This window comes from Sarcophilus harrisii, chromosome 3, assembly GCF_902635505.1.
Source record: "Sarcophilus harrisii chromosome 3, mSarHar1.11, whole genome shotgun sequence".
Classification (NCBI taxonomy): domain Eukaryota; kingdom Metazoa; phylum Chordata; class Mammalia; order Dasyuromorphia; family Dasyuridae; genus Sarcophilus; species Sarcophilus harrisii.
The window spans coordinates 210,461,910-210,606,088 of NC_045428.1; positions in this window are offsets into that span (position 1 = coordinate 210,461,910).

A 144,179-nucleotide genomic window follows, 5' to 3' on the forward strand; every position below is an offset into this window, starting at 1 on the left:
TTTAACAAATGGAAACTAATGATTTTATGAGAAATCAAGAAATAAGTAAACAAAACCAAAAGAATAAAGTAGAAAACCAATATGAAATATCTCACTGGAAAAAATAACTGACTTGGAAAATAGATCCAGGAGAGATGATTTCAGAATCTTTGGTCTCCCTGATAGCCATGATCAAAAAAAGAGCCACTATGTTTTCTCTTGCAACATAATTTTTATAGAAATGTTTTCATAACTTCATATGTCCCTTTTCAATGGGAAGGGAGGTGGTGGGGAGGGAGGAAATGAGGGAGAAAATCTGGAATTATAAGTTTAAAAATTGCAAATAAATCATTTTATAAATAACTGAGAAAAATAAAAATATTTTTAAAAGAATAAAAAGAAAAGACTTCAAGATTGAGTCTGGTAATTGCCTATATCTGTTTTCTGAGGACAAACTTTACCAAGCATTGTTCTTCAAAGGTTGCCCAACAGCAGAAATAATGTTATACTGGAGATCAATAAAACTGAAATAAATACAAAATATATAGCATTTGCATAGCACCTTAAGATTTACAAACTATTTTATTTATATTATTTAATTTGATATTCTGAGACCTAGGTTCTATTAATATCTATATTCCAGATGTGAAAAAGGAGACTTATAAAACTATAACTTACCTTGGTCACACAGTTACTGAATATATAAAGTAAGATTTGAATCCAGCTCTTTTTGATCTCCAGGTTCATCTCTTTATCCATTATGCCACTGAAAGATCACTTCATTCTATGAGAAATCTTCCATTCTATTTATGCAATAATAGTAATAGTGAGGCAGGAAAAATCAAAGGGCACTAAGAATGACTTACTAATCAGACCATTCAAATATCAATTTAATGGTTGGTCAGTGCCAAATTATCCAATTACAAAACAGTTAACAAAGTACTAGAGGGTCTGATCCATGTCCTGTTAATTTTATCAACTAAACAAAACTAGAACACGCAAAAAATCCTCATATATAAATAGAAGAATGAATTATAGAATTGGTCCAACTATTAAGGAAACAATTTTTATTCATTGCCCAAAATCAGTAAATTTCATATCTTTTGAATTAGAGATAATACTAATGAGAGAGAATTGCTGGGCAGGTAAAAAAAATATGGAATTTTTTTTTCTAATAGCAGAGAACTCAAAAGAAAGTAGATATTCAATCAAATGGAGCATTGTTGAACAAATTTTTAGATATAAATGTAATGGATATTTAGTTTATAAGAAATTATCAAAATGAAGAATTAAAAGAAATCAAGTGTTATCTGATTTGATATAGAATTAATTGTGCAGAACCAGGACAGTAATTCACTTGGTGACCTTTATAACATAAAGGAAAATAACATTGCAAAACTTCAAAAATCTGTCAGTTTCCCATCAGAAGCATACTGCTTTTAATGAAGCATACTACTTTCCTCTTCACAGAGAGATGATGGACCAGAGATGGAGAAAAATTATGTATTTTTTTCATGTAGCCAATGTATAGATTTTTTTTTCCTCTTCACTATATCTAGTTTTTGTTTGTTTGTTTTTGTTTTGTTTTGGTTTTTGTTTAGGCAATTGGGGTTAAATGACTTGCCCAGGTCATACAACTAGGAACTAAGTGTCTAAGGCCGAATTTGAACAGAGGTCCTCCTGACTTCAGGACTAGTGCTCTATCCACTGCACCATCTAGCTGCCTCCACTACCCTTATTTGTTGCAAATGGAAGTTTCTATTTCTGAGACAGTAGGCTGTAAAGGAGAATTATAGAAGTGAAAAAAAGGAGGGAAAGAGTATCAAAAATACATATGTTATACACAAAAAGCAATAAAAATAGAACAAATTTATTACCATCTTGTTAAACATTTGACATTTTTCTGCTATACCTTAGATTTTTCTTTACTGCTAGAACATGTCAGAAATCCATATTTTCTCCAAGTATTAATTCCAAATGATCAGACTTTTTTTTGTGCCTGATTCTGAGATAGCCATTTCTTGTTAATTTATTTATTTAATAGCAGCTGCTTATTGTGTGATCTATTCTCTCACAAATTGACTTTGATTGATTTAAGGAGGTATACTGGCTCTATTCAGATTGATCATGAGATGAGGAATAAGATAAAATAATTAGTGTTAGGTAATATTGATAGATAACATTTATAAAATATTTGAAGATTAGCAAAGCATGTTATCTTATTTGATTATCAAAATAACAAACCTATAAGGTCAATACTTTGATTATCATTTTCCAGAAGAGAAAATTAAAGGTGAGAGCCAGTAAAATACCGAGTCATGATTTGAACTCTGATTTACCTGACTGCAAGTGTGACTTTCTCTCCACTACACTCTGTGGTTGCCTCTAGCAAAAGATTTTAGTTTTTTCTTGTGTGTCATAAAAGCCTTTGGTTGCCTAATGAAGCTTCTGAACCTTTTCTGTTACAAAGAATAACAATTGTATTGAAATACAACTATCTGCACACATGCATATTTATATACATATAAATATTGAACTATTTATTCATATACTCAATTTTATGGTGTCCTGGAAAATGATCTTTTTTACCTGCAAACAGGATTAAGTGTCTTGCCCAGGATTATACAGCTAGTAAATACTCCAAGGTCAGATTTGAAATCACAAAATCTTCCCGATTTCTATTCTACTGTTCTCTCCACTCTGCCACGTAGCTATCTCTGTAACTATATTACAGTAAGGTCATCATTTTAGAGAAGAAAGGGAACAAATTAGTCCTCTCATTTTTATGAGGGAGGGGAAAATGTCCAAAGATCCAAATATTTTTACCGAAGGCTAAGTAGGTAGTATTAAGTGTCAGAATTTAGACATGAATTCAAGCCTTGTGATTCTGGGTTCACTTCTTTTCCCACTACACTAAAATTCCTTACTATATAAAGTTATTTATAACATGATGACTGAACACTTACGATTAATAATGATCAATGTCAATGAATTAGATAATGCAATGCCATTAATTAGATAATACAGATAAGGACAAGTTGCATGGATCATTAATATGACTTCAAAGAAGACTTTATAGTGAATTAAACAATGTCATCTCTCTTAGGTTTATTTGGTTTGGCCATATTTGTAATAACCTGAGACTGATCTACTTTGAATATTGTGTTTTGATCCAGAACCTTCTAATATTCTTCTCTTGGTAGAATAGATAAATATTGCTTCCCTTTTTTATTTGCATTACTTTGTCCAGATCATTGGGATTCTGCTTAACAGTCTGCAAAAGAGGCATTTACTAGATAGATTGTAGTGTTTCAAAAGAAATAATACATATTCAAAAAGTCTGCAATTCATTTTTCCATTCTCTGGACACTGTCTATCAAACAGAACTTTGGAACCATCTGTGATAGAGAAACTTGAAATATATCAAAGTCAACAATGGTGTTCCAGATGAGACAATATATGCAACTTGTACCAGTTTTTACATATTTCTGACAGCCTGAAATACACTAACAATGCTTTTATAAATAGCTGTTGTTCAGGTCACTGTGTGCTTCTGAATAGTTTAACAGCAGAAATGTGGGAAAAGCCTTTGTTGGAGTTTAAATTTCTCTTCCTTGAAATTATTTGATAAAATTAATGTCCAGGATGAAATTTTATTTGTCATGAGAATTTGATTGCAGCATGTCTGGATATCACCATTTGATAGCTTATTATCAAATTTTATTATCTTTTTACTTACTTGAAATCTCTTGTGACTATCAACTATGTAAGTTTATTTGAGCCTATTTTTATGAAAATTGATTTTTGTTAATATTGTACAATCAAGAAATGGCTTCAGGACTTTAAGGATGGATAGTTAAGAATGTTGCCTTTGGGTATTTATTTTAACCATGCAACTGGATATTAAATATTACTATAACTGTGGATTATTCTCATAAGAATTTAGGATAACCATATAAATTTAATTCAAAGGAAGAATGAAAGAAGAAATTATTATTTTTGATGGATCAGGGTAATAAAAGGAGGCTACTAAGACCAAAAAAAGGATAAAAAGAGAAATTTTTTTTGCAGCTGAATGATCTTTTGCAGCTGATCATCTTTACAGCATGGTATCCTGGGGTAGAGCTTTAGACTGGTAGTCACAGGTTGTGGAATTTTAATAGGATTTTAGACCTGTATTTTTACCTTTTCACTCAATTTCCTTATCTGTAAAAGTTAAGGGATCAGATTACATGGCATCCAAAATACTGTCTAGCTCTAAATCTATTTATAATAATATAGAAGTCTTATTTTCAGATGATTCTAAGATTTTTTTTTTTTTGACTTTGCTTAGGCACTTCAGTTAGGTCTTATAGGTCAAGTCTTATTCTTAATCCACTGTTCACTGCATGAAGTTGGTCCAGTTTCACTAATATTCTGGAATCTTTGCATCACATTGTTTTTATTTATTTTGTGCATATTTTCCATGAAGTTCTTTCTGTATTTGAGTATGCGAAATCAGAGATCATCTCCCATGTTGCTTCTGTAGTTTGTATATTATCTTTTACACAAGTTTTCCTCACAAAAAATTCTAGCAGTTGCTTCTAATCATTCTGTTGTTTCCCACTTTCAAATCTGATAAGGTACATTATAGCTTCCTAAAGTGCTGAACTTACATGGGACAGTCTGGAAGCATTCATTTCTTGTTATTTCATTGCCCATTTGCCTATGAGCTTCTGGATCAATATGTCTGAATGCTGTGCAAACTCATAGTTTTGTTTTTTCCTTTTCACAACAGAAAATGATAATATACTTGACATAAAATGTCTGTGGTTCCTTATTATTCAATTGTTTCAGTCATGTCTGACTCTTTATGACGCCATTTGAGTTTTCTGGGTAAAGATGCTGATGTGGTTGGCTATTTCCTTCTGCAGGTCATTTCATAGATGAGAAATTGAGGCAAACGGTTGTGTGACTTGTCTAGGGTCACAATAAGTGTCTGAAGCCAGATTTGAACTCAGTAAGATGTGTTTTCATGACTTTAGATACAGAGCTCTATTTACAATGCCACCTAACTGCCCTATTGTTGCTTCTGTGCATTACCAGTTGCTTTTGAAGTCTTTAAAAGCATTCCTACTTTCTCTTCTGATTTCAGAATATATATGAAATGATTCCCTTGGGACTTTGTTTTATTCTCCTTCATTCTTCTTCATTATTAACTGAACATTGAGGTAATATGCCAGTAGAATGCCCTATCTGGGGCTCAAATGATGCTCAAAAGAGCATAGTAGCTCCCCTGAGATGCTTCATAACTTGGCATAGTAAAATCTGGGAATAGCCTTGATTCTATGCTGCTCACTATTATTAGATATTGACTTCTACTAAAATCATGCCTTATAGCATTTTTAGATAACCTTTCTCTTTAAAGAGAAGTCGATCTCCATTTTGAAGTTTTGTTTTTTTTTTCCTTTTAGGGAAAGGGGTCTAACAACTAAGCCTTCTTTTCAACTATTCTCTCTCCAGTCTCTAGAATGTGCCTCAAGATCAGCTAAATTCCAGTCAAAACAGAAGGTATTAACTCCTTTGGTTATTAAATGTGAATGCTGCATCTTTCCCTTAATGAAACAATTTGTAGCATCTGCAAATTACAGACTCATTTCCTCTACTGTTATCATATGACATTAGCAAAATAAATTGACATAAATATAATCATGGATAATTATCTTGATTATGAATACAATACCCATGTAGGTAACATGTTATTTATGTAGCCACTGAATAAGTTGTGCTTAATCAACTAGTTATACAAGTAGGATAGAGAAATAAATGGAAATATAGAGATACATACACAGAGACAGACAGGAACACACAGAGACAGAGATGGGGGACACACATACATATACAGAGAGAGAGAGAGAGAAAGAGAGAGAGAGAGAGAGAGAGAGAATGCACTATTTGATACAAAAATAATTTAAATCTCAGTGGTTATAAGGTAGTGTGGATAAGCATAGAATTTTTTCTTCCACTTTGTTCAAAAGACAGCTCATACAATTATCTCAAAGCAGTTTTTTTAGTTCAGAGTTTAAACTTCAGACTATTATCTAGGAAAGGATTTGATCACACAGAAATATCCACAAAGAATCTTTTTCTATATTTCCCAATATTTCTTCTTCCAAAATTATTAAGCACTGTGTATTACATATGTTCAAAGTCTAACATGCAATAGAAATTGTGATAGTTTTAGATACAACATTAACTAAAAGAGACAGTAAAGGAAGGGGAGAGAATAGATAAAGAATGAAATAAAAAGGAACTAATGAAAAGGAAGGGAAAAGTAAGTGTGGGATAGTGGAGAAGGAAAGAATAATGTGTTTAGATATGGATATGCTAAGTCTGATCCCTTTGATTTGGTACAAAGGATAAAAGTTCTATTTTTTTTTTTTTACAACTGCTCTATGTAACAAGTGATAGATATTTTTAATTATCCAGTTAGTTAATGTGTTCAGAAATTAGACCCTAGATACACATGTAGATAATCATCAGACTATTAATAACTATTCAAATTCAATACTAAGGGGCTAATTACAGTACTGTTTACACTGCCTTAAGGCATTAGAAAACGGGACAACTCAGTTATAATGAAAGCAAACACACTTTAAGTTAATAGTTGACTAAAGTTATTGATCACCAGACAAACATTAGCTCTAGGGGATTTGATCAACCCTCATTTGTGTTACCTGTATATACTTCATCTCCTTTAATGAAGCATCAGGAAAAGTAATCTGAACATTGTATGTCTCTTGAGATCTTGTATTTAAAATCTGATCTGTGACCTCTCCTTAATTGTGTTATTTGTAATTTACAAATAAATAAAATGTGGAAGACATGCTTACCTTTGGTGAGGTACCAAATACTGCACTGAATATGCCCTAGCACAATATTTTCAGCATCTTGAAATTCTGATAATAAAGAAAAACAGGAAGACCAAACTTATGTGCAGAAATTTTAAAGCTCCTTCAAACAAATTACAAGTATATATTATCTTCTCCTCTCACTCTCCTCTTCCTGACCAGTTGTACAGTTAAAAAAAAGTCATAATAAATATACCGAGTCCAGAAAAACAAGTTTCCACTACATCCATGTCTGATTCTTTAAGTCTTATTCTGAATTTTAAATATGTCATCTCTGTTTTAGGAGTTAGATGTATCTTTAATATTCAGTATTCTGAAATCTTAGTTTTTCAATGCATTGATCAGAATTCTGAAGTCTTTCAAAATTGTTTTTTCTTTATTATTGTTGTTATTATATACATTCTTATCCTAGTTCTGTTCACTTTCCTCTGAGTCAGTTTATACTGCTTTTGAAACTGGTCATTTCATCATTTCTCCTGGCACAATAATGTTTCCTTACCTTCAGGTAAAGTGATGTATATGTTCATCCCTCAGTAGGTGGGCACCACTTTACTTTTCAGTTTCTGGCTACTAGGAAAATAATTGCCATACACATAAAATGTTTATTTTTGAAGAAACTTTCAGTCTGCCTGTGCAATAGAAAGAATGCCAAAAGGTGAAAAAATTCGGCTTCTTCCAAATTTTCTATTTAAAGAATCTGTTTTATTATTCTAACCTGGCTGAACTGTTCTGAACTTCATTATGTCCTATATTGGGTGTATTCTTCTTCCCTTACTTCCATTCATATTTATGCTTTGTCTTTGATTAGCTTCTGAGCACTTAAGATCAGGGACTGATTTTTGCCTTTCTTTGTATCCACAATAGTTAGTATAGTAAGCAAGGGCACTTAGATAGTGCAGTGGATAGAGCATCATCTCTGGAGTCAGGAGGGCCTGAATTCAATTGTAGCCTTAGACATGTAACACTCCCTAGTTGATGACAACTGGACAAGTCACTTAACTCCCAGTCTTACAAATGTGAATAGATAGATAGATAGATAGATATAGAGATGTGTGTGTATATATGTATATATAGTATTTAACAAAGAGCATATACTTAATAAATGATTATTAACTAATTATTCATCCCCTCAACTTCTCATCTTATACATGTCTTTCTGTATTTTTCTATCATTTATTATACTGCACTTTTAATAAGAAGGTAGGGTTTCCCCCTTTGAAATATCAATTAAAATCTCTCACATCTACTTCTGATTTGTTCCCATTATACCTTTCTTTTAGCACACCGATGCTTATTTTGGTCTTTCATTGTCTCTTAGTGAGTACTATTTTTTTCCAACAAAAATTAAAGAAGAAACCGATAAACTCATCCTCTATTTATTCTTTCATATTACATAGCTATTTTGGTTACTTTTTCCTTGGTGTTCAAGACTTTCCCCCCACTCTTGAAAGATTTATTCTTTATTGTTATACTTCTGAATCTTGACTGTGATACTTCTTAAAGGTTTAAACTTGGTGTTCCTGTTTATTTTTTAGTGGATTCTCTTTTTCTGAGCATTGAGTTCTGATCCCAATATTTTAGAGTAGTTTTTAACTATGATTTCTAAGAACTTAAGTTGTTTTTCTAGACACTCCATAATTCTTAGATTATTTCATTGCATTTTATTTTTGTGTTTTTTGTTGTTTTGAAATGTTCTTCCATAAAAAAGCTCCATTACTTGTACTCATTTCTACTTTCTATTTTGAATTTCATTTTTTTTAAGATGGCCTATCATGAAAATTGAGCTCCCATCTTTAGTTCTATAGTTTTTGGTTAGATCTATTGATTTCTTTTTTAAGACCTCAATTTTCTCTTCTTTTAAAATATTCTGACTTTTTTTTTATTGGTTTTTGTAATCATTTTGGAACTTTGAGGTTGTTTTATTTTTATAACTGGGGACCTTAGAAAAATTGTTTTACTGTGTTTGGCTTCAGAAGGAAATATTGATCCATTATTGTTTAATGTGAAGTATTTGTACATTAAAACAGATTTGCATGTGTGTGCTTCATCTCCTCTCTGCCCCATCTCAAAAATTTAGTTTAAAGATTTTTTTTCTGGTTCCTTAATGAAAATGTGTTTGTCATTTTCCCTTGGAATGTACATTCTTATGTTACTCCATCATCTTTTTTGGTTGCTTTTACCCTATTGCTTCAGACATCATAAGATGAATTCAGATGTTGAATCTATGTGAAATGAGAAACTATGTCTCAATTGCTCTACTACTATTTAAGTACTTTGCAGTATCACAATTCTGAATTTTACTGTCCTTTTTGTAATAGTTTATGTTTTTGTTTTGTTTTTATCCCTCAATTGGCTCTTAGAAACTGATCGGGGCAGAGCCAAGATGGCGGAGAAGACACACGCGACTTTCTAAGCTCTTCTCTTACCCTCTTTATCAATATTATATCGAGCCTCAAAAATAGTCTTGACTGCTACAATTCGTAAAGATAAGAAGTAGAACAACTCCACCGGCCGAAGAAAATCTGCAGTCTCGCCAAAAAGGTTGGTTCCGGGGCCAGGGGGAGATCGGCGCAGACTGGGAGAGAAATTAGGTTCCGCAGAGAGTCTCAAACCGAGGGTGAAGGCACAGATCTCAGCACAAGTGCGCAGCCCCAACCCGCAGTACGGGCTTTTCCTTGGGGCAGTTGTGATCCTGCACAGCAGGAGAACACAGCCCGGTTAGCCTCCAATCTGCGCAGTGGGGAGCTCGGCTTGGGGCCATAGAGCTTTTCCAGGGCCGATTTGCATTGGGCAGAGACACTGGGGCAGAGTTCGGGGGCGGTCTGCAGTCTGTGGTCTGCGGTCTGAGGTCAGCTGCTAATACTCACAGTCCCACAAGAGGCTCCGGCCTGGGGCAGTGAAACTTTCACCCCTTAGTCTCTAGCCCAGGGCAATCGCTAACCCACTCAGCCCTACTAAGCAGTTTGATAGCTTGGCCAGTGCTGAATCCACTTCCTGTTGGGAGAAGGGAAAACTCTCACTCAGAGCACTCCCATACCTCGGAGCCGGAAATCGGTCTACATCTTTCCCTGCTCTGCAGAGGAAGCTGGTAACCCCCTTGCCTAGGAGACCCACCCTAAAGGCTTTAAAACATGAATAAAAAGATGAAAAGAACGATCGACAGCTTCTATGCAGAAAAAGAGCAGGTCAGCAAACCTGAAGAGACCTCAAACAGCAAACATGCATCAGACTGTCCTCCTTTACATAATGCTCTCATAGAAGAGACCATTAAAAGTCTCAAAAGAGAGTTAGAAGATAAATGGGGAAAGGAAAGAGAAGCTCTTACAAGAGAGCAACAACTTCCTGAAATACGAATTGGAAAAGTTAAAAATTCCCAGGAAGTGCAGGAAACAAAATTGGTGAATTGGAAAAATAAAAAAATCTCAGGGAAAGTAAGAATTGTGGAATTGGAAAAAATAAAAGAATTCACTAGAAAGTAGGATTTGTGAATTGGAAAGACAAAGAACTCACAAGAAAGTAGGATCCGTGAATTGGAAAAGACAAAGAACACACGAAGAAAGTAGGATCTTGAATTGGAAAAGAAAATAATTCACTAAAAAAAAAAATTAGTGAAATGGAAAAAAATTCACAGACCAAAACAATACATTCAAAACTCAGTTGGACATATACAGAAAGAAGTAAAAAAGCTAATGAAGAAAATAATTCTTTAAAATTAGAACTGAACAAATAGGAAACTAATGATTCATTGAGACAGCAAGAATCAGTCAAGCAAAAACAAAAAAAATGACAAATTGGAAAAACCATGAATTATCTACTTGCAAAATGACAGACTTGGAAAATAGATCTAGGAGAGATAATCTGAGGATTATTGGACTTTCTGAAAACTATGATGAAAAAAAGAGCCTCAGATACTATTTTACAAGAAATCATCAAAGAGAACTGCCCAGAAGTAATAGAATCAGAAGGTAAAATAGGCATTGAAAGAATTCATCGAACACCTTCTGAAAGAAACCCTAAAATAAAACCCCAAGGAATATTGTGGCAAAATTTCAAAACTATCAGATTAAGGGAAAACATTTTACAAGCAGCCAAAAACCATTTTAAATACCGAGGTGCCACAATAAGGATCACCCAAGATCTGGCTGCCCTACATTAAGGAAAGAAGGGCCTGGAATATGATATTCCTAAAGGCACAAGAACTTGAGATGCAGCCAAGAATAAACTACCCAGCTAAGCTGAGCATTTTCTTCCAGGGAAGAAGATGGACATTTAATGAAACAAATGAATTCCAACTTTGTTTCTGAAAGAAAACCAGAACTAAACAAAAATTTGATCTCCAAGCATAGAACTCAAGAGATGCAGAAAAGGTAAAAATAACTCTTGAGAATTGTATTTCTGTTGTGGATATACAAAAAGAATACAGTAAAATTTGATTGTAATTGATATAACATAAAAAGGGAAGTAGATATGGAAAGGGATGATGGCAGAACAAGGTGGGAAGGAGGGATAAAAAAGAGGGAAACCACATCCCACAAAGAGGCTAAGGAAACTTATCATATCTGAGGGAATTTAGAGAGGGGAGGAACATTGTGTGAATCTTGCTCTCACTCAGAGTTGGCTCAAAGAAAAATAATTGACATTTGTTTTAGAGAAAATTCTCTCTAGCCCTCATTAAAAACAGGGAGAGGAAAAGGGAAAAGAAAAAGAGTAATAAGGGAAGGAAGGGAAAGACTCAAAGGGGAGGGAGGGATTATAAAGAGGATAAGTATCAAGTACAAGAGGAGTTACATAAGTTTAAAAGGGGAAAGAGAGTTGGGGAGAGCAAGAATAAGTAAAGCACAATCTGGGGTTATTAGGATGGCAGGAAACAGATTTAGTAATTCTAACCTGAAATGTGAATGGATGAACTCCCCATAAAGAGAGGCAGATAGCAGACTGGATCAAAAGTCAGAACCCTACAATATGTTGTTTACAAGAAACACATTTAAAGCAGGGGGATACTATATAGAGTAAAGGTAAAAGGCTGGAGCAAAAATCTATATGCTTCGGGTGAGTCAAAAAAAGCAGGGTAGCCATCCTTATCTCTGATCAAGCAAAAGTAAAAATTGATCTAATTAAAAGAGATAAGGAAGGAAACTACATCCTGCTAAAGGGTAGCATAAACAACGAAGCAATATCAATATTAAACATATATGCACCAAGTGGTATGGCACTCAACTTCCTAAAGGAGAAGTTAAGAGAGTTGCAAGAAGAAATAGACAACAAATCTGTAATAGTAGGAGATCCTCAACCTTGCACTCTCAGAATTAGACAAATCAAACCACAAAACAAATAAGAAAGAAATTAAAGAAGTAAATAGAATATTAGAAAAATTAGGTATGTTGGATCTTTGAGAAAATTGAATGGAAGAAGGGAATATACTTTCTTCTTCAGCAGTTCATGGAAACTTATTCAAAATTGACCATATATTAGGAAATAAAGACCTCAAAATTAAATGCAAGAAAGAGAAATAGTAAATGCTTTCTTTTCAGATCATGATGCCATAAAACTACATTCAACAAAAAGTTAGGGGAAATAGACCAAAAAGTAATTGGAAACTAAACAATCTCATCTTAAAGAATGATTGGGTGAAGCAGCAAATTAGAGATACAATTAATAATTTCACTCAAGATAATGACAATGATGAGACATCATACAAAATTTGTGGGATGCAGCACAAAGCGGTAATAAGAGGGAATTTTATATCCTTAGAGGCTTACTTGAATAAAACGAGAAAAAGATTAATGAATTGGCTTGCAACTAAAACTAAAAAGACCAAATTAAAACCCCAATCAAATACTAAATTGGAAATTCTAAAATTAAAGAGAAATTAAAAATATTGAAAGTAAAAAAAACTATTGAACTAATTAATAAAAACTAAGAGTTGTTCTATGAAAAAGCCAATAAAATAGATAAGCCTTTGTAAATCTGATTAGAAAAGGAGGGAGGAAAATGAAATTAGTAGTCTTAAAATGAAAGGGAGAATTTCCATGAAGAAATTGAGAAATAATAGAGTTATTTTGCTCAACTTTATGCCAATAAATTTGATAACCTAAGTGAAATGGATGACTACCTCAAAACTATGACTCAGGTAACAGGAGGAATAAATTGTGTGACAAGTCCCATTTCAAAAAAGAAATAGAACAGGCAATTAAACACTCCCAAGAAAAAATCCCCAGGACCAGATGGATTTACATGTGAATTTACTCCAAACATTGAAGAAAGAATTGCGCTAATAATTATTTGATAAAATAGGAATGAAGGAGTCCCACCAAATTCCTTCTATGATCACAGAACATGGTACATTGATACCTGAACCAGGTAGGCTGAAAACAGAGAAAAGAAAATTATAGACCCATCTCCTAATGAATATTGATGCTAAAATCTTGAAAAAGATATTAGTCAAAAGACTACAGAAAATCATCCCAAGCAATATTCACCTATGATCAAGTAGGATTTATACCTCAGGAATGCAGGAGGCTGGTTCCTAAATTAGAAAACTATCAATATAATTGCCATGTTAATAACCAAATTAACAAAAACCATATCATGATCTGCCAATAGATGCAGAAAATAGCATTTGATAAAATCCAACATCCATTCCTATTAAAACACGAGTATAGGAATTAATGGACTTTTCCTTAAAAATAATCAGCAGCATCTATTTCAATAAACCATCAGTAAGACATCATATGTAATGGAGACAAACTCAATCCATTCCCTAATAAGATCTGGAGTGAAACAAGGTACATTATCACTCATTAACTATTTAATCTTGTTTTAGAAACGCTAGCTATAGCAATAAGAGCTGAGAAAGAGATTAAAGGAATGAGAATAGGCAATGAGGAAGCCAAATTATCATTCTTTGCCGATGACATGATGGTATACTTAGAGAACCCCAGAGATTCTGCATAAAAAGTTATATAGAAATAATCCACAACTTTAGCAAAAGTATCTGGTTATAAAATAAACCCACATAATTCATCAGCAGTATCTTTATATATCACTAACAAAACCAACAGTCAGAGCTTACAAAGAGAAATCCTATCTTAAAGGCAACTACTGATAATATAAAATATTTAGGAATCTATCTGCCAAGGAAAAATCAGAAACTTTATGAGCAAATACAGACCACTTTTCACACAAATTAAGTCAAGATCTAACCTAATTGGAAAAATATGGTAAAAATGCTCTTGGATAGGCAAGCAAATATAATAAAGATGATAATATTACCTAAACTAATCTATTATAAGCGCTATACCAATCAGACTCAAAAACTATTTTAATGACACTAGAAAACAATAACAATAAAGTTCATATGGAAAAACAAAAGGTCAAGAATTTCAAGGGAATTAATGAAAAAAATCAAATGATGGTGGCTTAGCTGTACCAGATCTAAGAATTATATTATAGAGCAAGCAAGTTACACAAGAACTATTTGGTATTGGCTTAAGGAATAGATTAGTTGATCAGTGGAATAGATTAGGTTCACGGGATAAAACAGTCAGAAATATAGCAACCTGAGTCTTTGAAAACTCCAAAAGATCGAGCTTTTGGGATAAGGGAACTTACTGGTTTGATAAAATTGCTGGGAAAATTGGAAACTAATATTGGAGAGAAGCTTAGGCATTGATCACACACTTAACGCTGTAACCAAGATAAGGTCAAAATGGGATTCATGACCTAGGCATAAGAATGAAATTATTAATAAATTAGAGGAACATAGGATAGTTTACCTCTCAGACCTGTGGAAGGTGGAAGGTCTTTATGACCAAAGCAGAACTGAGAGATCATTAATGATGCCAAAATAGAAAATTTCGATTATACTAGAACTGAAAAGTTTTGGTACAAAACAAACCTAATGCAGACAATATTAGAAGGAAGCAATAAACTGGGAAAATATTTTTACAGTCAAAGGTTCTGATAAAGGCCTCATTTCCAAAATATCTAGAATTATCTCTAATTTATAAAATCAGCCTTCTCCAATTGAAAAAATGGTCAAGGATATGAACAGAAATTCTCAGATGAAGAAATGAAACTATTTCTAGTCATATGAAAGATGCTCCAAGTCATATTAATCAGAGAAATGCAAATTAACAACTCTAAGATACTACACACCTGTCGATTGGCTAAGATGACAGGAAAATAATGATGATTGTTGGAGGGATGCGGAAAACTGGGACATTGATGCATTGTTGTGGAGTTGTGAACGAATCCAACCATTTTGGAGAAGTTTGGAACTATGCTCAAAGTTATCAAACTGTGCATACCCTTTGATCCAGCAGTGTTACTACTGGATTATATCCCAAAGAGATTATAAAGAAGGGAAAGGCACCTGTATGTGCACGAATGTTTGTGGCAGCCCTTTTGTAGTGGCTAAAACTGGAAACTGAATGGATGTCCATCAGTTGGAGAATGGTTGAATAAATTGTGGTATATGAAAATTATGAATATTACTGTTCTGTAAGAAATGACCAACAGGATAATTTCAGAAAGGCCTGGAGAGACTACATGAACTGATGCTGAGTGAAATGAGCAGGACAGGAGATCATTATATGCTAACAACAATACTATATGATGACCAGTTCTGATGGATCAGGCCATCCTCAGCTAACGAGATCAACCAAATCATTTCTAATGGAGCAGTAATGAACTGAACTAGCTATGCCCAGAAATGAACTCTGGGAGATGACTAAAACCATTACATTGAATTCCCTAATCCCTATATTTATGTACACCTGTCATTTTTGATTTCCCTTCACAAGTCTAATTGTACAATATTTCAGAGTCTGATTCTTTTTCTACAGCAAAATAACGTTTTGGTCGGGTATACTTATTGTGTATCTAATTTATATTTTAATATATTTAACATCTACTGGTCATCCTGCCATCTAGGGAGGGGTGGGGGTAAGAGGTGAAAAATTGGAATAAGAGGTTTGGCAATTGTTAATGCTGTAAAGTTACCCATGTTTATATCCTGTAAATAAAAGGCTGTTAAATTAAAAAAAAAAAAAAAAAGAAACTGATTATGAAATTTTGGCCATGGTTCCTCCTGGAACACTGCTAAAAGCAGTGGTCTAAGATTTGGTACTTCAGTTTTTCCTTTAACCTTCTCCACCCAAGGATCACAAGATCAAAGCTTGATAAATCTGAAAATAGAAAGAACATCAGAGAAAATTTAGATCAATTCCTTCATTTTCTAAATAAGAAATTGAGATTGAATTCAGTAAAATGAATTGTTGAAGATCACACAGGAGATAGCCATCCGAGGGGAGTCTGAACTCAAGCCTTCTCATTATCCTGAAATTTCTATTCTGGATCCTGTACTATCCCAATTAGTTTGAAACATGTTCTTCCATGTCCAGACAATGTCATCCATTCTTTATATTTCACCTTAGCCATGTTTTTTACCATCTACTCTGTCTGCTTTATGCCCTTTGGAATAGAGAATCTCATCATTTGCCCCTTTACCACAGAAGTGTTTATGTATTCAGTTTTCTCACTTTGTAATTGTAATCAATATTATGAACCCTATTGTCATTGCTTTTGGAAAGGGCATATTCATAAAATCACTATTCCCTAGGAGTCTGCTTATAATTCTTGGGATATTCCCAAACAGCATCCCTTTTCCTGAGCACCAGTCACATTTGTTGTCTCCCACTTTTGGAACACAATCTTTTTTTAAGTGAAATCTTTTTTTTTTTCATTTTATTTGATTTCTAAGTATAAAGGACAAGGGAAGGAAATAAACATTTATAAATACTTACTATATGCCAGGCACTTAAAAATATTAATTTATTAGATCTTCATAACAAGTTGCCTACTTTTGAGCATGGTACTTTTTGAGCATGCCTATTTTGTCTAATGTAGAGTCTGCTGTGTATACTACTATATAAGCTAGCTCTTTTTTTTGAGGGGGTAGTGAGGGAAGGGGAGGGTGTTTGCTTTTAAAACTGATCAGAATGATCTGATTTGTTTTTCCACCATATTTTCTGCTGGGCTCTTTTTGGACAACTCCTAGCTACTTTACTCAGTTTTGATACCATGAACCCAGCAGGTTAGAAGGGACTTACCTCTTCTGCTTACTTCTCTTTATTACTGCTCAGGAGAAATAGGTCTGGATGTGTTTGTTTCTATTCCATATTTGTCCTATGTTTCAGATGCCAGAGATGGTCTTTAAGGAATGGAAGTTCAAGCTAGAATCTGGATTTCAGATAAGTTGGTACAGTAGCTAATCATATCAGCATAAAAGTCCTGATAAATCAGACGGCTTGGGAGTCAACCCCAGGCATGTTTTGTAATTGGCACCTGGACTGTGTTCTCTGGGAACCAAGCTAAACCACAAACCCAGACCTTTACCCCATCTCAGAGACAGAGGTGGTGCAAGAGATGGAGGGCATGGGTAGGGAGATTATGCCTCCTATATATTGAGAGGAGAGTGAGTTTTAAATTTCTAATTGTGCTTATTGAAGTAAATATCACTTTTAAAAATGTGCATGGTGTTATACATATAAGGTAGGTACCAGTAATATCCCTGTTTTATATTTGAGGAAATAAAGGCAAACAAAATTTGTTTGTTTATAAGAATGAAATACCAGATAGAGGGACAATCATCCTTGCATTTTTGGTCTTTGATTTCTGCTTTCTTGATCTAAGGCTCAGCTCCTTTACAATTGCCTTTTTTTTTCCTTTCTCTTCGGACTTGAACCATGCCCAATCCTCAGATTTCAACTCATGGGGGTATTGGGTTCTCCTGGAGGTCATTCTAAAGGATTTACCTCTAAAAATTGTAGCAGATTTGATGATTACTGGTAATTACCATAATAACAAAGATTGTATTGTAGATGAGGGAATCTGGAAGTGTGGGAAGTGACTAAAGAAGCCAAGAGCATGTACCAATAGTCTTCCACAAGTCTTTGTGTTGAACTTCCCATTTTCCTCCTGCCCCATCCCCAAACCTAAGGGAAAAAATAAAGGGTTGGATATCCAAGGTATGTGTATCTAAAATTGCAGTATTTACAAGAATGATAGGACCATAATGAACTTTCCCTGTTAGTTGCAGTAAAAGTGGGGGAGACTGGGAATATTGATAATGTTTGAAAGTATGCATTTACCTGCTGCAATTGTTTTCTCCAGGAATTACTTTATGATGAAACATTATTTATTGAAGATCTTCTCATTATGTTATTTTCCCAGAATTCTCTCATTTTATTCAATTGCCTCATCTATCCCACATTTTCTTGTATTTTCTTTTATTTTCTATCTCTCTATATTTTTTTTCTATTTCTCTGCCTCTCTTCATTACTTCTGCTTAGTATTCTCCATTTTGTAAAGAATCACATTTTTCTTTCCTCTCCTTTATAATCTCCTTCCTCCTTTTCTTCCTATTTCTTTTCACCTGCCTGCCTCTTTTTCGTCATCATTATCACTCAAATTCTTTTAAGTTTTATCAAACTTTCACATTAACTTCACCATTAAGACAATTTGAGTATCATTATTAAGTTTATTTTAATGATCAAGTCTCTGCTATAAAAGTTGCATATTTTAATTTTAATATTTATTGTTATGTTTTGTAAATCATTTATATCATATTCATTCTGATTACTAAACTACGCCTGAGACAAATAAAAAAAAAATAAGCTAGGAGACTTGATTTTTTTTAAAAAAGCAACCAAACAAATTACAAAAAACAATCTTACCCAACAACATATATGATATTCTGTTTTAGTAAAACTCTATCTCTCTGCAATTAGGGAAGAGTTACTGTCATCTAGTTACTTCATTATTTAGAATTTACTTTCTAAAAGCATATCTTTTCTCCCTGGCTCATTCCTTCCTTTCCACTCTAACTCCCTTTACCCTGCTTGCTTTTTTTTTTTTTTTAATAGCAAATCTAGTACTTTAGAGAAATGTCAAAGAGGAAAAACAAATATTTTAAAATACTAATCTTTGTTGCCTATTTAGGTAATATTTGGAATAAATTGGATAATAGGGCAACCTTTCATTGTAGAAAATTATTGCAAAAGCAATTGCTTTTATTACAAATGTAAAACTGGCTCTTATGTAATAAAAAAAAAATTCCAAAGACTTATTCCTCCCAGATATTGGATAAAGATATAAGGAAAATTGTTTTGTGATGATAAATGGGTCCAATTATTTACAATTTCATTTATTCTTTTAAATTTGTTTATACTGTTTATATAGATGAGCACCACAGAAATTTTTCACTGATTTTAAAATAAAATTTTTTCATTGTAGGTGGTGACATCTTGTTGATGATTACAGAAGTAGACATATGTAGACCTGATCTTGATAATTAGAAGTTGTGCTGTCTGTGTGAATATGTAAGAGAACTCTTGCTGAGGTCAGGAAATTCTATAGATCTGTACTCATCCTAACTAATTAACTTGAGAATAAAATTTAAAATATAAAAATAAAACATAAAATATGTGTTGAGTTTATTTTAGGATTCTGTAGTTGATGGAAAAAGGGAACAATCAATTTCTCTTGTCTATTCCCTCAATAATTTATTCATACATGTTCTTTAAATGAATGATTTTTTTGATGTCAGTGATCACAGAAAAATAAAAAAAAAAACAACTTTAATTGTTTTAATGGAGATTATTAAGAGTCTTCCATATAACATATACAAATTCAGAATGACTGGAAATTGGGACTGTTATATTTCTTTAGTTCTATGCAGCAGTTAGTTATTTAGGAAGATATTTTCCAGATCACATAACTTGAGGTTGTGACTGTATTAAAATTGGGTCCTTGTTTTTTCTCTATGATTCTGAAGAAACCAAAACCGAAACCAAAAAGACAAATTTTCCATATCTGATATGTGTTGATGACATTTCATCAGCTTTCCTTCCATCATAGAAGATCAAAAGTAATGATTACCAAAGAGGAAAAATGTTGTTATAACTTCTCTAAGATGTGCCCTTTGAGATCTTTGAGTATTATAATTGTTTGAAGGCATAAGGAGGGAATGATGAAAAATACAGGGGAAGGTCTGACCCACCCTATGGCTTCATTAATATATTTATTTCATCTGCTATTATATCCCTGATTATAACCTATGGAAACATTTATCTGAGAATTGAACAAAGACCAGAATCTCACTCTGATACATAGATAATGATAATTTTTGAGATTTTGGATAAGGAAATTAATGGCAGAAAGGAAAGGATTATTTAGTTCATTCATGGCTAAAATCTGATTAATCTCCTGATTTCATCCCCAGACGCTAAAGCATACATTCTATATAGGTAGAGTAAGACAGTTAACATTCACTCGGCTTTTGTTCAATACCTCATTTATTGAAGATTCTTAAATTCATGGGATGAAATAGTATGCAAGATATGAGGAACTAGAATAGGCCTTAGGACATGAGTATAGGAAGTTTGAAACATTGGACAGAAAACTGAAGGGAAAATTATGGGAACAAAGTCCTTGATAGTATATAACTTCAGCTACAGTGTAAATAATAACAATTTTAAAGCAACTCAAAAATTGATTTTCAAGATTAAGGAATCTTAATCTTAAAAAGGGAATAAGAATGAAAAATGACATTATATAGTTAGTGCTTTTGTAAAATAGGTAGCATATGTATTTCAATGTATTTCAACATCTATAATTTCCAAATTGTATTCTGGCTTTTTCATCTATCCTTTTCAGTGCCAAAGATGTCCTGTTGATAGGGAGATTGTGCCAAACAATCCTACATAAATGGCATTGTACTAATTACACTGAGCTCCAGAAAACTACACAGTACTCTCATAGAGTCAAAAATTTTGAACTTGAAGGGACATTAGAGGTTATCTAATCCAATCTTATTTGACAAATGAGGAATCTGAGGTTAAAAAAGATTTAGAGATTTGAATAGGATGACAGAGCAAGTTAAACTGCTGAGTGAGAATTTGAACCCAGTCTTGCCAATTTAAAGTTTACCTCTTTATCCAATAGCTTGCTTTTTAAGCAGTCTATAATCACTTGCTAGTCACAGGTGGGTTCCTATCCAAGCCCTTCCCTTATTTAGCTTCTAAGATCAGATGTATTCAGAATGATATGGTCATCTTTAAACTACACATTGATGAATAAGTACCAAAGTACCAAGTATTCATGATAGAAAAAATAAAGTAGATGAGATTCACATAACCAGTAAGTATATAAAAAGCATTTGGGTAGACAAAACATGGAGTAAATTTATGGACACACATTCATTTGGAACAAAGTCAAGTGAGTGGAGTAAGATATATTCAATAATACTTGAAAAATTCTTTAAAAAATCATCTCTTTCTGTCTGGTGTTTAATAACTTCAATTTCAGGGATGGACAAAATGGAAATTTAATTTATTTGTTTATGCATGTTATTACAAGAATTTTCTTTTTTTTCTTTTAAATGTGTATGATGGGAGTTGGTGAGAGAGAAAAAATAATTGAAGAATAAAATAAAATTGGTGATAAAATAATGAAAAATTTTAAATGTTTGTGGCAACAATATTTATCAATAAAATTATTATTATAATTCCTGGAATATCATACTCTCAAAAGAATCAAATATTTCAAGTAATCTAAGGAATGATGGAAAAGACACTTAATTGACACAAATGAACAAGATATTTTGAATGATGGATTGCAGATGAGTAAATTGTATTATTAATGTTATATATGACTAGGAAGTATGGACAGCCTCATTGGTTTACTGATATACTTGATATATTGAAAAGCTAAAGAAGTCTTTAGAATACTGAGTGGATTTCCATAGAGATATATTTAAATGACACTGATAAGAAAGACACTGCATGTGAAAGTGAAGAATTGTTGAGATCTGCTTTGGGAAAGGTACTATCCACAGTGAAATTTTGTATCCATTAAAGAACAAAAGTACATTCAAAGCAAGAAGTTAAATTATATAATTTGGGAGAACTACCTGGATGGGGGAGGTGAAAAGGGTTCTATTTTAATATATAACAAAAAAAAATCAGTTCTTTGTACTCATACTTTCAACAGAGATGAATAGTATAAAAATTGTAAAATATAATAAATATTATTAAGCAGGAACTAATACTCATGAGATAGAAGATCACAAATAAAATATATGCATTTAATTTTTAAAAAGATTTATTGATTCCTTTTGTTTTCTCATCACAATAATTTCTGAAAACACTCATCAGTCTCCCACACATCCCTCACATATCATAACACTGACAGTACAAAGTCCCACAAACAAGTAACTTAACACCATAACTACTAGCATATGCCACATTTTGTATTTGCCATTGTGGACAAAGTAGGATTCAAAAACTGCAGACTACATACCTGAATTTTATCACTAACAATATATTATTAAATATAATCTTTGTAAAGAATCTAAAATAAATGGAATGAAATTCTGAGCACTGGGAGCTAGGATGGGTTGAATAATTTTGATCAAATCAAATCTATCATTTCTTTTTTGAAGTTGAATTAGTATAATAAAGGATGAAGAAAAATATATAGATTATTCAATTCTATTTAATTCAATTAGCATTTATTAGTGGCCTACTATGTACAAAACATTACACTATATTCTGAGCATACAAAAGAACAACCCTGGTTGCCAAGAAACTAAACCTCTTAGATTGATACTGATAAGTAAATATGAAATTCATAGAAAATAACAAACACATTTTGAGAAAAAAATGGACTCACACAGAGTTGTTGTTGTTTGTTCTTTACTCTCAAAGAATTCATGGTCATGATCATGGTCCAGGGAGGTAATGCCATGACATGAAAGTGAATTGGATTTGTGCAAGGTCACCTTCTTTACTTTTCCTTCCAGAGCCATCTGGGTCCAGTAGCCAGATATAGATCAAGATGACTGGAGATGACCCTGATTGCAGTGGGAGATCTTGCCTTTTTGAGCTAAGGTCTTCAATGAGTCTCAGTTTGACTAAAGCTGCATCCATTTAGTGATTAGAGCTAATGAGCAATTAGGGCAAATAATTTTTTTCTTTCACTTAGTCTAAAAATATCTAAATGAATGAACGAATGAACTAATTGGGGAGGGGAAGACCCTTCCAGGTAAAGTAAAATGATTGCATTTTAAATTCAATTTGAGTCAATCAGGACCCAGATAGTGACCAAATGGTGCTTGGCCTAGGACCTATTAGTGCCGATTGCAATCAAATTGGTTTGGGGTTAAGGAACACTCACCACTGTAAGCAACAAGTAAGGATTCATGTATAAAGTAGAACCAGAACTTCTTCAGGAAGTTAGGGATTTCATGAGGTAGAAAAGTTCATAAGTAGTTGGAAATACCTCTGTAAAGGTATGCATTATTGTATTATGTATGCATATATGTATTATACATATGTATCATATTATATTATCTATCTGTCTATATTATATATGTATAACATATGTATTATAAAGACATGTAATAGATGTATTATTAAATAAATTGAATAAAAGTAATAGTTAGAAATAAGATAAAGATAAAAAAGAAGGTAGAGACCATATTGTGGAGGACTTTATGTGGTGGCATGGCAGACTGAGGATTTTGCATTCCCTTTGTGATCTAAATTTCTGGCTTATTTCATGTGCACTTTTATGCGCTATATACCACAATAAAAATTATTGGATCTTCACTCATAGCTTCATCCTGCCCTTTGTGATGTATATACATTTATATATACCCATCTCTATGTCTGGAATGGATTTTTCTTTTCATATTCCTTTCTTTTTAAATATTCTATTTCCCTCAATGATGGACAAAGTTGAGCCTAGATTAGGTTCTTTGTTATCCATCAAGACTTCCCTTACTTGGGAAAGATGGGATGGTTGGAAAAACAGAGTTAGTAATCCTAACTGTAAAGGTTAATGGGATGAATTCTTCCATAAAATGAAAGTAAATATCAAGGTGGAGTAAAAGCCAGAATCCTGAAATATGTTGTTTACAAGAAATACATTTGAAGCAGAGAGATAATACACAGAGTAACGGTAAAAGACTGAAGCATAATATATTATGCTTCAGTTGAAGTTAAAAAAAAAAAAAAAAAACAGTGGTAGTGAGCTTGATCTCAGATCAACCAAAAGCAAGAATAGGTATGATTAAAAGAGACAAAGAAAGAAACTACATCTTGATAGAGAGTACCACAGATAATGAAATAATAACAATACATTCCCAGAAGAGAACTTGAGCGGAGAAAAAAATATATATAGCCAGGTTTTCTGTTAAAGATCTCATTTCTAAAATATATAGAAAATTGACTCAAATTAGTAAGAACACAAACCATTTTCCAATTGATAAATGTTCAAAGGATATGAACAGACAATTTTCAGATGAAGAAATTAAAGCCATTTCTACTCATTTGGAAAAATGCTCTAAATCACTGTAGATTAGAAAAATGTAAATTAAGATAATGGATATACCACTCCAAACCTCTTACACTGGTTACAATGACAGGAAATATGAATGTAATGGAATATTATTGTTCTATAAGAACACTATCAGCCTGGTGATTTCAGAAAAGCCTGGAAAGACATGAACTGATTTTGAGTGAAGTGAGCAGAGCCAAGAGAACATTGTATACAATAACAACAAGATTATATGATGAACAACTGTGATAGACTTGTTTCTTTTCAGCAATGAGGTGATTTAAGCCAATTCCAATAGATATATGATGGAAAGTGCCATTCATATTGAGAGAGAGAACCATAAAGTCTGAATGTGGATCAAAGTATACTATTTTCACCTTTGTTGTTGTTTATTTACTTGGTTTTTTCTTGTGTTTTTTTCCCCTTTTGATCTGATTTTTCTTGCACAGTATGTTGAATATGGAAATATGTTTAGAAGAGTTGCACATGTTTCATTTTTATCAGATTACTTCCTATCTTGAAGAGCAGGGAGAGGAGAAGAGGAAGAAAAATTTGGAACACAAGTTTTTTACAAAGGTGAATGTTGAGAGCTATCTTTGCATTTATAAAATACTATAAAAATAAAATAAATAATAGAAAAAAATACTTCACTGCCATCCCCTTTCGTTACTAGCTGGAAGTGACCTCTCCCTGATTTTTAAGGTATTTTGAACACTCGAATGCATTCGATCATATTCTAACTTTTATTATTAATATTTGTGTTCTTGCCTTATCCATCTTATTAGAAAACAAATACTTTAAAAACCATAACTATCTTGTTTTTAATTGTCCTATGATCTAGCCAGTTCTATGTATATTAAAATATATAATGATTTGAACAGCATTTATATAGTGCTTTAAGGTTTTCAAAACATTTTAAGTTATTATATCATTTAATCTTCTCAACAAGCCTCTGAGTAAGGTGCCATTCTTATCTTTATTTTATAGATAAGAAAAGTTACTGACCTAGATGGAATCTAAAGTCTGTAAATATGTGAAACAGACTTTGAACTCTGCTCTGGCTGACTCCAGGTCTAGATACTCTATTTATTATGTTATCTACTGTATCTAATGCCTGTTCATAGTGTCTTGCTTTACAAAAAGTTTATTGATTGTGTGACCCTTGGTAAATTACTTAACCCCAATTGCCTAACTCCATCCCAGCCCCACCCTCCCAAAAAAACAATGTTTATTAAATTCAGTTCAATACTCTATGTTCCCTCATATGATTAGTATTATAAACATGATATAAAGGAAAGCAAATTGAAAGTCCTGAGTTGACTATTTAATGTGTAAATATAGACAAGTCACATAAACTTTCGTAGCCACAGTTTCTGCAGTTAAATGGGTATATCTATATTTAGGCTACTACTTCATTGGGCTATTGAGAGAAAGTTCACGACTTATAAGCAGAGAGTGTATAGGTTTTGGAATCAGAGGATGCTTGGCTGAATCCCAGTTTTGTTAACACTCACTATGTGTATAACCTTGTTGTTGTTGTTAAGTCTTTTCACTTGTGTTTAACTCCTCATGAGCTCATTTAGGGTTTTCTCGCAAAGATACTGAAGTGATTTTCTATTTTCTTTTTCAACTGACTTTACAAATAAGGAAATCTAGGTAAACGGCCTAAGTGATTTGATCAAGGTTAAACAGGTAATTAATATCTAAGATCAGAATGGAACATAAGAAGATGATTTCATGTAAAGGGCTGAAACTCTGAGTTGATGCACTGGAATCAGACAACTGAGCACTTAAGGCTAATTATCGATTGGACAATACTCTATTAGCATATGCTTGGAAAAGGCCCTTCCCACTATTCTGTGCTGGCTCTATCTTTCAGTGTATACAGATAATTGTAGGAGAGATTAGGAGGTGGAGTAAGACAAGCCAGAGTCACTTTGGCTGTGGATGAGCTGAAGAGAGGTCATGGAGAACTTGCATCCCTTCCCTTCACTTCTCCCCCTAAAGACCGAGAATAAAGACCTAGGACTTTTGCTTATCCTGACTCTGCCTGATTCTAAGGCATTCAGGGTGCTAACCTGGACTTCACAACTTCAGGCCTGACACTGTACCCACTATGCTATTTACCCATGTGACCCACAAGTCACTTGATAGAATACAAATTCCTTCAGAAAAAGGATTGTTTCCTTTTTCTCTTCATATACATCTTTTTTTCTTTCTTTTTGTTAATAATAAACACTTAATCTAGTGAATCAGGAAGCATCATTTAACCACTTATATTGTATTCCAGGAAGTATGCTAAATATTATACATGTCTAATGAATGAATGGCACAATGAACCTAACATCTCTGGATCTCAGTTTCTTCATCTATAAAATAAAAATACTAGACTAAATCTCTAAAGCCTCTTTTAGCTTGAAATCTGTGATTTGATGACCTTAAACATATTAATATTAGCTATTAACATTTTATGATTTTAAGCACAAAATTCCTTATGAAAACACTGTGGGAAAATGAGATTCATAGCTTGCCAGATTATTGAACTCCAAGAAGGTTAACTAATAGATCGTTGTCAATCTGGGAGGAGCTTTCTAGTGGCATGCCACTGGACTGTCCCTTTAGCCTTTTCTTTTTCCTCAATTTTATTAATGACTTGGATAAAAACATGCTGTTCTAATTTATGGATGATGACAATCTTGGAAAGATTGAAGTTAGGATTGAAAGATGTCTTGCTAGTCTAAAAGTACAAGATATTTAACATGAACAATCCTGAATTAATAATATATTTTATAGTTTCTATTATGAATACAAAATAATTAATGAATGTGAATATTTGTACCATGCTAAGCATACAAAAAAGATGATAAAATAGGACTGTTAGCTATAATTATTTTTATTTAAAACTATACATTTAAGGCGGAGCCAAGATGGCGGAAGGAAGCCACTTTCTTTTCTTTCCCCTCTCTATCAATATTATATGAGCCTCAAAAAAGTCTTGATTGCAAATTGAAAGATAAGAAGTAGAACAACTCACGCCAAAGAAAATCTGCAGTCTCGCAAAAGGTTTGTTCCAGGGGGAGATCAGCAAGACTGGGGAGAAATTAGGTTCTGAGGAGAGCTCAAACGAAAGTGAAAGCAAGATCTCAGCAGCTTGCAGCCCCAAAACCAGTACAGGGCTTTTCCTTGGGGAGTTGTGATCCTGCACGGCAGGAGGACACAGCCCGGTTAGCCTCCAATCTGGGCAGTGGGGGCCGGGCTTGGGCCATAGGAGCTTCCCAGGGTTGTTTGTCGGGCAGAGAGCTGGGGCAGAGTTCCAGGCAGAGTTTGGTAGAAAAGGGGGTCGTGGTCAGCTGCTAAACCACAGTCCCACAAGACCTGATGGGCAGGACACTTTCACCCTTTGCCAGCCTAGGGCAACGCAACCCCACAGCCCAACTGGGCACTTCAATAGCTGGCCGGTTTGGAATCCTCCTGTTGGGGGAAGGGAAATCACCAGAGCACCCAACCTCGGAGCCGGAAACGTTTATATCTCTCCCCAGAGGAAGCTGGAACCCCTTGCCTAGAAGAATACCCAAAAATTTAAAAAGAATTAAAAAGATGAAAAGAATGATTGACAGCCTATGCAGAAAAGAGCAGGTCAGCAAACCTAAGAGACAGAACAGACAAATAATAGACTATACCCTTTTACATGATGCCTCAGAAGAGACCATTAAAAGTCACAAAAGAAAGTTAGAAGATAAAGGGGAAAGGAAAGAGAAGCCTTACAAGAGAGCAACAATTCCGTAATGAATTGAAAGATAAAAATTCAGAAGTGGGGAAAAAAATTTGTGAATTGAAAAAATAAAAAATCTCAGGAAAGTGAGAATTTGAATTGAAAAAAAGAATTACTAGAAAGTAGGATTTTAATTGAAAAAGACAAAGAACCACAAGAAAGTAGGATCTTGAATTGGAAAAGAAAAAGAATCAAGGAAGTAGGATTCAAATTAAAAAGAAAATAACACTAAAAAAAAAAAATTAGTGAAATGGAAAAAATTGACCAAAAAATACATTTAAAACCAATTGGACATATAAAAGAAGTAAAAAAGCTAATAAGAAAAAATTTTTTAAAAAAATTAGAACTGAACAAATAGAAACTAATGATTCATTGGGACAGCAAGAATCAGTCAAGCAAAACCAAAAAAAGGACAAACTGGAAAAAACCATGAATTATCTACTTACCAAAACGACAGACTTGGAAAATATATCTAGGAGAGAAAATCTGAGGATTATTGGACTTTCCCAAAACTATGATGAAAAAAAGAGCCTAGATACTATTTTACAAGAAATCATCAAAGAGAACTGCCCAGAAGTAATAGAAAATAGAATCAGAAGGTAAAATAGGCATTGAAAGAATTCATCAAACACCTTCTGAAAGAAACCTTAAAATAAAAACCCCAAGGAATATTGTGGCCAAATTTCAGAACTATCAGATTAAGGAAAAAATTTTAAAAGCAGCAAAAAAAAAAAAAACAATTTAAATACCGAGGTACCACAATAAGGATCACCCAAGATCTGGCTGCCTCCACATTAAAGGAGCGAAGAGCCTGGAATCTGATATTCCAAAAGGCAAAAGAACTTGGGATGCAGCCAAGAATAAACTACCCAGCTAAGCTGAGCATTTTCTTCCAGGGAAGAAGATGGACATTAAGAAACAAATGAATTCCATTTGTTTCTAAGGAAAAACCAGAATTAAACAAAAAATTTGATCTCCAAGCATAGAACTCAAGAGATGCAGAAAAGGTAAAGAACTATTGAGAATTGTATTTCTGTTGTGGATATACAAAAAGAATACATGTATAATTTGATTTTACTGATATAACATAAAAAGGGGAAGTAGATATGGAAAAGGGATGATGGCAGAATAAGGTGGGAAGGAGGGATAAAAAGAGGGAAACCAAATCCCACAAAGAGGCAAAGGAAACTTATCATATCTGAGGGAATTTAGAGAGGGAGAGCAACATTGTGTGAATCTTACTCTCATCAGAGTTGGCTCAAAGAAAAAATAATTGACATTTGTTTTAGAGAAAATTCTCTCTCGCCTCATTAAAAACGGGGGAGAGGAAAAGTGAAAAAAAAAAAGAGTAATAAGGGAAGGAAGGGGCAAAGATCTAAGGGCGGGAGGGACTTTAAGAGGGTAAACATCGTGATACAAGTGGGCATAAGTTCAAAAAAGGGGAGGATTGGGGAGGCAAGAAAGAAAGCATAATCTGGGGGTTAAGGATAGCAGGAAATACAGATTTAGTAATTTAACTGTAAATGTGAATGGGATGAAGTCCCAAAAGAGGAGGAGATAGCAGACTGGATAAAGTCAGAACCCTTACAATATGTTGTTTACAAGAAAACATTTAAAGCAGGGAGATACTATAGAGTAAAGGTAAAAGGCTGGAGAAATCTATTATGCTTCAGGGTGAAGTCAAAAAGCAGGGGTAGCCATCCTTATCTCAGATCAAGCAAAAGCAAAAATTGATCTTAATTAAAGAGATTAGGAAGGTAACTACATCCTGCTAAAGGGCAGCATAAACAACAAAGCAATATCAGTATTAAATGCTGTAAAGTTACCCATGTATATATCCTGTAAATTAAAGGCTATTAAATAAAAAAAAAAAATATCAGTATTAAACATATATGCACCAAGTGGCATGGCATCCAACTTCCTAAAGGATAAGTGAAGAGAGCTGCAAGAAGAAATAGACAACAAAACTGTAATAGTGGGACATCTCAACCTTTCACTCTCAGAATTAGACAAATAAAACCACAAAATAAATAAGAAAGAAATTAAAAAAGTAAATAGAATATTAGAAAAATTAGGTATGTTAGGTCTTTGGAGAAAATTGAATGGAGACAGAAAGGAATATACTTTCTTCTCAGCAGTTCATGGAATCTATTCAAAAATTGACCATATATTAGGACATAAAGACCTCAAAATTAAATGTAAGAAAGCAGAAATAGTAAATGCTTTCTTTTCAGATCATGATGCAATAAAAACTACATTCAACAAAAAGTTAGGGAAATAGACCAAAAAGTAATTGAAACTAAACAACTTATCTTAAGAATGATTGGTGAAGAGCAAATTATAGATACAATTAATAATTTCACCTAAGATAATGACAATGATGAGACATCATACCAAAATTTGTGGGATGCAGCCAAAGGTAATAAGAGGAATTTATATCCTTAGAGGCTTACTTAAATAAAACAGAGAAAGAAAAGATTAATGAATTGGGCTTCAAACTAAAAAACTAAAAAGACCAAATTAAAACTCCTAATCAAATACTTAAATTGTAAATTTAAAATTAAAAGGAGAAATTAAAATATTGAAAGTAAAAAAAAACATTGAACTAATTAATAAAACTAAGAGTTGGTTCTATGAAAAGCCAATAAAATAGATAAGCCTTTGGAAATCTGATTAGAAAAAGGAGGGAGGAAAATGAAATTAGTAGTCTTAAAATGAAAAGGAGAACTTTCCACCAATGAAGAGGAAATTAGAGAAATAATAAGGAGTTATTTTGCTTAACTTTATGCCAATAAATTTGATAACCTAAGTGAAATGGATGATTGCCTCCAAAAATATAGACTTCCCAGACTAACAGAGGAGGAAGTAAATTGCTTGAATAGACCCATTTCAGAAAAAGAAATAGAACAGGCAATTAAACAACTCCCTAAGAATAAATCCGCAGTACCAGATGGATTTACATGTGAATTTTACCAAACATTGAAAGAACAATTGGCCCCAATGCTATATAAATTATTTGATAAAATAGGGAATGAAGGAGTCCTACCAAATTCCTTCTATGACCGAGACATGGTCCTGATACCTAAACCAGGTAGGTTGAAAACAGAGAAAGAAAATTATAGACCAATCTCCCTAATGAATATTGATGCTAAAATCTTAGATAAGATATTAGCAAAAAGTCTACAGAAAATCATCCCCTGGATAATACACTATGATCAAGTAGGATTTATACTAGGAATGCAGGGCTGGTTCAATATTAGGAAAACTATCAATATAATTGGCCATATTAATAACCAAATTAACGAAAACCATATGATCATCTCAATAGATGCAGAAAAAACATTTGACAAAATCCAACATCCATTCCTATTAAAAACACTTGAGAGTATAGGAATAAAATGGACTTTTCCTTAAAAATAATCAGCAGCATCTATTTTAAAACCATCAGTAAGCATCATATGTAATGGAGACAAACTGCAACCATTTCCAATGAGATCTGGAGAGAAACAAGGTTGCCCACTATCACCGTTACTATTTAATATTGTATTAGAAATGCTAGCTTTGGCAATAAGAGCTGAGAAAGAGATTAAAGGAATAAGAATAGGCAATGAGGAAACGAAATTATCACTCTTTGCTGATGACATGATGGTATATTTAGAGAACCCCAGAGATGCTACTAAAAAGTTATTAGAAATAATCCACAACTTTAGTAAAGTTGTGTTATAAAATAAACCCACATAAGTCATCAGCATTCTTTAATATCACTAACAAAATCCAACAGTCAGAGTTATAAAAGAGAAATTCCATTTAAAGTAACTACTGATAATATAAAATATTTAGGAATCTATCTGCCAAGGGAAAATCAGAAACTTTATGAGCAAAATTACAGACCACTTTTTTACACAAATTAAGTCTGATCTAACTAATTGAAATATATTAAATGCTCTTGGAAGGGCGAGCAAATATAATAAAGATGAAATATTACCTAAACTAATCTATTTATTTAGCCATACCAATCAGACTCCAAAAACTATTTTAATGACCTAGAAAAAATAATAACAAAATTCATATGGAAAACAAAAGGTCAAGAATTTAAGGAATTAATAAAAAAAAAAAAAAAAAATCAAATGAAGGTGGTTAGCTGTACAGATCTAAAATTATATTATAGAGAGCAGTTACCAAAACCATTTGGTATTGCTTAAGGAATAGGATTAGTTGATCAGTGGAATAGGTTAGGTTCAAGGAATAAAACAGTCAACAAAATAGCAACCTAGTCTTTGAAAACCCAAAGACCCTAGCTTTTGGGATAAGAACTTACTGTTTGATAAAATTGTGGAAAATTGGAAACTAATATGGCAGAAACTAGGTATGATCCACACTTAACACCGTACACCAAGATAAGGTCAAAATGGTTCATGACCTAGTCATAAAGAATGAAATTATTAATAAATTAGAGGAACACAGGATAGTTTACCTCTCAAACCTGTGGAAGGGGAAGGACTTTATGACCAAAGCAGAATTAAAGATCATTACTGATCACAAAATAGAAAAATTCTTGATTATACTAAACTGAAAAGTTTTTGTACAAACAAAACCTAATGCAGACAAGATTAGAAGGGAAGAATAAACTGGAAAATATTTTTACAGTCAAGGTTCTGATAAAGGCCTCATTTTTAAAATATATAGAGAATTAACTCTAATTTATAAAAAATCAAGCCATTCTCCAATTGAAAATGATCAAAGGATATGAAAGACAATTCTAGATGAAGAAATTGAAACTATTTTAGTCATATGAAAAGATGCTCCAAGTTATTATTAATCAGAGAAATGCAAATTAAGACAACTCTAAGATACCACTACACACCTGTCAGTTTGACTAAGATGACAGGAAAAAATAATGATGATTGTTGAAGGGGATGTGGGAAAACTGGGACACTGATGCATTGTTGGTGGAGTTGTGAACGAATCCAACCATTTTGGAGAGTAGTTTGGAACTATGCCTCAAAAAGTTATCAAACTGTGATACTTTGATCCAGCAGTGTTACTACTGGGCTTATATCCCAAAGAGATTATAAAGAAGGGAAAGGGACCTGTATGTGCATGAATGTTTGTGGCAGCCGTTTTTGTAGTGGCTAGAAACTGGAAACTGAATGGATGTCCATCAATTGGAGAATGGCTGAATAAATTGTGGTATATGAATATTATGGAATATTACTGTTCTGTAAGAAATGACAAACAGGATGATTTCAGAAAGGCCTGGAGAGACTTACACGAACTGATGCTGAGGAAATGAGAAGGACCAGGCGATCATTATATACTTCAACAACAATACTATATGATGACCAGTTCTGATGGACCAGGCCATCCTCAGCAATGAGATCAACCAAATCATTTCAAATGGAGCAGTAATGAACTGAACCAGCTACACCCAGAGAAAGAACTCTGGGAGATGACCAAAAACCATTTTATTGAATTTCCAATCCCTATATTTATGCCCACCTGCATTTTTGATTTCCTTCACAAGCTAATTGTACAATATTTCAGAGTCTGATTCTTTTTGTACAGCAAAATAACGTTTTGGTCATGTATACTTATTGTGTATCTAATTTATGTTTTAATGTATTTAACATCTACTGGTCATCCTGCCATCTGGGGGAGGGGGTGGAGGGTAAGAGGTGAAAAATTGGAACAAGAGGTTTGGCAATTGTTAATGCTGTAAAGTTACCCATGCATATAACCTGTAAATAAAAGGCTATTAAAAAAATAAAACTATACATTTAATATAACAGAATAGTGAACCACATTTCCCTATTTGCATCACTTTCTACATTTTTAGTTTCCTCCAGTGTATTTTTGATGGTGATATTTTTAAAATTTTTTAACATGTCTCACAAACTCACTTTCTCATTTTCTTATCCCTTTAAAAATTCTAGCTCAGGACAAGTAAGCACAATAAGGAAAGAAATCACTATATTGACTGCATCTGAAAATGGATTCATTTTTAGTCCATCACTTTTTTTTTTTTCACTGAGAGTAAGGAGATATACTGTATCAACTCCTCAAAAGTTATGATTGGTTACTGTATTGATAGGATTTGTAGTCTTTCAAATTTATTTTCCTTTATTTTATTGTATAGTTATTATGCAAATTTTTGTTAGTTCTATTCATAAATTCATTTAATTCTTCCTAGGTTTCTTCAAATTTGTTCCTTTCACTGTTTATAATGGTACAATAAATCTCACTGGGGTAGCTAGGTAGTGTAGTGTCAGACTTCAGATCAGGAAGACTCATTTTTTAAGTTCAAAGTCAGCTTCAGAAACTTATTAGCTGTGTGACTCTCGGCAAGTCACTTAATCTGGTATGTCTCAGTTTCCTCATCTGTAAAATAAACTGGAGAAGGAAATGTCAAACCACTCCAGTATCATTGCCAAGAAAACCTGAAACAGCGTCACAAAAAGTTGGACATTACTGAAACAACTGAAGAATAAAATATCTCATTACACTCATCTATAGGAGTTTGTTCAGCCATTCTCTAACTAATGGATAACCATGTTCCTTCCCCTTCCAATTTTTGCTAGAACAAAAAACAAACAAAGGATTTCTCTCCTTGTTCTCTTTGGGATGTATGTCAGTATTAGGTAGGAAAGTGGACCTTTCTTCCCTATAATCACTCTCTTCAATGATATCTATAGAGCTTGGACCAGAAGCTTATCCAGAAGTCTCTTCAGGAGACATTCCTATTACCAAGGTTTTGTGCTCAGGATCCTAGGCTACTTCAATCAGAGTTTCAAGAGCGGATGAGGTGATAGTGGTGGTTTGACTGAATCAACATATTCTGCCTTCTATATCTTTCTTAGGATCCTTTTTTCTTCAAGTAGCATCTGGTAAAATTCTACTGAGAAATCTCAGGTCAGACTGTTCCTCTCAATAAGAGGGATGATGATAATAATAGAGTAGAACACAGAGTATATGAATGTCAACTTTTTTGAGTGTTTTCTTTCAAACTTTGACTTTTACCCTGGATGTAGTTATCCCCTTGAATTAGCAACAAGAAGTTGCAAAAACATATCTGTCAGGACTGTGGCTGATTATTAACATAGTTGCCAGATCACTAAAAAAAATGCTAAAAATTCATGCTCAAAATGTAAGCAGTTAATTGTTAACTTGAGACAAAATGTCAACAACAGTTTAAAGTCAACAATAGAATTGTTCTTGATGACCTACCTTTATTTTGCCTTTTTTGGATTGTCAATAACCTCAACTTTGCAATAGTGTCTTAAATGGTGTCCACTCTTCAATCACTCTCTACATCATTGCCACAGTGACATCCAAAATGCATATTTCTGACCACGTTGTAACCCTCTTCCTTTGATTCCCTTTGTTTTAGAATCAGTCATTAAACTTGTATTTATTAAGAACCTGCTATGTGCAAGGTATTGTGCTGGGTTCTAGACTAGATAAAGAAAATCAAAAGAATGCTTATTCTCAAGAAGTTCAAATGATTATCCATGAAAAAAAGTATGGGCATGATAAATTGGAGATAATATTAAAAGGAAGGTATTAAGATTAAGGATGATTAGGAAAAACTTCTTGTGGAAGGTGGGGCTTTATCTGAAATTTGAAAAAGCCAGGAGTAAGACATAATGAAGGAGAGAGTTTGAGGCATGGCAGATCACAAATGAAAAAGCTTGGAGAAGAGATCTGAGGACATAGCCAAGATGGCAGAATGAAGCCAGGAGGTTGCTCTAGCTTTTTCTATTCTTTTGCAAACAACACAAAATTAAGCCTCTGAACAAAATCTGAGGGAATGAAACCACTCTCCAGATCAAAATAGATTAGGAGGACTTTAAGAAAGATCAGTTTCACTGGAGTGAAAGGGGTTTTCAGCCCAGTTCAGATAATGTTGAGAAAAGCCAGTAAGATGGTCTTAATCACAGTAGTGCAGCAAATAAGAACTTCAGTTCTGGCTCAGTAGCAGAGTAGACCAGAGGGGCAGCCTCCACTTCCATTCCAGAAGGATAATTGATAGTCTGGGAAACTAGACTATTGCTTGAAGAGAGCAGGTAGGGCTACCCCCTACTCTGAGGAAGTCAAACACTGTGTTAGAAGTCAAGACTCAGAGCTGCACAAGAAAGTGGATTCAGTGCCCCTTGTACCTTAGGAGCAGAGCTCATACTTAAAAGTAAAAAATTAAAATAAAATAAAATAAAAGGAAGGAAGGAAGAGACAGAGAGAGAGAGAGAGAGAGAGAGAGAGAGAGAGAGAGAGTTAGAAAGAAAGAGTTAGATAGAAAGAGAGAGAGAGAAATGAGTAAGAAACAGAAAATGACTTTGACCATAGAAAGCTACTATAGTTAGGAAAGAACAATATGCCAATGCAGAGTAGGTCAAAAAGCCCACATGGGATATCTCAAAGGGTAAGATGAATTGGTCTCAAGCTCAAAGGTGCTTCTTGGAGATGCTCATAAAAGATTTTAAAAGGCAAATAATAAAATAGAAGAAAAATGAGAAAAGAAATGAGAGTTATGCAAGAGAGAGTCAAAAAGTTGGTAAAGGAAAACAGTTCCTTAAAAAATACAATTGGTCAAATGCAAAAAAAAAAAAAAAATCAATTCCTTGAAAAATGCAACAGGCTATATGCATAAAACAATTCAAAAAAAAAAAAAACCTTTAAAAAAGAGTTAATCAAATGGACAAAAAGAGATGCAAAAATTAACTAAAGAAAATCATACATTATAAACTAGAACTAGGTATGTAGAAGCTAATGGCTCTATAAGACATCAAGGATTGGTCAAAGAAACTAAAAGAATGAAAAAAAAAAAAAGGAAAAAAATACCTTATTGGAAAAATAGCTGATCTGGAAAATAGATCCAATAGAACAACTGAAAAATTATTGGTCTACCTGAAGACCACAACCAAAACAAAAAAACAAAAAAACAAAAAACAAAACCCCAAAAACAGCACCTGGATATCATTCTTCAAGAGCCATCAAGTAAAACTACCCTGATATACTAGAAGCAGAGGGTGAAATATAGCACTCCCTTTTGTATATTCAGATTCTAGGCAATCTGACCTGTTGTTTCTCATACATCTCTTCCTTCTCATCTTCCATACCACTTTCACTTTACACTGATTCTCCCATACCTAGAATACATTTTCCTCCCTTCTGCTTTGTAGATTCCTGCCAAAATTTTTGTCAAAATTCATCTCAAATTCTGCTATTGTCAAGGGCCAGTAATGTTATGTTGCTTCATGATGTTCTGAGTCAGAATATAATTTTCATTTATATATCTATATCTATATATTCAAATATATATATGCATATATGCATTTTATATGCATTTGTATCATCTATCTATGTCTGTCTACCTATCTATATGTATATGCACATATAATAGAGTCCTTGCTAGCCTAATAGGTGACTCTTTGCTGGAACTCATGCATTTCTTGGGATATGATTTTATTCCTAGCCCGTATCTTCTGGAGAAATAGTTTCCTTTAAAACAATTGGAAGAGATATGAGAGGAATCTGATTTACCTCTAGTGAGGTTGTACAACAATTCAAAATAGTTTTAATGAAAAAAAAAAAAACACTTCCATAAAAGTAATACTTTCAGTTCTCTGAAATTGCATAATCTTACTCTTTTCTTTGAATATGAGGTTCCAAATTGGAAAATAGTATGGTAGCAACTAGGACAACATCTAATATTATAGTATAGGATGATTTAAGTAGCAAAGCAAATGAAAAACACATATATGTACATGCATACACATAGATATGCACATAGAAAACCATGGGTAAGCAGGATTAATTTCTGACACAAAAATATATTTGCATTATTTGGATAAGCCTGACTCTTAATTCACAATGATTGATTACAACTCTACATTAATAGACCATGATGCCATTGGGAACCATTACTTGGCTTGTCTCCCTGGCTCCTCTCCCATCCTTCTCATTTTTCCAATAAGTATCTTCAACCTTAAATCTAGGGAAAGCCTCTTTTGGAGAGCTGGGGAGAAGGCAAGGAAATTTCTGCATGGACTTACAGCATCCATTTCCAGCAGCTTAATTTCTATCCTGACACAAGAGGCAATGCCAAGATAATATTAAATACACATAATATCTTTTCTATCAGAATATCAGCTTTTGTCCACCTCCAGAAAGAGAATGGATGGACCCAGAGTGTAGATTGAACTACACTTCTGATTTTGTTTTGAACATGGCTAATAATGAAACTTGTTTTAGATGTCAATACATATTTATAATGGGTGTTATATTTCTTACTTTCTGAATAGGTGGAAAAAGAGAGAAGAAGTAAGAGACTTCAAAACTGAATATAATATAAAATTTATCTTTAAGCTTTTGGAGGTAAGGAATACCATGTTTTTTTTTTTTTTTTTTTTTTTTTTTTGTATGTCAGTGTCTGGAATGAATAAATATTTTCTGGGAATAAATTAATTAATGGTTTACTATTTCTCCTTTCCCTTTCAAATGTCCTTTAATTCATTATATATTTCTATTTATGTATCTGTTTCCCACCTTCTTAAACTATGGGATATTTGTAACTGAAGGTAGGGATAATGAAATTATGGTTTATTATCAATTTTGATTTGATATAATAAATTTGTGATTTATTATCAATAAATGTTTAATTTTTGTTTACATAGTTTATCTATCTATATGCCCAGGATTATGTAAAAATTTCTCAGGCAAAAAGGGTTCTAAAGTGGAAAAAGTTTAAGAAACCCGGATCTATCTATCTATCTATCTATCTATCTTCATGCTTTCTCCATACAAAGAACTATTTCATATTTTTTGGAGTCTTTTTGCCTCCAGTGCCTAGCACAGTGTTTGGTATGTAACAGGGATTTAATAAATTCTTATCAACTGAATGATTGATGAAACTGTGTCATTAGCATTATATTCACTTTTGTATATGTTCACTATTTTAGGAGGGATGGATAGGAAGGTAAAGGAAATTTACAGGATGCCATTTTGAGGTTTGACTGAAGTAACTAAAAATTGCTAAGCTAAAGAAGGAAATAGTTTTTGTAGACCTGACCACTTTTTTCAGGTATTTTAAAGGCTTTGATCTGGAAAAAGCATTAAACTTCTTCTGTTTAACCATACAAAATGAAAAACCGAGCACTGAGAAGAGATTATTGAGAAATCAATTCAGGCTTGATGTGAAACAAAGGCTCCTAATAATTCCAAAGTCATGATGGACTGCCTGGGGTTTACTTTCATTTATGGTTTCCAAGCAAAGATTGGATAAATATTGCTTGTGTGTTATAGAAGGAATTTGTAGATATCTGGGGTCTTAGTTAGATACTATCTGTGTTGAAATCCCCTGAGATCCCTTATGAATCAAAGATTCTCTGGAACTCATAGTTACAGAGAAATGAAGGAAGTTCATCAGTTTAGAACCAGCCAAGTTCCAAAGTATCCTTACAAGCAGAACTTAAGATGAAACAAACATATACAAACAATTAGCATAATTGTCTCCTAAATAGCAACATAGTTATCATAGAGTGATAGTGACATTTGATGTCTTTCCTTTCAACTTTCTTAACCTCATTGGGATTCTGTATTAAGCAAACTTGCTCCTTTCCCTCTGAATTTTTTCAATAGTGTGAAATTAATTCCACATGAACCAATTTTTCCCCTGCTACATATCTTGTTAAACTCTGTTTCTCTCTTTCCTTCCAATTCTCTATTCATCTTTTTTTGAACTGGAAAGGAAGTCTGTCTTTTTAAGATAGTTGTTGATAGATCTGAATTAAAAAACAGAAAACATGAAACTTGGCATATATTTTATTTAATTATTTAATCAAAAATATAATTGTATTTAATTCATTTAATCTAAAATATAATTGTATTTAATTATTTAATTAAAATATAATTTTTTAATTTAAAATTTTAAAATCAGGGAAAGTCTATAATAGTCACCTATAGAAATGTCACAAAATTCTTCGTTTATTCTTTTTTCCTGAAGATCATCTGACTTTCTCCTCTCTTTTCTCTCTCTCTTTCCCTTTCTCTCTCTCTTTCCCTTTCTCTCTCTCTTTCCCTTTCTCTCTCTCTCTCTCTCTCTCTCTCTCTCTCTCTCTCTCTCTCTCTCTCTCTCTCTCTGCTAAGCAATTAAGATTAAGTGTTTTCTCTATGGTAACACAGCTAGTAAGTGTTAAGTATCTGAGACCAGATTGGAATTCAGGTCCTCCTGTCTTCGGGGCAATGCTCTAATCACTGCTATTCTAACTACCCCATAAAGGACATTTTTTAAATCTCTCTGAATAACTTTATAATCAATTGTGAGACATAAGAGATTACCTTGCATGGCATGTCAGCATCAAACAAAGTGTTGTGCTCTATGAGCAAAGCAGAATTGTAAAGAGAATAGCTCAAAAGAAACATGAGAAACTTGAAAGCTTTTTAAACTATGGGTTACAACCACATATGAACTATTTGTGCCCAACTTGTGATAAAACATTTCTGAGCTTATATTTCTCTAATCGGTCACAGTAAGTATGTGAAGTCTATTCTGGACATGAACTGGGAGAGTAGTATATATGGTGGAGTATAATTCATATGTATGTGTATGTGTATGTGTGTGTATATGTCTGTGTGTATGTGAACACTAGGGTACAGTGAATAGAATGTATTAAATATTGTATTATTTAAGCTAAATGTTTCACAAATTACCTTTTTTGTTTATTTTCAGAGGTTTTACGGCTTCTTTAAAAAAAAAAGAACATCACACTCTGTCTATGATGCTATTTTAAAATCATGACTAGAAGAATTAGGTTAGAGAGGAAAAGAATGAGAGGGGGAGAGAGAGAGAGAGAGAGAGAGAGAGAGAGAGAGAGAGAGAGAGAGAGAGAGAGAACCAGAAAGAGAAAAGTGATAGAAATACAGAGTCAGAGAAACAGAGATGGAGAGGAAGAGGGAGGGGGGAGGGATAAGGGAGGAAGATAAAAAGAGTGAGAGATAGACACAGACAGAGAATGAGACAAAGAGACACAGAGAGAGACAGAGAAAAAAAATTCCCCCTTAAGATGAGCTGGAGCTGAGATGTATATATCACATGATATGCATCAAATAAAATTAGGTTCTCTTTAATGCGGCCATATTACCCTTCTTATAAGAAAGAATTCTATCAGTTATGTGAAAAGATAGGCCTTTCATTGTTTTTACTTTTAAATCAGATACCTTGGCTTTGAATGCTAGACACAGATAGGATGTTCTCAGGACAGAAACATATACCCTCCACACCCCCATTCCTTCAGTAAAATAAAGCAAAGTAATGCTTTATTTCAAGAAATGCTTCTATGAGAACCATGCCTGCAGCTTTCCTCACCCCCTTTTCTGGCCTTATCATGTCAGAATAAAAGGTTAAGCTCTTCATCTCTTCCTGAGCTATTTATGTTATATGAAAAGATCCAAACTGAGATGTTTCATCCATATTTCATTCAGAATCATCTCTTTGTGTGAATTTTTTCTGAAATAGTTCAGATTTTCTTTTTTCTTTTATTTTATATCTTACAAGGAAAATCCCTTAATCTCTTTTCAAGGGCATTCTAGGACAGTAACAGATCCCTCTATAGCACTTTGGGGGCATTTTTTGATCTTTAGAAATAATTCACATGCAGATCTACTGCAAATAAAGTATAATTATGGATAGTTATATTGAGAAGACACATTATATTATTTACCAAAGAGACTATTTATGACAGTGACTGAAATCTACTTAATACTTAACTAAAAAGATTCCTTGTATTCAGGTTTATTTTATTTTCATACCATGGCATATCATTTCAACATTTCGAGCAAAATACATTTTAAAAAATGGTTCCATGTTTATCCTGTAGATATCTTAATTCTAAATACTCAAATATTATGTGAATCACTGTTCAATTTTAAACAGTTGAGTAAGCATACCTGAAATGATTTTAAGAGATTGCACATCCTCTAAAGAATTAGAGGATTCTATAAAATTCTCTCTCATTTTCTTTATTCTATAGAGAGAATTAGAATCAGTGAGGTATGAAAAAATAACATTGAATTCAACACATACTTTTGAATAACCTACTATGTGACAATGTGGGTCTCATATGAAAATCAGAAATATAAATGTATTACAACATTGAATCAGTGTGTTTCAATGTAAAGAAGATTGGATTTGAAATCCAGAGCTGGCAGTGTCATTTCCAAGACAACCACAAGTGCAACTTCCATAAATTCCTCATCTACGTAAATATATAAAAGCATATATTGACCTTATTTTATTGTTAGATGTGAAGTGTAAAAAATATTCTAAATAGTTGAACATTATGAAAATGTGAACAACTATTAACATTTTAGAAAAATAACATACTTAAAACACATATACACAGCAAATAATGATTCTCGGTTTAAGGATTATTAAATTCCTGAAGGTTTCAGATGTGGAACTTAGTGTGCTGATTGGGATGATTTTTTTCATAGGGCCTAGACATCGTGGGACTGGTGTCTGAATGCCTGTGTTTAGCAATTGATGTTTGAAAGCTTATGATGTACTTTTAAATTTAATCTGCATTATTGAAATTTTTCCCTTCACTTTCTCAACTCTAGACAATTACCACTTTCGCATGTAATTTGTATCATTTTCTATTTTCTGGGTTGTAAATGCTCACACTGAAAATTTAACAATCAGCATACCTCCAGAGGGGATGTGTTTCTTGAAACATGATTCTATCCCTTATAATGGTGTAGGGCTTATATAGCAGTCTTCTACTGATCTGCACTGTGTGGTACATTCCATTTATTTCTGTAGATATGGAATCATCTCTTCTACGTTTCCTTTTTTTTTTTTTTTTTTTTTTTTAACAGAATCTGTCTTCTATGGTTTGACTTTCCAAAGTGTGTGTGTGTAGATTTTCCTGGATTCAGTAAAATAAAGGTTACCTCCCTTTCTTTCTCCCTTGTAGTTGGTCACCTTTATTTTCCCTGTATTTCAACTGATTTTTTGCTCATACAACATATGTATACAGATTATTTAGAAATTTCCTGGCTTTTATTGATAGATATATGTCGGTTTTTTTTTTTAATCATAGTATTTAAAAAGTATTTAAAGGTCAGTATCTGACCTTTACTAAAAGCAAATTTCCTTTAGTTACTTTCTTTTCTCAGTCTATTGATAAATTTTACTTCAATTGAAGAAGATTTAATTCATAACAGGAAGATTCTGATTACTAGAGATTGAATTATTATTATAAGAATTGAAGTCTGACTTTCATTATTCTTACCTTAGATGGAATGCTGGATTTGAAATTAGAAGATGCAACTTTAAATCTGGCATTAGATATCTACAAGCAGTGTAGCTCCTTGCAAAGTATTTAACATCTATTTTATTTACTCATCTTCTAAAATGAGAAAAATAATAGCACCTATTTTTCAGAGTTAGAAAGATTAAATGAGGTTATGTTTTTAAAGCACCTTGGAAACCTTTAATATTATATAGTTGCAAACTATATTATCTTGTTTCCAGTGGAAGGTTTTTGGAATAATGTAGCTAAAGCTGTGTGACTCTGGGCAAGTCACTTAATCCTGATTGCCTTGCCAAAAGAAAGAAAAAAAAATTTGGTTTTAGGATATGTTCTTCCATTATACTATAAAACAAGATATGGTGTCAGTCCAATTCTAATTTCTCAGCAAACAAAAACATATCCTTAAAAGAGAAAGAGAGAGAGAAAAAGAAAGAGAGAGAGAGAGAGAGTTTAGTTTGTCCTACTTCTTCAATTCAGAATAAGAGATCTAAAATTAATTCAACTATATGGTCTTTTATTATCCTTATTTACAATAATCATATTGCTAACTATTAGAGAAACTAGCTGAACAAAATAAATTATGCATGTTGAAATTTCCTATTTTTTTCAAGGATTTTTAATTTTTGATTTTCTTTTCTATTTTACCTTATCTAGAAGAATATTACTAAGTATTTTGACTCATAACAAAAAATAAAAAAAGTGAAAATGATATTTTGTTGAACTTCAAGACAGAATTTCATTATGTAGTCAGAACAGAAATGATGAAGATGCTAGAAAACAAAATGGCACCAAGGAGATTTCAGAAAGGTATAATCTGATAACATATAGGGAAGCTATTTAATTGAAAAGGACAAGTATAGAAAACAAAAGGAGTAAAGGATAGAAACAGCTTAAATCTTTCCATGTTCATAATTGTTGTGGGTGAAAAACTGAGAAAATGATCAATGTTATCATATATAAAGCTGGAATGAAACTGGTTTCAAAATTGTAATTGATATGAGAAGTGTTTATAAAAGTATTAAAGTCTTCCAAATATAATTTTGTCTGAAAAAATATTTCCATATATCTTGAAATTTCTTCTATTGCCTACTTTCTGCACAGTAGGGAATTACCTCAGTAGAAACTGATCAAGCTTATTATATGCAAAAACCAAAAAATTTCAAGAAATCAGTCTCTCATAATGCTTGCTCTCTGACAGAAAATTGCACTAATCTCTTATCCAGTGTATTTCAAGAACCTATAAATAGGTAAAAGAAGTAAGAATTCTTACAAAGACTTAGTCTTTGTATACACACACATACACACACCCACACACACAACCTTCCTAAACTAAATCCAGACAGAAAACCGCTGAAGCTTTGTTCTGTGAGCAAACCAAATGGGAAAACATAAAATTCACAAAAAAAGTAACCACCCTAAGTTGTAGTTACAAATCTTAAGACCTGTGCTGGATTCCAGGTTATGCTAAATAGTCCTTGTATGATATTTACACGTGTGTTGTCTTATCAAATTGGTCATAGTTAATAAATAAATATTAATTCTTCTCTAATGCTTATTATCACTGTTTTCTTTTGTTTCAGAGATAGAATCTTTGACAAGTGACTCAAGACTGTAGTAACTTACTTCCTTCATCACACTGACAATCCCTATGCTAAAAGAGAGAGTTTCCTCAATCCTAGATATATGCTTTTCTGTTTATTACTGATAAATCAGTTGTTCCCTTCAGGCTATTGCCTAGAAACAATTTGCTGAATAGTTGGATGAAAAGTTAAATTTGAAACATTTTTCTGAGACATTTGTTAAACTATTTAAAGAAAGATCACTAAATGTGAAAAAATACTAGGTGCTAAATAGAAAGAAAATAAGAGACATAAGCAATGATTAAAACTTGACAAATGGAGATAATAGGGGAAAAAATAACCTTCACCAACATAAGTACTATGGAACAATTGCTAGGTGACAAAGGAATGCCAAAATGAGGGGAAGAATGTTCATGAAATTTCCTGATCCTAACCTATTAAACAGTTATCACTGCTCCCCAAAGCCTACTAAACAGTAGGAAACATAGGAGAAGAATGGACCTAGAGGAGGTACCAGCAGCTGGAAGACATTTAGGGGGTCTACACAAGCAGATAGTGGATGGTCTGTGTAGGCAGCGCTGGAAAGTTTAGAGAGATATCTCTCTAGGCGTTAATTTTCTATTTTTTGCTCCCTGATTAATAACATTGGTGGTCTTTGTCTCCAGATTTTTAGAAGAATTTCATGGATAACAAATGTAGCCATGCATGAAAGCAAATGGGTTGATAAGAACTTTTAGTGTCTCCTCCCCTAATGTCTATGCTGTGAGGATAATTAGGAAGGATGTTTTCTTTTTTTACCCTCAGAGATTTCCTAGAGGTAAAATAACTACAGTAAAACAACTACAAATACTGTTGAGATGAAATATAATCTATTAAATGTTGGACATGGAATCAAGGATACTTGGGTTCCTTTGTCATTTTCTAGCTGTGTAACTGTGTGGCTTTGATCAAGTCATTTATCTTCAGTAAATGTTTATTTACTCATCTATAAGATGGGGATAATAATAACTCTGATACCATAAATAGTTTGTGAATTTTAAGGCATTATAATGGTATTATTCTACTTCAACTAGAGCTAGAATGGACCTCAAAAGTATGGTCTTTCTCATTTTATAATTAAGGAAATTGAGAATCAAGAAGGTAATGTGATTTCCCCAGTACCACACAGGTTAATCACTTAATCCTAATTGCCTTGCCAAAAGAAAAAAAAAATGAAAACAAAATTTGGTTTTTAGGATGTGTTCTTCCATGTTGCTATGAAACAAGGGAGGTTGAACTCTGATCCCAATCCCATTTACTAAAATATGAAGCTGCATAGAATGATAGTCCTGGAGTGAAGACTTGAGTTCAAATCTAGCCCCAGACATTTACTAATTGACCCCAGACAAGTCCTTCACTCTGTTTGCCTTAGTTTTTTCATCTGTAAAGTGAGCTAGAGAAAGAAATGGCAAACCATTCTGATAACTTTGCTAAGAAAACCCCAAATGGGGTCACAAAGAGTTAGACATGACTAAACACCAACCATATAGTATTGATTACAAAAGAAACAAATGAGAGGACATAAGATGATAGAACAGGAATTATTTTTTGCTAATTGAAACATAGCTCAAAACCTATATTGCTATGAGGTCACTGGACAGGAGTATCATTTGATTATTTTGCATAAACAAGGTAAGAGAGAATTATACTTTATTGGGGCTTCTGGTTTCTTTGGATAAGAAGGGGGAGAAAGAGACTGTGGTATGATTTTTTTCATTGATATCATGAAATAAGCTCTAGTCTTTAAATCCAGAGTTTAGAGTTGCTGATAAAAAACTTATCTAAATTCTATAAAATTGCCATTATTTTGAGTCTATATTTTACACTAGACTGTCTAAATTTAGCAAGAAAGAAATGCTTCTATAGATCAATGTTCTCTAACAATAGTTTTAAAACTCATCCAGAAAAGCTATGCCTAGATGTCTGCCAATACTCACCATGTAATCCGTTCAACTGTCTAGTATCCATTCACTTGAATTGAAACTGAGAAGTTATTGAGTGAAGTTAACCACGTGTTAGTATAAAACCTTTTATGTGAATTTTTTTTTTTTACTATATCTACTAAACCCGGAAGATACATACTGAAGAAAGAAATGAAATCTATAATAACAGGTTAATTACTAAAATACAGTAGAATGGATTGACAATTTCATTGACTTGGAAGTTTTTCTCATTCATGTAGAGAGTAAGTAACCATCCTTGACTGCCTATCTAGAATATGAACTTTTTAATATGTCCTCCTGTAAGTTTGTGAGATGGGGGCCACCTAACTGAATTATAGGCCTTCCTCATTTTCTGTTGACATTGTAAAGATAACAGAAAAACACTTCACTGACTCATCATTTTTATCTGCCATATGAACAGACCAACTTCTCTTTCTATTATCCATTTCCTTAATAACATATTTTACCTGTATTCTTTGAAGTTTCTCATTGCATTCATGTTGTGGACTGCATACATTATGTGCTTCTTTATTGCTTCCTGAGAAGTATTAATTTTCAATTCTTCAATATCTATAACTCTTAGTTGTTCCACACAGACAGGATGTTAATATTAACATGACAGGAGGAAATTATACTCCTTAAAAAGAATTTTGCATTCTCTGAAATTGAGTCAGGAAAAAAAAAAAACTCCATTAAAATTCTTGTCTAATGATTCATAATTTCATGGAGCTGGCTCTGTTCTAATAGTTATAAATCTAGAACTAAGCTCAGAAGTTACTTATCCTATTCATCTACTTTGAAGATGTGAAAATGAAGCCTACAGAGTTTATAATCTACCTAAAATCATATTGTAGGTGTTAGGAACAGGATTTGAACATGAACTTTTAACTCCAGAACTAATTTTCTTTCCATTGCATCACATAGTATCACTCTAGATCTTATCAAGAATCAAAGCCAAGAACACTTTGCTTATGGATCTGGAAATAGAAACCTAAATTTGTCATTCAAAGACTAATAAGAATAAGTTTTATTTATGGAGCACCTTAATGTTTCCAAAATGTTTTAAAATATGTTATATGAGTTTCAAAACAACCTTTGGAAGAGGTGCTATTATTATTCTAATTTTACAAACAAGAAAATTGAGGCAGATAGAAATTTTAAGACTTGCTTAAGGTCACATAGCTAGCTTATATTTGAGACAGGATTTGAATTAGGTCTTCTTGACTCCAGGCCCAGGACTCTTTCCACTGTGCTACCTGGTAAATTCAGAGACATTCATCACTAGAAGCTTAACTCCTACATAAAAATGAATTGGAAGGCAGATGAGGAAATTCACATTACCTTGTCTAAATTATCTGAAACCCTAAGTACAGACAGACTTGTGAAGCAACCTTCACATGTACCAGAGATTTGTGGCCCAAGTGGGATTCTCGAAGGAACTTAGTGTTTTCCATTTGTCTGATGCTTTATCTTCTAAAAGAATGTTCATTGTCTCACTTGAGCCCTAAAACAAGACATTGGGGAATATTGAACAGATGTTACTGTTCATATCTGAGGATGAGAAAATTCAAATCTGCATCAAATCATGAATCAAAACTAGCTATTGGCAGCCTCAGCCCTTGAACTTAGCTAGCCCTCTTGTAATTACAGATAATTTCTGATTCTCATTTAAATATTGACCTTCCTTCTTTATGATTTTTAGGATTAACTCTTAACCCAGAGAAACTAGGGCTGGCCTCCAATAATATGTTGGTCTCATTTTCTGTCAAAGAACCTTGGTCCTAATTTACTGCACTGCTATTATCTTGTCTAAAGTATTATTGATCCTCAAGTAATAATGATTTATTCAGGATCTTTTATTACACTATTGTAAGAAGCTCTTCAGTGAAGAGCCCCTCTCTACCAATTCAGATCAACAATTCTATCACAGTTTATATGGTCTTTAGCTGGTTTTCCAACCTGAAAAGCTAACAAAATTACCCTAGTTCATATAGCCAGGAGAGTTTGGAGGCAATACTTGAACCAGGTACTTCTGAATGGGAAATCAGTTCTCTATATTGCTTCTAAATAAACAATGTTAAAGCATATTAAATCATGTTGAAGGGCAAGGCTAATGATAACAAGACTGGGTGTTTGAATAAATTAAAATACATATGAGATATATTCTTTTTTTTTTTTTTTATCATAGACTATAGGACTATAAATTTAACCCTGAATTTCACAGAACCAGAACCTGGCAGGTTACATGGAGAATATGTAAAAGGTTTTTCATCAAAGGAAAGGGAATGTGAATTACAGAGCATACAAGGAGTCTTCAGATATCATCCAAGTAAATCTTCCTCATTCTTTAGATGAAGAATGAGATTCAGAAAGATTTAGCATATCAGACAAATGGAAGTCAAGATTCAAAACCAGATCCTCTAACAATACATCTTTCTACTCTATCTATGCAATTTCATTAATACTATTGACTCAACTAATCAAAAGTATTTATTTCACACAGGAATCCCTCAGGGCAGCAACATGGCCCAGTGAAATAGCAGCCTGGACCTAAAATTAGGAAGTTTCATCTTCTAAAATTCAAATCTGTCCTCAGACACTTAACAGTTGTGTGATCCTGAGCAAATTATTTAAGCCTGTTTACCTCAGTTTCCTCATTTATGAAATGAGCTGGAAAAGAAAATGACAAACCAAATATCTTTGTCAAGAAAACAGCAAAAAAGATCACCATGAGGTGCATATGACTGAAATGACTTAATAACCAAGAGGCTTCTTTAGCATGAAAAAGGGCATTAGTTCATAGATTTTGAGTTAAAAGGGATCTTTTAGACCATTTGGTCTCATATTCTAATTTATAGTTACAAAAATTGAGATCCGGTGGTTGTGACTTTTACAAGGCTGAATAAATAAAAGTCAGAAAATACACTTTAATTTGGGTTCTCTGAATAGAAATGTAGGTCTGTTCCACTATAGCTAAGTGAACTTTTTGTTCCTTGTAAGGATATGGTAAGTGTTCTCCACTTTTCAAAAAAGCTTTAATGGTTTCTTTCTTCCTTTCTTTTTCTTTTCTTTATTTCTTCCTTTCTTCATTTCATTTCATTTCTTTATTTTTTTTCTTTTCTTTTTGCAAACTTGTCTATAACTTACTTCTTGGAGGACAATATTCAGGCTGATGCCATTGACTAAACTCACATCCTCAGGCTTCAAGGTCCAAAAAACACTTCTTGTTGTATCTCTACTGACAGACATGTGATATGTTCTGCTACTACCTTATCCAAATTTTTCTAGGAACAGGAATTTTATTTCAACCCCAAAGAAGATATAAATGTAAATTAAGACAAAAAGCCAAACTGCTACCTAAATGTTCAATATTTCCTTACCTCAGAGATCAGATGAATTGTGATTTTACTTCTAACTTTTTCTTTAATATGAAACTACCCAAAATAGCAGACAGAAAATTATGAAGGCCTGATGTACCCTTATATTTTAATCTCTTCTCCTCTCCTCTACTATCTTTTCCTTTCTTTTTCCCCCTTTTCCTTTCCTTTCCCTTTCCTTTTTTTCTTCCAATAGAACTGGATTTAAAGTTAGAATGAAAAGTTTCTGAGTGATGATCTGAGGAGTCAATAACTGCAATTGTTATTGACTAGTTTTGATGTGGGGTTAGTGGCAATGTAGAGAGTCATGGGAAACCCCTCTGGTCAGAGACACACAGGTCCAATGTGAAAGAATTTATGATTCTGAAAAGTCTGAATGGCAAAAGGGATTTTTATTGGCATTGAGAAGCCAGCTTTGCTAGGAAGACAGACTCCTCAGTGGAAAGTACTGGCAGAGAAATAACAAAAGATTATCACTGAGAAGAGAGTCTCTTCACAGTGGGCAGGAGTCCTGGCAGGCAGCTTTGACGAGAAGAGAGCTTCCATGGCAAAGCACAATTCCTACTTCTGATTTCTGCAAAGATTTGGAGTTCAAAATGGTCATTTTATAAGAGTTCTGAGACTAGGGTTCTATTGTCAATGTCCCCAGGCTTAGATTTCCAAAGTACTTATCTTGGGAGTTTCAAGCCACTCAATAGAAATATCAGGCAGAAATCTCCAGCTGAATGAGACCACTTAAGTTTAAGCTACTGGTCCTGGGCTAATCTTAATGAAACCAATTAACTGCCCTGAAGGGTGGGTCTCTGTCAGAGGAGAGTTTCAGAGCTCATGCCTATGGCTTCCCATAAGTCAAGGGGGACAGTTTCAGGGTTCACCCCCCATCAGTTTCAGTCATGTCCAACTCTTTGTGACCTGTCTGGGATTTTCTTTTGTTTGTTTATTTTATTTTTAATTAATATCTTTAGTTTGCCTTCATTTTTTAATTAAAGCTTTTTATTTTCAAAACATTTGCACTGATAATTTTTCAACATTCATCCTTATATAGCCCTGTGTTCCAAATTGTCCCCTCCTTCCCCTCTCCTAAATGTCAAATAATCCAATATATGTTTTACATGTTAAAATTTATGTAAAACCCAATACATATAAATATATTTATACAATTATCTTGCTGTACAAGAAAGATCAGATCAAAAAAGAAAGAAAACAAATAAGAAAACAAAATACAATTGAACAACAAAAAAAGTGAGAATGTTATATTATCATCATCCACTCAGTTCCCCTAACTCAGGGGGGTAGATGGGTCTTTTTATCACGAGATCATTGAAACTGGCCTTAATCATGTCATTGTTGGGAAGAGTCACATCTATCAGAATTGATAATCGCATAATATTGTTGTTGCTATGTACAATGATTTCCTGGTTCTGCTCATTTCACTTAGCATCAGTTCATGTAAGTTTCTCCAGGCCTCTCTAAAATCATCCCGTTGATCATTTGTTATAGAACAACAATATTTGATAACGTTCATATATCATAAATTATTCAGTCATTCTCCAACTGATGGGCATCCACTCAGTTTCCAGTTTTTTTCCACTTCAAAAAGGGCTGCCACAAACATTTTTGCATATATGGGTCCCTTTTCCTCCTTTAAGATCTCTTTAGGATATAGGCCCATTAGAAACACTGCTGGATTACACAGTGTGATAATTTTTTGAGCATAGTTCCAAATTGCTCTCCAGAATGGCTGGATCCTTTCACAGTTCCACCAACAATGTATTAATGTCCCATTTTTCCCACATTCCCTCCAACATTCATCATTGTCTTTTCCTACCATCTCAGCCAATCTGAGAGATGCATATTGGTGCCTCAGAGTTGTATTAATTTGCATTTCTCTGATCAATAGTGATTTAGGGCATATTTTCATATGACTAGAAATGGTTTCAATTTCTTTATCTGAAAATTTTTCATATCCTTTGACTTAGCAATTGTAGAATGGCTTGGATTCTATATATTTTAGAAATGAGGCCTCTCTTAGAACCTTCAAATGTAAACATTTTTTTCCCAGTTTATTGCTTCCCTTCTGATCTTGTCTGCATTAGTTTTGTTTGTACAAAAACTTTTTAACTTAATATAATCAAAATTATCTATTTTGTGTTCAGTAATGAATTCCAGTTCTTCTTTGGTCATAAATTCCTTTCTTTTCCACAGATCTGAGAGATAAACTATCCTATGTTCTTTTAATTTGCTTATAATTAGACTCTTTACATCTAATTCATGAACACATTTCAACCTAATCTTGGTATATGAGGTTAGGTGTGAGTCAATGCCTACTTTCTGTCATACTGGTTTCTAATTTTCCCAGCAGTTTTTGTCAAATGGTGAATTCTTATCCCAAAAGCTGGGGTCTTTGGGTTTATCAAATGCTAGATTGCTATAGTTATTGACTATGTTGTTCTGTGTGAGATTTTCTTGACAAAGATATTAATAAACCAGTTTTCCATTTCCTTTTCTAACTCTTTTTATAGATGAAGAAACTGAGGTAAACAGGATTGAATGACTTGACTAGGGTCACATAGCTAATAGGTGTCAGGACAAATTTGAATTCATGAAGATGACTCTTCCTTATTCCAGGTTTGATACTGCAACACTTAGGAACCTATCTAGCTATCCCCACCAATGATTAGTGGTTGTTTAAAAGTATGAAGTAAATATCTATTGTGGCTACTCAGAGGAACATTTTGTTTTCTCTCAGGTTCTGAATGGGGAGGGTGCTAGACACCTGAATTGTAGATTACCTTGATGTCTCTTTATCACTGTCAGAGAAAGTTTCCAAAAATTCAGCCTGTAAAAGTGGCAATTTCATTTATAATTAACAGGCTAGGAAAAGTGATTCCTCGTTTCACTCACACATACATGTAAATATATTGAATTCATATGTATATACAAATACATACGTGCATGCATAGATAATGTGTGTGTGTGTGTGTGTGTGTGTGTGTGTGTGTGTGAAGGAACTCTCAGGTCCAAGCTGCTGCTGCCTCTTCTCCTTCTTATTCTCCTTGTCCTCCTCATCCTCCTCATCTTCCTCAATCTTTTTCTGCTCTTCCTCCTCTTACTCTTGCTCTTCCTTCTTTTCTTTATCTTCTTCTTCCTTTTTCTTTCTACATATTTATATCTATCTATACACACATCTACATATATAAGTGAAATCACAAGTCTAGACTTTTAGCATTTGGTTTGGACTTTAAGATAGTTAACTGGTGCTGAAATTTCATGTCCCCAATCAGTGCATTTAAATTCTGCATCTTTGATTCTTAGATTGGCTTCAAGTCATTGAAAGAGAAGTTATGAATCTCCCTCAAGGTAATATAACAACTGTTTATTAGAGGCAAGTCCTGAATACATACCACACTGATAGGGAGCACTAATGAAGGTATACTTTGGCATGGCTATTTTGCTAATCAGTAAGAACAGTTAACATACATGTGAATTAGTTTTCTTTATAGCTATTTTGTATAAAAATGTAATTTGTTAACCTTTCTACTAATGATACTATCTTGACTATGTGTTATACTTAACATCATTAGAAAATATTATATTGATTTCAATTCTTTCTAGAAATTCTATGACTGAAATTAACAGACACTCTCAAGGTTCAAACACATTTTATTGAATTTATAGGCAATGACAAACCTAACAAAGGCAGCAAAAGTCATTTATTTCATTACCAAAAATTTTATGAAGATTGATGCCAGCTGTATAAATAGGATTTTAGTTAATAAATTTGCTAATTATTTTTTTTTGATAGGGTCATTAGCCCCAGTGAAATCTTGAGAGTTCCCAGAAACATTTTCTATCTTGTTTCAGCTGGGACTGAAATTGTCAGTATTATACGGAATAGTGGTTATAAAAAAAAAATCAAATTGATCAAACTTCCAGAGTACTTTTAAAATGGCTTTGGAATCTCAATCTGAAAAAAAAACAAACAAAAAAAAAAACAACAAAAAAAAACTGACAATTCATGATATATACCCAAAGTTTCCTTCTACTTGAACCCAGATGTTCTATGGTGCTTCTAAAGATGCAACGACAGCTTTCTTAGCTGACAAGCCTGTTATTTTGATTCACTCCTTGACAGATGGATTTTTAGTAAGATAGTGACCTTCAGCAATTTCAGTGTCTGTACAGAATATTTTGTATGGATAAGTGTGATTACCCATATTAGTGCTAATGGAAAAATGCTGCAGTGCCAAGTCATTTTCAATGAGTGTACATTAGGACATTTAGGATAGATGTATAATTAAAAATTGAGTTGTAAACCTAAAGAAATCAAGTACCTTTTGGAGTTTTTAAAAATATGTATACACATATGTACATATATTTAAATATATATATATATATATATACAGACATATATACATATTTTCCCTTTATAAAACTATGAAAGCTATTATAAAGAAATCTTATTTTATTCAGAATCTCTTACCCATAGGCAGTTTTACTTGAGTATACAGTATATCCAAATATTAATTATTCAAGGAATGAAAATTGCCCCCAAATTGTATATGATTTTAAAATATGCAAATGAAATCTCTGGGTAATAGTTGAATCATTTCCAGGTGTAAAAGTAGTCATCAGTAATTGTGTAGCTTGCTTAAAAAAGAAATGGACCAAAAATAAACTTTGCATTAGTAACACATCATATAGTGTAATGAGAAGTGTGCTGGGTAAGGAGTAAGAATATCTGAGGGATAATTCTTCTTCCACTATTACCTGCATGACCTTGGAGATTTAAGTAACCTTTCTGAGTCTCAGGTTCCATATCAATAAAATGAGGTAGTTAGATTTTTTTTCTTCCAAATTGCTTATTAGCATTATTTCTAAGAGTTAAATCGAAGGAAGGTGATCAGGTATATTAATTTCCTGGGGTATAATTTCTATGTAACTTTTTGTAAATAGATGTGTATAATGAAAATTTACCCCCTTATTTATTTTGATGATACATTCTTTTAGTCACCCCAGTTTGCAATGTCAGAGTCATTTCTGACACTTCACTCTTCTTCATCTTTCACATTTAATCAATTTCTGTGTCTTGTCAGTTCTATTTCCACAACATATCTGGCATCTGTCCCCTTCTCTTCATTCTCATAGTCTTTGCTGTATTTCAGAGTCTAATCACTTCTTACCTGGACTATTACAAACTTCCCTATTTGTCTTCCTGAACTCAAACTCTCTTCTGGAACCTGTCCTCCATGGAATCAAAAGATCAATATTCCCAAAACATACATCTGAACATATCATTATCCTATCACAAATTTTCTGTTCTCTTTCTTGTTTCTAAGATAAAATCTTCAGTCTGCCATTAAAAATCTTCAACAATCAGGCTCTGATCCTCTTCCTTTTAAAATTATATTTTGTATAAAAATAAAAATAACTATATGTATATAATTTTATTATAAATAGTCTCCACAATTAGAAAATCCAGTGGATCTGAAGTCAGGAAGACCTGAGTTCAAATCAGGCATCACATACTTCCTTGCTGTGTGAGCCTGGAAAATTCACTTAACCTCTTATGGTCTAAATTTACTCATTTGTAAAACGAGCACAATTATAGTTCCTACATCCCAGGGATGTTGTGTGAATCAAATGAGGTAATAATTGTAAAATGCTTAGCAAAGTGACTTATGCATATTAAATGTAAGCTATTATTATATTTTATTTGTATATTTCATTTTCTGTTGTCTGGGACTTCACTGATTTTTTCACTTATGCAATATGACTTTGTTTTGCTTATCTTTTCATTTGCATTGCCATACTAATTTTGTATAGGATTATTGAGCTGTTGCTTATTTCATTCTGTATAAATTCATTCTAATCTTCCTTTGTTTCTACTAATGCCTTGGAAAAATCTTGTTCTTTTTGAAGGGAGGAGAAGCTTCAGACCTGTAATTTCATTGGGAGAGGTAATCCATAGTCAGGAAATTCCCCATATCAAGGTAGATAGACACCATTTCCATAATTTGTGGCTGTATGATCATAGACATGTCACTTAACCCCAATTGCCTCAGGGAAAAAAAAAGTTTATCTAGGGAAATTGAGATAAATAACTTGCCTAAATTCTCACCATCAATATGTAAAAGTTAGAACTTATACCCAAGATTCTAAGGACAATTCATTATTATAGTCCCTTGGTCCATCCCCAGTTAATAAGCACCAACTTTTGTTTTCATATTTTTGCAACCACAGAAAGGGATGCTGATATTTTGATATTGTTATCTCCCTTTCAATTTTCCAATTTTACTTCATATTCCTCTCCTATCAAAAACTCTGTTCTAGTCTAAATTAATCTAAGGGAGTGAGGGATAGTGGAGCCAAGTTGGCAGAGAATGGTCAAGCCTTTGCCTGAGCTCTTCTTGACTTCCCTCAGATCATCAATAGATCAAGCCTCCAAACTAACTCTGGAATGAGAAAACACTTAACATTTTGCAGTGTAACAAATTTTCATTAGAAGTTATTTTGGAAGAATTTAAGAAAACGTCTGTTTCAATTGGGCATGGAGGAGGGAGAGGTGGTTGAGTGCAATCATAATTCAAGGACACAGGGTGATGTGGCATCTGCATACTAGTGAATCTATTGGGAGGTTCTTAGCCAAAATACAGCAATGTCAGCTACTCTGTCTTAATTCAGAAGCCAGTGGATCAGCAAACTAACTGTGAGACACTCAACATAACTACAAAAGGCCCCTGAACCCCAAGATAACATGGGACTAGGATAAGCACACCCAGCATAGGAAGGAAGTCAGCAGCACCAGCCCCAGGACAATGTGAAGCTTCTGTCACCTATAGAGGAAGCTTGGGACAATCTCCCCTTTAACCCAAGGGCAGACCTCAAACTTTAAAAATGAGCAAAAAAGCAAAAAAGAACTCTGACATAGCCTTTATGGAGACAGAGAAGAACCTCAAACTCTAAGGACACTAAAGGCAAATCATCTCTGGATGAAACCCCAAAGAGTGATATGAGTTGCTTTTCATTTAACAAAACTCTATTGGAAGAATTCAAAGGGGGTCTTATAAAAAAAGTTAGCACAACATAATAATTAGGGCCTATAGCAATCTAGAATGACACAAATCTTCAAACTTTAGCTTCTGGAATAAGAACTTACTATTTGACAAAAATTGCTGGGAAAACTGGAAAATAATCTGTCAGAAAATCAGCATATACTTACATTTCACATGCTGTACCAAAATTAGGTCAAAATGGATAGATAATTTGGGTATAAAGGATGATATCATAAACAAATTAGGAGAACAAGGGAAAATTAACCTGTCATATCTTTGGAGAAGGGAGGAATGTATGACCAAAGAAGAACTAGAGAATATTATGAAAGGAAAAATGAACAACTTTGATTACCTTAAATTAAAAAGGTTTTGCACAAACAAAACCAACAGAAACAAGATTAAAAGAGAAGTATAAATGTGGGGGGAAAATGTTTAGAGACAGTGTTTCTGATAAAGATCTTATTTCTAAAATATATAAAGAATTGTGTCAAATTTATAAAAATATCAGTCATTGGGCAGCTAGATGGGAAAATAAATAGAGCATGAGCCTAAAGTCAGGAGGACCTGAGTTCAAATCTGGGCAGACATAACATCCTAGCTATGTGAGCCTGGACAAGTCACTTAACCCCAACTGCATCAGCAAAAAAAAAAAAAAAAAAATACAAGTCATTCCTCAATTCAAATGTGGTCAAAGAATATGAACAGACAATTTTCAGATGACAAAATCAAAACCATTTTAGTTATATGAAAATGGATTCTAAATCACAATTGATTACAAAGATGCACATTAAAACAACTCTAAGTTACTACCTCACAACTCTCAGATTGGCTAAAATGAAAGGAAAAGATAATGATAAATGTTGGAGGGAATGTAGGAAAACTAGTACACTAATGTATTGTTGAAGTTGTGAAATGATCCAGAAAAATTGTTCTGGAGATCAGTCTAAAAGTATGTCCAAAAGGCTATAAAACTGTGCATACCCTTTGACCCAGCAGTGTCATTACTAGGTCTGTATCCAAAGAAAATGATAAAGAAGGGAAAAGAATCCACATATTTAAAAAAAAAATGTTTGTAAGGGCAGCTAGGTGGTATAATGGATAGAGCACCAGCCCTGAAATCAGGGGTACCTGAGTTCAAATCTGATCTCAGACACTTAATCCTTCCTAGCTATGTGACCCTGAGCAAGTCTGTCTCACTAAACAAACGGACAAACAAACAAACAAACAAAAAAAGCATGTTTGCAACAGCTCTTTTTGTGGTAGCAAAGAACTGGAAAAGGAATGGATGCTCATTGCTGAAAAGCCTGTGATACATGAGGGTAATGGAATATTATTATTCCATAATAAAGGATGATCATGATAATTATAGAATGCCTGAAAAAAATTATATGAATTAATGCTGAGAGAAACAAACAGAACTAGGAATACATTGTACACAATAACAGCAGGAATGTGCAATTATCAAATATGAAAGGTTGATTCTTGTCAGAGGTGCAGTGATCCAAAGCAATCCCCAAAGACTTTGGACAGAAAATGTCATCTGCATCCATTTCTAAGGAGACTGAATGTAAATTAACACATGCTATATTCACTTCTATTTTCTGTTTTTTTTTTCCTTTCTCTCCCATGTTTTTCCCCTTTTAGTCTGATTTTTCTCTCCCAACATGAATCATAAAGCAATGTGTATTAAAAAGAAATAAACTTACTACAAAAAAAGAGAGAAGAAAAATGAGGAAAGGAAATAAGAACTTTGTAGGAGAGTATAGAAAAGGAAACACAGAAATTTTCTGAAGAAATAGATTTGATGAAATGGAAAAAGAAACCAACTCATTGAAAAACAGAATTTGCAAAATGGGAAAAAGACCCAATGTACAAAACAACTCATTTAAAAGTTCAATTGGTCAAATGCAAAAAGAGATAAAAATCTAATTAAAGACAGTAATTCATTAAAAATTAGAACTGAACAAATGGAAGTGAATAACTCAATGAGACATCAACGTCCAGTAAAACAAAATGAAAAAATGAAATAAATAGAAGTGTAAAATATCTCATTGAAAAAACAACTACCTGAAAAATAGATTGAGGAGACACAATCTAAGAATTATTGGACTTCATGAAAACCATGAAGAAAAAGAGCTTAGACAACATTTTTCAGGAAATCATTAAGGAAATAATTGTCCTAGAACCAGAGGGTAAAATAACCATTGAATGAATTCACTGATCACTTCCTGAAAGATACCCCAAAATAAAAACTCCAAGGAATATTGTAGCTAAATTCCAGAATTATCAGATTAAAGAGAAAATATTGCAAGCAGCCAGAAAGAAACAATTCAAATATTGAAAAGCCACAATCAGGATTACCCAGGATCTAGCAGCTTCCACTTTAAAGATTCAAAGTGCCTTGAATATGATATTCTTAAAGGAAAAAAAAAAAAACATATGCTGCAACCAGAAATCAACTATCTAGCAACATTAAGCATTGTCTTTTAAAGAAAAAAGAGGGAGATTCAGTGAAACAAGTAAACTTCTTTTTTTTTTTCTGATGAAAAAACCAAAGCTGAACAGAAAATTTAATCTTTAAATACAGGATTCAAAAGAAGTGTAAAAAAGTAAAAAAGGAAAGAAAAAAATTAACTGTTTCTTTTAAAAGTTAAAAAGTTTACATTTCTATATGGGAAGATGATGTTTAACTCTTGAGAACTTATCTCTGTTATAGGCATACTTAGAGGGTGCAGGGACAATTTGATTTTATTGTGATAATATAAAAAAGAAACTAGAGGTGGAAAGGGGATTATACTGAAAGAAAAGGAAAGGAGAGATAAAATGGGATAAATTACATCTCAAGAAGAGTGAAAAAAGTCCTATTACAGTTGAGAAAAAGAAGGGAGGAGGATGAGCATTGTGTGAACTTTACTCTTATTGGATTTGGCTCAAAAGAGAATATCAGGCATATTTAGCCTACAGAGAAACTTGTCTCACCTATAAAGAAGTTAAAGAGAAAAGAAGAAAGGAAAGGGGAAGATTAATAGAAAGAAGAACAGAAGTAGATGGGGAAAGGGATAAGAAAGAAGGAGAGTCTGTAAAAGGAGAAGGCTATTTGAGGGAGGGTGTGGTCAAAAGCAAAACACTGGAGAGGAGGGAATGGGGGAAAGTAAAGAGAAAAGTGTAACTTGGGTAAAACAAGATGGCAGGAAATACAGAGTTATGTGAATGGATGAATTCTCCCGTAAAATAGAAACAGATAACAGAGTGGAGTAAAAACCAGAATCCTACAATATGTTGTTTACAAGAAACACATTTAAAGCAGAGTGATATAAAGTAAAGGTAAAAGGCTGGAGCAGAATTTATTATGCTTCAGCTGAAGTAAAACAAGCAGGAATAAATAGCAATTATGATCTCAGATCAAACAAAAGAAAAAATAGATCTAATTAAAAGAGATAAGGAAGAAAATTACATCTTGATAAAGGGTATCACAGATAATGAAGTGTTATCAATACTAAACATATATGCAGGAAATGGATAGCATCCAAGTTCCTAGACAAGTTGAGAGCTGCAAGAAGAAATAGATAGCAAAACTCTACTAGTGGAGATCTTGAACTTGTTCTATCAGAACTAGATAAAGAGACCCACAAAATAAATAGGAAAGAACATAAGGAGGAAATGAAGTTTAGAAAAGTTAAGTATGATAAACCTTTCAAGAAAAGGGAATGGAGACAGAAAGGAAAACACTTTTTTTTTCTTGGCAGTACATGGAATGTACAGAGAAATTGCCCACGTATTAGGGAATACAAAATCAAATACATAAGAACAGAAACAATAAATGCAGCTTTTTCAGATCTTGATGCAATAAAAATTATATGTAATAAAGGACCAGTGAAAAATATACCAAAAATTAATTGGAAACTAAATACTCTATTTTTAAAACTTGAGTGGGTGAAACAACTATTTATAGACAAAATCAATAATTTCATCCAAGAGAATGACAATTATGAGACAACGTACCAAAATTTTGAATTACAGCCAAAGTATTTCCTAGGGGAAGTTTCATATCTTTAGATGCTTATTTGAATAAAATTAAAGAAGAGAAGCTCAATGAATTGGGCATGCAACTATAAAAGCTATAAAAAGAACAAATTAAAACCCCAATTCAATACAGAATTTGAAATCAAGAGAATAAAAGGGGAGATTAACAAAAGTGAAAGTATGAGAACTATTGAACTAATAAAACTGAGAGTTGGTTTTATGGAAAAAAACAAACAAACAAAATAGATAAACCTTTAGTTAATTTGATTAGAAAAAGAGAAGAAAATCAAATTGTTAGTATCAAAAATAAAAAGGATGAATTTTCCACCAATGAAAGGAAGTTAGAGCAAAAATTAGGAGCTATTTTGCCCAACTATATGCCAATAAATCTGATAATTTAAGTGAAATGGAAGAATACCTTCAAAAATGTAGATTGTCAAGTTTAATTAATTTAACAAATTAATTAAATAATTACATTTTACAAAAAGATGATTTTGAACAAGCTATTAATCAATTCCCTAAGAAAAAATCTCCAGGGCAAGATGGATTTTCATATGAATTCTGCTAAATATTTTAAGAGCAATTAATTCCAATACTATGCAAACTAGATGGGAAAATAGGGAAAGAAGGAATCTTACCAAATTCCTTTTATGAAAGAGATGTGGTGCTGATACCTAAACCATGTAGGGCTAAAACAGATAAAAAATATTATAAACCAATTTCCTTAATGAATATTGATGCTGACCCGGGATGGGGGGAAAGCCAAGATGGTGGAATAAAAGCAGGAAGTTGCCTGAGCTCTCCCAGTTTCCCTCAAAAACCATGAGAAATCAAGGCTCTGAACAGTCTGATGGAATGAAAGCTCTCTCCAGCACAAACTAGATTGGGGAAAAAAAAAAAAAAAAACCAAAAACTTCAAAAAACATCAGATTTCACTTGGATGAAAAGGGGTTCAGTGCAGCTCAGATAGATTCTGGGAAAGCTGGTGAGAGGGTCTTACTCACAACAAAGCAGCAACTAAGACCCTCAGTCCTGGCTCAGTAGAGAAGTAAATCAGTAGGGCAGCTTCCAGTCTCAGCTCGGAAGCACTCTGGGAAACCAAGCTGTTTCCTGAACACATCAGGCAAAGCTACTACCTATAAACATAAGGAGCCCTTGTGCTCAAAGCCAAGGCTCAGAACTGCACAGGAAGCTTGTAGAATGTAAGATTTCTGAGATCAGAAAATATTTCATTTTAATCTTTGTATCTCTGGTGCTTTACAAAGTGTTTTTGATTTAATGGATGTTTAATCTTTAAAAAAATCTGGGTTGAATGTAAGTGTAGGCTATATTTCAAGTATATTTGTTAGTAGCTTTCTTCTTATGTGCTTATTCTAATTCAAATCTCTGAATACTACGAGGGACACATTACAGGGGAAAAAGAAAAAGGAATGTTCAAGGTGAACCAAAAGTAACTTTTGCTGCTTCCTGGGTCATGATTTGAGCAAGGATGTTTTGAATAATTTGACTAGACCATAAATTGTCCAGACAGTTATATGTGGTCATGAGGCACTGTAAGTAAAACGAAAACATATGAATTTCATCTCTATATCTTATTTTAATATAGAAATATTGATATGAAGAAAAATGGCCAAGATTTTGTCAAAGAAAACAGAGATGTTTATAATCTACAACGTATTTTGTTTTAAACAATTAAACATATCTAGTGCTAGGTCAGCACTATTTCGATTTTGAATATGCTATTTCTATGTTATTTTCTTGGCAAATAACCTTAAAATTAAATCACATGCTTTCCACTTATATAACAGTATCTCCATATATGTGTGTGTGTATATATATATATATATATATATATATATATATATATACATTCTCTTTTATTCATATACCTTTTATCTACTTCTACATCATTTATATATCATCTATTTGATTAGAATAATTTAGTTTTATTATTTAGTATAATAGTTTAATATAATAGTTTCGTTATTGAATCATTTTATTAACTGAAGCCAATGTCATGGTTTAGAATTCCATATAAATTACCTCTGTTAGTTTTCCTCTATATTATAAGGCCACAAACTCTAAGTCTAATGCATTAGTCATGGAAATGCATATGTAAGTAGGATGGGATGATTTTAATAATGTCTGAGATAAATGAAATTGAAAAGGCATAGATGGAATGTCCAAGCTAGCTTTCTGGAGGATCTCAGGACCAGCCTGAGTCGTTGGTCTTTAGGTGGAAAAATGACAAAGGCAGGAGAGCCACCATGAGTCTGATCAAAGATGGAGTCCAAAATCTTCTCTGTGTTTGTGTCTGAGACTCTTCTGTGTCCATGGCTGAGAGACTTCTGAGTCCTTCCAGCCCTTAAATACTTTAGTATGATTACATCACTACAGCAACTAAGCTTGTGCAACCATTACATCACCATATCATATTAAGTATATATTTAGAGAATCATTTCACACTGAGTAGGTACTTAACTATAAGCACCCTGCTGTCTTTGATTCAGGTACACCTTTTCAGAGTTCTGGCCCTCTACATACAAATATTTCAAATTATATTTTAAAATATCATTCAAGTTGTAAATATATTACATTTTTTATTTTGACAGTACTTGTGCTCCTTTAGCAACATAGAAGCAAGAATTTGAAATCTGATTAACAAAAATCATTAATTAAAATAGAATGCTATTTAGTTTTTACTTTTTTCCTCCTATCTCATGGTGATACCATTGATGAGCTCTTCCCTGCTCAGATTTTACCTTTTTATTCCATTATCATCATCAATAGCAATGTCCTCAGCAGATGCCTTCTGGTCGATTTGTCATTTCCTTCCTTTTGATTGTGTCCCAAGATCTCTCCCTCTGCTATCTTATATTCCAAGGTCTCAACTCTGGTTGATTGTATTTATTTTAATTGCTTTAAAGTATGGTATTTCCATATTGTGAATTATAAAGTTAATTTGGGGGGCATGTTTTGCATTTCTTTGACATATGTCAAAATAGTAATAACTCTTAATACATTGGATAGAGTGTTAGTGTGTATGAGAAGGTAAGCATATGTTAGTATATGTGTACTATATCTCTTGAAAAAGTATCTGCTCTTCTCAGCTTAAACCCTTTGGGCTCTCAATCTGATCTCATTTGGATTTCTGAGGGATTTTGTTCTCACGTTTAACTTTATTTCTCTATTTGTTTCTGTTTCTTTTTCTTTCTTTGTCTCTCTCTTTCTCTCTGTCTCTCTCTCCTTCCCTCTCTTCTTCCCTACCTGCCTCTCCCCTCTCCCTTTCTGTTTCTTACATATGTTTAATGTCTTTACATGCTTAGTCCTCATTGAAATATACACAGGTTTTCTATCTTCGGGAATGAACTATGTAACATGTAAATTCTTGCCCAACTCTATGATTCATCTCTGATTCCAGTTGAACTTCATCACTTAAGTTGTAGAGTTACAATCTGTTAACTGAGTTCATTTTCTTTATAATTTCAAGTCTATCATTCATCCTTTTCTTGAGTCTCCAATTAATCCTCCTAAATCATTACTTTATCATATCAGTTTTCTTTTCTTTAAAGATTCCTCCTTGTCCCTTGAAATATGTTCTTTTGCTCACCTTCTTGTATTGTTTTATGTTGTTTTCTTAATTCAGAATAACCTCTATTCAAATTCCCCCTTTCCAAATCTTACTATAATCCATAAGGCTCTTCTATAGAATCTTCCTTGATCAGATAAAACAATATCATATGTTTTTCCTTATCAACCTGATTTCTCTTTGTTCCCCAAATATGTATACCTCTTTCCCCTATTTGTATGGTTCATTCTGTTGCTTCAACTTAGAATATAGCCTCTCCAAAGTCTATTATAATCCTTAAGATTTACTTTAGGTATATTTTCTTCATGAAACTTCAGCATTTCAAACAATATCATGTCCCTTTCCTTGAGTTTACATAATAATTATCTGTACCATATGTTATGATTCTTGGTTTTCTTTATTTGGGAATACTTTATTGATGTATGGTTGGTCCATGTTACCTCTTTTTTCCTCAACTGGATTATAAGATCTTGAAGTGCTAAAATTCTATCATGTGTGTCTTCAACAGAACCTAACAACAGTTTAAATGTATTCCGGTTGACCACTATACATAGAATCCAATTGCACTTGACAGTAAGACAATAACATCATTGAAATTATGAAATTATAGGATTTTAGAAGTAGAAGGAATCTCAAATCATTTTTTCTAATACCTTCATTTTACAGATGAGGAAACTGAGACTCAAATGGGCTAAGTAACTTTTTCTACTTTCACAAAAGTTAGTGACAATAGTGGAACTAACAAACATTTTTGTTTTTGTTTCTCGGTACAATGCTTTGTATATATCTATATCTATATCTATGTATGTATATATATATACATATAAATTATGCTATTTTAATTTATAAGAACTTGTTAGGGTGAAAAGAAAATTGAGTTTGAAGTCAGTGACATTGGCTCTGTTACTTGCTATCTGTGTGATCTTTGGAAAGGTATTTAGAAACTCTGGGTTTGTTTCTTCATCTGTAAAATAAATAGGCTGGTCTATGACCTTATAGATGTAAGTATGTAGATGTAAATCTCTGATTGTAGGAATTCATTCCCAATGCAGAAATGGACATTTTATGTTTTTCTCATTCATTTTTATGACTAGATTTGGGTTCTGCAAAAGATTCAAGGATGGATGGAATTTTTAAGGGAAAAAAACCAATATCGCAATTGCTAACCTCTCCTCTGATAGTTGAGGAAGGTTAGAGATTGAATAAGTAATTTGAAAAACAGACTTCCTGAGACAGTCAACTTATATTGTAATTTCTTACTGCATATCTAGCAATGGGTCCATAGTGACAAAAAAAAAATTCTATAAGGGATACATTAATATGCCATGAGCTTTATTCTCAAGGATCTTTCCATAACTTTTTGGGAGACAATGAAAATAGAATACCAGTCAACAGTCCAAGGCAGAATGTAATTCAATGCAAAATAATGTGATATAATTTAGGATATCCTTCATTAACTCAACAACTCTATTTCATGATTCATTTAAAACCAAAAATAAAATAATCTTTTCATTTTCTATTAAGTTTATGTTGTTGCTACTAGAATTAGAAGCTAAAGGCAAATACCCTTAGATGTGTACCTGATTTAAGAAAAGATGAAGGATAGGTGCCCGTATGCAAAATAGATCTATGCAAAAGAATAATTTTTTACAAAAATTGTCTTCATTTAAAAATAAGTAAAGTAGTATACTAATACTAGTAATAATTCCAGTGGCAAAAACAAAACAAAAGAAAACAAACCAAAACCAAAAACCTTCATATAATTTTAGAGTAGAATAAAAATTCAGTTTTATGCATAAAAGTTAACAAAGAAAATGAGTGAATAAAATGAGCCTGAAATGTCCTTCTTTTGAGATGTGGCAATATGGTCTAATGGAAAAAGCAAGTCTTTCTTCCAGGAAACTTAAATTCTAGCCCCAAAAATGTCACTTAATCATAATGTGACTGGTAGTAATTTCACTTCCCTGCTATCATCCAAAACTGCTAGTCCATTAAAGGGTGGTGGAGAGGGAATAATAATCACTTGTACTATATGTAATATAGGATTCTTATTTAATATTTAATATATGTCTAATATAATATGAGTTATAATTACTTTCTACACAGATTCAAGAGACATTGAAACATGAAATTTGAAACCCTAGACATCTTTGAAGCTTTTCTCCTTTTGTATTTTTCCTATATTTCTTTGTATTTCTATGTTGTCTCACGAAATAGATTACAGTGAAAATGAAATAAAGGAATGAAAAAAGTTATAATTTTACTTCATGTGACTATTCTATCATAAAAGCTGAGCTTCAAAAGTCTTTAGAGATCTTATCTTTTTCTTTTACAGATGAGGAAACAGAGTCTAATATATTAAATGACTAACCCATGTCTAACTCACAGTAAATAGGAACCAAGTTCAGATCAGCTACTTTTTTCACTGTTCCACACTTCTTCTCAGATCCTTGTGAGTTATGATGCAAAAGCATAGTTTGTTTATTTTGTAATAATCTCTTTCCTAGTAAACTTTAATATCTCAAAGTTATGAATGATTTCTAATTTCCAATTCCAATGATGTTTTTTAGTTCCCATCTTTCCTTATCTACCTATAATTTTCAACTCTATTGACTGCTCCTTCCTTTTGGATATGTCAGTCTACCTAGGATTCTGTGATATATCTGTAGTTGTCATCCTACCAGGCTGTTTGTAGCCTCAGTTAGAGTTTTAACAACACCAAAAGGGAGAAGAGGAAAATCAGGATATATGTTGCAGAGATAGAATCAAGATTTTGATAACTGATTGGATATGAAGAGTTAAAAAGAGTGAAGAGTTGAAGATGACTGAGGTTGTCAACTTTGGGAATGAAAAGGGTCATATACTTGGGAAAAATGGATAAATGAGAATGGGGGGAATTCTAAGAAGGGGGGAAATTAGTTCCATTTGGGGTATCTCGTCTTTGAATTATAACACTATCCTAATTAGTTTTTCTGCCTCCAATCTCTCCCTATCAGAGTTTACTTTTAAAATAATTCTCTGATTAACTGAAATCACAAGTTTGATCATGTCAGATAGGCTTCCAAAGCTCCCAGGATTCCCTCTAGCATCTAGAGCAAAAGAAAACTCTTTTGTTTGGAATTTAAATGATTACATATCCATTACTTTTCCATACTTATTTCATATTACCAACTACCCTGCCCCCCACTAACACACACATACTACATTCTAGTCAAATTTTATTTTGTGTACTCCATACATAACTCAACTCTTTGGCACATGGGCTTGGAATATTCTTCCTCCTAACTTCTGTCTTTAGGAATCTCAGTTTATGTCTCCTCTTTCAGAAAGCCTTTATTGATCTTCTCATTTGTTAGCATTGGCTCCTTTCCCTCAATTACTCGGTTATTAATGTGCATATATTTTCTATTATATGTTTATATGTTATTCCTCCCAGTAGAATTGTTGAATAGTTCTTACAGGCAGCCACTACTTTATTTTTTTTTTTAATTTTATAACTTGCAACTAGAATAGTGCCCAGTAAAATGTATACCTGCAACAAGTGGTTATGAAATTGAGTTAAACTGAATCCACATATTATAGCCCCAGAGTATCTTAACTTTTTGCATCTAATTAGTCTAAACCTAGGACTTTTTTCTTAAGTCAATATTCTTAATTTTTTGGATTCTTTTTAGTTTGTGCTGATTTAAAATGTACTTTACATATACATACCATCAAAGATGCTAAAATCATAAAAATACCAATTCTTTTAGTCAAATAAGCCAGCAACCTCAATCTGACTCATTAATGTCATTTGTGGGTTTAGCCAAATATCAGTGCTTTATAGGAAACCTTCAAATAGAAAAATCTCAGTTGGATGTTTTTATTATACCTTTGAAATATCCATGGAACTGGATGGATGGAACTGCATTTTCAAATTAACCCTCCATTTCTCGACTCATTTACAATTCTAAATATCATACCTTTTGTCTCCAATTTTCAGCTTACTTAATTTTAATGCATTTTGGAACTTAATAAAGTAATTAGTGAACTTTCCAAAGTACAATTATAGTTGAAGATAAAATTGAGATGGTACCGAAGTTTACATTTACTCATTAGATTCCTTCTTTTACTGATATGAAAGGGTATAAGGAAGCAACTGTTCATAGTAAGAACATAGAACTATTTGATTTTTATGATCCATAGACCCTTACAGAAAATAAATGAGTATTTTAGAGTTATAAAGGATCTCAGAGATCATCGAATTTAATCCATAATCCCCTTCACGAGAGCCCTTGTAAATGGTTTTCCTATCCTTATTTGAAGACATAGTAATGGGAAATTCACTTGTTTAGATAGTTATTCTTTTCTGATCATCTCTACAATTTCCACCCATTATCTTTAATTCTACTTTTTAGATCCAAACAGAACAAATCTAACTCCCATAATACATGGTAATTCTTGAAACATTGGAAGATGGCTAGCATGTCTTACCTCAAAATCTGCTCTTTTCTAAGCAAAACATTTCCAGTTTTTCTGATTTTAACAGGTCTGCTCTTTTTCTATCGTACTCAGTTTCTTTTGGATATACTCTAGTTAATTAATTTACTTCTCCATAATGTGATATCTTGAATTGAATAGAATACTGCAAATGTAGTCTTAAGTAGGGCAGAATTCATAGATCACATAATATCTTGGATTTGGGCACTAACCCTTTCTTAATAGAAACTAAACTGGATTAGCTTGATTCATACTGTTTATAATTTGTTAAAGTCATCCAGGCTTTATTATTCAAGTTATTTAACCATGCTTTCTTTCTTTCAACCCTATACATAATGCAGTTGATATTTTGAAAAGAAAGAATGCAGCAAATATTTTTAGATGCCTAATATGTGCTATGCACTTTATAAATATCTCATATGCTTCTTACAAGACTAGGAAGTAGGTGCTATCATTGTTCTCATTTTATAGTTGAGGAAACTGAGGCAAACTGAGATCGTCATGCAGCTAGTGTCTAAGACAAGATTTGAACTCAGATCTTCCTGACTTCTGGCCCAACCTAGACCACCTAACCTGTTTTTAGACTTCAAGAACTGTTATGATTGAAGAATTTATTACCTGATCAACTCTGATGAATGTGGCTCTTTCCAACAATGAAATGATTCAGACCAATTACAAAAGACTTGTGATGGTGAGAACCATCTACACCCAGAGAGAAGACAAAGGGGCCTGAATATGGATCACAACATAGTATTTTCACTCCTTTTGTTGCTGTTTGCTTGCTAATTATTTCTTTCTCATTCTCCTCATCCCCCATTTTGATCTGATTTTTCTTGTGCAGCATGATAAATGTGGAAATATTTAGAAAAGAATTTAACATATTTAATATATATTGGGTTATGGGAGAAGAGCCAAGACAGGAAGCTGTGTGAGCTCTCCCAGTTTCCCTCAAAAACCCAGTTTCCTTTATTTTATGAAAACAAGGCTCTGAACAGAATCTGATAAAATGAAAGCATTCTCCAGCTCAAGATAGAATGGAAAGACTTCAAGAAAGATCCATCTCACTGGGGTGAAAAGGGTGTTCAGCTCAACTCAAATAGATTGGAAAAGCCCTTGAGAGGGTCTTAATTGCAACAAAACAGCAACTAAGACCCTCAGTGCTGGCTCAGTAGAGGAGCAGCTTCCAATTCCAGCTCAGAAGGCAAATTCTGGGCTGTTTCCAGTAAAGAGCAGGCAAAGCTACTCTCTGCAAACACAAGGGGATGCTGTGCTCAAAACCAAGGCTCAGAGCTGCACAAAAAGCTTTACCTCAGGGAAAGAGCTGCACTTTAAAATTAAAACATAGGAAATACCAAAAGAAAAGTTAAGAAAGTAAGTCAGAAACAGAAAAGAATCTTGACCTTAGAAAGTTACTGTGTTGACAGGGCAGACTGAAACATATATGCAGAAGAGGACACAGTGTCCATAGAGGAAATCTCAAAAAGTGATATGATTTTGTGTCCAGCCCAAAAAGACTTCTTGGAAGTGCTTATAAAAGATGTTAAAAGACAAATAAGAGAAGGAGAAGAAAAAAATGAGAAAGGAAATGAGAGGTTCTCATGAGACAGTCAATAGCTTGGAAAAGGAAAGAAAAAAATTGTCTTAGGAAAGCAACTTTGTAAAAAGTAGAATTAACCAAATGTAAAAACAGATACAAAAGCTAATTGAAGAAAATCACACATTAAAAAGCAGAACAGAGCAAATGGAAGCTAATGAGTCTGTGAGACTATAAGAATCAGTCAAAAAAAAAACTAAAATGAATGAAAAAACAAAACAAAATGTGAAATACCTCAATGACAAAATAGCCAACCTGGAAAATAGATCCAGAAGAGACAATTTAAAAATTAGTGGATTGTAAGATGGCTAGGACCAAAAAAAAAAAAAAAAAAAAAAAAAAAAAGATCTTGGATAGGGATAGCATTCTATAAGAGTTCAATAAGGAAAATTGCCTGAATATTCTAGAAATAGAGGGGGAAATACTGATTGAAAGACTCCATCAATCACCTTTAGAAAAAGATCCTACAAGGAAAACCTAAAAGAATATTGTGGAGAAACACCAAAACTAAAATCTCAAGGAAAATATATTGCAAGCTACCAGACAAAAACAATTGAAATATCAAGGAGCAACAGTATTACCCAGGATCTGGAAACTTTTACAATAAAGGACTGGAGGACCTGTAATACTATATTCTGGAAGGCAAAGAAAAGTTACAAAAAAGAATTAACTATCTAGGGAGATTCAGTATTCTTTTTCATGAGAGATGATGGAGCTTCAATGACGTAAGAGACATTCAATCATTTCTATTGAAAAAAAAAACAATACTAAACAGGAAATTTAATCTATAAACACAGGACTCAAGAGAATATACAAAGGTAAACAGGGAAAAATATATAAATATAAAATTTAAAAGTTAAATTGTTTATATCCCTAGATGGGAAGGTGATATCTGTAACTCCTGAGAACTATAACTGTCTTTAGGTCAGACAGAGGGAGGCATCATATGGACTGAGGATGTGTTTATGAATGGGCACTGAAATGATCATATCAAAGACATTAAAGGGTGGGAAAAAAATCTGTACTAAAAAATAAAAGAAAAGGGAGGTATAATGGAAAAGTAGTTCAGATGAAGAGGTGCAAAAGATCTATTACAATGGAGTGAAATAAGGGAGGGGCTGAGCATTATCTGAAGCTTCCTTCCGTCAGTTTGGGCTCTAAGAGGGAATAACTTAATCATTCAATTGGATATAGAAATTTATTTAATCCTATAAAGAAGTAGGGGGGAAAAAAGGAAAAGAAAAGTAAGGGACAGGATAGAAAGCAACATAGAAACACTAGGGTAAACTGTAAGAGAAGTAGGCAGGGATAGAAAATAAGATAGTGGGTAAGGTGGGTAAAAGAAAAATTACTAAGTATGGGTGAAAGAGAGAACAAAAGTATATACTGGAGAGAAAATAGGATGGAGAGAAATACAGAGCTGATAATCATAACTGTGAATGTGAAGGGGATGAGCTCTCCCATAAAATGGAAGCAAATGGACGAGTTGATTAAAAAATAGAATCCTACAATATGTTGTTTACAAGAAATAAATTTGATACAGACATACAGTGTAAGGTATAAGGCTGAAATAGAATTTATTATGCTTCAGCTGAAGTAAAAAACAAGCAAGGGTAGCAATTCTGATATGAGATAAAACAAAAGTAAATAGATCTTTATAAAAGATATAAAGAAGGGAAATAAATCTTGATAAAGAGTATTGTAAATGGGCCAGGGAAAGAAGGACTAAAAATCAATTGGAAATTAAATAATCTAATCCTAAAGAACGAGTAAGTCAAACAACAACTACAAATTTCATTCCATACTTTCATTCAAGAAAATGACAATAATGAGGCAACATACCAATCTATGTGAGGCAACATACCAATCTATATGATGCAACCAATCCAGTGCTTTAGGGGAAATTTTATATCTTTAAATAGCTACATGAATAAAATAGAGAAAGAGGAAATCAATGAATTAGGCATGCAACTAAGAAAGCTAGAAAAAGATCAAATTAATCCTCTCAATTAAATATCAAATTAGAAATTCTGAAACTCAAAGTAAATTAATAAAAAAGAAATTAAGAAAACTATTGAAGTAATAAATAAAACTAAGAGTTGGTTTTATGAAAAAAAAAAAATAAACCTTTGGCTAATTAGATCAGAAAAAGGAAAGGAGAAAACCAAATCGCCAGTATCAAAAATGAAAAGGGTGAACTTAGCATCAATAAGAACGAAATTCAAATAACAATTAGGAATTATTTTGCCCAACTGTATGACAACAAATCATATAATCTAACTAATATAGAAGAATATTTATAAAAACATAAATTGCCCAGATTAATAGAAGAGGAAATAAATTACTTAAATAGTCCCATTTTAGAAAAAAAAAAAAAAGTAATTAAACAACCAATTGCTGTATTCCCTAAGAAAAAAATCTCTGGGACCATCTGGATTCACAAGTGAATTCTACCAAACATTTAAAGAACAATTAATTCTGAAACTACATAAACTATTTTGGAAAAATAAGTAAAGAAGGAGTACTGCAAAATTTCTTTTATGACACAAATATGGCACTGATACCTAAATCAGGAAGAACCAAAACAGAGAAAGGAAATTATGGAGCAATTTCCCTAATGAATATTGATGCAAAAATTTCAAATAAAATGTTAGCAAAACAATTACAGCAACTTAATCAGCAGGATAATACACTATGACCAAGTGAGATTTACACCAGAAGGCAGGGCTGCTTCAATATCAGGAAAACTATTATCATAATCAACCATATCAATAACAAAATTAACATAAAGCACATGATAATCTCAGTAGATGCAGAAAAAGCTTTTGACAAAATACAGAATCCTTTCCTATTAAAAACACTAGAGAGAATACAGATAAAGGTAGTTTTCCTTAAAATAATAAGCACTATCTATCTAAAACCTCCAGCAAGCATTATTTGTAATGCAGAGAAGCTGAAGGCATTCCCAGAAGGATTAGGGGTGAAACAAGGATGCTCATTTTCACCATTATTATTCAACATTGTACCAAAAATGTTGAGTATAGCAATAAGAAAACAGAAATAAATTAAAGGAAGTAGATTAGGTAATAAGGAAATAAAACTATCACTCTTTTGCAAATGATATGACGATATACTTAATAAATCCTAGAAAATCATCCAGAAATTACTGGAAACAATTCACACCTTTAGCAGTTTTAGGCTATAAATTAAACCCACACAAATCATGAGCATTTCAATATATTACTGATGAAGCCCTTTTAGCAAGAGATAGAAATAGAAATTCTATTGAAAATTACTGTAGGCAAAATAAAATATTGTACCTGCCAAGATAAACCCAAGAAGTATATGAACACAATTACAAAACACTTCTCACACAAATAAAATAAAATCTAAAAAATCGGAAAGAATATCAATTGCTCATGGGTAGGCTGAGCTAATAAAATAAAAATGATAATTCTGCCAAAATTGATCTGCTTGTTTAGTACCATACTAATCAAACTGCCAAAATATTACTTTACGGAACTAGAAAAATAAAATAAAATCCATCTGGAAGAACAAAAGATCAACAGTGTCTAGGGAATTAATAGGAAAAAAAAATACAAAGGATGGTGGCTTAGCAGCAGTAAACCTAAAACTATATTATAAGCAAAAATCATCAAAACCATTTGGTAATGGCTAAAAAATAGAGTGGTGAATCCATAGAATGGATTAGACACACACAATCATCTATTATTTGATAAACCCCAAAACTCTAGTTTCTGGAATAAGAACTCTCTATTTGACAAAAATTGCTGAGAAAACTGGAAAATAATGTCAGAAACTTGACATAGACATACATCTTATATCCCATTCCAAAATAAGGTAAAAATGGGTAAATAATTTGAACATAAATGATGATACCATAAACAAATTAGGAGAACATGGGATAATTTTCCTATTAGATCTTTAGAGAAAGGAGGAAGTAATGACCAAAAAAGAATCAGAAAAAATTATGAAAAGTTGCAAAATGGGCAACTTTTTTAAATTAAAAATGTTTTACACAAATGAAAGCAACAGAAACAAAATTAAAAGGGACATACAAAGCTGGGGGAAAAAAATCTTTAGTTAGTGTTTCTGATATAGGTATCATTTCTAAAATATATGAAAAAACTGTGTCAAATTTATAATACAAGTTATTCCCCAATTGATAAATGGTCAAAGGATATGAAGACAATTTTCAGATGTTGAAATTAAAGCCATATATAGTTGTAGGAAAAAAATGTTCTAAATCACTCTTGATTAGAGAAATGCAAATTAAAACAACTAAGGTATCACTTCATACTTCTCAGATTGGCTAAAATCATAGGAAAATATAATGATAAATGTTGGAAGGGATGTGGGAAACTGGGACACAAATGTATTGTTGGTGGAGTTGTGAAATGATTCAACCATTCTGGAAAGCAATTTGCAACTTTGTCCAAAGTGCTATAAAACTCAAAATACCCTCCCACTCAGAAGTGCCATTAAATAACCAAGAAAATTATAAAGGAGGGGAAAGAATCTACTTATGCCGAAATGTTAGTAATAGCTCTTTTTGTGGTAGCAAAGAATTGGAAAATTAGTAGATGTCCATCAACTGGGGAATGTCTGAACAAATTGTGGTATATAAAGATAATGGAATATCATAGTTGTATAAAACATGATAACAAGCTGACTTTAGAAAGGCCTGAGCAAAACAAGCAGAACCAGGAATACATTGTACACAGTAACAGCAAGAACGTGAGATGAAATTTCTAAATTATGAAAAGAACTTATGAAAGAGTGTGTCCTTATGAAAGACTTAGTCCTTCTCAATGGTATAGAATTTGGACAGAAAATGCTATCTGCATTCAGAAAAGGAAGCAAGGATGCTGAACATGCTATGTTCACTTCTTTTTTTCTGTTTTTTCTATCTCTCCCACGGTTTTTCCCTTCTAGTCTGATTTTTCTCTCCCAATATTATTTATAAATCAATGTGCATTAATATAAATAAATTTATTAGGAGAAAAAATAAATAAAAAATAAGAATTGTCCCTTCTTCTTGCCAAGGACAACATTTTTGTTCATATCCAACATGTGTATCTCTTTATCTATCCCAAACTGTATTGTATATTCTGGGACCTTGTACCACAATCAAATATAACCATTAGGGTAATTTTCTGTCTCTCTCTCTCTCTGTCAGTGTTTTACTGTCTCTTTCTGTCTCTGTCTCTGTCTCATTTTGTCTCTGTACATGTATGTGTCACACTATTTCTGTTTGTCTCCGCCTCTTTGTTTCTGTCTGTCTCTGTGTCATTCTTTTTCTGTCTGTCTCTATCTCTCTGTGCTCTCTGTCTCTGTCTTTGTTTGCCTCTCTGTTTCTCTTTCTTCTTCTTGACTGTATACTGTGAAGGTTCAGTTCAAAATGAAATCAAAGGTAAAGCAAAATTATTTGTGGTCCCTACAATGCCCATGTTTGTCATCTATTCATACAAAGTGGCATGGGACATAATGAAAAAAATAAAAGCCTCCTTGTTAAATCTGCAAAAGATCCCTTTCATACCCCATGTTCTGAGTTTGCTGACGCATGAAATAGGAATTTCCTGAAGATTCTTATCCTCTTTCCCTGTTGGGTGAAACAGGTACCTACCTTTATCTATGCATGTTTTCAAATATTCTATTAAATACCCCATAAGACTTGTCACTATAAATCAATGACACTCCCCCTTTTATTCTCTTTTTTTTACTGTCAAGAGACACCCTGTTTTCCAAAGCTAATAAGATTTTATGAGAAATAAAATATTATCTGTCTGCCAATCCTGAAAACAAATGACCAAAGAGACACAGAAGTTTTGCAACTGCTATTAATTCTTAAAAAATCAAAGAGCTCACATAGGTTACAATAACCACTGCTAATTCTGAAAAATTAAAAAAAAAAAAAAAAGAAGTAAACCCCCCTAGAACATAACAATGGTCAGAAGTAAGAAGCTTTCTCCATTGGAGGAGGGAAACTGGGTGCTTGTGTTGGCTATATTGGAGAGATTTTATAATTGGAGTTCAAATGAACTGTGTTCAAATCTAACCTCAGCTATTCACTAATTACAAGAATCTAGGAAAATAAATTGCCACAATCTATGTGTGGGACAAGTAATGCGGTTTCTCAGATGCTTAAGTGTGTGAAGACTTAGGCCTCAGTTTCAATTTCCTAGAAATCATGTGACCTTGAAGAAACAAAATTTTTTGTATGGTTACATAGTTACTTCATTTCCAGTCAGCTCATTATCACCTCACCCACCATAAAAGGGAAAAGTAACCACAAGAGGCAATCTAGGCTAAAAACTTTGCATAAGAGGATTTTTGGGAGGAGTTGGGTAGTGTTTGCTTATTTAACTGAGCTCTCCTTCTGTAATGGGCCTCCTACTTCTGGATTACCCAGGGGTAAGGACTTCCCTCTTCTCACAAGATTCTAATAAAATTTTTCTACTTTCACTTTGAGAGATCTCCAAGTAATCATTTTGGGTTAGGGTCTTTGTACTCCACACTATCTATAATTTTTACATCTGTCAAGTGAGAATAATAACAGCACCTATCTTGAAGAGTTATTGTGAAAATCAAAATGAAATATTTGTCAAACACTTAGCACAGTGCTTGGCATATAATACATACTATATAAATGTTAAATATTAGATATTATCCACCTCTCCAATTTAGTTATTTCAAGTGTGAAATGAAGGGGAGAAGAAATGGGTTTCTCATCTTTTATTTTAATTAATTTTAAATTTAATTAATTTAATCTTTGAAATCCTCTTTGTCTCTAAAAACGCCATTTATGGCTAACCTGCGTATGAAGTTAATTCTGGTAAATTAAAAGGATCAACATGCATTAATTCATTGGGTTTTCTTCCAGATAATTATCAATGCTTAGTATCTCCTTGATATATCAACTCATTAAATTACTCCCATCTCCCAAACAAATAGTTGAATTTACTTCAGTTAACTCTTCATCAGAAACTGTTTTATTCTTAAAATGACAACATTTACAAAAAGGATTTCATTAGGATCTAATTTAATCCTATAATCTAATTATTAGATATACTAAAACACTGTACTTGGGCTCTTTCTACATGATAGCAAAGCAACCATTTAATAGAACTAAGAATTACTTCACCCACACATTTATCAAATATCCAGTTTTATATTCCAATTGACTGACTTCTCATGTAGATATGATGATCAAAAAGTTTAGTCACTGTGTTGTAAACACTGTCTTAAAATGGTAGGCTTTTCACCTTTACCAATATCTTTAATTATCTTAATAGCTGATATTAAGTGTTAAACTTGTCACACCTTTCTTTGAACTACTACCAACTATCTTTGTTTCCATTAGCTACAAAGATTAGTCACTTGCTCTTATTCCAGCTTTTTATTTTAAGATCCTTAATGGAACCTAAGTAATTGGAAACAGAAAATAATCATCAATGGTATAACAAATCCTCATTTGTTATATGAGGGGGAACAAATATAGAAATGGTTGCATATTACACAGACAGGGCTTTTCCAAAGAGAAAATTACCTGCTGGACTCTTGCAACATATAAATTATCTGCTGGACTCTACAAGCTGTGTGAAGTAATGATGAATATGTTCAGACACATCTTAGAGTTACCATGTACTAATTTATTTCTTTTTGATATGTATGTGGAAGAAAACTATTTTCCTAAAGGTTTTGGAGATTCAGAGTATTTTGAATTCTGGTTTTTTTGAAGAAGTGGGTGAGTGTATAAGAACATTGTGATAGCATGAGTCATTCAATTATTTTTCAGTGTTGATTTTTATAGGTGCATTCACTGATTGAGTTTAAAGTCAACCATTAAAATGGAATATGGAAATAGCATCTTAAAACAAGGCTTTCAATTTTGCAAGTCGTTGGCTTGCTATAATTCTGACTAATAAACATCAAGAAATAAATCATTTTTTCCCCTTCAAAAAGCTCCAGGTCTAATCTACAATTCTGTAATGCTTACTGGAAATTATAAGACTAATGGATTGATGATTATAAAGAGAAATTGACTTTTGATGTGTGACAGAGTCAGGACTTTTTGATTATAAAGCCTCTTCTTTACCATCATTGGAGAAAAAATGCAAATAGCCTCTGAAAGAATCACCATACTAAACAAAGGGCTTGGAGAATTTTGTCAACTGTGTAGTTAATAATAAAATGTGATTTAAATACTATTGTTGTTTCTAGTAGAGTGTGGAATCAGAGCCAAATTGCATTTTCCATCCCTTTTTAAGGTCTAGATTCTTTCACTCATTTCAGCACTATAAATCAAAGACATATGGAATGCACACTCAATTTGTTTTGATTGATTTTAATCTGTTTCACAAATGAAATAACTTAGAAGTCTGAAATGCCCTTTGTACACTCAATATAGGCACTTCCTTTCATTCAGCCAGTTTTACCATTAGAACTGAAATGAATTTTTTTCCTGGTCATTTCAATTAAACAACTGGATGGTATCCAGATAGCAACTGGGCAATTCAATCAAAATCATCAATTCAGCTATGTTTCAAAAGTGATTCCTTCTATAATCAAAGAAGGAAAAGTTAATTTAATCAAAAAGGATGCAAAGAAGAATAGGATTTACTATTTTATTGACTACAGTGAAAAATCTGCTATCAATTAGTTGAAAATTATAAATCTATTAGCACAACAGTGGTCTTGGGTTCATTTATATGAATCCCTTTGTTACCAAGGATACTGTCCATTGAGTTTTGACACAGAAACATCCAATGCTGGAAATCCCAAACAGACATTGTTTCAAAATGTAACAGTTTAATGATGTTTTGAAATAGGCCTGAATATTTCTGGTAAAGAAGGGGAAGCCAGAAAAAAAGGATTCCATCTTGAGAAACAAAGAGAAATGTAGGAACAGATTGGGCCATTAGTAAACCACACTCTGGCATTAAAAAACAAAACAATACATAATCCCATAATTTTATAATTTATCAATTAACAAAAATGTTTTCTCTACCTCAATCTAATTAACCATCCATTGGAACAAAAAAAGGCCCCAATGGTCATGTCCAAGAAAAATATGTCATTTTTTCCTGAGTCTCTCACATCTCTGTCAGATATTGCTTAGCATGTTTACTTATTGGTTCACTGAAATTAGTCTGTCATTGCACTGATCAGAATTTCTAAGTCTTTTCAAGTTTAGTCTTTTTAATGTTTTTATTACATAAATTATTCTTATGTCTCTGTTCACTTTAAATCAGTTTATATAATTCTTCACAAGTTTCTCTGAAACCATCTAATCTATAAATGTTTATTAAGTAGTGCTATGTGCACTATTATGTGCCACGCTCTATGCTAAGCTAATTTAGGGATGCAAAAAAGAGCCCAAAATAGTTCTTGTCCTCAAGAAACTTGACATCTAATGCAAAAGGCAACTTATAAACTAATATATAGAAATTAAGCTATATTACAGGATAAGTAGAAAATATTTAACAGAGGGAAAGAATTAAAATTAAGGGATTAGAGAAGATTTCCTTTGGAAGGGTGAATTTTAATAGCAACTTGAAAGGAGCCAGGGAGATCAATAGTTTGTGTTAGGAATAGCCATAGAGAATGCCAGATCTAAGCCAAGAAGGGTTAAAACTTCCCCCTTCATCATTTGTTAGAACACAATATGATTCTGTTATTCTTATACACTTTTGCACTTATTTATCATAATTCATTTAACCATTTACAAATTCACTTCTAATTCTTTTCCATCACAAAAGAACTTCTATAACACATACATATTATACATTACAGATGCACACACAGAGACACACACACATATAATCTAATCTTTTTCTTTGATCCCTTTTAGGTTATAGTCAGCAGTTATGTTACACAGGAAAAGAATATGCATAGTTCAGTAACTTTTGGGATAGAGTTTAAAATTTCTTTCCAAAATTACTAGATAATTCACAATTTTACCAATGTACATTAATGTATCCATTTTCCTACAAAATATATATTTGTCCTTTTTTCTTTTTTCTTCTTTTTTTCTCATTTTTTTTTACTTTGCTATGCTGCTGTATAAGAAGTAGAACCTCATACTTGCTTTAATTTGAAATTCTCTAATGATTAGTGTTTTGATTTTTTTTTTTATTAACATTATTGATTTCTTCCTTAGAAAACATTGTTTATTCATTGACTATTGGTCAGCTGGGGAATAGATCTTACTCATAAATTTTGAATCAATTAAACCTCTCTTTCTGTGCATGTATGTATATGTGTGTGTGTGTGTGTGTGTGTGTCTCTCTCTTTCTTAGAAATGATATACTTACTAGGGATATCTTCTGCAAAGATCTTTCCCAGTTACTCACTTCTCTTCTAATTTTAGCTGGATAATTATTATTTGTGCAAAAAGAAATAAATTTCCCTTCCTTTTTTTTCTCTTAGTAGGATTCCAATTAAAGGTTCATAATCTTTTCTTTCTTTTTTTTTTTTTTTTCAAAACCCTCTTCCAATTCACCTTCATTAGTTAGGGTTTGCTTTGCTTATATCTAATCATTCCCTGATTTTTCCCATGTTCTTAGTCTTTCTCTCCTTTCACCATCCTCTTATTTTACTCAGTGAATACACAATCTAATTAATGGGTGAAACAACAAGCAAACAAATATGTATAAACATGTCAAATACAAGATATGTAGAAAATAATGAGTAGAGGGGAAGGCAGTGTAGAAGGTAAAATTTTAGTTGGGATTTGAAGGAACCCAGTGATGCTATCAGAGAGAGATGAAGAAGAAGAGTACTCCAGATAAGAGCAGGAGCAAGAGAAAATATCCAGTGCCAAGAGATGAAATATCTTGTTTGTCAACGAGAAAGGAGGCCAGTATCATTTTATTAAAGAATACATGGGGGAAGACATTTTGGCAAATGGATATAAAATATTACAGGGAAAATGTCTGAGCTTCACTTTGTGATTTGCATAATTAGATAAGTACTATGGATGCAGTACTGGTTTTATACAACATTGCTTACCCCATGAAGGATATTTGTAAGAATGAGACATATCTGAAAAAAAGGGTAATTAGAGGTAAAATATATGAAGCCAATAATCTGGAAATTGCTAAAATCTTATAACTTTAGAAGCCTTGACACTATAAAGAACAGATATAAAATAGAGAAGACAGAAGCAAAGGGAGAAAATAGAAATCCAGAATAACCAGAAAAAGAACAGAAGTAATGAAAATAACAAAGCAAAGAAAAGTATATTAGAAAAAGGCACTAAAAGTAAGCAATAGAAATAGTTAAACAAATAAAAGGATTGATCAACTAATTAGAGACCAAAATAAAATCTAAAATCTAGACATGGAATGGAAGCAGTTAGGTGACTCAGGGGATAAAGTGCTAAGTCTGGAGTCAGAAAGACCTGAGTTCATCTCTGACCTTAAAAACACACTGATTGTGTGACTCTAAGCAAGAGAGAGAAACACACACACACACGCACACACACACACACACACACACAGAGAGAGAGAGAGAGAGAGAGAGAGAGACAGAGAGACAGAGAGACAGAGAGAAAGACTGAGAGAGAGAGCAAGAGAAAAAGGAAGAAAGGGAGAGAGGGAGGGAGGAAGAGAAGAAGGAAGGAAGGGAGGAAGAGAAAAAGGAAGATGCAACCCGAACACCAAATTTAAAAGTGAATGAGTTTAAAAATCCAGCAACAAAAGAGTGATAGAATAGGTAATACAATAAAAAGCCAACATTTTACTGCATGTAAGCAATATATTCCCAAAGTAAAGACACATACAGGATGAAAATTAAAGCCTGGAACAAAATTTATCATACATTAAAAGAAACCAAAAAAAGATGTGTTGTAATTATACTGTTAAAAGAAGATAAAAACACACTATAAAGACAACCTTACAGAAAAACCATATTTTGCTTAAACAACCTCAATTAACATAACTAAATTACTAAAGGTAATTTTACAATAAAACAGAAGTCATAAGACATTTTAATGTTCCTCTCTCAGAGCTGGAAAAAAGTCTAAATACGATGATAGCTTAGTTAATTAAGTACAATGGAAAAAATGTAGAAATAAAAAAATGTTTAGAATATTGATCTAAAAGACTTATAGTATATTTTATGATAAAATAAATAAAATATCATATATATGACAGCATCATATAATTAGTTGTTATTCAGTTGTTTTTCATGTATGTCCAAATCTTTGTGACTCAATTTGGGATTTTCTTGACAAAGATTTAATAAATGTTTCTCTCTCTCTCTTTCTCTCTCTCTCTGTGTCTACTACAACAGAATCATGCCATATACATAATTTAAAAAACTGGTATTCAATATTTTTATTATGTATCATCTATATTATATCCATCTTCTTTCATTCTAAGTTACAAAACATAGAATAAGCTAAGATTTTTATAAATTTTAATAACATTAGACAGTATCTCAGAATAAGCTTATCTTACATTTAGCTTTTACAACAATGGCCCCCAGTTTTCTGCAAAGAAAATGACTGGAGGTGTCTTCTATCTTTAATAGACTGTATAGTATAGTAGATAGAGTATCGAAGAAGGAAAAAAATGAGTTAAAATCCCCTCCCAAACATTTAATACCTCTATAACCATGAACAAGTCATTTTAACCTTTCTTAGCTTATATTAATTTATGTCTAAAATGTATAGTAGAGGTAGAGGAAGAAAATTGGTCATTATTCTTTAACAGCATTCAGTTTTAATTATCTCATTGCTGTACTTTCCATTCATGTTGTATATATTGATATATAGACACAAACAGAAACACACACATTTTCCTAATTTAGATTATTTCATATTATATCACCTGTCTTATACTCTTTTGTATTTATTATATTTATCATTTCCTTTAATACAGCAATATTCCATTATGTTTATTTGACAAAACTGGTTTAGACATTCTCCAACCAATGGGCATCAACTTTCTTTTCAAATATGACAATTGTCTCATCATCTCTTTTTCTTAAAAATATTATTTATTGTACAAAATACAAAATAAGAAAAAAATAGAACAGAAAAAAGTACGATAGAAAAGGAAAATAAAAACAAAAACAGAACAGAACATTGTCATGTGCCCAGGAGAACAACAGGAAAGATTCAAAATACATAACAATTAATTTGCATTTCAAGAAAGCATATATAAAAAATAAATTATATTCATGAATATCCACCTTTTCTTTGCTTCTTTGTAGGTTGTTCTTTTGTTCTCTGATGTGCATTTTTTACTTTATTCATTTTTCCTCCCTTTTATCATTCCCCTTCCCACTTCCCCCAAGAAGGCTACAATTAAGCGCAGTTATATTTACATGCATATGTAGATACACACACACACACACACACACACACATCTATATATATATACACATTCATACCTACCCACAGACCACCCCATATACATATATCTAAATAAACACATACATAGTCACATGCATCCATGCTTAATGTAAGCTTGGACACACACACATAGATCATATATATATATATGTATATACACACACACACACACACACTCTTACCCATTTGTAAACATGCATCTAAAACAATATTAATATAGCTGACATATAATGTAGATTTCTCTCTTAATTGAATCTTTAAGTTTGACTTTGCTAAGATCAATGATTAACCACCATACTTTTTTTTGCCTAATACAATCTACTCCTGAACCTTGCACTAGTGTTTGTGTATATCTCTACTTTCTTTTCCTGCTCTGCTCTATAATTTGCCTTGCTACTACTTCATCTCTCCCTATCCATAGATCTCTCCCTTGTCTCCTTTCCTCACCCTGTACTTTTCCCATCCCTCTTATTATTTTTTTTATTGATTTTGGACAGTATTGCATTCTTCATGATATGTATATAGTGTTGCCTATTTAATCCATTCCTGATAGGAGTAGATTTTCTGAAGTATGAGCCCTCCTCCTCCCTCAACGAAGGAGTCTGTTCTTTGTCTATTCTTCCTCTGCACCTCATGTATATAACATAATTACTATTTTTACATTTTCCTAGAAAGATTTACTTTTTAGTGAAATCATACTCAACTGTTTCCCAGTCTTTCTTTTGAGCTATCCAATTACTGATATCAATCTTATACATAGAGTATACAGTTCCATGTAAAAAAGAAATAAATGATTTGTTCATGTTAAGTTCCCTGAAATTAATCTTTGATGTTGGCTCTTATATGTTAAATTTTCTATCAAGTTTGGATTTAGTTGAGACAAAGTCCTGAAAATCTGCAAGTTTATTGAATGTCCTTTCCCCCTCAATTCAATATTTTGGATAATTTTGCTATATGTGATATTTTTAGCCACAGGCCTCATTCTTTTGATTGCCAATGTATGTGATTCCAGGATCTGCAGGCTTTTATTGTGACTTCTAAGTCCTATACAATTCTAATTATAGCTCAAAAATATTTTATTTTTTTTTCTTGTCTCTTACAATATTTTTTCGTTGATTTGAGAGTTTTGAAATTTGGCAATAATATTCTGAAGTGTTTTCCTTTGATATGGTGATCAGTGGATTTTTTTTTTTTTTTTATTTCTATTTTCCCCTTCGGTTCTATTTCTCCAGAAAAAAAAGTCTTGTATTATTTTTTCCATTATTGTGTCAAGGTCTTTTTTTTTTTTTGGTCACAGCTTTCAGGTAGTCATTTTAATGAAATTAGCTTGACCAACCCATAAGCAATTGATATTTTTCCAATTGTTTTAGATGTGTGAGAAGTGTTTTGTAAGGTGTTCATATAGTTTCTGGGTTTGTCTTGGCAATTTGACACCCAAATATTCTATTTTGTCTATAACTATTTTAAATGAAATTTCTCTTTCTATCTCTTGCTGCTAGGCCTGTCAGTAATAGATAGAAATCCTGATGATTTGTATGGTTTTATTTTGTATCCTGCAATATTGCTAAAGTTCTTAATTATTTCCAGTAGGTTTTTGGATGATTTTCTAGGATTCTAGGTTTTAGCTCCTTATTGCTCAATCTAATTCTTTTAATTTTGTTTTCTTTTCTTATTGTTAAAGCCAACATGTCTAGTATGATATTGAATAATAGTGGTAATAATAGATATCCTTATTTCATCCCCGATTTTATTGGGAATGTGCCCAGCTTGTCTCCAAATAATACATGTAATTGGTTTAGATAGACACTGCTTATTATTTCAAGGAAATCTCCCTTTATCCCTATGTTCTCTGATGTTTTTAATTGTAATATATGCTATATTTTGTCAAAAGCTTTTTCTGGGGGGCAGAGCCAAGATGGCGGAGAAGACACATGTGACTTTCTAAGCTCTTCTCTTACCCTCTTTATCAATATTATATCGAGCCTCAAAATCAGTCTTGCTGCATAATTCGTAAAGATAAAGAAGTAGGATCAACTCACTGGCCTGAAGAAAATCTACAGTCTCGCAAAAAGGTTGGTTCCAGGGGCCAGGGGGAGATGGCTCAATCAGACAGAGGAGAGAAATTAAGTCTCGAGGAGAGTCTCAAACTGAGGGTGAAGAACAGATCTCCAGCACAAGCTTTGCAGCCCCAACCCCAGTACGGGCTTTCTCTTGGGAGCAGTTGTGATCCTGCACGGCAGGAGGACACAGTCAGGTTAGCCTCCAATCTGCGCAGTGGGGAGCTCTGGCTTGGGGCCATAGAGCTTTTCCAGAGGCTGATTTGTCACTTGGCAGAGACACTGGGGCAGAGTTCCAGGCGGTCTGCTGTCTGGTCTGTGGTCTGTGGTCCGCGGTCAGCTACTAATACTCACAGTCCCAAAAGAGGCTCCGGCCTACATGGGCAATGAACATTTCACCCTTAGTCTCTAGCCAAGGGCAATCTGCAGTCAACCCACTCAGCCCTTACTAAGCAGTTTGATAGCTCGGCCAGTGCGAATCCACTTCCTGTTAAAGGGGAAGGAAAACTCTCACTCAAGAGCACCCCATACTGCCCAGACGGAACTCCGGTTTACATCTCTTCCTGTGCAGAGGAAGCAGTAACCTCGCTTACCTAGGAGACTACCCTAAAGGCTTTAAACATGAATAAAAAGATGAAAAGAACTATCAACTTAGCTTTCTATGTCAGAGAAAGAGCAGGTCAGCAAACCTGAAAGAGACCTCAAACAGCAAAATGCATCAGACATGCCTCTTTACTGATAGTCTCTACAGAAGAGACCATTAAAAGTCCTCAAAAGAGGTTAGAAGATAAATGGGGAAAGGAAAAGAGAAGCCTTACATAAGAGAGCAAACAACTTCCTGAAATACGAGATGAAAATTAAAATTCCATCAGGAAACAAAATTTGTGATTGGAAAAAAAAAAATCTCAGGAAATAAAATTGTGAATTGGAAAAAATAAAGTCACTCAGAAAGTAAGAGATTGTGGAATTGGAAAAAAAGAACTCACAAGAAAGTAGGATCCTGTGAATTAGAAAAGACAAAGAATCTCACAAGAAAGTAGGATCTGTGAATTGGAAAAGACAAACAAATCCTAAAAAAAAAATTAGTGAAATGTGAAAAAATTCCAGATCAAAACAATACATTCAACTCAATTGGACATATACAGAAAAATAAATAAAACTAATGAGAAAAAATAATTCTTTAAAAATTAGAACTGAACAAATAGAAACTAATGATTCATTGAGAACAAAATCAGTCAACAAAAAACAAATGACAAACTGGAAAAAAACATGAATTATCTACTTAAAAACGATAGACTTGGAAAAATAGATCTAGAGAGACATAAATACTAAGATTATTGGACTTTCAGAAAAACTATGAAAAAAAGAAGACCTAGATACTATTTTACAAGAAATCATCAGAGAACTGCCAGATGTAATAGAATCAGAAGGTAAAATAGGCATTGAAAGAATTCATCGAACACACTTCTGAAAGAAACCAAAATAAAAACCCAAGTGAATATTGTGGCAAAATTTCAGAACTATCAGATTAAGGAAAAAAATTTTACAAAGCAGCCAAAAAAACCATTTAAATACGAGGTGCCAGCAAATAAGAGGATCACCCAAGATCTGGCTGCCTTACATTAAAGGAAAGAAGGCCTGAATATGATATTCTCGAAAGGCACAAGAACTTAGAGATGCAGCCAAGAATAAACTACCCAAGCTAAGCTGAGCATTTTCTTCCAGGGAAGAAGATGGACATTTAATGAAACAAATGAATTCCATTTGTTTCTGAAGAAAAAACCAGAACTAAACAAAAATTTGATCTCAAGCATAGAACTCAAGAGATGCAGAAAAGGTAAAAATAACTCTTGAGAATTGTATTTCTGTTGTGGATATACAAAAGAATACATGTATAATTTGATTGTACTGATATAACATAAAAAGGGAAGTAGATATGGAAAAGGGATGATGGCAGAATAAGGTGGGAAAGAGGGATAAAAGGGAAACCACATCCCACAAACAGGCTAAGAAACTTATCATATCTGAGGGAATTTAGAGAGGGAGGAACATTGTGTGAGATCTTACTCTCATCAGAGTTGGCTCAAAGAAAAATAATTGACATTTGTTTTAGAGAAAATTCTCTCGCCTCATTACAAACGGGGAGAGGAAAAGGAAAGAAAAGAGTAATAAGGAAAGGAAGGGAAAGACTCAAAGGGGAGGGAGGAGATTATAAAGAGGATAAGTATCGTGATACAAGAGGGTACATAAGTTTAAAAGGGGAAAGAGGGTTGGGGAGGCAAGAATAAGTAAAGCACAATCTGGGGTTATTAGGATGGCAGGAAATACAGATTTAGTAATTCTAACCGTAAATGTGAATGGGATGAACTCCCATAAAAGAGGAGGCAGATAGCAGACTGGATCAAAAGTCAGAACCCTACAATATAAGTTTGTTTACAAGAAACACATTTAAAAGCAGGGGATACATATAGAGTAAAGGTAAAAGGCTGGAGCAAAATCTATTATGTTTCAGGTGAAGTCAAAAAGCAGAGTAGCCATCACTTATCTCAGATCAAGCAAAAGTAAAAATGATCTAATTAAAAGAGATAAGGAAGGAAACACATCCTGCTAAAGGGTAGCATAAACAACGAAGGAATATCAATATTAAACATATATGCACCAAGTGGTATGGCACTCAACTTCCTAAAGGAGAAGTTAAGAGAGTTGCAAGAAGAAATAGACAACAAAACTCTAATAGTAGGAGATCTCAACCTTGCACTCTCAGAATTAGACAAATCAAACCACAAAACAAATAAGAAAGAAATTAAAAGAAGTAAATAGATATTAGAAAAATTAGGTATGTTGGATCTTTGGAGAAAATTGAATGGAGATAGAAGGGAATATACTTTCCTCTCAGCAGTTCATGGAACCTATTCAAAAATTGACCATGTATTAGGACATAAAGACCTCAAAATTAAATGCAAGAAAGCAGAAATAGTAAATGCTTTCTTTTCAGATCATGATGCAATAAAAACTACATTCAACAAAAAGTTAGGGGGAAATAGACCAAAAAGTAATTGGAAACTAAACAATCTCATCTTAAAGAATGATTGGGTGAAGCAGCAAATTAGAGATACAATTAATAATTTCACTCAAGATAATGACAATGATGAGACATCATACCAAAATTTGTGGGATGCAGAAAGCGGTAATAAGAGGGAATTTTATATCCTTAGAGGCTTACTTGAATAAAACAGAGAATGAAAAGATTAATGAATTGGGCTTGCAACTAAAAAACTAAAAAGACCAAATTAAAACCCCAATCAAATACTAAATTGGAAATTCTAAAATTAAAAGGAGAAATTAAAAATATTGAAAGTAAAAAACTATTGAAATAATTAATAAAACTAAGAGTTGGTTCTATGAAAAAGCCAATAAAATAGATAAGCCTTTGGTAAATCTGATTAGAAAAGGAGGAGGAAAATGAAATTAGTAAGTCTTAAAAATGAAAAGGAGAACTTTCCACCAATGAAGAGGAAATTAGAGAAATAATGAGTTATTTTGCCCAACTTTATGCCAATAAATTTGATAACCTAAGTGAAATGGATGACTACCTCCAAAATACAGACTTCCTAGACTAACAGAGGAGGAAGTAAATTGCTTGAATACTCCCATTTCAGAAAAAGAAATAGAACAGGCTATTAATCAACTCCCTAAGAAAAATCCCAGGACCAGATGGATTTACATGTGAATTTTACCAAACATTGAAAGAACAATTGGCCCTAATGCTATATAAATTATTTGATAAAATAGGGAATGAAGGAGTCCTACCAAATTCCTTCTATGACACAGACATGGTACTGATACCTAAACCAGGTAGGCTGAAAACAGAGAAAGAAAATTATAGACCAATCTCCTAATGAATATTGATGCTAAAATCTTAAATAAGATATTAGCAAAAAGACTACAGAAAATCATCTCCAAGATAATACACTATGATCAAGTAGGATTTATACCAGGAATGCAGGGCTGGTTCAATATTAGGAAAACTATCAATATAATTGGCCATGTTAATACCAAATTAACAAAACCATATGATTATCTCAATAGATGCAGAAAAAGCATTTGATAAAATCCAACATCCATTCCTATTAAAAACACTTGAAGTATAGGAATAAATGGACTTTTCCTTAAAATAATCAGCAGCATCTATTTAAAACCATCAGTAAGCATCATATGTAATAGAGACAAACTGCAACATTCCAATAAGATCTGAGTGAAACAAGGTTGCCAACTATCACCATTACTATTTAATATTGTATAGAAATGCTAGCTATAGCAATAAGAGCTGAGAAAGATTAAAGGGAACAAGAATAGCAATGAGGAAGCCAAATTATCACTCTTTGCCGATGACATGATGGTGTACTTAGAGAACCCAGAGATTCTGCTAAAAGTTATTAGAAATAATCCACAACCTTAGCAAAGTTGCTGGTTATAAAATAAAACCACATAAGTCATCAGCATTCTTATATATCACTAACAAAATCCAACAGTCAGAGTTACAAAGAGAATTCATTTAAAGTAACTACTGATAATATAAAATATTTAGAATTTATCTGCCAAGGGAAAATCAAGAAACTTTATGAGCAAAATTACAGACCACTTTTCACACAAATTAAGTCTGATCTAACAATTGGAAAAATATTAAATGCTCTTGGATAGGGTGAGCAAATATAATAAAAGATGCAATAATATTACTCTAAAACTAATCTATTTATTTAGTGCTATACCAATCAGACTCCCAAAAACTATCTTTAATGACCTAGAAAAATAACAACAAAGTTCATATGGAAAAACAAAAGGTCCAAGAATTTCAAGGGAATTAATGAAAAAAATCAAATGATGGTGGCTTAGCTGTACCAGATCTAAAATTATATTATAGAGCAGCAGTTACCAAAACTATTTGGTATTAGCTAAGGAATAGATTAGTTGATCAGTGGAATAGATTAGGTTCAAGGGATAAAACAGTCAACAAATATAGCAACCTAGTCTTTGACAAACCCAAAGATCCCAGCTTTTGGGATTAGAACTTACTGTTTGATAAAAATTGCTAGGAAAATTGGAAACTAATATGGCAGAAACTAGGCATTGATCCATACTTAACGCCGTACACCAAGAAAAGGTCAAAATGGGTTCATGACCTAGGCATAAAGAATGAAATTATTAATAAATTAGAGGAACATAGGATAGTTTACCTCTCAGACCTGTGGAAGGGAAGGTCTTTATGACCAAAAGCAGAACTAGAGATCATTACTGATCACAAAATAGAAAATTTTGATTATACCAAAATGAAAAGTTTTTGTACAAACAAAACTAATGCAGACAAGATTAGAAGGAAGCAATAAACTGGGAAAATATTTTTTACAGGCAAAGGTTCTGATAAAGGCCTCATTTCCAAAATATCTAGAGAATTAACTCTAATTTATAAAAAATCAAGCTCATTCTCCAATTGAAAAATGGTCAAAGGATATGAACAGACAATTCTCAGATGAAGAAATTGAAACTATTTCTAGTCATATGAAAAGATGCTCCAAGTCATTATTAATCAGAGAAATGCAAATTAAGACAACTCTAAGATACCACTACACACCTGTCAGATTGGCTAAAATGACAGGAAAAAATAATGATGATTGTTGGAGGGATGCGGAAAACTGGGACATTGATGCATTGTTGGTGGAGTTGTGAACGAATCCAACCATTTTGGAGAGTAGTTTGGAACTATGCTCAAAAGTTATCAAACTGTGCATACCTTTGATCCAGAGTGTTACTACTGGGATTATATCCCAAAGAGATTATAAAGAAGGGAAAGGGACCTGTATGTGCACGAATGTTTGTGAGCAGCCCTTTTTGTAATGGCTAAAACTGGAAACTGAATGGATGTCCATCAGTTGGAGAATGGTTGAATAAATTGTGGTATATGAAAATTATGGAATATTACTGTTCTGTAAGAAATGACCAACAGGATAATTTCAGAAAGGCCTGGAGAGACTTACATGAACTGATGCTGAGTGAAATGAGCAGGACCAGGAGATCATTATATACTTCAACAACAATACTATATGATGACCAGTTCTGATGGATCAGGCCATCCTCAGCAACGAGATCAACCAAATCATTTCTAATGGAGCAGTAATGAACTGAACTAGCTATGCCCAGAAAAAGAGCTCTGGGAGATGTCTAAAAACCATTACATTGAATTCCCAATCCCTATATTTATGCACACCTGCATTTTTGATTTCCTTCACAAGCTAATTGTACAATATTTCAGAGTCTGATTCTTTTTCTACAGCAAATAACGTTTTGGTCAGGTATACTTATTGTGTATCTAATTTATATTTTAATATATTTAACATCTACTGGTCATCCTGCCATCTAGGGGGGGGTGGGGGTAAGAGGTGAAAAATTGGAACAAGAGGTTTGGCAATTGTTAATGCTGTAAAGTTACCCATGTATATATCCTGTAAATAAAAGGCTATTAAATTTAAATAAAAAAAAAAAGCTTTTTCTGAATCTATTGAGATTATCATATGATTTCCATTGTATTTGTTATTGATATGGTTGCTTATGGTAATAGTTTTCCTGATATTGAACCAGGTTCTGGAATAAATCTCACTTGGTAATAGTGTATTATATTACTGATAAGTTTCTGTAATCTCTTTGTTAATATTCTATTTAAAATTTTTACATAAATATTCATTAGACAGATTGGTTTGTAAATTTCTTCCTCTGTTTTGGCTCCTTTTGGACTAGATATCAGTACCATATTTTTATTATAGGAGGAATTTGGCAGAATTCCTTTTTTACCTATTTTTTTCATATACTTTATACAGTATTTTGAATGAATTATTCTTTAAATATTTGGTAGAATTTGCTTATTAATTCAACTGGCACTGGAAATTTGTTCTTAGGGAGTTCATTAATGGGCTTGTTCAATTTATTTTTCTAAAATGAGACTATGTAAGTAGTTTACTTCCTCTTCTGTTAATCTGGGCAATGTTTAGTTTTATAAATATTCATCCATTTCAGTTAGATTGTCAAATTTCCTCTGAGAACTGCTTTGGCTGCATCTCATAGGTTTTGATATACTGTCCCATTATTGTCATTCTCTTGGATGAAATTATGGATTGTTTTTGTGATTTCCTGTTTGACCCACACATTCTTTAATAACTAGATTAATTTCAAATTGGTTTTTCATTTAGCTTTTCCTGGTTCTTTATTGAATATAATTTTTGTAGCATCGTGATCTGAAAAGGAAGCATTTACAATTTCTGTCTTTTTGCATTTGGTTGTGAGGTTTTTATGCCATAATATATGGTCAATTTTTTTTTTTTAGGTCCCATGTACTTCTGAAAAAAAGGTGTCTTCCTTCCTGCCCCTATTCAATTTTCTCCTGAGATCTATCATATTTAGGTTTTCTAAGATTCTATGAATCTCTCTAATTTCTTCGTGTTTATATTGTGGTTCAATTTGTCTGCTTCTGTTCCAGCCTTTTACTTTATTCTGTATGTGTCTCTCTGTGTCAAATGTGTCTGCTTTTTAATCCAGTCTTCTATTCACTTCTATTTTATGGGAGAATTAATCTCATTCACATTCACAATTATGATTACCAACTCTATATTTCCCTCCATCTTATTTTCTCTCTTGTATAAACTTTTGTTCTCTCTTTCCATCTTTTCATTAGTAGTTTTTTTTTGACCTACCATACCCATTATCTTCTTTTTATTTTTCATCTTCCCTCCCTAACCTTCTCTTACCTTTTTTCCCCTAGTGTTTCTGCCCTTCATTCTATCCATGCTCTCCCTTTTCTTTCCTCTTTCTTGTTCTACATTTTTATAGGATTAGATAAATTTCTGTACCCAACAGAATAATTAAGATATTTCCTCTTTGAGTAAAAACTGATGAGCTCAAGCTTCAGACACTGCTCATCCCTTTCCGTTCTTTTCCTTGATTATAACAGGTCTTTTGTGAGCCTTTATGTCATCTAATTTGTCCCATAATACCTCTTCTCTTCTCTCAATACAGTCCTTTTTCCATCCCATAATAACTTTTTTTTTTTAAATCATCACATCAGAGTGCATTCACAACCATACAATCTATCCATGTGATGCCCTCCTCTATCTGCCCCGGTAACAGCTCCAGTTTTCTAAAGTTACAGATATCATTACCCCATCCAGGGATATAAACAGCTTAACTTTTAAATAATATATATTTCCCCCTGTTTACCTTTCCATACTTCTATTGAATCCTATTTTTGAAGACTGAATTTTAAAGTGTCTTATTTCATTGAAAATCCATCACCTCCCTTGAAAGATCATGTTCAGTCTCTCTAGGTAGTTAATTCTTGGTTGTAATCTCAGGTTTTTTGACTTACAGAATATGATATTCCAGGCTCTTTGATCCTTTATGATGGAAGCTGCCAGATCTTGGGTAATCCTGACTATACCTTCTTAATATATGAATTGTTTTTGTTTGTTTGTTTGTTTTCTAGCAGCTTGCAGTATTTTTATCTTGAGATTTTAATTCTGGAATTTTGCAACAATGTTCCTTCAGATTTTCTTTGCTGGATCTCTTTCCTAAGGTGATCAATGGATTCTTTCATGACTATTTCCCCATCTGCTTCTAGAATTGGGGCAGTTTTTCTTGATGATCTCTTGTAGAATGCTACCCAGGGTGTGTTTTGTGTTTGTGTGTGGGTGTTTGGTCATAGCCTCAGGTAGAACAATAATTTTTAAGTCTCTTCTAGATCTATTTTCCAGGTCAGCTATTTTTTCCATAAAGCATTTTACATTTCCTTCCATTTTTTTTCATTCTTTTTCATATGTCTCATAGAGTCATTAGCTTCCATTAGCCCTACTCTAGTTTTTAATGTGATTTTCTTCAGTCAGTTTTTGTATCTCTTTCCATTTGGTTAATTCTACTTTTGAAGATGGTGTTTTCTTCAATTTTTTTTTTTTTTTTTTTTTTGCATTTGGCCAATTGTATTTTTTAAGGAATTGCCTTCCTTTTCCTAGCTGTTGACTCTCTATTGCATATCTCTTTATTTCTCTTTTTTTTTCCTTTTATTTTCCTTATTTGCTTTTTAAAGTCTTTTATGAGCACTTCCAAGAAGTTTCTTTGGGCTTAAGACCAATTCATATCACTCTTTGAGAGTTCCTTTGTCAATATTTTGTCCTCATCTGAGGTAGATTTTTGGTCTTTTGTGTCACCATAGCAGCTTTCTGTGGTTAAGGTTATTTTCTATTGCTCACTTCCTTTCCTTTTCTTTTTCTTTTTTTCCTCTTTTTTACATTTATGGTGTGTCCGGATCTCCTTATAGGAGGACTTTGGTACCAGACTGAGTTCCGATCTTGTATGAGGAGCAATGAGGCAGAACTCATGAGGATGGTCAAGCAGGAGTCCATTTATTCAAAAAACCCTCAGCCTTATAAATCCTATAATTATGTAATACACTTACATAACTATAGGATACTGTGCATGCAGGACCACATAAACAACTTGCTGTTGTGTGCAGATGTTTCCTTGCCATTTTAATATAACTCTGCTTCATGGACAGCAGAGGTTGTCATGTCCCCTGACTTCTCAGAAAGACTGAAATGCACTTAGTCGGGATGGGAAGCCAAACCAGACACATCACCAAAATTCCACTGAACTAAATAAAGGGTCTTATACTTCTCCCAGGACTTCACAATATGCCAGATCTTTGGTGCCCCTCTACAATGGCGGAGCTCTTCTCCTGGGGTAAAAGGTTTACTGTCCCAAGCTTCTTATGCAGCTCTGAGTTTTGGCTTTGAGCACAGGGGTGCTCAAAATATCACAAAGAAATATTAAATGCTTGGATTATATAATATGGATGTATAATGTATGCAAATTCAACTAACTATGCTTTTCCACGAAAAAGACTGAGAGAAAAAGTAAAACAGAGACAGAGACAGACACACATACACAGACAGAGACACACAGAGAGAAAGACACAGACAGACACAGAGACAGACAGAAACAGAGTGAGAGAGAGACACAGAGACACAGTCATAGACACAGACTTACAGAAAAACAGAGATCTGAGTGAAGGTGCCTTCTTTTAGAGGGCTTCTAGCTATGTAAATGTGTTATACTATATTAGTTATGGAGATTTTCAAGGGTAATTTTTATTACACATGATTATGTCTTCCTTTCTGACTTTAGAACCTATACTCTCTCACTGTGAATGTGATTGAACTATAGATTTCATAGTATATTTCCTTCATGAGGTATTGGTGATACTTAAGATTAACCAATGAAAAGTGGCTGCATATGTAAAGATATCACAAACCCTAGAATTAGAATTGGAAGGAATTTCAGTATCAATACATCTACTACACATAAGAAAAAAATACCATCTATGATATATTTGGGGCAATATATTATTGCCCAGTCTTTGTCTGAAAAGTTCTACTACTTGAGTAGTACAATCGATTTTTGAATATTTTGGGGAAGAATTTGATTTTTAAATTTTCACATTTTTTTTATATGAAACTAATAATTTAGTTTTTATACTTATCTTTTTTTCCCATTCATTGATCCAATCCATTATTGATTAGCTGACTGAATTTGTTAACTCAGAAATTCATTTAAAAATATTAACTGAGGTCCTACTATGTGCACAGAATTTTCATAGTTATCCTGAAAGCATATATTAATGTTAAGAATGCATTGCTGAAAGTGTTTATAGCATCCCTTTTTTGTAGTGACAAGGAACTGGAAATTGAGTGAATGGCCATCAATTGAGAATGGCTGAATTAGTTATGGAATATTATTATAGTCATGGAATGTTATTGTTCTGTAAAAAATGGTGAGCAGGCTGATTTCAGAAAAGTCTGGAAAAATTTATATGAACTGAAGTGAGCAGAACCAAGGGAACATTGAGCTCAATACTTTGTTTATTAATGTTTCATTTATATGATGATCAACTGTGATAGAATTAGTCTTTTCAACAATGAAGTGATTCAAGGTAAATTTCAATTGACTTGTGATTGAAAGTGCCATCCGTGTCCAGAGAGACTCATGGAGACTGCATGTGGAATAAAGAATAGTATTTTCACTTTTTTTTAATCTTTTTTTTTTTCTGATTTTTTTTTTCTTTTGATCTGATTTTTCTTGTGAAGCATGATGAATATGGAAATATGTTTAGATGAATTGCACATGTTTAACTTATAGCAGATTGCTTGCTGTCTTGGGGAGAAGTGGGCGGAGGAGAATTAAAAATTCCAAACACAAGGTTTTGCAAAGGTGAATGTTGACAACTATCTTAGCATGTATTTGGAAAAATAAAATACTATTAATGAAACTGCTGAACCCAGGAGGCTGAGCCAACATATATATTACTTTCTTTTTTTTTTAATTTTTTAATTTTTTAAATTTTTAAATTTTTAAATTTTTTCTGTTTTTTTCTTTTTTCTTTTTTATTTATTTTTATTATTTTTTATTTATTTTTATTTTTATTTTTCATATATATATTACTTTCATCTAAGGGGGTTCAAACTGCTTGGGACTTATGCATATAGTTAAGAACAAGTTCAACCCAGAGAGAACTTAGTGTTTAATGAAAGAGGGTGAAGTTAGTTTCCCTTTTTTTATACTTCTGGATTTATTATTTCTCTTCCCTAATATCTAAGAGTCTAGATGTTTCCTTTAGGCACAAAGCTCCTTAAAGCAGGAAGTAAAAAGCTATTCAATGTATGTAATGAATTGGGTATGGGACAGATATTTGTGTCTTATTCATAAAATAAACATAAAAAATTCAACATCTATCCACAGATAACAACTTCTGGGTTCTTTCTCTTATTATCTTTTCTATAGAAATGTTCCTTTGCAAAAAGAACACACCTTATTAGACCCAAGGCAAGGCTTATGTATGGATCATACTCATGTGCTTGCTTCTCAGTCTGGGTATATCTACTATGAAGATGTTTGGTCACCCATTCAGAAATCAAACATAAATTGTTAAATGTAAGAAGTTTAATTTGAATCTGTGCATCATATAGATATGGTGAAAGAGTAGGGACAAGGAATCTCTCCCTTGGTCCCCACCCATTACCCTCCCCTGGCCTACACACAAGTAGCTGTTTTCAGACTTTTCAGGAACATTGGTATCTCTGCTTTCAGGCTACAGCATGGATCAAATGGAAGCTACTAGTAGTTTTGTAAACTAATAGTTTACAAAACTTTGCGGTTTCCTTCTATAAGACTGTGGTGGGCTCATGTGATGGAGACACCTGAAGCAAGTAGGATGGCCGTGTTTAGTAATGGTACTTTTAAAGGGTTTAGTGGGCAAAGTCCTACAGGAGGTCAGAAGGCCCCTAACTCTATGGCAGGAGAAAGACTTGAGTGAGTGATAGTATATTTCTTTGTAATATTCTTTTGATGTAAAACCACCAGTAGTTGTTTCTTCCCACTTGATACTAGATAACAAAGCATGGTTTTCTTTTCTCTTCCCTGCTATTACCCTAGACTGCAGGAGAGACTGATTCCAAATTTATTCTGTTCTGTGAAGGAACTCTGTTAATTTCTATTTAAATCATGTGTTTTGCTAGCTAGATTATACAGATCATCTTAATAGTTCTTGATCTTGAATTTGCATGAAGGAATGATGTACCAAGTGAAAACAACAATTGCCAGTGGATACATGGAGAAACAGAATGTCTAATGATTTGAACACCGATCTCCAAAAGTCCCAAGCATTATTTCAGCTTGATTTGAGAAATAATTTTATGCTTTTGAGTTATTAATAAAGCTACTTATATTCTTTCTAAAAAATAAGGCTAAGTTGGATCCATAGTTTTCCTTTTCCCAAGTAAGAACAATTGAGAGTGCCATTTTGCTTTCCAAATACAATATGTCAAATGATAGGAATACATATAGCATTTTTATAGCAAAGACTTTTGTGTATTTTAAAATATTTGCCCCCATAGACAAATCCTGGCTCTCAAGACTATGATTATAATAACGGTTACCCTTTAAATCATGCCATTTGAGAGTATATCATTGACTTTCTCAGTAAACTAGTAATTTTAAGAGAGTTTCCTCTACCATCAAGAAGTTAAATAACTTTCCAAAGCCACAGCCAATGTGTATTGTTCTTGAATAACTTTCTTAAACTATAAATCATAGAGCAACTGCTTAGCTGCACTGAAAGAGGCAATTTGCTTATTAGAAATTTATAAAAATGAAATCATAGGTCCAGTATATTAAAAAAAATATGAAAAAAAATCTAGGAATATTACTACTGCCACTCAAGGAGATGATATGGAAACAAAGAGAATGCCATAATAAGACATATTTGGAACTCATTTTTAAAATTTTAAACTTCAAGAATTATTAAAAAGAACATGGTTTAAATAAATGACTATAAAATTAATATTATTGCAAAAGGATATTAATATTCTTGTGGGTTTCTTTTGTTTATAGTTTTTTGTATGACATTCTGCTTATGAAAACCTTATGATCCTAGTTTGTAATCTTAACAACAAAAAAAATTGACTAATAAAAGTGCATGAACTTTTGAAAAAAAATAAAACAAAGAACCAAGTTAATCTTTAAGAACTTTTCTCTCCCTCCAAAATAAAAATATTGGATAGTGATTTCATTCAACCCACCACCTCCTCCTAAGACTAAACTTGTGATACAAGAAGACAAGAGAATAGGCAGGTCTAGATTTATACTGGGAAGTCATGAGAAGAGCTGAATTGATGGAAGGAAATGATTGAACTCAAGTCTTCAAAGGTAGGGAATGATGAATATTTTGAGATGGGGATAATGTATTTGTGTTCCCTTCTTTGTATTTTTATTTGCTGTTTCATAGCACTAGAAGATATGGAACATTTGTTGTACTCACTGGTGTATATTAGAACTAGAAATTAAACAACCAAAATGTGAGAACCTTGCAAGACCTAGATCAGCCAGATGGTTGGGACTATAAATAAGAAAAATCAGTTAATATCTTAATCCAATTTGTCAAAGTTTTTCTTTTAGATAAATGCTTCTTGAAACAACTGGGTTCCCCCCAGGTCATGAGTTATCAATTGCCTGGCCATTGACCTCCCCACAGGCTATACCAAGAAGTCTGTTCCCTAAACAGACTTTTAATTTGACTATGGGGGAGAAAATTAACAGAGGAATGACAAAATGAATGTTTAACAGTGATACTTCTATATTTAGCTGGAGTAGCTTTGTACCTTCACTCAAGTCCCTTCTTCCTCCATGAATATGGTCAGCAGGATAGGATGTGATGAATTTAGATGCAATATCCAGCCCACATATTCACCTAAATAACCAGAGAGCCAAATATTTAATGCCTTTAGGCTTTCAATGCACTTTCTGTATTTTATATCATTGTATATAATGTTGTAAGGATTAAATTATAGCTAGCTAGGTGGGTATTAGCAGAGAAAGCTTGAAGCACTGATAGGCTTATAATTCTCCCTGAGGCAAACAGGAAGGGCATTGATGAAATCTTATTAGACTTAAGTGACTTTTTTGTTCTTAAGTATATATTTTTTTGTTTTGTTTAGTTTTGTTAAAGTGGACTTTCTATTACAGTAACACCCACAATGGTGGTCTTTAGAAACCTCACCTTACTGTATCCAATCAGAAAAGCCAAGTTATGTTCACAAACCCCTGAAGTTATATTTCCCAAATAAAATGTTGTAGATCTTCACAAAGTCCCTTTTAGGGTTAACCCATCACAGTGTCCTGACTCTTGGTGTTCCTCCATCCCCTGTCACCCCATGGTATCTTTCTCTTTTCTATAATTCACTTTTAGGGTGTTAAATCCCTTTTAGAACTAGCTCCACAGTCAAAGCATACTCCCACCTCATGATATATTTCCTTTAATGGGTGTCTTCCTTCTGGTTAATTGTAAGTTCTAGTACAGAACTTGTCTTTCCTCTTGTTAATTGTTAAAACCCCTTTCCTTGCTAACTCCTTGTTAATTCACATAAATAGAACTTCTTTGTTATTTGTGATAGATAGATGACTAGTCATGGTTGCTCCATGTTGTGAAATATTTATATAATATTCTTTTTACAATCCAGGATCACACAACTAGTAAATTTAAAGAAGGATCTAAATTTAATTCTTCCTGAATGCAAGTTCAACACTCTATTCACTACCACCTAACTGAAGATATAAGAAAATCTTCAGTCTGCTATGGTGAGCAAATACATATTAAATATATTCTTCTTTTTTTCTTATTCCTGAGTCATGAGTAAAACATTATATAGTCAAGCTTCCATTACATAATATACATATAGGTAGAGGTTATTAAAATATAGCAAGTCAGGGAGAAAAATAAACTTTTCTGGTGCATGTGGGTTCAAGACAAGTTTCCAGTTGAATAAATTCAATTCTGACCACACCTTGCCATTTGTCATCCACAGAAGAGTGTTGTGAGGGGAAAACAGGTAGCAGCTTTCTGAAAACCACATAAAAAAGATTTATGTACTCCCTGAGTGCCCCCTGGTGAGAGGTGAAAAATATGGCAAGTTCATGACTCTTTGCTATTGGGCCTTCATCACTAGAAAAAGTCAGATAACTGAACAGAGTGCCCTAGGTATAGAAACTTGCTTTATTCATGTCTCTACTCTGAGAAATAACTTATTTACACAATTCATTAATGGGGGTTCTTCAAGATCCTAATTTCACAAGTATGAAGATAATAGTGATGTTGCTGCACAATACTGAAAATGTGAGGTGAGTTGTTGACATTAGATAAAGTTCACTTTCTTATTCATATGCTGGTGGAAAAAATAACTATCTAAAGTATAAAGCTAATTATTTTAACAAGTTATGCAATTTTCTAATCTAAGGTTTAGTACTATTTAAAGGACTGCTACTTCTTGAAAACAAACTAACATTACTAAATTCATGTAGGATTTAGAGACTCATCTACTATAGACTAGCATTTTCCTTTGAATTGTAACAAAATGTAAACTTGTTTACATTTGTCATTAAAATAAAAAAGAGTGCCATCCATGTACTTTGTAAATTAATATTTCCCTTTAAAATATAACCTACTACATTTCCCCCCCACAGGTATTGAAAAAACTTTTCCATTGAAAACCAGTAAACCAAAACAGTTGCACAGACTGGGTCTACAAAAGTGTAAAGAAAGCATATGCTTGAGTCTTCTTTCCCTTACTATACTTTTGTAACTCTGATACTATTTCAATGGTCATAGTAAATCTGTAATAAGTATGTAAACTGTTATTTAGTCTATGAATTCTTAAGCATGAAATTAAAAATATTAGAGAAATATGATAACTGATAATATACATTATGAATATGTGATATGAAGTATTTAATTTTAAATTCTAATATAAAAAGTTTAAAAATATTTTTTTTTTTTTAAAGAGTCAAATGACTCATTTGAATTCTGAATTATTTTGCAACAAATGAGACTCAGTTTTCTATCTACAAAATGAGAGTTTTGAATGAAATGACTTGGGTCCCCTCCATTTGTTTCTCTTTTTAAGGAAAGGAATAAAATGAGATAGGCTAATTTTGGGCATATTAACCAAAATTCTCATGAGATGGTCAGGAAGGGTGAGACCTATAGATGCAGGGAGTAAATTTGCTTAATACACATTCAAGACAAGACTGATCTTCTGCAGGCAAGAAAAAGAAAACCATTGCTATTTATTACCTTTAGTTAGAAAGTAGTACTACAATTTTCTAGTTGGGAAGTTGGAGTTGGGGAGGAATTTAAAGATTAAAATGGAATCTGAGTAGATTATTTTCTTAGGTATTTTCTTACCTCAGTCAAGGAGGTTAAAAGATGTCTGGTGACTGAAAACCAATCAGCACCAGTCAAGTAAGGGAAGAGGGTATATCACTGATTGATAATTAGGGAACAATGTGGCTTTGCCCCTGACACATTATTTAGGTACCCATAAAGTAAAAAAGGAAGTATATTGATAATAAAGAAGCTGTGGTGTAGGCCTTTATATGATCAGCTAAAAGTCATTTCATTGACCATAAAGACCCCTAACAGCAATAAAACTATGATTTTTGAGTCTTCTGAATTGTTTTTTAAATGTGGAAGACTATTTAATTGGATATCTACATTTTTACTTCTTGATCTAAGGCCACTACTATGATCATCCTCTCCTCCCTGTGAATATTTATGAAAAGTTCTACTTACTTTCTGACTTTTCAACAGATCCATTGCTTGAGTTCTTGCTCTCATTTCCTGCTCAAAGAGGACAATAAATAATGAATTTTTTAAAGGATAAAATAATTACTAGAAGTGCTGTAAGAAATAGACGATAAAAAGGATAAATTCCTAAAGTTACATGTTTGAGTTTATTTCAGATCAATGTAAAAAAGTTGGCTGTTTAAATCAATTTTATTTGAATTCTTTGAACACATTCAAAATTAAGTTAGAAATTTATGGGAAGAGTTTGTTTCATCAGTGTTTCATCATTTTAATTCACTTACTACTACCTATTCTTTTCATTGCATTTCATCCAGAAACTGATGATAGAAGAGGAAATGCTTATCAGGAAACTTCACAAACTCAAAGATTTTATTTCTAAGTCAGGTGAAGACCAAGAATTATATGTGTTTATATTTTATCAGAACTGGTTCATCCATCTTTAGCTATCAGTTCTGCTATTGCCCAAGAAGCTAAGTGTTTCACAAAGCTTGAAGGACTAAAAGAAAGAATGGAAGGTGGACTGTTACAAGAGATAGGCTTAGATGGCACCAGTTGTAAGTGATTAGATGCTTGATTACCGACTGTTTTTTGGATACTTAAACTCCCATTGCCTGAGTGACTCTACTAATATGATTCTATGATTGCAGAGATAAATATCAAACTTTCTTTGGGTTGAATGCATCTAAGGCATGAAGAAACTTCCACAAAGTTGTAAGCATTTCTATAAAGAAACTGTTTTTATGTGACTTGGTTTTTGTGTGTTTGTTTGCTTTTTCTTTTGCTACAGATTTTGTCCTGAACAGAGGGAAAAAAGACTCCCAATGGATATTTTTTCCTGAACTGAAATGTGAAACCTAATTTAGCCATTAGATATAATTAGATTTGATCTGTTAAAATGTTGCATGTTTTTACAGTTTCCAACTGTTACATCTTATATATTGTTTTCACATGTTTCTTAAGATCATGAAGAATTTAATAATGTTTTTGATTAATGGATTGTCATGTGAATGGGTTAAAGTTTTTCTGTGTGACTCCAGAGGGTAGCCCCAGGAAAAAGAGGTGGAAGTTATAAAGATGAAGCAAAAATGTCTTAAAAATTTAAGATTATTAAAATGTACAATGTGCTTCTTTGAAACATAATGACTCCTCATTCATTTGAAGACTTTCAATAAAGGCTAGACACATCTGTCAGGTATGTTCTCATGGGGATTTTTTTTTAATTGCAATAAGACTATGTGACTAGTGAACTCATTTCTAATTCTAATCATATGTGATTCTGAGATGAATGTTCTTGCCTGATATTATATTGACTCTATAATTCAAAGCTACAAATAGCACAGTGAGACTAGAAATATTTGTCAAATGATAACTTTCCCAGTGGGCTTGATTCTTTCTCCCAGGAGCTGATTAATCCTCCTTAATGTTAGTGTGGTTATTTGTTCTGGGAGATACCACTTTTATCTGACCCCACCTTGCATGTTTACTATTATTTCTGCTTCCCCAAATCCAGTACTACTCACTTTTCCCAAGCTGTCTTCTTCATTTGAAAAAATAGTGACTTTACAGTGAAGAGAGAATTGTAGCAGGGAGACCAATTAGAAGGTTATTGTAATAATCCAGGTGAAAAGCAATGAGGGCCCCAGCTAAGGTAGTGGCTACACTGGATGGAGAAGGAAGAATTGAGGATGACAAGTTTTGAGTCTTGGTGACTGAGAGTGGAATGGTGTCCTGACTGAGTGATCTGATGACACGAATTTGAATGTCTGTAAGGTTGACAGTGACACTAATAGAAATAGGATAGTTAACAAAAGGACAAGATTCTAGGAGGAAGCTAATGAGTTGTATTTTATTTTATTTTTTTCTGTTCTAAAACTATAAGGTAGAACTAATTTGGTGGTATCAAACTTAAGGAGAAATGAGTATCTGTAGACTGTATATTGACTTAGAAAACCACAAATTATCACCAAATATATTATATTACATTTTTTATTTTGTTACACTTTTCCAAATTATATTCTAATTTGAATTATACTCAGTTTTGCAAATGCGCAGAATGAACCAAATGGCTTTTATGTTCTTTCTATATTTAAATATATAGTCCTATGAACTCTTCCTTTCACAAGGCTTAATTGTTCTTTTTCTTTCTGGTATTCTTTGAATCATAAATTTCTCCTGAAGATGCCATGGTCTTGAGTATCAGAAGGTTAATGTAGTATAGTCTTTCTTCTCTGATATCACCTTAAGTCTTGTTTTTGTCACCATTACTAAGCAATCACCCACTTTAAAAAAAATCACTCCATTTTTGTCCTGGTACTTGTTTTAGATATCCAGGGTATATTTCCTTTTTTTCATGGTCACTGTTAAGCGATTAATCTTTTTTTTTTTTTTTTTTTTTTTTTGTTTCTAAAGAGTATTTTCTTTTTTTCAAAAATATGTAAATCACTTTTTAAACATTCATTTTTGTAAGATTTTTGTGTTTCAAATTTTTTCTCTCTTTCTCTCCCTTACCTCCCTCCTCCCCAAGACAGCAAGCAATCTAATATAGATTATATCTATATGTCTATATCTATATCTATATCTATATCTATATCTATATCTATATCTATATCTATATCTATATATACAATCCTTTTAAACAAAATAAGACAAATAAATCCTTTTAAACAAAATAAGACAAATAAATCCTTTTAAACATATTTCCATATTTGTCATGTTATGCAAAAAAAAGTCAAATCAAAAGGGGGAAAACAAACAAACAACCAATAAACAAAAAACAATAGACAGCAAAAGAAAAAAAAAAGAAAATATTATCATTTGATCCATAGTCAGCCTCCATTGATCTCTCCCTGGATCTCATCTCTATTCTTTATGAACACTTTTAGACTCCCAATTTCTCATTTTATTCTAGGTCCTGAGTTCTCTTTTTTCTCATCTATTTTAATTAGGTACACACACAAATATACATACACACACACACACACACACACACACAGACTCATGATTATATCTTGGATATCCTCAATTCCCTTAACTGAAATGTCCCCAAGTCTCTGAATTATTAAGCACTTAACTGTTGAGATCCGATTATTGTAGGTATTATCTTCTCTTGGTCCACATTTCAGCCTTCAAACTCCACAGAGGATCTAATCAACTTCTTGGAGACTTTCCTCTAATGTTTTATAAGTTTTATGGATGCTAGCTGAGTACTCAACCTGTCGTTTTTGTGATTTCTCACTCTCTATATAATCTACTATTCTATTTTTCCAATCATAAGTTTCAAAGAATCTCAGAAAAAAAAATGCGGAAAGGGATCTCAGAATGTATGTGATCTTACCCACTCTTGAAAAAAGAACTACCCTGGAGCCAAGATGGCAGAGAGTAGATAGGTCTTTGTCTGAACTCTTCCTGGCTTCCCTCAGATTAACACCAGATCAAACCTCTGAACTGGTTTTGTAGTGACAGAACCCACAAATATTTTAAGTGTATCAAATATCCAGCAAAAGATATCTTGGAAGAACTTCAGGAAGGGTCTGTCTCAATCAAGCAGTGGAGGAGTGGGGTGAGAAGGTTTGCAGGGGAGCACAGGGTAGGGAAATTCAGGGCAGAGAGGCTTCCATGTGCTGGGAGAATTTGTGGGAAGCTTGTAGTCAAAATACAGCAGTTTGCTACTCTGTCTTGGTTCAGAGGCCAGTGGATCAGCAGATTAGCTGTGAGACATCCAACACAACTACAAAAGACAAATAATGAGCCTCTGAACCCTAGCATAATACATGATTTGACCACACCCAACCAGCATAAGAAGGAAGCCAGTACTACCAGCCCCAGGGTAGCATGAAGCTGTTGTCACCTATAGAGGAAGCTTGGTACACTTGCCCCTTTGTCCTAAGAGCAGACCTCAACCTTTAAAAATGAGTAAAAAAGCAAAAAGAGCTCTGACTATAGATAGCTTTTATGGAGACAGAGAAGAATAGGCCTCAAACCCTGAGGACATTAAAGGCAAAATATCTCCAGATAAAGTTTCAAAGAGTCATATAAATTGATCTCCATCTCACAAGGTTCTCCTGAAGGAATTCAAAAAGGATCCTAAAAGGAAGTTAGAAGAAACAGGACAAGTAATTGAGAGCTCTGGAAAAGGAAACACAGAAATTATCTGAAGAAAATCACTCCTTAGAGAATAGTTTTTGGCTAAAAGGAAAAATAAAAAGAACTCCCTCTCATTATGGAAGCAATTATATAATTGACTATAGGCTTGTCCATCTCCCTACATCAGAGAAAGACACAGAGACAGACAGAGGCAAACACAGCAGACAGAGACTGCTACAAAATAACAAATGCATCCCAGACACTGATACTGCATTTCTATCTGTCATATTAATGAAAAGAGAAGAGAAAAACAAAACAAAACAAAACATATAGTCTCTAAGGTCTATAAGAATAGAGGTCATGTGCTGTTGGATCCACTCCCTTTGTAGAAAGTAAAAGAAATATACAAATGTATGTTTTTTCCACAACTTCAGATCAGGTCAGAGATCATAGACAGATGACTCTAAAAAAATTATATTTCTCCTTGACTAGAACTTTTCAAAAGAAACACATTCTAGCTTTGTCAACTATTTTATAATTCACTCCTTTCTTTCTCTTATCTTGCTAAGGAATTCAGTGCTTTATAAACCAAAGTAAGCCAGATTGCCATGTTATCTGGGTAAGGGTTTTCTCTGGTAATACATAAGATCACTGAATTCAAAGAGGGCTTATTCTTCAATATATTTATATATGTACACACACATATATGTATATATAATATGTATGCACACATGCATGCATATGTGTATGTATATTCTTAATTGCTAAGGAGAGAAATGAATATTACATACAAATAATGAACAAGTTCATTTAGTTTTAGTAAAGAAAGAAATGTGGAATGCAACTCAACATTCAACTTCTTTCAACAATTACAGAAATACAAAATTCTGTTTTATTACGAATTAGAGGAAACAAAGAGAAACAGGAAAAAGATAAATAGGAACATATTTGCAAAGGAAAAGAAGGAAACAAAAATAAAAAGTTTTTTTTTTTTTTAAGAGAAAGAAAATCGAGGAAAGATACTAAAAAAAAAAAAAAAAAAAAAGAGAATAACACACCCACATATACAGAGAGAGAGAGAGAATTATATAACAACCAAAAAAAAAAAGCATGAGAAGAAAAATAATCCTACCTGCATATTCATTTTAATGTGTTGATATTATAACTAGTGAAGAAAACCTTCATTTTTACTTGTAAAATTAAATTTTCAATTGCTAGAAAAATAAAGGGTCTGAAAAGGAAATCTCAAGGACAATTTAGATTGAAAAGATAAGTTTGTATTAATTGTACAGTAAAATTTTAGGGCAAAACAAAAGTTTCTCATTCTTGGTCTAAGATTGTGAAGATCGTGTATTTTTAAATCAACAGGAGTCAGGAATTCGGGTTAGGGGAAAATCGTCAGTCTTTATTCTCAGTGAAGAAGGATCGGAGGTGGAAGAGAATCGGCGATAGCAATGTGTGCAGCTGAGTCAAGAAGCTAGCTCGACCAGCAGCCACACAACCAGCAGCTTGGAGTCTCCAACCCAGCCCAATCTCTCCCAGCTTGTCTTCCTCCCTCTCTCTCTGCCTCCACTCACCAAAATCGTCATTTCCTATACAACACATCAGGACTTGCACGGAGAGTGGGCAGGGACCACTCTTTATCCAATCATGTATAGAGTATAGCCCAATTACTATCTAGCCTCATGTACTTGGGACCTCAGTGCATCAGCTCAAACCTCAGCCCATTACATTTTCCGCTTTCTTTTATTTTAGAACACCGGTGGTCATGCCATCCCTGACTCCTCAGGGAAGTCAGAGCCCCAAGGGAGTGTGATCACAGCCTCCTAACTTCTCAGGGAAGGAGGTGAAAGCACTCGAAAAGGAGGTGATCACAGCCTCCTGACTTCTCAGAAAAGGTGGTGAAAGCACTAAAAGGAGATGATCACGCCCTACCTGACATCTCAGGAAGGGAGATGAAAAGCACCAAAGGGAAATGGGGGTTGCTAAGGGTTTCTGGGCTGAAGGGTCTTATTATGCACAAACCCATCAGCATGGGAGGTATTACACAAGCACATAGCAATAATGCAGAGGCTATTAGGGATGACCCTCCCCTCAGTCAGTGCAGGCTCGATGTGGTGTAACAAACATGAATTGTACACACAAGTAGCGGAATAGCAAACAATATAAATCAACATGGTGTTGGAAAAGATCACCAGAAGTCCTAGAAGGTGGGTATGAAACAACAGTCACACATACACCTTCTTCAGCAGCCAAGAGATAGTCCAAAACCAATCTATTGTCCATTGTTTCACATGTCAGGGAATCCAATGATCCCCTGAGTTTTAAGTCCTGAAAAGTCTTTTTATGTGTTAGGGAATCCAATGATTCCAGCAGATTTTGAAGTGTTGTAACAGTCTTATCATTTCTCAGAGAATCCAATGATTCCTGAGAGTTTTCAAGTCCTATGTCTCAGAGAATCCAATGATTCCTGAGGGTTTTCAAGTCCTATGGCTCAGAGAATCCAATGATTCCTGAGGGTTTTGAAGTCCAACAATCTTTGATGTCCATGAGTCAAACGCCATAACTGCCATGCTCTTTCAATGGTGAGCACAATCAGCAACAGAACCACCCGATATTTCTTGGGTCTTCTCCTTTGTTTCAAAGGTCTGCTCCGTCTCTCTGCGATGGACAAGGCGAATATGGCTCGTTGGCACCCATCTGATTCCTTCTCCACCTGTAGAGATACAAGCAAACCCTCTCCCCAAAGCAGTGAGCCTATCTGGTCCTTCCCATTCACCACTTTCTGGGTCTCTCCACATCACCTGGCGATTATCTAAAGATAGTGGAGCTGCTCGCACTGGACACTGACCTTCCGGTGGGTTATAAAACCTGTCAGCCAGAGCCAGTGCATCTTTGTCAAAAATCAAGAAGTTAATAGTATAAAGAGCTAGATTTAGAAGTTCTCTAGGGTTACCTGTGGCTCCCCCTTTCTTTTGTTTTTGGAGTAGTGTCTTAATATCTCTGTTTCTCCTCTCCACTATTGCCTGTCCTTGAGGATTAAAAGGTATGCCCGTGGTGTGTAAAATCTTATACTGTGCACAAAAGTGTGCAAAATGTTTCAAAGTATAAGCAGGACCATTGTCTGTTTTATTGCTTGTGGCACACCCATAATGGCAAATGCTTGTATGAGGAATTCAGTGACCACTCGGGCTGTCTCTTTTGCTGCTGGCATTGCAAAAGTGAATCCTGAAAAGGTGTCTACCACAACATGGATGAAAGACAGACGACCAAAAGATTTATAATGGGTCACATCCATTTGCCAGATTTCATTGGGTCTCAAACCATGAGGGTTCTTCCCTGGAGGCAGTGTAGGAGCGTGGAAAGGAAGGCAAGCCGTACAGGCTTTTACTATGCTCCTAGCTTCCTCTTTTGTTATTCCAAATTGTAAACGTAAAGCTTGAGCAGCCTGATGATATTTAGAATGAGATGCCTGAGCTTCTTGGAACAAAGGGGTATTGACTAACATAGTTAGAAGGCTATCTGCCTTTGAATTGCCATCAAATATGGGACCTGGAAGTCCACTATGAGAATGGACATGTAATATATAGATCTTACCTGGATGCTTTCTCACTTGCTCTTGAAGTTTCTTAAAGAGCTGATATATATTAGAGGCTGCAAATTTTATTTGGGCTGTGGCAATTCTTTGTACCACACCTACTGAATAGGCCGAATCAGCTCTCCCAGCTTGTCTTCCTCCCTCTCTCTCTGCCTCCACCCACCAAAATCGTCATTTCCTATACAACACATCAGGACTTGCACGGAGAGTGGGCAGGGACCATTCTTTATCCAATCATGTATAGAGTATAGCCCAATTACTATCTAGCCTCATGTACTTGGGACCTCAGTGCATCAGCTCAAACCTCAGCCCATTACATAAGATCTTTCTGATTTTTAGAAAATGGGGATTAATTTGTTGTATGGGTCAGATTAGCTGGACATCAACATCCCTATTCTCCAGTTTTGTGACTTTGTGATTTCATTTTCACTTCTCTGTACAACATTCTGTTCTAGAGTTGAGTGTCCAGTACTTGTTTATGAAAGGGATATAATTCTTCATTTTAAACACTTTACATAGAAGGAAGAGCTGGGATCATTAGACTGTGAGATCTTAGAGGATCTTAATTGATTTATATGCATTGATGATATATATATGTGTATGTGTGTGTGTGTATGTATGCATGCATATATATTTGGCATTGATGATTTTGATGCTAAATCTTATCCTGTTTCACTAGAGACTGAATTAGAGTAAGGTTAAAAGATACTTGTTTCTTTGCCTGGGATGATTAATAGGAAGGGCCTTGGAAACATGAAGGAATAGAAGAATATAGAAAGATTTCTTGGGACTTTAGGGTATTTTTACTCTTAGAAATAAATTGAAATTTAGAACACTGTTTATGGCATATGGTTCAAAATTACTTTCTCAAATCCTACCAGTAACCAAACCTTGCGTTTTTATAGGGGCTATAGATTTGGTAAATGAAGATAACTTTCAGGTTAGTAGAGAACCTTGAGAGTTTTCAATAATACCTAATTGAAACTTGGACAGTTGCTTAGATGGGGAGAGAGAGGCAGAAGATCCACATCAACATATTAGAAATGGGAATAGAGACTAAAGAAAATATATGCTGGCCAAATAATAGGATACAATAGGATATAATAGGAACAGGGGGTGATGGCAAAATAACAAATTTTATTAGCAGTTTCTAAAACTACTGGTTAGTTTTAGATTTGTTGAAGATCTTTCATTTTCAGTCATCACTAAGGAGCATTTTATAATTGTAAAGAGAACATGACTCCTTACAAAATCAACTTTAAAAAGAGTTTCATTTAATTTAAATGTATATTTAAACAAGACTTGTGCTTGTCTTATAAAGGTCAAATTCTGGACTTATAGACTGCCAGAACCGCATTTGAATCTCACTTTAGACACTTACTATATGACCTTGGACACTTAACTTTACTAAAGTTCAGTGTTTTCAACAACAGAAAGGGAATAATAATACCACCTATCACTAGGTTGGTGAGAAGCAGTAAATTTAAGATTTTTTTTTCCCAAAAATTTTATAATGCCACAAAATATGAATTATTTTTATTGATAATTGGATCAATGGCAAGTGCAATTCCCTATATGTAATGTACTATAAATACATATTAATAGATCTATAATTCTCATCATAATAAATGGCACATTTATATACCTTAAGTTTTATAATTGGCATACATGTTTTATACCATATGATCCTTTTGCTATGTAATATGGTTCCCTAATAGGTAACAATAATAATAATTAATGGCATTTATATATCAAAGCATTTTAAATGTGTTTTATTTCAATGATATAATAGCCCTGTTAGATAGATATCCCTATTTTATTTTATTTTATTTTATTTTACATGACCAAATGGTTATTTTGCTGTACAAAAAGAATCAGACTCTGAAATATTGTACAATTAGCTTGTGAAGGAAATCAAAAATGCAGGTGGGCATAAATATAGGGATTGGGAATTCAATGTAATGGTTTTTAGTCATCACCCAGAGTTCTTTCTCTGGGTGTAGCTGGTTCAGTTCATTACTGCTCCATTGGAAATGATTTGGTTGATCTCATTGCTGAGGATGGCCAGGTCCATCAGAACTGGTCATCATATAGTATTGTTGTTGAAATATATAATGATCTCCTGGTCCTGCTCATTTCACTCAGCATCAGTTCGTGTAAGTCTCTCCAGGCCTTTCTGAAATCATCCTGTTGGTCATTTCTTACAGAGAAATAATATTCCATAATATTCATATACCACAATTTATTCAGCCATTCTCCAACTGATGGGCATCCACTCAGTTTCCAGTCTCTAGCCATTACAAAGAGGGCTGCCACAAACATTCGTGCACATATAGGTCCCTTTCCCTTCTTTATGATCTCTTTGGGATATAAGCCCAGTAGTAACACTGCTGGATATCCCTATTTTAAAGAAAAGGTACTTGAGGCTTCGGGAGTTTTAATGATTTCCCTAAAGCTCCATACCAATTAAGTGCCAGAATAGAGGTCTTTTTGACCATAGGGCCAATACTCTATCCATTATGCCACATTCCCTAGAAAACAATGTGTACCTATAGTCATAACCAAGTACATTCCATAAAGTGAAAAAGATTACAATAAAAAGCACATCCAACAAAAGGTTTTCTGACAATACACTAATCAACACATGCAGGAGGCTGCCTTCTGTTACTGATTCCCAGGCTGTGAGATTTTACAAACTGCTTTTTGCCTTGATAACCCCCTGATGGTAAATTCTTTTTTAATAAGATGCTGTTACAAAGATAACACATAAGCACAATGGAAAATTGAGGTGATTATCTAGATAATTCAGGTTTAAAATGCAACATAAAAAGTTTGGACAGGTTTCATTTGTTTGTTCCATTGAATTAATTGTTACCTTCACTTTCATAGGGAAGATCAGATCTTTTTCATTGACTTAGGGAGGAAATGTCTTCCTAAGGTCACACTCACTATGATTAGTTCTTTAAAAAAAATGCAGTCATATTATGCATTATAGATAACCCCTTCTGACCATCTTTATAGCTACCACCATAATTTAGGATCTCGTTATCTCTCACCTAGACTATTAAAATAGTCTACTTTTTTTTTCCTGAGGCAATTGAGGTTAAGTGATTTGCCCAGAGTCATACAGCTAGGAAGTGTTAAGTGTCTGAGACCAAATTTGAACTCAGGTCTCCTGACTTCAGGGCCAGTGCTCTATACATTGCACTATCTAGCTGCCCCAGTCTACATATTTCTAACAAAGTAATATTATAGACCACAGTTCTTACCATCACTTTCCTTGTCAAAGACTTTTGGTGGATCCCTCTTGATTTTATTTTATTATTTTTTTTAATAATTATAACTTTCTATTGACAGAATACATGCCTGGGTAATTTTTTACAACATTATCCTTTGCACTCACTTCTGTTTCAGCTTTTCCTCTCCCTCTCTCCACCCCCTCCCCCAGATGGCAAGCAGTCATATACATGTTAAATATATCACAGTATATCCTAGATACAATATATGTATGCAGAACTGAACAGTCCTCTTGTTGCACAGGAAGAATTGGATTCAGAAAGTAAAAATAACCCAGGAAGAAAAACAAAATTGCAAACAGTTTACATTCATTTCCCAGTGTTCTTTCTTTGGGTGTTTCTACTTCTGTCCATCAATGATCAGTTGAAACTGAGTGAGATCTCTTTGTCTAAAAAATCCAATTCCATCGGAATACATCCTCATACAGTATCATTGTTGAAGTATATAATGTTCTCTTGGTTCTGCTCATTTCATTTAGCATCAGTTCATGTAAGTCTCTCCAAGCCTCTCTGTATTCATCCTGCTGGTCATTTCTTACAGAACAATAATATTCCATTACATTCATATACCACAATTTACCCAAACATTCTCCAATTGATGGGCATCCATTCATTTTCCAGTTTCTAGCGACTATAAACAGGGCTGCCACAAAAATTTTGGCACAAACAGGTTCCTTTCCCTTCTTTAATATCTCTTTGGGAGATCCCTCTTGCTTTAGTATCAAATACCTCCACATTCTTGCCTCAGCCCACCTAGCTAGACTTATTCATTACATATTTTCCCTTCACATACTCATGGTCAATCTAAACAGGTCTACTCATTGTTCCTCAAGAAGACATTTTATTTTTCTTCTTAATATTTTCTGCATAGGTTGTCTCCATGCATAGAATGCGGTCCTTCCTTTCTTCTACCTTGTAGTATTCCTATACATTACGCTTTTTCTGACCCTCTTTCACTAGTTGCTAGTATTTTGTCTTATCAAATTACCTCTCATTTACTTTGTAAATATTTTATATTTATTAGTGTATATATTTTTTTCCTTCTAATAAAAGATTTTTGGGTCAAGGAGCCTTTTTGGCAGCATGGTGAAATCTGTGGACCCCTTCAAAGAATTGTATATTAAAAAATACATTCAATTGCAAAAGAAAAGAATGATATTGAAATATCATTATCAAAGAAACCACAGAATCAAGTGGGATTTTTAACACTAAGGAAAAAAAAAGTGAAATTTTTAAGAGTAGGGTCTGTTTTGTTTTGATCTTTAAATTCTCAGGACTTTGACTATTCAGATACTTTGAATTCTTGTCAATTCAATCCATACCAAATGATCATGATATTTTGTATCTAATAAAGTTCGAGTATTCTGTTAAGGAAATTCAACAACCATTTTTAAAGGGGAAAGTGTAGAAGAATGGGAAGACAAGTGATTTTTTAAACAGAAGACTTACTCGGGTGTTGATTTATCTATGTCACTCAGGACAACATATTTAACCTTTTTGTAACTTGGTTATCTCATGTGTATTGTAGAGTCCATGATGCTTTCATATTTATTCCTCTTACTTAACAAGGAGGATATCATGAGAAAAAGTATTTTGTAGATATGAAAGATGTATATAAATATGAGCTGATATTGTTTTTTGAACTATATGCTAGGTGCTGGGAAGAGATAAAATATAGATAATATGCAGTCCCTGCTCATGTGGAATTTATACTTTAATCTCTTTTCTTTTTTTATAAAATAATGGCTTACTTTATATGGTAAATATCATTTGAACTTTTAAGATAACTGAAGTCTATGATAAGGCAGCCCCTCTTTCAAGTGTTCCCAGAAAAATGTAGGGAGGATATTGAAATAGTCTTAATTGCAGTGCTATTCAAGAAGTTTTGTTCCAGGTCATGTGAATTTGTCTCTCCAACCATGGCTTTTGAGATAACCACTTGGATTATTATCTAATTTCTGTTAGTGTTCAGAGTAGTGTAAGAAATAAATATCCATAAATGATAAAAGATAACTATGAATCTTGACATAACTCTTTGACTTAGTTTTCAAACCATCTCAAAGGATTATACACAATTTTAGCCTTTTCCCACTGTGTGGACTTGACTTGGAAAGCCAAGCTAAATATTTGCTCATGTGTAAATGCATGAAAATACTTCTTTTAAATTGGGGTTTTAGGGCCCCAAAGATCACTGCTATATGGGCCTCAACTAATAGAAAATTTGAATAGCTTAGTGTCTCTCCCCCCCACCCAATGTATAAATATTTGTGAAGATTTTTTGTATATACTTGACAGTGTTTTTATACTCGACAAAATATTTCACAGTATTTCTAACACTTAAGGGCAAAGTGTCAAGATGGCTAGAAGATGGACTTTGGAATTTTGACAAACTTGGTTCAAGTCTTTTTGATGATAAATATCATAGTATTTGAGTGACATTAGGAAAGTCAATTAACCCCTTTGTCTCCCAGGCAATTCTCTACTACTATAAATTTCATAATAGATGCTCATCTGTTTTGATAGGTTTTCTCAGTAGTAGTTCTTTGTATCATCAGGCATCTAGACTAGGAAAAAACAAACAAACAAAAATCTTGAAATGTTTCCTCTCCTAGTTTTCTTTATTCCATATAGTTCCAGATAAAAACCAAGGATTTCACAAGCAAGATAATGACCAATTTCATCCAAAAGATCTGAAAGCAAAGATTTTTGGGGACAACCAGATAGCCTTTCACTTCCCTATCAATTAAAAAGCCAGAAAGTCCAAAGAAGGATTTGAGATCGCAACTAAGAAGAGAACATTAAAAGAATAAATTCAGACAATTAAGCTTGTTCATAAATTTAGTGCCATATGCTAGCATTTGGCTATGGAGGTAAACCCTTGGAAAAGTGAACTAATTCATGTGGGAATAGCACATCTTTCTTTTTAAATAGCAACTATTTATGGAACCAATGTTTTTTGCAGATAAGACTAATTATGTGTGGAATAAAAAACACATAAATGTGGAAGACTATTATTTCCATAGAAAAGGAGTGGAATGTTTAGTAGCTCAACAATTTTCTAAGGCATTAAAGGTTCAACTTAGTGACCATGACAAAGACCTTATTCATGGCTCAGATGCTATACTCTTGCTATCTCTCCTCAACCTTAACTTGAAAATATTTGTATTCTCACTCTTTTTTAAAAAGATGTTTTAGGTGTTTTAATCAATGGATGAAAAAAAAATGTGTCCTTGTCACCTAGCTAAATTTGAGCAGGTCTTTCTTTATACTGAAATAGGATGAAATCCCTCTCATTTGTGAGCGCATTCTTGTAGTAACTCAATACCTAAAACAATTAACTTTGTGGGCACATTATGGAAAAATATTTGAGGTTCATAAAAGTTATATGTAAGGAAAATCACAAACAGAAGATAAGATAGGGAATAGTAAATATGCTTTCTTTGTCTCCTATGGACTTTTAGTTTTGTCTTTCATATCAAAGAAAAAAAAACTTATGAGTGAGTATAAACCGCCCAAAATATTTAAGAGGTTTTATTATTAGAAAGGGTATTCTGTCAACATTATTGCTGCTAATTGGGCAAGTTTCCAAGTAATTGTCATAGTTTGGGACAGAGTAATCAAAGGATAAAAGGCCAATATGTTCATGTTGGGAAAACTTCTGGTGGCCTTCATTAAAATTTGTACAGACATATGAAAAATGATAATGATTGATTTTCCCTTTCTTGAAGGGTGGAATGCTTTATAATTTTTGATTATGGGTGATTAAGGCATTTTGTATTTTGTCATTAACTCACATTTTAGTGAACATAGTGAAGTGTCTTTTTCTAGATTTTTTTAAAATTTAGGACCAAATAAAGAGTACTATCAATGGACAATGGTTAGGATTTTGTTAGTTCTTAATTAGAGCTTTAAAAGATAAATAGCATTTTGCTAATAACCTATTAGCAATGTATTTACCTATGGTCATTTTTATTACTATCATTAACAAAATTGTAAAAAAAAAAGAAATTCTGAATTGTCTTTTGGAAATTATTATTTTTTGTTTCTTTCCATCACCTATTGAGGTTAAAGGAATCTTTTTCAGATAGAACTTCTGCTATAAAATGAGTGGAGTATATCAGACAGGCTGAAAATCATTAAAAAAAAAAAAAACCTATGAACTGATAACTTTTAATATATCTAAGTTATTCTCAAACAATCCATCCTATATGTCCTGAGACTTCATTTGAATCTACAAAATGCTCCAATGATGACCTTTTCATGCAAGATAAGTTAAATGTGGTGACATTATCACATTGTGTTTTATTATTTCTATATTCATCACTTCAGTATTGAATGAAAAATGATGGCTATCTTTTTTTTCCTTTAAACTCAATAAAATATTATTAGGTAAGCCCTGGCAGATATTTATTAAAACTCTACAAGGCATATGTCTAGTACAGCTAATAGTTTGGTTATTAATTTCCTTGGATCTAACAATATATTTCAAAACTGAACAAATTTGCCTGTTCCATGGGACTATTTGATTTTCAAAGTGGAGCAGATTTGGGGAGGAGGCAGGGAAAGTCCTCACATCTTCCAGAAACAGAAGACAGATCTTTTAGATCTAAAGGGTCATTTCTAATGCATGATTGATTAAGTGTAGTCATCTGTGAAACTCAATGAGCTGGGGCAGCTCCAGGATCAGACATTGTTGTATGTCATCCTTAGAAAATCCTAGGATAGTTTTTGAAAAGTCTTTGGAAATTTCAGTAGAATGAAGTCAAATGAGAACTCATGTCACTATTTTTAAGAAAGTCTTCCATATTTCCTAGTTATCCTGAGAAATTAAAAAACATAGTTTTCACCTACACAATCATGTATGTTAACATTCTTGCTTCCTTTGAGTGCCTGCATCTATTGATTTCAAAGTAAGAGGTGATAAGAGTAAGAAGTCAAAAAGCATGGGAGAAAGCAGTAAGAGAAAGAGCTTTACTATTAATAATGTTTTGTCTTTTTCAGTTGAAATGAAATATGGAAAACTCAGAAAAGGAAAGTAATACAAGTTTTTGAAAAAATTTGTGCTAACAGCCACTAAATAGCACTATGAATTTAAAACAGCAAGAAGTTATTTTAGAATTTCTTAAGAAAATATGGCTTAAAAGGAACTAAAAAAAAATGTAAAGGAAAGAGATTTAGCAGTACCAGATCTTAAACCATATTATAAGGCTGTAATTATTAAAATAATCTGGTACTAGCTTGTTGAACACAGCCAATATACAATTTACAGCAGTGAATAAACAGTGTATTTGACAAATATAAAAACTTAAGTTTTGGGGATAAGAATTCACTATTTGGTTAAGATTTTTGGGTAAATTAGAAAGCACTCTGACAGAAATTGGGCATAGAACAGTATTTTATATCATTTACCAAGATAATATCAAAAAATATATATGGAATAGATATAAAGAGAAAAAAAAACAATTTAAAGAACATAGGATATATTAGCTATTAGACTTAAGGGGAGGTGAGCAATTTTTTAAAATCAATAAAAAAGAGATATAGAGCCTGTGATATTTAAAATGCATGATTTTTATTATGTTAAAAATGTTTTGTATAAATAGAACAAATGTTGCTAAGATTAGAAGAAAATATTTTAAAATTAAAGAAAATTATAAAGATTCTTGGATAAAGATCTCCTATTTATAATATATAAATAACTGTCAAATGTATAATAATACAAGCCATTTCACAATTAATAAATGGCAAAAGGATATGAACAGATCCTTTTCCAATGATAAAATCAAAACAATTTATAATAACATTTTAAAAGTGCTCTTCATTATTACTGATTAGAGAAATACACATTAAAACAATCTTGAGTCTCAATTGGAATGAATAAGATGATTGAAGAGAAAAGTGACAAATATTGGAGAGGATGGGGGAAAAGGGAACAATTCATTGTGATCTGATCCAGCCATTTTGGAGAGCAATCTGGAATTATGCCCAAAGAATGATTAAAACTGTCTATATCCTTTGATCTAACAATATAACTATTAGATCTGTTTCCCAAGATTATTAGGATAAAAGAAAAAGATTCTCCATGTTCTAAAATATTTAGAGCAGTTTTTCTTTGTGGTGGCAAAGAAACAGAATGCCTGAACAACTATGGTATATGATTGTTATGAAATACTACTATGTTGGCAAAAATGATGAGCTCAATTATCTCAGAAAATTCATGAAATAACAAAGAACGGAATGAGCAGAACCAAGAGAACATTGTATACAGTGACAAAAATATTGTTTTAAGAATGACAGTGAATAAGTCATTTTGATTATTATAAATGTCCAAGTAACCACAAAGGGCATATGAAGCAAGATGATTTGCAGTAAGAACTGATAAATAGAACTATGCATAGAATGTTTTTACATACATATGTGTATATATCTATGCATCTATCTATATCTACATCTATATATTTGTATGTTCACATTTGTTGAATGGGGCCATCTTTAGAATGGGGAAGTGAAAAGGAACAAAAAAAAAAAGAAAGTTACATTATAATTTTATTATTTATTTAAAAGAAATAGCAAGTTGTACATAATGGATTTGTGATTTCATTTATAAACATCTTTTCCCCTCTACTCTACTATATTATGGAAATGAGTGTTTTATTTCTTATATTCAGAATAAAATAAATGAATTTGAAAAAAATAAATTTAAGAATTGGCCTTCTAAAATTTGTACTTCATTAAATAATTGATTAAATAAAATGTTGTTAATAAAAGTTTTTTTATTATTTTGTATGCTCTAGAACATATTTCATAATGTTTTGATTTCTAGACTGTTTTTAAACGATCTGTAAGGTTGAAGGCTACCAAATTGAACAGTTATTTTTCACATTATCACTTAAGTTTCTTTTAAAAATATTTTATAAACATTTGTTTCAACTTCACAAATATTTACTAAGTTCCTAATTGTTATAAATGATATCTAATATATTCTGCTTCAGGAATACAAAAGAAGGAAGAAAGAAGGAAGAAAGGAAGGAAGAAAGAAAAAAAAGAAAGAAGGTAGAAAGGAAGAAAAGAAGTAAGGAAGGCAGGAAGGAAAGAAGGAAGGAAGGAAGAAAGAAAAGAAGGAAGAAAGAAGGAAGGAAGGAAGGAAAAGAAGAGAGGGAGAGGGGAAAAGGAATAAAAAAAGAGAAAGTCTTTTATTTCAATGAGTTTGCATTACATGAAAGAGAGAGAGAGAGAGACATAGTCACAGAGATGGAGAGAAAAAAGACAGATAGAAAGACTGAGAGACAATGTCAGAGATTTAGAAGGAGATAGAGATAGAGAGAGTGATACAGAAAGAGATAGTAACTGAGTTGGAGGTGGGGGAAGGAAAGTCTTATCTATTTTTACCTAATTGTTGCTTTTAAAGAAACTAAGACTTCTATTGGGTAAAGGAAGATTTCAATTCCAGATATGGGGGAAACAGTTTACTGTTTTGTTTAAAATGCTTAAAATGCCCAATAGAATCCTGGAACTAAAAAAAAAACAAGAAAAAAAAAGTTTGTTTGTTTTTTAAGATACCACAATTCACTATTGGATTAGTTCATGGAAAAAAAATAATAATACTTAATCAAACAAAGACCAAAGCTAGAGATTCATCATGGTTGCTTGAATTGTAATTCAGGAGAGTAAAATTTTTGCTTTCTTTTTTCTTTCTTTCTTTTGGGAGTGGGGAGCGAGATTTATTCTTGTGTAGAATTATTTGTGAGACTTGTGCAATAACATTCTTTCTCACTATAGTTTTTTTGTTTATAGACTAAATACACCCAAAATAAATGTCTCCTAGAGGTATTGCAATTCTGAATGCTGAAATACAGTCAAATTGTCAGAAAATGTCTTTTGAATCTTTGTGAGCATTTACCATTAGCTGCTATTAATTATTTCAATAGTAAGATTTATGCTAAAAAAAAAAAAGGCATTATCCAGTGATGTTAACTTTGTTTCAACATGGTGGATGGAATATAAATTTTGGATCAATACTGGTTCTTTTCTTTTTCTTTCCACCAGCTCCAAATTCTGCCAATCATATTGAGAGTTGACTTTTCATCTTTCGCTTTTTGATCTATTTATTATGTTGCTGCTGAGTTTCTACTTTGTGAAAATTAGCATTTCCAGAGTCCTTGGTTACTAAGTTATGGGCTGTGTCATGGAAATAGAGCTTCTGGCTCACCATCCCAAATATGCCAATTTGCTCTCCTCCCTGAATTACTTATTAAATTTAGCAACATTATAAAAATAACTTATTTCTTTTTGCTCAACTGGAGAAAATTTAGTTTCAATATAAATATACTACGCAGTTGCTAATGATACCTATTCTCCCCTGCCCCTGGAAATAGTTGTATAAGATTGTCTATTTATGATGTATATAAATGACCTATAAAAGTTGTAATATAAAAGTGATCTTGCATTCTCAGTATGAAATTTCATTTTCTTTTATGTGGCTCATTTCTGGCAAAAATTAAGACTAAAGTCTGTCTTTTCAGCTTTGGTTGTTACATTTTTGAAATGTGGATTATTGGAATAGTAGATCTTTTCTTTTAGACTTCTATCTGTGCCTCTTGGTCCTTCACCTGAACTCTTGCCACCCCTGAACTTTGAAGTTAGTAAATATAGACATTTATATAAAATGGATTATATAGGAAGAGCAACATTTGAAAAAAATAGTGAAAAGTTCTTGTTTGACTTCATTAGATATGTTTATATAGCAAATATGTATGGGGAATATTTCAGTTATTTATATTCAACTTTAAACTACATCAGTGCGACTATATCTGTAAATTTAAATTTCTGGCATTTATTTCTAGGTTAGAAAGAAGTGAGAAATAAAGTACCAACTTGAATGTTTTCAAGTTATAGGCATTAAAGTATTTTTTCTCACATATTGAAATGAATTTGTATGCAGATTATACACATCCAAGATAGCTTATCTACAGTGAAATGAGCATTTATTAATCACCTACAATATGCAGAAAACTGTGCTAAAATCTTTACCAACATGATATCATTTGGTCTTTATTTTGCCCTGGAAGGTAGATGTTATAATTACCCCAATTTTACAATTGAGGGAACTGAAACAAAGTTAAGTGACTTGCTCAGAGTCACAAAGCTGGTAAGTTTCTGAGTTCAAATTTGAACTCAGTTCTTCTTGACTCTAGGGCCCGCATTCTATCCTGTATACCACAGATATGTCTCTGGGGAGAGTGCTTACCCAATATGTTGTGGGCTTTCACTAATTTTTTTCTTGATATCACAAGGATATCAAAGGAATATATAGGTTATCCTTAAGTAAATCTGACTCCCTCCTTCTATTTGTGTAGACTCTAATGTTTTATGATTGGCAATCATACAAAGAAATCACAATGGTAGCAACAACTTGATAAATATTGGATATTTAAATGAGAAGTTTGGGTTAACTAATTTTTCATTTCTCAAGTTCTAATTTGATATATTTCATTTGTATAAAATTGGGCTAGACCGCCCATTGGTAGTATGGATACACATTTTTTTTTAATATCCACAAATTGTTATAAATGGCAGACTTTGCCATTTGAGTCAAAAATCTCTGTGTTCAAACACTCTCTCATACACAACAGCTTTAAGATGCTTACATCTCTCTACTTCATTTTTTTTTCTTATATAAAATGAGGGGGTTGAATTAATTGATTCACTAAAACTCACTCCAGATTAAAAGTGATGATACTATTATTTTATGATCTCTATTAACTTTGAACTCTGCTCTAAATATCTTCTATGACAGTGGCAAACAACTTTGAAGAACATATGTAATCTGTTTTATCCCTCATGACTGATATTAATAATTAAAGTGTAATCGGACAAGGTTATCTTTGTTCTAATGTAATTAAAACAATCTTGAATGATTTTGATATATGCTTAAGAGACACATTGTTCAGAGATCATTTAAGATAATATTGATTTTTCTGAATAAAAATATTTTTAAACAAACAAGAAACAAAAGTATAATAAAATTATGTATTTTTCAACTCAATCAGTTTTGTGATAATAAAGTTTGTTATGAAATATCATTTACAAAATATTGTTCTATGTTCTAAAAATGCCATTATCAAAATTATATTATATGAATAATGAGCTATGAAGACTGAAAATACAGTTACAGAATCAGTTATAATAAAAATTTAATTTTATTTTTAATCTTTGCAGGTGGGTTGGTTTTTTCCCTCCTATTATTTAACCTATTTCTTCTATATGTTTGATTTATTGTAGTCTTACTACCAGTTCTTTTACTCTGATTCCACCCTAATGCCCAGAGTATAAATCCTTTCTCTAGTAGGGAGAAAATTTGTCTCAAGTATAGTGAAAGTTGAATTTCCAGAGTCTGCTTATGCCCTCATCTTGGACCCAAAGAAGCAGCAACCAAGGATATGAAAATTCAAAGTCAAAGATTAGTCCCCAGGGGACGAAAAAAATTAGGTGCTGGGTGGGCCTGTGACAATAGAGGGATTCTAAAAACCAACATGCAGATAATATTTCTGAAACTAGTTGGGTAGATAAAATAAAGAGGAATGAGTAAGAAGTTGCATTGCTGTCCTTCTGAGAAAAGTGAGATTCATAAGAGGCATGTTTCTTGAACTCTTTATTTCTGTAGCAGAGATTTTCCATATATCTAGATAGATGAGTAATCTTCAAATAAGACAATGAAAAAAACCTGAGATGCAGGGACGTTAAGGGACTTGCCCAGTGAAAATCACTAGGTATTAAGTGTCAAAATCCTAATTCCAGTTTTCTAATTCCAGAATGTTTTCCATTTGGCCTTACTGGAACAGCCTGAATGTCATGATCTCATAATAAGACATTTTCTTTATTCTTCTTTATTTATCTTGTTTCCCAACTTTCAATAATATTCTGAAAATACAAAAAGTAATCATTTCTTAAATAAAAATAACACTTTTGTTAGAAAGTAAAGTAAAAATTATGGATTACTTTGGGGAAAAGGAATACTCTTCCATTTTTTTTTTTTTTTGAGGTAAAGATAAACTTGGATGATGGTAATATCTGAAGTAGAATAGGCCTAAGTAGAATACCCTGGGCAGACAGAGGGTAGGACTTCTAGAAGAAAACCATGTGTTAAAACAGGAAAAGGGAAAAGAAGTATAATGTTTGGTGAGGAAAGATAATAAAGGAATTTCACTTTGTTTCTTGATAATTATACTCTAAGTTTTGTACTTCAGAAAGCAAGCACAAGTGACATTTAATTCCCATCTCTCTAGCTATTTCCTGCCTGGATATGTCTGAAATATCTAGGTGTTTGGTGGGAAAGAGAATCAATCAAACAATAAACTTGTAGGTCACCCTAAAGGATGAATTGAAAAATACTTGGGAATATTATGTAAAATATTGATTTAGAAATTTAATAACCCTGATGATGATGTGGCAAGAGACACACAGATAAAGAGTGATAAAGACAGATAAGAGAAACAGAGAAAGATAGAGATGCAAAGACAGGCAGAGTCAGAGACAGAGAGATAAAATCAGAGAAAGACAGAGACAGAGATGGACAGAGAAGAGAGAGAAAATAGATGAATTGATATAATGAAATATTTGAATTAAAAGTGAAAATTTCATTTTCTCAAATGAATGTGAATAATACCAAACATCTGGTTAGTAAAGAATCCTGTTATACTATAAAATCTTTTCTTAGTTCTCCATTGTGAGCACTCTACAAATTGTTTTCCTATTTCTTCTTGGCTTTGACTACCTTTTGAATGCTATGAAGAGATCATTCCCTACTCATAGAATCATAGTATTTTGAGCTTCAAGAGACCTTAGAAATTATCTAATCTGAAGCCTTCATTTCAAATATCAAGGAAACTGGATGTTTAATGAATGTGAAATGACTTTGAGATGGTTAAAATTGATAGAACTAGGATCTGAACCTATTGATTCTAACACCAAGTCAAGTACCCATTACAAATACAGTGTGTTGACTCTCTTAACTTAATGGTGACTGCAACTAATTAGTAGTCAGGATGGAAGATATGAGAAGTTGTCTTTTTTAGCTGTGTCCTTCAAAATCATTTTTGATATAGAGATGGGATTGTTATTTTTTACCTAGCTGACCTCAGGCAACTTAGTTGAGCCCAGAGTACTCAGTAGCTCTGAAGCTTTCCTTTGTTGAAACAAGAAATAGATATAGAATCCCAGTGTAAATCTTCCTATTTTTCAATAAAGCCTTCTCTTTCAATAATAAGACTCGCCTGAAATTCAGAATTTTAACATCAAAACATTGTTTCATTGGCATGAAATATGGATTCTTTTTTTTAATTTCTGAACAGAGTAAGCCATTATGTAAAACATGCATTTGGAAATTGACTCTCAAAACAGACACAAATGCTTAACTCTCATAATAATAATGAAATCATATTTATACATCATCTTTTCCTTGTATCAATTCTTCAATTGTACTTTTTTGTTGATGTTGTAGAGAGATTGGCTTTTCAGAGATGAATTCAACTAGTTTACCTCTGACATTCTTCCTGTCATTTACACAATTGTATGAAGTAGTGCAACTATGACTCCTTTCTCTCCACCTCTTCCATTGCTCCATTTTGGAGATAAGGCCATACAAATTCTTGATGTCATACACTGAAGAGTTTGGAATTGAAATAGTTCTGAATCCAAATCTTGTATTTTTCCCCTACAAGTGCACAATCTTTGATTCTATGGGCTCCCTTAAACAAACTAACTAACAACCAAAAAATAACCAGCCAACCAACCAAATTAACAAAAAACAAGGATAACAGATTGTGAATTGTGTTTGTGTGATGTATATACATCAACAGATTAAAAAAAGAACCTGAGCAAATGATCTTTGTTTTCATTTTGTTAAATTTGATATTATACCATCATCATTATAACTATTATTTCAATCACTCTATAAATTGTTTAAATTTTAAGATTTGATGAAGTATTTTTTTTTTAGTTGCACAGGATAAGAAAATATGGATTAATTGTGTTCTATATCACTAGATAAAATATACACATCAGTGAGATCATGCATCGACTCAAATATATATATGGAGGTTTGGGCCATGTTTGATTTGATTTTTTGGTTGTTGTCGACAAATATTTATTGAGAGTATTGAGTTTACAGCATAGCTTAGTATATTATTAATATACATATGCACTTTGTCTTATTTTCCTTCAAAAATGAAATATTCCTATTCCATTGTTACTTTTATTAAAGAATGATCCATTCTTTCTAGCACTATTTTCCCTGAGTTAGGCAACTGATAAATCAACAAGCATTTTTAAAATACCTAGTATTTTACAGGCATTGCTGTTATATTATTTACTTAAAAAAAGAAAGTAGGAAGGTTTTCTGGGGGAAAAAAAAACAAACAGCAAAAATAATAAAACAAAAACAGAAACTACCACAAAACCCACAATCTTTATTAAGAGAGACAAAGTTGGGCTTTACAGTTTACCCAGTATAGTCTGAGATGCTTAATAATAGAATTTACAGTTATTATAATTTTCTTAATTCATGTTTGATGTAAGAAGGCTAGCTACATTGTAAATGTTTAGCTCTCTATTACATACCCCAGCACACTCTTGGATCAAACAGATCATGATGTCTTAATATACAGCTCATTAAATTCAATGTTATAGTAAATCACAAGTACATTTCTTACACTGTCATAATTTCTTTTTACATAATACATTGGTGCACTTTTCCTTAGTATATTTTAAAATAAAGATAATTACAATATACTCCTAAGATTAGTTGACAAAGGTATATATCACGTTTTTGAGTACACAGATTTTCACCTGGAATTATATTTTTTACTATAAATCACACAGTTCCTTTACTATTAAAATGGTTGTAACTGATAAAAGATTAACATGACAATGCAGAGCAAAATACTTAGGACATTGATTATTGATTTTATTTGTTACATTAATTTTATTTACTATTGTGTAAACTTTATAGTGCAATTATTAGAAAACTTTGCAATTTGGTATGCAAACTTCTTAAATTTTTCTATTAGCCTCACCAGAGAAAGAGGGAAATTAGAATAGTGTCAGGTAATGACTATTTTTTCAAATACTTAAAAAAAAATTAATCAGAGATACATTCTTATATGAGGGAAAGACCAATCTTCAGATATCTAAGATCTTCAGTTATTTTTCAAATAACCAAACTATTATGGTTTGGTTGAAAGTATAAAATAAATTGAAGATGAACCAAAGAGCAGAATATCCCCCATTACTAAATTTCATGAGTTATGATCCAGGAAATTCTACTCTATGACCACCAATTGGATGTCTAATGTTTGTTAACTGTCTTGTTATAGTACGAAAATTAGCACACAATACTTCATTATTGTGGGAAAACAAACAATAACAGTTCAAATCCCCACTCTTTACTACCATTTGAACAGAAGGATCATTTTCAAATAGGAACAACTATATTACTATTTTGAGGAAAAACTTCATATCTTCTCCAGGAAAGGGGAAAAAAATAGATTTTAAAAACTGTGTTTCAAAATACCTTGAAAATTGTTTGGGCAGATCTTAATTTTTCCCCTCCATGTATACAACAAGCAACACACATCCCATTTGACATAAGAGGTGTAATACATTAAATTATTGGTGCAATTAGTTCCATTACTTAAACATAATAGCCCAAAGGCATTGTAAATGCAGTGTGAAAGATTTCAGACAGCAGCCATGCTGTGCTTCAAATTAACTACCTTTTTTGAAATGAGAAGATACAAGACTCACTACTGCTACTGAGAACATCTTCTAGCTACTCAGTTTCAATAACTTTTCTTATTGTCATTACTTCTATTTCACCTGTGCCACTGAAAAATAGCAAATGGCTGTTACCATTCATTTTAAGGTTACACTAATTAACTATCTCTCTCGGAAAAACAAACAAAAAAAGAATATTCAGCATTGGGGAGTTATTAAAGAACTCTTTGTTGGTGTCCAGTGCCTTCAAAATGAGGAAAAGTAACAATTCAAAGTCTAAATTCCATATATAGCAGTTTTCTAATCTTTTTCTGTTGCTCTTAGGGATATGTTTTGTAGGTTTACTGAGAAGCCTGAAGCAATATTTCCAGCAATCCCTAGTTGCCTTATAGTTTTTATGGCCTCATGCAAATATCTGTGTGGCCTGTTCTCAAAAGCCAAGCTACTTAACAAAGTGATCTTTTATCAAAGCTTTAAGTCGTTAATAAATGAAGAGTGTTTTTCCACAGAAAAGCTTCAAAGGCTGTTTTGATGAAGATGAGCTTTCTTTCTCTGTTGCAGCTGCCCTTGATTGTGCAAGGGATCTGGCAGCCCAGGTTGGGCATGTGGCCAGGGAAGAATAAGGAAGATGAGGAGAAGACAGTGGTAATGGGCAAGGTTTCAGCGCAGGTGTTCCTTTAGAGCTTGATATTTGATTGCATCCAAGAATGGATCTAGAGAAATGAGGCAGGTTTGTCTTATTCATTGTATTTTGTTTTGATGTGCTGAAAGGCTGTCCATGTTGGAGGATGTGTTCAATATTAAAATGATTTTTCTACTATTATGAAAAATATTAAGAATTTTTTTGACCAAGTATATTAGTAGCCCTTATATGTGAGAATGCCTTGGTGTGAACATTGAATGCACAATTATTTTTTTTTTATTTATACTAAAACAGCAAAAAAGGTAACAGAAAGAAGAATTAGACTTAGATACCAAAATAAGTACCTGAATAAAGATACAAATACAAATAATGATTTACACATTCTTGAAATATGATTTCCCACAAAAAAAATGAAAATAGGTTGTCAAATTGACAGTAAAGGTGAACCCCATTTTTAGGGTTTAAAGTTTAATGAAATGCTTTCTTCTGCCTTATTTGGAACTTCTTAAAATTAAAAACCTTTCCTAAGATGCTTTACCTAACTAATAGCAAGTAGCCTTTATTTAGAATCTATCTTATATGAAACTCTACACACGGAATCCTAATTGACTATCATAATGACCCTGATGGATAAGTGCTGTTATTATCACCATTTTAGAGATGAGGAAATCAAGAACAAGAGAAGTGAAATGATTTGTCTAGGGTCAAACAGCTAATAAAATCTGGAACAAAATTATGAGTTCTTGTCTTCCCATCTGTAAGTCTATCTCTCTTTTCTACAATGATTGTCTTGAGACAATTTGTCTCTCTTGGAGTTTAGTTTAAGAAGGATAAAATGACACAAGAAAACCTACACAGCATGCCAATAACTGTTTAGCTATTTCATTTTTATTAAACAGAAATCATTTAATAGCTAACAAGTATAGCTATCATTTACATAGCTATTGTAAACACACACACACATAATTTATTGTCATTATTATTTAGATAAAGTATCTAAGGAAAGGTTTTTAGTTTGAAGAACAATCACCTACAGCTGAAGAGTAAAGTAGGTGATATAATAGAAGATAATATTTTTAAAAGCATACAATTATTAATTTATTATTATTTATACAAATCAAACAAGGAAAATGAGAGAATTTCATCCAAGTTTAAAAACTAATAATAAAGTTAACTCTGCAATGTCAATTTGACTTCATATTTCCATTTTTCCCATGAAATTGTATTTCATGTACCTATAAAATATTATTTTTAGTTTGCACAAATTTTTATCCTTTTTGTTATGTATCTTGGTAACTTTAAGATTTGTAAAATGCTGCAATATTATTTCACTTGACATAACATTCCTGGGAAGTAGGTGCTGTTATCTGTTTTATAGATGAGGAAACAGTTTCTTTGGCCACTTTAGTACAAAGTTCCAATTGCAGCTAAAAATTAAATTAGGAAAAGTGGAAAGCAATATTTGGAGAAAAGTTCACTGACCTACTTTCTAGTCAATACTGCTGAAACCTCTTTAATTAGGGAGAATGAAAAATGGAGTTGGTAATTATAAATAAAAATGAGTCCTTGTATTCATTCATGAGGTTGTCAATATGCTAAGGAGGCACTAAGAAATATATATGTACATTTTATAGAACAGGTATTTTGTTGTATAACATACCAGGAGCTTCAATTAAAATTAAATATTGCTGAAATTAAGCCTAATCTATAGAACATCCTGGGCAGGTATCCAAATGAAAGCTAGAGATGTGTTCTCAAATTTATGAATAAATTAGATTTTGGAATTGCTCAGAGACTAGTAAATCTTTTAAGCAAATATTGGTTTCTTAAGATACTCTAAAACCTTAGCATTATCCTCAACAAACATTGTAGATTTTGTTAGAATATCAGATTTTATGTGATTATTATATGATTACAAAATAAATTCATTCTTTCTTTATAACCTACTTTAAAAAATCTCAGTGAAATGGCACTTAAGAAAGGTATATGTTTGGATGGAATAAAGGAAAAGCTGAAAAAGAGAGAACCAGAAGGATGAGCAGGAAAGCTCTTATCTTACAGAGACACTGTGAATATTAAATGTGAAGGAAAAAATGGAAAACTGTAAAATGGAAAAAGGGAGATGATAGGGTAGAAATTCAGAAGTGCTGTAAAAATTGTCAGACACTAAAGCATTAGAAATAGAGATTTCTAAGCTGAGTTAATCTTATAAAAAAAAGTGGGAGCTTTGATATGGAACCTGGGAGTATGGTGATTCCATGAAGAAAAATAGAGAATAATAAGAAAAAAATTAACCACAGCATTTTGAAGGAACATGAAATTTCACCACTGAAGTTAATTACTGTAATGATGATGACAATTTCTGTATATTTTTCTTCACAGAATTTGAATTCAATCTTCTTTCTCATTCTTTAAATGTATCATCTGTCTATGTATACTCTATTATTGCCATAATAGTAAAAGTTGCAAATATCATCTTGCCATGAGGAATGTAGAGAATTTAACCTTATTAGATTTCAAGTTTTCTCTTTCATTTTTCTCTTTTCATGATTTTTTGTCTTATTTTTTGAGATCAGATTTCTCATTCAGTTCTGGTCTTTTAATTAGGAATACTTAAACATTTTCTATTTTATTAAATGCTTATCTAGCCTTCCCCTCCTTAAGATCATATTCAATTTTGTGGGTAAGTGACTTATGGTTGTAATCTCAGTTTTCTATCTTCTGGAATATAGCATTGCGAGTCCTCTGGTTCTTTAATTTAGAAACTGATGAATTCTGTATCATTCTGATGTTGGCTCCATTATTATTTTTTTTCTTAAAGCTTTTTTTTATTTTCAAAACATATGCACAGATAATTTAGAACAATCACCCTTGAAAAACCTTGTATTCCAACTTTTCTTCCTCTCTTCATCTCACCCCTTCTCCTAGTGGCAAGTAATCCAATATATGTTAAATATCTGCAATTATTTCCATAATTATCATGCTGCACAAGAAAAATCAGATCAAAAAGGAAAAAAAATTGAGAAAGAAAACAAAATGCAACCAAACAACAACTAAAAATGCTATGTTGTGATCCATACTCATTCCCCACAGTCCTCTCTCTGGATGTAGATGGCTTTCTTCATCACAAGACTGCATTTGGCCTGAAAAGGCCTCTGTGAAAAGAGCCTGATCTGTCAAAATTGATCATTATATAAACTTGCTGTTGCTGTATACAGTGTTCTATGCAGTGTTCTCCTGGTTCTATTCACTTCACTTAGCATCAACTCATGTAAGTCTCTCCCAGCCTTTCTGAAATCATCCTACTGATTATTTGTTATAGAATGATAATGTTGTATAACATCCATAATTTTTTCAGCCATTCTTCAATTGATGGGCATCCTCTCAGTTTCCAGTTTATCACTACAAAAAGAGTTGCCACAAACATTTTTGCACATATGGATCCTTTTTCCTTTCTATAATCTCTTTGGAATACAGGTGGCTCCCTTATTTTTGAATTGTTTCTTTGACTTCTTGCAGTATTTTCTCCTTGGCCTGAGAAATCTAGAATATTCTTAAGTATTTTTCTTTTCTTTTCTTTTCATGCTAAGACAATTGGGTTTAAGTGGGTTGCCCAAGGTCACACTGATAGGAAGCATTAAGTGTGTTTGGCCGGATTTGAACTGAGGTCCTCCTGACTTTAGGGCCAGTGCTATATCCACTGTGCCATCTAGCTGCCCCCTTTGGTGTTTTTCTTATGGAATATCTTTCAGGTGATGATCAATGGCTTCTTTTGGTTTCTGTTTTGCACTATGGTTCTAGGACATCAGCTTCTGGCATGTGCTGGGGACAGACCTTCAATGATAGCTTGTCTTGGGGCTTGGAGCCTTCCTGCAGACATGCTGAGATGACCTGTGGATGGTTTTTGTGGGACAGTGTTCCCTTTCTACTAGTTGAAAAAGACCTTTCTTGCTGAGCTTCCATACTGTCCTGGGCTGATAAGCTGCTCCCTTACTCCAAAATTTTATCTGAACCATTGTTGTAAGATTGTTTGGAGGGGAATTTGGGAGGGAATTTGGAACAGTTACAGGAAGTTCCTTTCTAATTTTATCATCTAGGCATGAGAAGTTCTAAAAGTGTTGCTCTCTTCAGTATTTTTACTGAACTCTAAGGTGTTGCTTTCTTCAGTATTTTTTGAGATCTCTATTACTAAGCTTTTAATTCTCTTCTTAATTTTCTTAAAATACTGTCATGTATTTTCCCATTTCTTTTTTTTCCTGCACTCTTATTTTTCATTAATTCTTCTAGGGAGTTTCGTTGGATTTGGGCATTATTAGCATTTTTCTTTGAGCTCTATTGAGTAGCTATTTGCAGACTGTTGTCTTCTCCTAGTTTATGTTTTGGTTTATGTCTTGAGCTACACTGCTATACCTGTAGCTTTATTTTCTTAAAAAATTTTTTAAAGCTTTTTATTTTTTAAAACATATGCATAGACAATTCTTCAACATTAGCCCTTGCAATTTTTCCTATGTTCCATTTTTCCTCTCTTTCCCCCAAACCCTCCCATAGATGGCAAGTAGTCCAATATATATTAAACATGGTAGAAATATATGTTATATTCAATATATGTATACATATTTATACAATTATCGTGCTGCACAAGAAAAAAAGAGAAGCAAGCAAACAACAAGAAGAAGCATGAAAATGCTATGTTGTGAACCACACTCAGTTCTCACAGTCTTCTCTCTGGGTGTAAATGGCTTTCTTCATCACTGAACAATTGGAACTGGTTTGAATCATCTCATTGTTGAAGAGAACCAGTCTGTGTGAGAATTAATCATTATATAGTCTTCTTTTTGCTGTGTGTAATGATCTCCTGGTTCTGCTCATTTCACTCAGCATCAATTCATGTAAGTCTCTCCAGACCTCTCTGAAATCATCCTGGGGGTCGTTTCTTATAGAACAATAATATTGCATAACATTCACATACCATAATTTATTCAGCCATTCTCCAACCTATGGGCATCCTTTCATTTTTCAGTTTCTTGCCACTACAAAAAGGGCAGCTACAAACATTTTTGCACATGTGGGTCCCTTTTCCTATTTTAAGATATCTTTGGGATATAAGCCCAGTAGAAACACTACTGGGTCAAAGGATATGCACAGTTTGATAACTTTTTGAACATAGTTCCAGAATACTTTCCAGAATGGCTGGTTCCGTTCACAGTTCCTCCAATAATGTATTAGTTTCCCACTTTTCCCATATCCCCTCCAACATTCATCATCTTTTCTAGTCATCTTACCCAATCTGAGAGGTGTGTAGTGGTATCTCAGACTTGTCTTAATTTGCATTTCTCTGATCAATGTATCACTGTAGCTTTAAATGGTCTTCCACCCCCCTTATTTTTCCACTCTATTACTTTATTTTGAATTTCATGCTAACACTGGGCTCTAATTACCCTGATGTGTATATGGAGTGCTCTGTCCCAATATTCAGACTTTCTTATGGTGTGGTTTTCAGTGGTTTTTGTCTATACACGAGAAATTTTCAAATATTTAATTTTTAATGTATAGTCTATGAGGCCAAACCATCTTATGTTGCATGGATCTTATTTAGAAGACTATCTTAGGAAGCTTCAAATACATTAAAACTTTGATCTACCAAAATAAAAGTATTTGCTTTCAAATTAAGCTATCATAAAATAAATTTAAATGTCAGTTCAGTATAGATTTTTTTTTTCTTTTTTGTACTAAAAAAAAGGTTTTGATCTGCTATGTAGGACTGGTTTTTAATTTATCAATTTGGTTTCATTCTAGTATTTTTTTTAACTTCCACTGTGTAATTTATTTTTTGATACTGCTTAATTGATCACACTATGTCATCTAAATATTTCGTTTTTCTCAATTTTTTTATATTTGTCCTTACTAACTATATGATGACATTCCATTATATTTTTGCACAATATTTGTTTAGTCATTCTCAATTATTGGGTATCTACTTTGTTGTGAAATTTTTGCTATCACAACAAATGCTACTATGACAAAACTGGAGTGGTACAAAGACATTCTTATACTGTATTTTCCTGTATCGATGCAATGACAACTGAGTTCTTTTCTCTATTTCTGTTATTTATCTTTTTTGGGTTAACATATGTAGTATTATGATAAATGGATCAGACAGAATAGTAGATGTTTCACTTACTTTTCTATTATAATAGAACAATCATACCAGTTTATAGTTCCACCAAAAGAATAACAGTGTTCTTATAGCCCTTCTAGTGAGTACTGCTCTTGTTCATTTTCTCAATTTTGCTATTTTATAAAATGTCAAATAAAACTTCACTATTGTTATTATTTGATTTTTTCTTATTAATAATACCTTTACCATGTTTTCATATAGCTGTTGATAGTTCGTAATTCTTTTGGAAACCGCTTGACTTTATTCTTTTATATTTTGTAATTTCCCCATATATTTTTATCTATCTGGTATATTCTTTGGATTGAAATGTTATCAATGATATTAATGTAAATAACTTTATCATTACACAGTTTTTTTTTTCCAATTTAATGGACATTTAATTTCTTCCTCAACCCTCTACTCTCTTCATGTACCTCATCTTTTCTTCTCTTAAAGTTATTGTAGGTTTTGGTCAAAGATATTGGTTTAAACCCAATTTCTCCCAGTTTCCTATCTAGTTTTCTCAGTAGTTCTTTTAATAAACTCAGGAGTTGCCAAAGTATTTTGGTTTTGCATTTATAAATCATAAGGCTATTATTTAGATTGATTCTGATTATTACTTATTTCTCCACTTGTCCAATTGTAATATACTTTGACATCTAGTAATGTATGAATGTACATTAAATTTCTGTTTTTTAATATTTTCTTGAAAAAATGAGTTAACAAGTTTTATCTTGTTCTACAATTAGAACTTGATAGTTTGCTTAATTATTATTATACATTATTAATTATATTATAATGCTAGATCTGCAGTATAATTAGGTAGTATTATTAATTTATTTATCTTTATACAGCCTAATCACCAATCTTCCCAATTATTTGTTTCTCATTAATTTTGTAAAGATTACTTTCTAGCTGTATTAGTAGAAATTTTGGCTTATTAAAATTGAATATTTTAGGCATTTTATAGTTAGTAAACAGAATTTATCTTTTTTGTTCTTCTTGAATTCTATTTGATTCTTGTAATAATGTTGTTATATTTGTAAATTCATTTTTTAAATTTTGTTTCTTTACTAAAGCCATAAAAGTTTTGAATTACTCAAACTACTTATTCTCTGGGGTTTTCTAAGAAAAAAATCATATGTCACATATAAATAGGAATAAATCAGTTTCCTTTTCAGTCTTCTTGTTATAGATATATTCATATCATAGATATAATATTGACCTAATATATTTTGATATAAAAAGCAATTTAAAATTGTAAAATCATGCATATCCTATGACCTAACAACACTAGTAGGTTTGAATACTAAAAGAGATTTGAAAAAAAGGAAAATGACTACATGCACCAAAAATATTCAAAGTAGCTTTCTTTTCAGGGCAAAAAATAAAAAATAAAAGAAATTGATGAAATGCTTGGGGAATGACTCAATAAACTGTGGCGTGTGTGTGTGTGTGTGTGTGTGTGTGTGTGTGTGTGTGATGTAATATTATTGTTTTATGGGGAAATGATGATCAGGATGCTCATTAGAAAAGAAAAAAAAAAAAAAAAAACCTGGAAGGTCCTCCATGAACTAAAAGCAAGGTGAAATGTACTGTATACAAAGTAATAACAAACAGTGTTCTGGAATGAGCAGCTATGAATGACTTTGCTATTCTTATTAGTATAGTCATTCATGACTACTCTGAAGGACTTCTGATGAAAAATCCTATCCAGACCCAGAGAAAGAACAAATTGTGTGAACACAGATTGACACTTTCTCTGTGTGTGTATGTGTCTCTCTCTCTTTGTCTCTGTCTGTCTCTGCTGTCTGTCTGTTTCTCTCTTTTTCTTCAACATAACTTTCCTTAAGGGTTTTTAGTTTTATTAGAATGGGAGACCTTTTTTTTCACAACTTTATTTTTTACAGAAATATTTTGCATAACTTCATATGTGTTTTTTTAATTGTGGATAGGGATAAGGGAGAGAAACTAGACCTCAAAAGTGAAAAAAAAATAAGTAAAAACTATTTTGAATGTAACTGGGAAAATATTAAATAAATAAAATAAAATGCAAAAAAAATTACAGCATAATTAATACATCACATACTCCTTCCTGATATTCACCACATCCATCCACACCATCACTACCACTAACAATAACTTAAGTGAAGTAATTAAATTACATTTATCTATTACTTTCAACAACATGAACATAATTCAGTTAACAGAAATGTATGTGTTTAGAAAAAAATAAGCTTTAGTGTTTAACTTCATAAGGTTTAACATTAAAATATTTTAAAATTTCATAAAAAATAAAATATCAAAGTAGACAATTCTCTTTTTTTTTTTTTTTTTTTTTTTAAAGAAGAGAGTTGTAAACATGGAATGAAACATGGATTAAAAGATTCCATTGATGTCTCCATGGGTAAAAGAGTAATCTACTGGAGGGAGACAGAGGAGGTATAAAGGAGGAGAGCATAGTGCTATGCACAGATATTTTGCAGCAACTCCAAAACACATACAAACTCAGATCTGCTGGACCTATCAGGTGCAGGTGATGCTAGTCAGATGTGTTGTACCAGAGCATATTATCACTAAATTTATCTCATGAGATAAAGTCCTTTCCCTAAAGAATTAGAAAATTTTATTTACACATCTGCTAGTGAGCTGTGATATTAGTGTAATAGATTCAATTCCACGGGTAAAGTTGAGAAGCGTAACTGGCTGAAAAAAAATCATGTGGTATAATATAACATTCAAAAGGTGAATATTTCACTCATAAAGTGAAAGAATAACTGTTTGAATACTAATGATGGTAACCTGTTAAGATACTTCTAAAAAAAGACTGAACCATAAATTTAGATTTTGCAAAAAACTGTCTTGTACTTTAAAAATAGAATAAATGAAGGAATCTGGATAACTAATTGTCCATACTATCTTCTTGTAGCACTATTAGGTCCTTAGTACAGCTCTCCAATTTCCACATGGCATTGCAGATGAAACATTATAATAATGATAATAGAATAATAATGTTACCAAACAATGAATTTCTATGGCATTTTAATGTTTATAATGAGCTTTCTTTACAAGAAAAAATACCTTTGAAGTATTATTACTTTAATCAATGATCTCCATTAGAATTTCCTATGAGATTGTATCTAGATACCTGAAGTAGGCAAGCAACAAATAAACATGCATATAATTTGCATATACTGACAGCTGTTTAGACTACAGATGTGTAATTTGTGCAATTTATTTGTTCCAGAAAAATTGAGTATAAATTAAGGCCTGTTTAAAATGCACCAGGGGGGTAAGTATTTGAAGGAATATAATGGCAGTTTTAGTTTTTAATAAAGAATTATTTTGAAATGTGTAAAATTAGTCCCTAATTCATCTGTTTTGTAAGTACATGATGATCATGTTATTTCTCATTTTGTGCAGAGTTGCAACTTGTAATTTTGACATGTGGGGCAGGCAGAACAGGCATTCAGATTAATTATGAAAGGAAGACACACTTATAACAGCCCCAAGGAGAAGAACCATAAGTTTTGAGAGAATGCAGCCTCCCACAAAAGAGCATTAGAGTAATTGTTTTTAACTAATTTTAAATTTTGTTCTGTCTAAATGTTGGTTCTCTGGAGCAAAATTCTAGTCACTGTACTCTATTTAAGAAAAGTTATTTCTGCATTTTCAATCAAGTTTTGGATTGTTTTATTAACTTACTTTCCCAGAATATATATTTTCTCTTCTAGTCAGGCATGTTTAATGCACTTACCATTCAAAACTTTCTACTATTTTTTTCTTCATTCTAAAATCTAAAAAGAAAAGTTCTATGATAAGAACTGTTTTATTTAAACTACATCTCTTCCATACAAAGTAGAAGGCTCTGTGCAGAGTAGTAATTAATCAATCGTATATATTTAATGAATGAAAAAAATTGAGAAATTTTAATTGATTTTGCAATCTACATCCCCTACTTACTTGCAAACTCAGTGACCTTGTAATTAACAGTGATGCCCCTTCTAACATGTCTCATTTGATCAAGACAATCCTAAGGAAGATGCTATAAGCTCACAAATACTTTTTCTTAAAATTTATTTCCAGTAATATCTATCTAAATTTCCAGGAGTAGAGGTACGGCTTTTCTTTATCTTTTGTGTACCAAAGCTTGTGATGGGTTTTCTAAGGGACAGACCTATATTGTGTATGATATAGGCAGAGGAAGATAAAACTAATGAATGGCTAAGAGGCCATTAACAGTGACGTTGTGATTACCTGTTAAGGGAGTTGATTGGATAAAAAGTTCAAAGAAGAAGAAATATCATACAAAGCACTTGAAGCCATGGGCATGTAAAGGAAACTGGTTCCCAACATGTGACTTGACCTCCAATCCCTGAAACCTAGTGACTATTATTAGTTGTACTCTTGCTCTCTCTCTCCTGATTTGATATCAGATTTTATCTCACTCTTACTTAAATAGCTGGTTTACCCTTCTGTGTTTTTTTACATTCATTTTCTTCAATATATATGATTTCTGTTTGATGCTTTCTTTGATAATAAGACTTACTAGCTATTTGTGATCTTTTCCTTTCTCTAATCAGCATTTGGTAAGAAGATGCTATGGTAAAGTAAAGTATAAGCTGAGGTCTCTCTTTCCCCTTGATATTAATAGACATCCTTCTAAGACTATAGAAAGAAAGAAAGAAAGAAAGAAAGAAAGAAAGAAAGAAAGAAAGAAAGAAAGAACTAAAAGTTCAGAACAAAAAAGTGAATTTCTCAAACTCAGAAGGAAGTTCAGTGATTGTACAGTTTGTACATGGCTAAGAATTCTTTTATGGTCTCCAAAGTTGGGGAGTAGGAACCATCTAGTAGGAAGAGCAGTAGACTAACACCAAACAATATGATTAATCAGTCAGAGGTTGATGGTTAGTTGTGTCACTTAATTACCTACTATTACATCTACCCTTATTCTCTAACATTCTTTCACTCTGCCCTTTCCCTATAGTGGTCATATTTTCAACCTCTCCCCTTCTGAGCTTGGTTGTCAGTCTTTCAGGGCAGTTATTAAATTAGTTTCTATCCATAGTAGGTTCACAGGTACCATTTAGGAAAATTCCTCTACCCAATATTATCCATTAGGTCATCTCCAATTTTTACAGGTACAACTTGAAAGGCAAGTTATAAAGGGTGGCCTCTCAATATCTTTTTTGTCTTTTAGGATCTCCTTTATATTTTTTTTCCCAAAGTTTTCAAAGATATTGGTCAGTCAATAATCCATCATTCCCTATGAAAGTCATAGTAATTCTCTGCTACGTTTTCCTCTCCTCTCACAACTTGATTGATTCTACTTTCCCTCATGTAACTTTCTAGTCTGGGGCAATAAAGGTCCCAGATACATGAGATATATACAGCCAGCACCTCTCAGATTTGCTTGGTTTCTGAGACAGTAAGATTTGACATACTTTGAGCTGTCTAGGCTAACAAAAATGTGTATGCATAGCATGTGTATAATATATATATATATGTATATATGTGTGTGTGCATATGTATATGTATATAAAATATATATGCATAAATGGTTGTATACATGTATATTTCCAAGTTATGATGCACAGTTGAGATTTCTTTTGTTACAATCTGCCTTTTTCTTTTGAATTGAAGAAGACCTGATTTGGCATTCGTAACCCAATTAGTGGAAAGGGAAATTGCTGATACTAGATGATTTCCCCTTCAGTCTCTAGGTAGAATATCAAGGTAGAATTATATCTGTCACTCCTAAAATGCCTTTACTCTAGAAGTATGATGTTCAGAAATGCAGAACAAAATCTTTCCTGAGTACTCTTAGGAGGTCTGGAGATATGAGGCTAATTCTTAGCTTTCACTCTACAACTTGACCCCTTCTAAACATAAATGGGTTACATAAAGGACCATAAAAAATAGCAATAACAAAATTGGAAAATTCTATAAATTACAATATACCAAAGAATATACAAGACTAAATGTAGTCTTCATATGGAAGTGAGATAAGTTCTTACCTCAAGTCAGGAGAGGAAAAAAGTCTCACCCAGAGAAGATTTCACTCTAAGTAGTCTCTAGTATCATAAGTCCTGGAGGAAAATTAAGCTCTTCGAAGTAATATAAAGTTTTTTTTTTAAATAATAAAGATGAAATTCAAGTGAGAACTCAATGGTGATGCTTGGAAAGCTGACATCACTATCCCTCTTTGAGAATAACTTGCTTTAACTTGAAATTACTTCTCAAGCATTTCATGCTCTGTGATAAAGGTTTATATACTTTATCATGAATTTACTATCCATTCCCACTCCCTGTGACCTTGGACATGTTCTTCTTTAAGCTTCAGCTTTCTCATCTGTCAAATGAGGAGGTTGGATTGAATGGTCTCTGAGATCACTTTCTAAATTTATATTATGTTCTTCTGATTTTCTTCCTTTCATATTGTTCAGATCACCTGTTCTTGTGAGTAGTATCAAATATTTTCATCTACTCTGCTCTCTGCTTTGATCTTATAATTCTCATAACATCACTTTATCAGAGTGTGCAGAGCTGGAAGAGAACTTAAAAATCTTGCTTCATTTCTCTTATTTTACATATGACTCGATTGTATCATTGATAGCATGCTGGGTAGAATGGATTGGATAGAATGCCGAGTCTGGAGAAATGATAACCTGAGTTCAAATCCAGTTTCATACATTTAACAGATTATGTGATCCTGGGCAAATCATTTAACCTCTGCTTGCTTTAATTCACTGGAGAAGGAAATAATGAACTACTCCAGTATTCTTGTTTAAAAAAAAAACATGAACAATATGGTCCATTGAGTCATGAAAAATAAGATACAACTGAACAATAACAATGATGATAACAATAACAACAAACTATAGCATACATAATAGTAATTTCACTAAAGTGATACAAGTATGAAATATTAGAGATGTCATTCAAAGTCAGAGTATCAGATTACAAAATTAATTCTACAAAATTTTACTAGGTTATTTCTTAGTTAGAAAACTTTGAGGTTTAATTCTGTTTGTCTTTTTTTTTTCCCCCAGCAGATTTTTGTTGTAACCCAGGAGCTACCTGGCAGTAGCTGCTGGAGATCCAATCCAGACCTGCAGAATGGATCTCCTTGTATGAGAGGATGATGCAAGGAGACTAAGAGGCAGTTGCTGTTCTCTGACTTCTCTGACTGAGAGGCCATTGTGTTCTCTGACCTCTCTCTTCTTCCCTCTGTCTCCAATTTATCTCACTCCCAGTCTGCAACACCTGTGTCAGCAAAGACTGCTCTGCCATTCCTTAAGATGTTAGGATCCACAGTTGTGGAGGCTTTTAGAGAATTGACCTGCTCCTTCACTTAGGCATGGGGCTCTTGGAAAATTGACCTGACCCCTGTTTCCATCTATAATTTCTTGAACTATTCTATTTAAGGTTTCTTTATTTGCTCTAATGATCTTCTGAAAGATCTATAATCTTCACATTCTCTCTTCATAACCTAGTCTTATTTTCAATATTCTTGATTTATTGCTTGTCCTTTTTTCTTCATATTTGAATCCAATGATTTCATACATGACTTTTTTCTTCCCCCACAGAGATTATACTTTTCTAGAGAATGTCTTTTGTTTTAAATTTTATAAATCTTATGTTAGATATGTTGATTTCTTCCATATGAGTCCTGTAATTCTTTGATATCTTAATTCCTTTTTTGCTTCTTTGAACCACTTTTGAAACTCATGGAATTGTTTAATTGTCCTTTCAGTATAGCTTGCAGAATTTATTGTAAGATGCTCACTTTCTTCAGATTATTGTGACTCTTGGGTTGCTCTCATCTGTGCTTTCCAATGTTTCTGATGATTTTTCTATTGTGTTTATATTATACTATATTTCTTACTATCACCCAATTTTCCATTTTATAGGTTCAGTATGTCTGG